The sequence below is a fragment of the Podarcis raffonei genome, chromosome 14 (assembly GCF_027172205.1).
Source record: "Podarcis raffonei isolate rPodRaf1 chromosome 14, rPodRaf1.pri, whole genome shotgun sequence".
Classification (NCBI taxonomy): domain Eukaryota; kingdom Metazoa; phylum Chordata; class Lepidosauria; order Squamata; family Lacertidae; genus Podarcis; species Podarcis raffonei.
In genome coordinates this window covers 5,878,658-6,016,766 of record NC_070615.1, presented here as the reverse complement: position 1 = coordinate 6,016,766, position 138,109 = coordinate 5,878,658, and the positions used below count along the sequence as shown (strand labels likewise).

Here is a 138,109-nt window from a genome sequence, read left to right as displayed (position 1 = left end):
GTAAGTCCCAGTAAGTTTGTTTAAAGCATTTCCACCCACTCTTCTGCCCAAAGAAGCTTCCAGAGCAGCTCACAATCTAAAAAGACATGACAGAAAAGGAAAAAGAAACAGGAGGGAGGAGGGGGGAAAGCAAATTCATGCACTAATTCTGCAGGCCATGGAACTAGATCTACTGCTCCAGATTCCGGGTTCTTGCACTAGGGTTCTTTGAACATAATGGAGGAAATCAAACATTGGCAAGGGCTTGTCATTGAGCCTACCTAGTGGCAATGAAGGCAGCAAAGAAGGAATACTTTACTATCTCCATTGCATCCTCTTTATACCATCCAGCAGAGCTTTTCCAGGTGGTGCAGGACATTTCACAGTCTCTCCAGAAGAAGGTGACAGAAGGTGGTAGCTTGCTGTGATTTGTTTGCAAAGCAATTTTAACGATAAAATTGCTTGCATCCGCGGGGACCTTGACTCCTTTAGGCACCAAGCAAAAAAATCCTCTTCTCCTAGGCCTTTGGCTAATTAAACAACATATGACCTTTTATACAGGAGCCAGGGTGGGTATTATTTTTCTTTGTTACTATGTTGCACATTTTACAATATAAAACTGCCCTGTGATCCTTGGATGAAGGGTGGTATACACATTTAATAAATAAATTAAAAATAAATAATAGTGTACAAGCCCAGGACACCTTAAGAACCCCTTGCCCTAGGCATCCCAAGTTGATCACTGAGGTAATCTGGGAGAACAGGGTCCCCATGGAACAGAAGCTTGACTTATGTCAATGAGAAGTTGTGCCTTCAGTGTTCTGGGCCCAACGTTGGAGTTCCCTGCTTCTAGAAGTCAGGCAGGCACCACCCCTGATGAGTTTCAGGTCCCTGGTTAAAATCATATTTCAGGAGGCTGTTGCAGCATGAATGCTTCTCTGGCGTTTCAAAATTTTCTGATGTTTTCGTTTAAATTTCTGAGGTTTAATTTATGTTGCATTGATTATATTTTTATTGCTGTAAGCCGCTTTGAGAGCTAGGTGATGAAAAGCAGGGGTAGACATCTTTAAAATAAAGAGATCTAAGCACAATGGAAGGCCTGCTGCTACTCTCAGTAATGGTAGTTGGCAGGTGGAGGTATATCCAGGCAAAGTGGAGAGTGCCTAACTCAGGCATAGGCAAACCCGGCCCTCCAGATGTTTTGAGACTACAATTTCCATCATCCCTGACCACTGGTCCTGCTAGCTAGGGATGATGGGAGTTGTAGTCCTAAAACATCTGGAGAGCCGAGTTTGCCTATGCCTGGCCTAACTGTTACTTCCTCTCCCTCTGGTGGCCTTCACAACTCCCATGCAAGTGTAAAATTTGGTTCACCACCTGTGGCTATTCCTAGACTGGGATAGCCTGGCCTCAGTCCATGCTCTAGTAACCTCCCTCTTGGACTACTACAGTGTACTCTACATGAGACTGCCCTTGAACACTGTCCAGAAACTGCAGCTAGAGTAGAACACAGTAGTTGGTGAAGGGGGCAGTCTGATGGGATTATGTGTCACGAGTCCTGAAAGCACTGCATGTCTTAATGTTTTAAAATCATTTCACTTACTTTAATTGTATTGTTTTTCTGCCTCGTTTGCTGCCCTGGGTTGCTTTGGGAGAAAGGGCAGTGTAGAAACTTAATGAATAGAGTTTGTTGGCCTTGGTTTGGAATATTTTTAAGTTTAATTAACACTAATTAAAAAGGAGCACACTACAGTGATTTTCTTATGATTAACTGAAATTATTTGAGCATATTTCAGCACACCAACCCCACCTTTGAGTCTTTATAGTAGGTCCATAAATTAGCAACAAAAAGCAATCCAAATCAGGGAGCAAATAAAACTATGATGAAAAGAAGGAAGTAAATACAGAACAGGTTGTGAGAGTTTCCACAGTCACCATCACTGAGACCGTATAATCCACAAAGGCAGAGAGGAGGGAAATAATTTCAAGTCTTGGCTGAATCTGCTAGCGATGTTTACAGGAATTGTGGGACTGCAGGTTATGTTCAAACTTCTCAAAGCTTCCCTACTGGTCTTCAGCTGTTAAGCTTTTCAGGTGTACAGGTATGGTCCTGCTTCTCTAGATGTGACACAAACTCTTTTTGCTAAAAACACATAATCCCACCAGACTGCCCCACTCACCAACTACTGCATTCTACTCTAGCTGGTTTCCGGACAGTATTGAAGGGCAGTCTCATGTAGAGTGTCCTGCAGTTGTCCAAGAGGGAGGTCACTAGTGCATGGACCGAGGCTGGGCTATCCCAGTGCAGGGAAAGCCAAAGGTGTTGTGAGCCATAGGTTCAGCCCTACCAGGAAGATTTCAGAGATTTCAGGGTCTACTGTGAGTAGGACTAGCAATGGATGCAACCCTAGGGGGTGAAGGACTGTATAAATGGCTGAAATAAATGAAATGAAAACAATTCTATTACCTCCTTGGATAGATAGAACATTTGGCAAATTAGCTTGCATGTTACATATTCAATGGAAGAGGAATAAATGTGAGCTTGCCTAAAAAGGATGAACAAACTTGTTAAGAGTTGAAATATGAATGGATATGGAAATTTTCTACAACACTCTTCCAACTGTGCAAACCAAGCAGGATATAACGGGCCAAAAGCTACCCCTTACTTAGCAAAGGCAGAATTGAAACTTCCTATTTTGACAGGGGAAACAGCAACGCTATATATGCAAGTCATCCCTGAAGATGACCTTGGCTCTGTGACTTCACTTTGCCGAAGTTTTATTTCTATTTAAATACTGATATTGTAAGTAGGGCACCTCCCGAAATATACTGGAAAACACCTGCCAAGTCAGATATGAGTGTGGACTTTGAAACGAGGAGGGGAATGTAGTTCACATTCTTGCAGCTGAATGATGACTGCTGCAATTATTTCAATTGTAACTTGGAAGTGTGTGGGCAGAGAATTTTTCTGGCACTACGGAGGTGCTAATGAGGTTGCCTCACATGGCTGATGCTGTCTGCCGCATGATTTTGAATTAAAGTTATGGTCACACAAATATATGCTTGCTTTTCTCTAAGAATTCTGTGTCTTTTCCCTCACATCAACATCTTGTCCTTAGCTAAATTAAAATAAGTTCAACTTCTGAGTACCTTTAGAGCAATACAAAACAAAGGCCACCTGATACAATAGAGTAGGATTCCCCAAACCTGGATCTCCAGCTGTTTTTGGACTACAGTTCACATCATCTCTAACCACTGGTCCTGCTAGCTAGGGATGATGGGAGTTGTAGTCCAACAACAGTTAAAGACCCAAGTTTGGGAAACTGCAGTAGAGGACTAGAGTCTGGGTTTTCCCCAGGTAGACTCAACTACCTTCCTCCAAAGTTGAACCACTAGATTCTAAGTGCATTTCAGTTTTGAGATTTGTGTATAGGGTTTAAATGGCACTTTACAGAGTAACGTTAGCAAAAGAGATTCCTGCCCAAAAGAGTTCATGATCCAAATTTGGACTGTTGGCTAGGTGTAAGTCAACAGAGAAAAAACATTTCTCCCTTTGATATGGAGCTGGTGTCTCTAAGTAGCAAGACCATGCCTATAGGACACCAAAAAGACCTCATCTATGAAGCTGCCTTGTTTACCGAGATCACCTGATGAGGCCACTTTACTCACATGTTATTCACCAACTTCTAAGGCAAGGGGGGGGGACCTCAGGCCCATTCCCAGGCCATGCCTCTCACCAGTCCTTCCGCATGCCCCCACCCTTGAGTGCTTTTGTCCTGTTGTAATGTGTGCTTTTGCTTGGCTAGATGGAAGATGGGGAGGGGAGTCTATACCTATTGTACAAAGTGTCATCCCCCCCAACCCATTTTTTGCATCTGGCTCTGCCCATCACCAGAATGCCCCCACCTCTGTTGTCCAAAAGGGAATGTGGCTCTTGGGCTGAAACTGGTTTTGCACCCCCTGTTCTAAAGTGAGGCTGGTGGGGAGACAGTGGGCCTTTTCTGTAGTGGTAAAACTCCTTACTTCAAGGACTACTAGCCACAGTGGCTCTGCTCTGCCTCCAGTCAGAGACCGTAATGCTTCTGAATCTCAGTTGCTGGAGTCTGCAGGAGGGGAGAGGGCTTGCTTGTTTCCCAAAGGCATCTGGGTGGCCACAGTGAGAACAAGGCTGCTGGACTAGATGGGCCCCCTTCCTCCTGATCTAGCCCTGGCAAGGATCACTTGGTGGAGGGTAACAGTGGGGAAAAACGTTTTGTTCAGGCAATACTTTGGTTTGACTAGGGTTAATTCTTAAGGAGCTTTTGGCTCTCTTGTTTTGATGGGTTCCCCTACTATTCTTCATATTGTTAGGCTTGGTCTTGCAGAATTTATTTTGATACTGTCATGCATTTATGGTGTTGGGAACCTCAGACACTACCACATTTCAAAAAAGTGGGATAAATAAATACTATATCTGTAGCTGTTCCACAAATCATGTGTCTGTTGCGCAGCAGCTATGCACATAGAATACTTTTGCCAAGTACTGTACAGTACCACAAAGTGGATAATGCCCTATTTCACATTTTGCTTGCTTGCTCAGGTCAGAAGTAAGGTCCACTGGACTCAGAAAGATTCATTTTTGATCAGGTGGCTGTAATTTCTTCTCAAGAAGAAACATCCTTTGCAGAGCACATTTTACACTTTTGGCTGTGGCCTGCTTTGTTTTTGCTGATCTGAACTTTCTGAAACCCATTCACTTGGAATAAATATTAGGAAAACCCTCCCAGTTTGGTGGCTTTTTCTTCTTAGAAAAGAAAGCCCAGACCAGTACAATCAGTTGGAAAACGGAAATATGATGATGCAGTTACTGTTCAGCCAAATATCTGATAAACAGGATGGGCTGTGGCTTGGACCTCATCCCAGAGGGAAGGAAGGAAGGAAGCCTGCCTCTTTCAGCGGGAGCTTGGACGTTTAGGATGGAAGCAGATCCACTAAGTGCTGAGCTTTCTCCAGGAAGGTTTGAAGAAACGGGAGGTGTAAGGCCGGAATGTGGGTCTGGCTGGCTTCAGTATTTCTGTGAGAGCTGAGACTTCTTCATCTAAAGCCAGCCATGTCCCCTTCTGATTAGAAGGGCTTATAGCTCAGTGGCAGAGCCTCCACTTTGCAGCAGGCAGACGGTCCCAGGTTCAATCCTCAGCATCTCCAGGTATGGTTAGGAGGGAACCCTGCCTGAAACACTGGAGAGCTGCTGCCAGTCAGTGTGACAACAATCTGACTTGGTATAAAGCAGCTTCCTAAATCTAGGACTTGCCGCTCAGAAGGTTGGTGGTTCGAATCCCCGCGACGGGGTGAGCTCCCGTTGCTCGGTCCCTGCTCCTGCCAACCTAGCAGTTTGAAAGCACCTCAAAGTGCGGGAAGGTAAACGGCGTTTCCGTGCGCTGCTCTGGTTCGCCAGAAGTGGCTTAGTCATGCTGGCCACATGACCCGGAAGCTGTCTGCGGACAAATGCCGGCTCCCTCGGCCCATAGAGCAAGATGAGCGCCGCAACACCAGAGTTGGTCACAACTGGACCTAATGGTCAGGGGTCCCTGTACCTTTAAGTCTTCCCAAGGGGGCAAACCATTGTGCCTTCACTCTAAGGAACAGTATCTTTTCTAAAAAAGCAGCAGTAAGGAGATGCTAGTTCACCTCAAAGGAAATAGTTCTACATGTGCTCTGAGGCGCTTATAAAACTTAAAACTCTAGCTCCCACTCGGAGAATTTTAGAGTTGAAAGGGACCCCAAGGGTCAACTACTCCACCCCCGCGATGCAGGATTTACAGGTAAATCATCCGTAATAGATGGCCGTCCAACCTCTGCTTAAAAACTTCCAAAGGAAAGCCCAACACCTCTTGCTGGAATCTGCTTCACTGTCAAACAGCTCTCACTTTCAGAAAGTTCTTCCTGCTGTTTAGCCAGAATTCCCTTTCTTGTAACTTGAATCAGTTGGTTTGAGTCCTACCCTCCAGAGCAGGAGAAAACAAGCTTTCTCCATCCTCCATGGGACAGCCCTTAAGGTATTTGAAGGTGGCCAATCATATCTCCTCTCAACAGTTCCTCATAAGGCTTGGTTTGCAGATCTTTGATCATCTTGGTCGCCCTCCTCTGCATAAGTTCTTAAATTGTGGTGCCTAGAACTGGACACAGGACTCCAGGTGTATTCTGCAGAATAAAGTGGTACTACTCTTTCCCTTGACGGAGACTCTATACTTCTGTTGATGCAGAGTAGAGTAGCACTAGCCCTTTCTGCTGCTGCTGCATCACACTGTTGATTCATCGGTCATCATTGGGCATTAATTAGTATTGTTAACGATTGGCTTTAACGATACTACTTCTTAGCTCCACATGCGCCCAAAGTGCTTTGCAATTAACTTTATAAACAGAAACGACTTATATATAAGGGAGAAGAAGGAGGAGCCAAGCATCCTATAAACGTCGGAACGCGTTTGCAGCAGCGCCTCTCTGGCTCCTGCCGAAACGGCTGCCTAGGAAGCGAGCGAGCGAGCGAAAGCGTAAATGCTCCACCGAAGTATTTTGGCCCGGCTGGGGAGCCGTAGGGCGCTTCCGGGAACATGGCGGCGCCCAGCGGGGGCCGGAAGCGGCGGAGGTGCCGCTGCTGTGTCCGTCCCCGCCCGCTCTCCTCCTGCCTCCGGGACCATGCGGGCCTCCCCTCCCCGGGCCAGGCATGGCGGCGGCGGCGCCGGAGCAGCTGCGAGGCCGGAGCCTGCCGGAGCTGCGGGAGATGCTGAGTCGGCAGGAGAAGCTGCTAGGGGACCGGTGAGAGGCCGGGGCGGGAAGGAGGGCCGGGCCGACTCCCCCTTGGCGGCTCAGGCGGGGCTGGCGAGGAGCTCCCCTTCCCCTGGAGGGCGGCGCTCCCTCCGCTTTTGCCTTTCGGGGGGCGCCCCTTCAACCCCGAGACAATATTAGTAGCAGTGGTAGTAGTATTAACGATATTATTTGTTTGTTTGTTTGTTTGTTTATTTGTTTATTTGTTTATTTGTTTATTCATTCAACCAACCAACCAACCAACCGCCCTTCACCCTAAAGCCCCAGGGCAGATTACAGCATCAAAACGCAATTATAAGTTATAAGAACAGTTTAAAACAACTTAGACAGCCCTTTGTGCTGGTACCGCCGTGAACGTGGTCTTTCAAGCATTTCTGTTATTGTCCTATTTCAGAAATGTATCTTTTGCCTACTTTTCTACGAAAATCAATAGCTGGTATTTACGTGCTGCTTTCCTGCTACTTGGTGCTCCTCAAAGCATCTCACAGTGAATAAATAACACACACACACGTGAGAGAAAGGCTAAGACATAAAACCATTGGTCTGCATGGCTCGCTGTGTTCTTCACTGATGAGCAGCAGCTCTCCAGAATTTCAGGTGGAATTCTGGGCCAGCCCTTGTTGGAGATGCTGAGGACTGAAACTTTTGCATGTGAGGCAGGTGCTTTAGGTCCTTCTCAGATATGACAAACTAAATGAAATTGTGCAGCATCAATAACAAAAGAAACACTAGAGGCTTCTATGGAAATGGTTGTCACATATAAAGTGCACACATAAATGCACACTGCCAGTGAGCTGCTGCTTTTTAATTCAACTAAAACTGTTTTATCTAAAAATTAAATGTTGTTGAATGTGATATGAAAATAGAAACAGTGCAGGCACACTGATATGCCTGTTGTCACCTGTGAAATGTTAGAAGATCTCCCCCTCCCCCTTCAGTAATGAAAGCTCCAAGTAAGGGTGGCCAAATGTCACATAGGGTCATATGTGCCCCTCTACCCTGTTTTATGTGCTAAGGCTGGGGGGGGGGCGTCATTTCCTTATCTCATTAGCAGCATTAATGGTTGGGCTGTGGCTCAGTGGTAAAAGCATCTGTTTTGCATACAGAACAGTCCCTGACAGGAAGGTGAGAATCCAGCATGAAATCCTGCTGTGAGTACAGTACCAAGCTAAATAGGTGAATCGTCTCATTCAGTATAAGGTAGCTTCCTATGTTCCTATGATGCCAACTTCAAATACTGTACAATATGGCAATCTTGGTAGTTTCAACATTTTTAGTTTTCTTTATTAAATACAAGTAAAATAAACATGCTTAATTAGATTGTTCTCTAGGACAGTGTTTTTCAACCTTTTTTGGGCAAAGGCACACTTGTTTCATGAAAAAAATCACGAGGCACACCACCATTAGAAAATGTTAAAAAATTTAACTCTGTGCCTATATTGACTATATATAAAGTAATTCTCTTGAATAGGAATCAAATAAACACAAAGAAAGTATTTTATAATTACTTTATTATGAAATAGTAAGTAAACAGAAATATGAAAAATTATAAAATACTTTATTCAGTGCGCAACCCGGGCTGAACACAAAGCTGATATTCTGGCTGGAATCGAAGAAAGACACACACGTAGCTCTTCGTCAACAGCTCTCAGTCTCTCTCTGTGTTTAGTTTTTATAGCAATCATGCTTGAAAAGCTCATCTCACACAGATATGTAGTGGAAATGGGAGCAATGTCAAAATAGCTTTGTTTGCCAGAAGGGGGAACTCCTTGGCAGTATCCAACCAAAAACTGTCCAAAGGTAGATCAGCAAAACTTAAATTGAAACCACGATTTTATCTCAGTTCAGTTAGTTCCTCCTGCTCCTGTAAAGTCATGTCCTTTCCACCAACTGATGCTGAGCTATAAGGGTCCCTAACCCAGTCAAGGCATTCAGTGGAGACTGAAGAGAAATAAAATGACAACTTCTCCAGTCCTCCTGGTGACTCGAGTCGTGACGTCTTCTTCTCTCCGCTGCTGCGCACACTGTGCTCGGGCGGGAAGGAAGTCAGAAGATGATGTCCTACTGTGATAGGTCCAGGCTGGAGTCTGGAGCAATCACAGCCCGGACATCAGAAAAGTGGAGGGTGTCCCCCTGAGGAGCGCCAATCGGCACCCCTGCTGGCCGAGGATGGGGTCAAAAACCCCACCCCCCCATACCCAGGCCACAGTCCGGCGCCCGCCTAGTGGGCGAAAATTTGAATTTATTTTTTAAAAAATCTTTCGAATTTTTCAATTTTTCCCACGGCACACCAGGCAACATCTCGCGGCACACTAGTGTGCCGCGGAACAGTGGTTGAAAAACACTGCTCTAGGACATAAAAATATTTTATTATGCAAACAATTTCCCCCCAGAAAATCTTCTGGAAAAAACCATGCTGTTGCATTCGACAACCTCAAACAAATAGAAGGGATAGTGGCAGGCTGTTTGCTAATGGGCTTCAGAGGAATTCAAAATGTGAATTAGAACTCATCCTTGAATTCTGTTTACCTTAGTGTGTATCTTCATCACATCTATTATAGGAAATTTGTATCCAGGCTTCCGGATAAAGGTAAAAAGATATCCAACTTCACTGAGAAATTGAAGATTGCCATTGCACAAGAGGAAGAGCTGCAGAGAACAACTGAGCTTCTATCTGCTGTTAGATTAGAGTTCCAGGAAAAACAAGAGGCAATCAAATCTAGCAAACAAAAAGGGCTTGTCAGCAACCGAGACCCACCTCTTATTTCTGAACGTCACTACAATGAGATTGAATCATCTCTGCAGAACAAGCAAAGTGTCTGGACCAAGAAAAGAAGCAAAGCAAACAGAAGTTCATTAGTAGGACAAGCCCCTGAGGACACCAGTTTTCCTCAAGGAAGCAAAGATGTTTTGGAGGTGTCAATAGCCAGGCTTCCAAAAGATGCTCAGGAGGCTCCCAAGCAGAATTCTCTAGACAAAGCTGAAAATCCAGCACAATCTGCAAGCAGCAGCAGTGAAGCACTGGTAAATGCCTTCAAAAGAATTTCAGTTGGAGGGGGAGAGAGTGGGGAGAACTCTGAAAATGGGCAGAGTTTTGACTGTAAAGGCCGTGCTTTTCAGAACTTTCCAAACACACCACCCAAAACTCCACATTACATGGAAGTGCTGGAACTGAGAGCGAAGAACCCTGTGGCAAAAAGAAGCAAATTTAAAGCTAATGTGTGAGTACTGTAGGAAACGTGCTCTTGCAGAGAGAGCTTTTGCAATAACCACAAGTGTGGGTATGTTTTAGGCATACTGGGAAGTTTATGATACATATTTTGGGGAATAAATATTTTTTAAAGGTAGGATTATAAAATAGTAATTATTTGCTGTGATACATTAGAATCATAGAATTGTAGAGTGGGACGCTACTCCCGAGGATCGTCTAGTCCAACCCCTGCAATGCAATGCAAAACCACCAAGCTGTGGCCTTTTCCCGAATGCAGGGGGAGCTTAGCCCAAGCAGTGTAGAGCCACAGGGATCTCTTCCACTCAGAGACCCCTAAACTCTCTCTTGGCCCAATGCCAGGTGGATTTGAAGGAAACCAGGCAGCAGCTGCCACCTGACCAGAGCTGCCATTTTCTCTGCCACGGAGGCCTATATGAGAATACAAAGTGTTTCAGTCCTCTTATAAGCCAAAATCCTTGGGACAGAACAAGATGGGGGTCATTTTAATTCCTTGATTGCTTCATGGCCCCACTCTTCTGTGCAAGCACAACGGAGGAAGCTTCCCTGAGCATCAGATGTTAGCCTCAAACTCATCCAAACCTGAAATTTCAGAGCGGAATAGGAGTGGAGGGAAGGAGCAACTTTATGTGCCAGAGAGCCAGGAGGCATTTCATGAGCTGTGCTCTTGGTTTCTTCTAGATTGCTGGCTGAGTCAAGTGGATCGTCTTGTGGCTCCCCAGATATCCCTTCACCTAGAGGTCCCCCCTTTTCCCTTTCTGCAGAGGAAAGACGCCACAGAGATAAGAAGCACTTGGATGACATCACAGCTGCTCGGATACCCCCTCTTCATCACGAGCCTACGCAGCTGCTATCCCTAGAAGATTCAATAGCGATTCAGATCCAACAAAAGGAAGCTTATGAGGTATGGATGAAAGCACTGGTGCTTTGCATGAGCTCCTGTTACATATTATGGGGACATGCAGATTGGGGTGGTGGAGGGGGAGAAGTGTCTGCTAGGATTTTGTTCCGAGGAGGGAACTCCTTGACCCCAGAGTTAGAACAGCTTGTGGTGGCAAAGAGGCTTCAGTACTTTTGCTCTGCCTTGGGCTGTGGAGGACAGAGGAAAGAAAGGAGGCGCAAGGTCCAGCCCCAGACCCAAACCAACACCAGGGAGAATGCATTGCCTGGTGGTACAGCACAGCTTATCCTGCAGAATGTGCAGGCTCAGCAGAAAGGTAGCAGGAGGTGGGAGAGACGTGTTGTGCATCAGGTGGCAAAGGTGGGTAGGAAACTTCTCCCTCTCCCATAATACTAGAACTCAGTGGGGGTCATCTGGTGTAGCTGGAGGGTGGAAGGTTGAGGACAAGCAAAAGAAAGTACTTCTATATGCAAAATACAGTCAGATTATGGAATTCACTTCCACAGTAGGTAATGGGGGCTATCAATTTTGGTGGCTATAAGAGAGACTAATTCATGTAGGATAAGACTATCCATTGCTACTAGTCAAGATGGCTGTGTTTTAGGCCCCCTGTTAGAGGCAGTATGCTCTGCAAGCCAGCTGCCGAGTGCTGTTGTGCCCAGTTCTTGTGGCTTCCCATAATGGGAACCTGGCAGGCCACTATCAGAAGAGGATGCTGGACTAGATGAGCCCCTTTTGGCCTCATGCAGCTGCTGCAGGGCTGTTCTTGTTTCTGCCTGAGATATTGGAAAACTTGCCAGTCAGAGGAGGCAGTACTTGGCCATATGGATCAGTGGCCTGGCTCAGTAGTACCAGTATTCAACTTCACCCAAAAGATGCTGCTTTCTAAAAACACTTGGATAGGAATGTTCTGAATAGAAATGTTCAGAGCAAACTTAGCTTATTTATTTTGATATTTATTCCCCATTTGTCTGTGATTGCAATCTAACTCATGTTGACTTACAAGTAAAAATACGCAGATTGCAAATAAGCCAGTTTTGCATAGCTTTGAAATTCTACATGCTGAATTTGAGTTATGAATCTTTTTCATATGCATATCCATTTAATTTACTTGCAAGCCTTAATTTAATTGAAATGCAGGTGAGAATGGAATGAATACAGTATCGGGCACTAAATTAACACTGTCCTGTCACGCTCTGCTCTGTTTTCTTTTGCTTATTGTGATGTTAATAAACAACTTGGGACGGTTTGTCTGTAATTAAATTACAAATAATGTCATACCATCTTGGATTTGTAGACTCCGCTAGATAAACATCAGCCAGAGTTGATTTTTTTCTCTGAACACCTTCGCCTGAAGTGCAATTCACCTTTAAAGGACAATTACTTCCAGCATTTAACAGCTAGTTTGCTCTATGATGTCTCTTTCTTTCTTCAAGTTCATGAATTAATACACTGGTGTTGAAACTCAGTGGTTAAGGATGCCAGAGAAAAGAGAGGACTGGATCTCCCACTCCGCCTACCTGCTTGCTCTGGGCTTTTTGTCCTTAGGGTCCCCTTTGCCATCTTGTTCTGCAACTCTCTCTCTCTCTCTCTGTGTGTCCAAATACTTCCCAGTGTTCAGCACAATGTGGCAAAGTTGCTTTTGCACTGTGAATGACAGTCTTGTTCCCCCCCCCCTCTTCTCCACTGCCTTTCTTTCTAGCATGGCACTGCGCCTCGATACCAGGGGATTCTGTGGGCAGCTCATAGTATATGGCTTTCTCTGGTGTGTTTCTGTTGGGCCTAGGGACCACCCTAGCATTTACTCACTTTCAGTTACTGGTTTCTCTTCTCTGTTTTTATAGGAAATGCTAGCCAAACTTGCGGCCCAGAAGCTTGCAGGCAGACTAGGCCCTCAGATGGCCAGCTATGAGCCAGAGGGGGAGACGCTGGGCAACTACAGAGAAGTGAGGGACGAGGAATGCTACAGCTCAGCTGAAGACTGAATCCAAGGCAGAATCTGCAGTGGATGCCTGGGCGAAGACTCAGAAGGAGTCTTGCTCTTGTGGGCTGCTACATCTTTGCCCAAGGACGTTAGGAGTGCTCACCTGCGGAGGCCCTGGATTAACCAGAGTGCTGCAGAGGTTTCCAGATTCCCTGTTCCCTTTTCTGTTGCTTGCCAAAGAAGTTGGTGCATTTTGAAAGCTTGTAAGTCATGGAAGCAGCAGTCCACAGTGGCCTGCCTCACTTGGGTTTGTGCAGGGGCATACTGAGTCTGCTGTGCCCCCCATGTAAAAGGGGGAGGCAGCGGATGCCAGAGCAGCCAAGTCTCTGCCTTCTAGTCTCTGACTGATTCCAAACAAATGTAGGATTTGTTAAATTGTGTAAAAGATTACAAATATTTTCTATTTAAAAATACAAGTGTTGTGTTTTTATATTTTTCTATGTGGCATTAAAATTCAGGAGCAGCATGTTTCAGTGTGTGTCTCCTTGTGATGTCAGGGTTAAAATACCTCGCCGTCAGTTAGTTGCACTGCCTGTGAAGGCATCTCCTGGATCAGGGCTGACCAAGCTGGGGGTGGGAGGGAGGGAAGAAGTGTACATCTCTGCTCTGTAGATATTTGCTGTGGAGAAGAGAAGATCCAACCCTTTGCAGATCATTGGTCTCTAGGAGTGCTGCAGGTTTGAGGCACATGTGCTGGGGTGGAATGAAGGCATTCAGAGGCAGGAAGTGACTCAAGAGGCAAATCAGTCATAGTCCTTCACCTTCTCAGAGTATGTCCACTTCAGTTCTGCAGTTTCCTTTTGCTGCCTCCTGATTAAACTTTGATGAAGCCACTGTTGGGGGGTGGGGTGGTTAGATAGAGCCCTTGGGACTGTGGCAAAGGCTCATAGCACAGTGTTAGTACACATGATTGGCAGGCAGAAGATCCTGGTTCAGTCACAGCATCTCCATGGGGTTGTGTGAGTCTCCCTGTTTGAAGCCCTGGGGAACCTCAGCTTGCCAGCGTAGCAGGTCATGAGCTAGATGCACTAGTGAAGGAGGCAACCACCTCTGTGTTGGCTAAAGTGTGGGGATGGGTAACCTGCCAATGGGGTGCATCTACCCCCTTAAGAGCTTATTTTGCACCTCCTCAAGACCCTCACCCTAATTTGTCTTAAAAACAAAAAAACAAAAAAGGTCTTTTTACTGCTTTGAGTCTCCTGCTGTGAGATCATGGTCAAAAGGTTTTTTGTGACCTCCCAAGCCACTCCCGATTTTTAATTTTAATTATGTCTGTGTGTGTCCATTTCAGCATAGTCCATGGGAAGGCAAACGAAGGGCCGGATGTGGCCCATTCACCTTCTAAATCCGACCCGCAGACGGTCCGGGAATCAGCGTGTTTTTACATGAGTAGAATGTGTCCTTTTATTTAAAATGCATCTCTGGGTTATTTGTGGGGCATAGGAATTCGTTCATTTCCTCCCCCCCCCCAAAAAAAATATAGTCCGGCCCCCCACAAGGTCTGAGGGACAGTGGACCGGCCCCCTGCTGAAAAAGTTTGCTGACCCCTGGCATAGTCCCATCATCTTCATCAACCATTCATCTCTGGTCGGGATTGACCATTTAATTTTTTTAAGTCCTGTACTCACTGGCCTCTCCCACAGGCCCCCTACTGTGTATCAATGATGCCAGAATGGTTTTGTGACACCCCACCATTTGCCCTTCAAAAAAAAAAGTCCCTGTCCCCCTTTACACATAGGCTACATACTCAGTTTGACATGTGACCCCCAGTGTAGTGGAATCCAGTGCTAATCCTACTCCAAATAGAACCACTGAAGTTAATGGACATGACTAATTTAGGCTCATTAATTCCCATGGATCTACTCTGAGTAGGACTTGTTAGGATATGGCCCTCTGCTTAGACTTGTTCTGCATCACCCAAGCACTTGCTTCTAGCCTCTTAATGGCAGTCAGGTGCAGTGAAAGAGGGGCCTCATTTGAGACACTGCCTTGTGGGAGTGACCCTCATCACATCTTAAATGCGGTTGCCTTCAAAGCTGCCTACTTCCCACCATCTAGTCCAGAGAAGATTCTTGATGTGTGTGAGAGAGAAAGATTACACATGTAAAACATGGTTCTTTCTTTGCCACCGCCTTTGCCTAAAATGGTGAACACCAGATTAATTTTGTAGCACTACGCTCCTTTGAAGATATACTTTATATTAACTGCTAGCAGGCTTTCTAATGGTGGTGGGGTGTAAGATAGTTTAAAATCTTAAACGCATCAACAAAAGCGCACTCTGGGCTCCTTAAAGTCAGTGAAAGTGTTGCCATTGGGCTCCTGGGAGAGCAGGGGGCCTTGGGAGAAGCACGTCTTAGTCCACCCAAAGTGTAAAGGTAAAGGGACCCCTGACCGTTAGGTCCAGTAGTGACTGATTCTGGGGTTGCAGCACTCATCTCGCTTTACTGGCCAAGGGAGCCGGCGTACAGCTTCTGGGTCATGTGGCCGGCATGACTAAGCCGCTTCTGGCGAACCAGAGCAGCACACGGAAACGCCGTTTACCTTCCCGCTGGAGTGGTACCTATTTATCTACTTGCACTTTGATGTGCTTTCGAACTGCTAGGTTGGCAGGAGCAGGGACCGAGCAACGGGAGCTCACCCCGTCGCGGGGATTCGAACCGCCAACCTTCTGATCGGCAACTCCTAGGCTCTGTGGTTTAACCCACAGCGCCACCCGCGTCCCTACCCAAAGTGTACCTCTGTTCAAAACAGTGGGAGAGGTCTAAGTCCTCTTGCCCTTCTTTCTTTTGCCCTGTAATTCTGCTGCACCCCCCCTACTTATTCCCCCCTCACCCTATTTCGTCTTCCTACCTGCTGTCCTCCACGCTCTCCACTGAACTCTCCTGGAGTCCCATTAACTTTGCAGCGTTTCCTCCTTGTGCTCTTCTTGACTACGATGTTTGCTGCCTGCAATGGGGGCTCCTTCCCCCTGTTCAGTACCGTTCGACATGGATGCATTTGTGATCAAATTCGGTGAATTACAGTTTTCAATTAATAACAAAGTTTATAAGTAAGAAATAGGCTGTGTTATAAGGCTGGTTTTATGAATTGCAGATAACTCCCTCCCCAAGAATGTTTTAGCCAATGAAAATGCTTGAGAACCTCTGTCCATTTCTCATGCATTCACGCATGTGCAACACCCCTACATTCCTGCCCTGCCACAGCCAGGCTCTCTCATGTGGGACATGCCCAGGAGGTTGTCACGACGGGTTGCGCCTCAGTTTTTGAGAGTGAGATTTCTCCATCCACCATCAATGGCGCCCTGAATTCACCCCCTCTCAGCTTCATAGTTATACTCTTGTCTTGCTTTTCCTTTTCCTTTTAAAAAATAAAGTGCAGGAATTTGCTAACTCCCTATTAATTTGGTGGACACCTTTTTCTGACTTGTGTCGTTATGCACCACCTTCGGTTCTTTTTCCCTTAATTTTTTTTTGGTCCATTTTAAGCTGCTCTGATTGTCACCACACCAATTATAGCGAGGCTTTAATGACAGCTGATGATAAATATTAGCTTTCTTTGGTCGTATGTCATGTCTGCAAGCCTATCTTTTTGCAAGCCAAGCAGTGTTTTGGTTTTTTTGTGTGTGTGTGTGGCAAAGGGCCAGGAATTTTAATGAAAGAAAACATCAAAGTTGCGGAAGAAATGAGAATATTAGTCAAGGAAGATTCGCAGGGCCTGCTCCCTGATAACCCCCTGCTAACGGACTTCAGAACTATGTGGGAGAAACTTAAACAAACATCTGGACACCAAGTTTAGCCATCCCCAGTGACAGAACCCAGACAGATCTTCTGAGCTTGCAATAATAAATATCTTGGGGAAGCCTCCATGAATCAACTTTAAACCCCTGTTTTCAATTATTCTCGTTTTTAGAAAGACATCAGAGTTAATTATCCATGGATAGAACCTCTTCTGATGTTTATTGAATCGGAGTTTGGTGTGGTTCCCCCCACTCTTTTGTGCTAAGCTTCCCATTTTTAATAGGATCCTATTTACTTTTGTTTGCCCCCAAAGCAATAGCTACAGTGACTTGCCCAGTCTCATTAGGGCAAAAGGGTGAAGGAAAACCACTTTCTGAAGCACTGGACTCAGTGGGATGGTGCCATTACTTCTCTGTTTTGAAGATCAGGAAAAGGTCTTCGTCATTTTTTTGTCCTGCTATGATGGGATGAAGCAGACTAAGCTGGCAGTGGAGGGGTCCCATTGGCTGGCGCCTCTAGAAACACCACCCCTTCGGGGGAGGGTTTTTAAAATATCTTTTGCAAGTTGAGGGATAAACATATACTATAACATATCGTCTGAAAAACTGAGCTTCTTGGGCTTGCTGATCGGAAGGTCAGTGGTTCAAATCTGTGCAATGGTGGTGAGCTCCCGTTGCTCAGTCCCAGCTCCTGCCAACCCAGCAGTTCGTAAACACACCAGTGCTAGTAGATAAATAGGTACCATTGCGGTGGGAAGCTAAACGGCTTTTCTGTGTACTCTGGCTTCCATCACAGTGTCCTGTTGCAACAGAAGTGATTTAGTCCTGTTGGCCATATGACCTGAAAAGCTGTGGACAAACGCCGGCACCCTCGGCCTGAAAAGCGAGATGAGCGACGCAACCCCATAGTCGCCTTTTACTGGCCTTAACTGTCCAGGGGGTTCTTATCTTTTATATATAACATGCTGTTGGATCAGACCAAAGGGCTATCTAGCCGCACACTCTTCTTGCAGTGACTAAGTGCTATTGTGGTTCGTGGTCCTGTGATTTGTGAAAGGGCCTTCTTGGGGGCAGCTCCCTGGCCTCTCCTCCTTGAGCTCCATCTAAGCTGACACTGACATCTAAAAGGATATAGGTTGTTAGTCAGCCAAAGGCCTGCCTGAAGAGGATATTTTTGCCTGGCGCCTAAAGGTGTGTAATGAAGAGCATTCCACAAACGGGGAGCCGCTGCAGAAAAGGCCTGTTCTCATGTTGCCAGACTTCTCACAGAGGAGGCACACAAAGAAGGGCCTCACGTGATGACTGCAGGGTCCAGGTCAGTTCATATGGAGAAAGGCGGTCCTTGAGGTATCGCAGTCCTGAGCTATTCAAGGCTTTCTAGGTCAAAACCAGCACTTTGAATTGGGCCTGGAAGCCAGGGCAGCCGGGCCAGGATCGGTGTAATATGCTCAACCTGTCTTGCCCCAGTGAGCAACCAGGCTGCTAAATCCTTCACCAGCTGAAGTTTCTGAGCCATCTTCAGAGGCCGCCCTAAGTATAACATATTACTGTTATCTAACCTTGAGGTTACCAGAGCACAGACAACAGACGTTAGGCTATCCCTGTCCCATCAAGAGCAGGCAACCTCCCGGCCATCTGGTCCAGGGACCCGCTCGACAACAATGCCGCCCTACTACTTAGGAAAAGCTCCTTTGCCCCACCTTCAGTGCAGTATGCATGATGTTCAGACTTGCTAAGCACTTGGGTATTTCCTGCAATATATTTGACATCTGTTCTTAATAGGCAGGCATCGCTCTTCTGGGTACAACTGACAAATCACATACCGGTATTTGTAGCAGTCTCCTGTTAGTAAGTTCTCTCACTGTTCCTATTACTCAAGAGTAGCACCCATGTGCAGTGACTGAAATTGAACCAAATTACCACCCTCGCCTTTGCAACACAAGCAGTTGCTGCTGTTGTTTTTAAACTCCCATAAAATGTGTAGCAGCTTTTAAGGATACTGCAGATTAAAAGCACAGAACAGAGAAACAAATTCTTTGGTGCATCTCGATAGACTGTAACAACCAAGCTAAAATCCAGTCATTGATTAAGCAAGCCAGCTTCCTTCCAGTTGCACTTATATTGATTCTTATTTGCTGTAATCAAATGTTATCACATTAAGTCCAAGTTCAGCCATTTAACTGTCCCCTTACCTCCTGAACTGCCTATGTGCCTACTACCCTTGGAAACACAATTAACATTTCACTTTCAACTTTGTTTTCCTCTGATAATTAATATTTTAAATGTTTGCAACTGGATGCAATGAAAACACACACACACACACACACACACACACACACTCCCTTCAAATTAAAATAAAAAGAGCCCAGTGGCTACGAGACCTGGAAGCTTGCATCCATTCATGGCAGATGAGCAACTGGTGATCCTTAGAGCCAAGGGCACTTCATCTTGGGCACCTTCAGGAGTACACAGGTGGCTGATGTGATGGTGAGATTAGAGGGGCAGAAAAGGGCACTATTATGAGAAAATTACTATGACCCACAAACTGGGAGCAGGGCTATTTCCCCCAAGTGCCTAAAGCCATGTGATTTAAATTAAAAACGTAATAATCCAAAGAACTCTTTGAGCGGCCCTTGCATTTTAATGTGCAGTTTTGCCCATGGGGGCAAACTGCATCTGGTGCAAGAGATGGGCCAATTCTGGTGCTTTCTATGAGCACCCAAAGCCTAATTAGCCTAGCTAATTAACATGGGGCACAGCAATAAGAAGTTCTCCTGCTCAAGTCTGTCGAAGTCTATTTTGCAGCTAACTGGTCCAAACATAACACTAGGAAACTTGGTGTTCTGTCCTCCTGGCTCCAGAAGTCTGCCAGCCTGTCCTTCCCCTATTCAGCCAGAAGATGGCAGCAAAGGTATGAGTTTGCAATGTGGTCCCATCAACGCACTTTTTCCGCATTTGATACTTGATGGGGTCGTGTAGGAATAAAGTGGTGTGCTTTGCTTGCAGTGCCCGTTCATCTCTGAGCATAAGAAAATCGGGGTTTGAAGCAAACACGGACTTGAAGGTCTCCTCTCGCTACATCTCTCTTCATTTCCCTCCCATCAAGTTTGCCTCCAGGCTAGTATGAAGTAATGCAACATGACGATGGCCAACATCTTGCTTATTTCTTTTTAGTAAGTCAAAACCATGGGAATGTTTTCACATCATTGGATTTAATCCTTGTCTCCTACAATATACTTGAATGTATTTAGAATTGCACCCAATTAACCCTTCAAAAAGTCAGCGGCAGAGAAACTCTGGTGGGATTCAAAGGACAGATCCATTGCAAAGGCAGGCGGGGGGGGGGGAGGAAGAGCTGGGGGGGTCAAGGGGGGCTTCCTCCATCTTTGCAGCACAGCTCACCCTTCTCCCTACAATCACCAAATCTCACCGAAGGCCCCCTGAGAATGGCTAGGCCTTCCTCTGCCTGTGAGATTGTTGACCCCAAGGACTGAATCTCATTCACTTCCATTGATGGGGCTCATATACTGCACCTCAACATTCAGCAGACGCCTGACTACTTTAAAATCTCACTGTGCAGCTTCCCCTCATTGCACCATGTGTGTTTGTGTACGTGTAGAGATATAGAGATATAGAGATATAGAGATATAGAGATATAGAGATATAGAGATAGAGTTTTCCCAGTAGTGATGTATGGAAGTGAGAGCTGGACCATAAAGCAGGCTGATCGCCGAAGAATGGATGCTTTTGAATTCTGTTGCTGGAGGAGACTCTTGAGAGTCCCATGGATGAAGGAAATCAGCCCTGAGTGCTCACTGGAAGGACAGATCCTGAAGCTGAGGCTCCAATACTTTGGCCACCTCATGAGAAGACAAACTCCCTGGAAAAGACCCTGATGTTGGGAAAGATGGAGGGCACAAGGAGAAGGGGACGACAGAGGACGAGATGGTTGGACAGTGCTCTCGAAGCTACCAGCATGAATCTGACCAAACTGCGGGAGGCAGTGGAAGACAGGAGTGCCTGGCATGCTCTGGTCCAGGGGGTCACGAAGAGTCGGACTAAATGACTAAACAATAACAACAACAAGAGATATAGAGAAGCAAAGTGTGTGTCTTTTCCACAGCCACACACCATTTTACTGTTTCATTCATGCGTTGGACAAAGCAGACTCTTGCCCATAAAGGCTCCTTCTAGGACAATGACTCTGCTAACTTTCCAGGTGCCATAATGCATTTTGTTGGCTCTCCTTGAGAAAGACTTTAGGGGAAGGGCCATCGTAGGTGCTCCATCGTTAGAGCACCTCCTTTGCAAGCAGGAGGTCCCAAGTTCAATCCATGACAACATCCGCAGGTAGGGCTGGGAGAGTTACCTGCCCTGAAACTCCATAGCAACAGCTGCCCACAGTAGTTGACAATCTTGAGCCAGGTAGACTAAGGGTCTCACTCAGCTTCCTATTATCCAATGTGATACTGCTGCGCTTTTGGGACACGCAACATCATATTCTTTTTAAGTGACGTATCTTTAATTCCCACTGATACTAGAGAGTATGAGAAGGAGGCCACGCAGCATTTGAATCATAGAGCAAAGTCAGTGCCATAGAGGTAGAAATCCAGCTGTTCTTCCTCAGACCTTCCGGCTTGAGAGACCAGCTCAGAGCCCTCTGTGGCAGCACGCTTGCTTGTGCCAGGACCAGGGACTCACGGCCCCAGGTGTGGGCCTCCCTCAGCAGGTGCATAACAACGTTGAGCCCTGGACTCCCCTCTCCTTCTGTCTCTTCCTGCAACGTTCCCAGAGGCAAAGGAAGGAGGCCGTGGCCTCAGGGGAGCATCTATCCCAGCAAACCTTTTCAGCAGGGTGCCGGTCCACTGTCTCTCAGACCTTGTGGGGGGCCGGACTATATTTTGAAGAAGAAAAAAAGGAACAAATTCCTATGCCCCACAAATAACCCAGAGATGCATTTTAAATAAAAGGACACATTCTACTCACATAAAAGCACACTGATTCCTGGACCGTCCACAGGCCGGGTTTAGAAGGCAATTGGGCCAGATCCAGCCCCTGGGCCTTAGTTTGCCTACCCATGGTCTATCCCATGGGCATGTGGTGCTGGCTTGGACGCACTCTGCCCTCATGGTCATCGTGTAAAGAGCTGCTGGGAAGAGGGAGTCCTTTAACACCTTAACCTGGGAGAGACGGTAAAGGAAGTCTGCTGTTAAAATGGCAGAATGACACGCAGCAGCCCACTCTTGGAGACAGAATACTAGGTGATGGGAAAGGCTATAACTCAGGGACGGAGCATCTACTTTGCACTCAGATGATCCCCAGTTCAGTCCCTAACAACATCGCCTGGAAAAGTTTCCCACTGCCAGTCAGTGCAGACAATATGGAGTGACATGGTCTGTCTTGACATAAGGCCTTTCTGTGTCCCTGAAGCCGGGGCCACATCCAGCCAGCTGCAGGATGGAGCAGGCACAGTTTCTGGAGTCTGCCTTGCCTGCTTTGTGGGGCGCAGCAAGGCTGTGTGGAGCCTGCCAAAAGTTCCTTGCACAGCTGCTGGCTGGAGGAAGTTCCCTCAGCCCCACTGGGCTCTGCAGCTGTGGAGCAGCCCCCTCCCCCAGTTGAAGGGGAAGGTTCCTCTTTGCTTGTGGCTGCAGGAAGCTGGTTCCAAGGTGCTTTTTCTGGGCTCTTCTCGGCTCCCCCCTTCAAGAAGAGCCTTGGGTGCTGATTGTGTAGCTGCCAAGTTCCAGCTGTCTGCTAAAGCAGGCTGGTGCTTTTAAGGAGCCTTGTGACCCAAAGATTCTTCTGCCTGCATTGTTACAGGGAGAGCAAACAGGTGCAGAATCTGGTGCAGAATCCTTTGGCAAGGAAGCAGGCGGAGACTCCCAGGCAACGGAGGGGGTGGGAGCTAAGTCAACACTTTGCCAAAAACTGATTGTGGAGAAGAAGAAGAAGAAAGGGGAGGGGAGAGTGCAAAAAGGTTGCCTTCAGAAGAACTCCTCATCCCAGATTTGGTTCTTTACAGCTTTAAATCGGGAGCAGCGTCCACAACAAGGCACAACCTGCTGCTTGTTGAGATGAAGGACTTTTTGGAGCTTGAGGTGGAAAACCCAAAGGATGCCTCCCTCTTCCTTCTACTTAACACTGGGGCGCTCTCCACCGAGATTTCTCATGAGAACTTCCAAGCAGATTGTCCCATTCCACCCCCTCCCCATGGCTGAGATGCTATGGCTCTACCCCCCCCCCCCCAGATCTCATGGCCGGGGCACCTCTGTTTCCATGTGTTGGTGTTTGCCAACGAGAAGACTCACATCGGGGAATGTGTGTTGCCTTTCCTACCATGGGGTTGTGTCCACTGCTACTCCTGCTCAGAGGAGCCCCATATAAACGAGTGAACTCAAGTTAGTCATGTTCATTAACTTCAACCAGGACTTGCATTAGCCACATCCCAGAACAAGGCCAATATTTCACACAGGGCACTCAAAGTCAACATTTGCTGTCATGTCACTGTATATACAAATTGTGCCTCAAATGCCACCTCCTCCATCAAACCCCCGTCTCCTTTGCCTTTTACGTGTCACCCCAAACTGAACAGGAAAGCCAATAAGCAGGTCCAACTGCATTTGTTCATGTCCCATCCATCCCTCTCTCTGCCCCTCTCCCATTTCCCCCCATCAGATTTCGGTTGTTAAGATCTCTCGAGTGACTGTTTTTTGGTACCCTTAAGGGAGGTATTGCATCAGACACAACAGACAAATCTGACTGGCTTGGGGGAAGGTACAACACATCAGAAGAGCCTCTCAACGTGCTTGTGAGGTTCATTTCTATTATTATTATTTCACAAGCTTCTGCATCGCCTGCTTGCAATAAAACCTCAGAGTGGTTCAGAATGTCTGCCTCTCCTTCTCCCATTATGGGACCCAAGGCAGCATGCAGGTGCTTCGCAGGAGGTCTTCCATCCAGGTAGCTGCTCATCTTCAGAAAGGAGGTTCCTTCAGAACCTCTCTTGGGATATGGGTTGTGTCCTCCAGGCTAATTTTCTCCCTAAGGCCCTAAAACAGGAGCAGGGGGTGGGATTTGGTCAGTGGGTGAGCAGGACCATTCTCTCCCCTGCCCCTACTGGTCCAGGTTTGAGAGGTGAGCAGGGCTGCTCATTGGCCAATCACTGGTGACCTGTTTTTGCCCACAGGGTTTGATTTCCAGCTGTGAAGGCAAACATGCACCCACATGGCACCTGCTCATCGTTGGGTCTTTTGCTGAGCCAGGAGTAGGTGCTCCACAAGCTCTGGTGACCAGCTGGTGGTCAGGTGGTAGAGCAGGCAAGTGTGATTTGAGAAAAATTACCTGGTGGGCCTAATGAAGATCCTCTACCTCTCACCTTAGGAGCGAACTCCAGGGGGCCATGGGTGCTTGGGCATCCACAATAATATTATTGTGGGGGCTGGGCACCCACAAAGTCATTGAGAAAAGCTGGCAGGTGGCAGTAGGGCTGCCTCCCAGAGAGAAGCAGTTCAGCTCCACCCTCCACAGCCAGCCAGTGAGGTCTTCCATACGAAGGTAGGGTCTCTGCCTCCAAGTCCACACCCCTTCCCATGGGAAAGGGTGCCTCACTGGCTGCGAAGAGGAGGAGGGAGAGGAGCTGCAACTGGCCACCGCAACATGGATGTTCAATGTCACATGCACACGCCTGAACGTAGCACCTGTGACGTCAAACACACTACATGCAGGCGTGTGCATGTGATATTGCATGTCCGCATTGTGGCGGTGGGCACCCACAAACCTGAGGGTGAGATGGCACCGCTGCCCTTCATTCTACAATCTCTTTGGCCTTCCTTTCCTGCCTCCTCTGCCCAGAGAAGTTTCTATGCTGAATATCTGGGGAAGGGGAGGGAGATGGGAGCAGGGAGGGGGCAAAGAGCCAAGGTGTGTTGCCTGTGCCCTCAGCCTGGGTTCCTTTCGGCAGGCGATGGGGGTGAAGCGGTCGCACCAAAGGCTTCATGAGGCCTAAGGAGGAAGACGGGTGATGATTTGGGAGGCAGTTCCTGGCGCAAGACCGTTAAATCCTAGAACACATTTACTGCTGCTGCTGCGAAATTGTTTTCTTTATAAAAAGAATGTCAACACATAATTAGTCTAAACAGAAAGAAATATTGTGCTCCCCTGCAAAAATAAAGAAAGTGTGGTGAGGGGAAGCTTGGGCATGGAGAATAATGACGATGGGCAGTTTGTAAAATCAAATAAGCTCAGTGGAAGTGTTTGTGTGTCCATCAAAGTTTTCTCATCCTTGGTGTGGATTAGATGTAAAGTGGACCTTGGCTGCAAGAGCTTTCTTCCCCTTGGCGGTCTTGGGGAAGTGGGTGGGATTACAGGAGTGACAGCTTTGTGTCTTTTGATGCGAGGCATTCAGTACCAAGCAGGCTCAGGACTGTATATACCTCCAACCTTTTAGGATGTCAGCAAAGATCTATATTCATGTGCCAGAAGACTAAATGGTCCTGGAGGGGAAAGGCCAACCGGCCTACAATTCAAAATGTCCCCCCCCCCTAAAACAAACTCGAAAGAATGCCAAGGAGACATTTTCAAAGCAGGGAAGTGTGCTAATTGTTTTAAATCCCCTGGCTTAAAACAAAGGTTTAAAAAGAGAGAGAGAGAGAAGGAGCTAACATTTATGCAGCTGTGTTTATATAATTGCCTGAAGATTTTAAGGTGCCTTATGGAATTTATTTCCACCCTTCTTGTGGTTTCGGGACAACCGGTCCCCTTGGAATGGAAGGCTTGTTTTATGCAGGAGTTGGCAATATTGATGGTTTAGAGGAAGAAAAGCAAAACGGTTTTCAAAACAGCGTGGCCTCTCCAGTGCTTCTGTGGATGCCGATATTTACTCGCCAGATGAAATATGTCATGTCTCTTGATAGGATTGACTCTGCGGGGCTGAAGATCAGTGGTAGAACCCACACTTTAAAGGCATACAGAAGCTCCGAGGTGAAACTCTCAGAGTCTCTGGTGGGGCCCAAGACTGCCAGACGGACCAATAATCTGGCTCTGTAGAGGGCAGTCTATAGTGAGGCCACAGATTGGTGGGACATCCTGTTTCACAAAGCACACCCATCTCTTTGAGCGGCTGTCTCTCCCAGACCTAAAAGTAAAGAACCCAAAGAAGCAGGGCCAGCCCCAGACCTTGGGGGGCCCCAGGGGTGTGTGTGTCTTGGTCCAGTGCAAGCACAACCCAATGTGGAAGATTCTAGCTTTCTGATAATATCAGATTTCTAGTTTTGAGAAAGGCAAAGTGCTAGTCCGCATGGCTGCACTACTGCGCTTAAATATGTGGGCCACACCAGCAAAATCTCTGAAGCCAAAAGGGCTGCAGGGCGGAGATATGATTTCTGGATGTCAGAGGCGGAAGGTGGCTTTGGAATGCCTTCTCCTAGTCCCTCCCATGTCTTGCACCAAAGTAAAATACAGTCACACCTTGGTTCTTGAAGGGAATCTGATCCGGAAGTCTATTTCCGAAAATGTTCAAAAACCAAGGTGCGACTTCTGATCGGCTGCAGGAGCTTCCTTCACTCAACTGGAAGCTGTGGAAGCCCTGTCGGACATTCAGCTTCCAAAAAAAAGGTTGCAAACCAGAACACTTACTTCCAGGTTTGTGGTGTTTGGGAGCCAAAACATTTGAGTCACAAGACTAAGGTATGCAGAACACAAGTGATCTTATGAAGGACATGAATCCTGCAGGTTGCAGAGTGCTGGTTCTTTAGGCCTGGAGTACACACACATCCAATATTTGGCCAAGGCTCTTTGCTGTCACCATTAGACAGCAAGTGAGACAATGCACAGAGCCTGTTGGCACCTGGTGGGGAGTTTGCTTTCCCTGTCCCAAGTGGCCCGTCACGTGCAGCCACTGGCAGCTTCTCTGTCTGTCAGCAAGGCAATATGGAGGTTGCTTCCTACACTGCAGGGACCGTGTGGGCAGGCTCAAAGAGACAACGCCTCCCTTCCCCGGAATACAGCCCAGGCTGGCTGGTAATGGCTGAACGAGGGAATGCCATGGGCAGAGCCAAGAAAGCCCTTCTGTCAAAAGGGCTCTTGTGGCAGAGCCCAGCACCAGCCTGGCTTTCCATGGCACGCAGGGGTGCAATTCAGATGCATGTTGGACAACACAGTGGAGAACACAAGTAGTTGTCAAGGTTATTCGTGCCCTACACTTTGTTTAGCATTGTCCATCAATTAATGTGAACATCAGTCCATCAGAAAATTAAAATTAGAAGGAGGATCAGAATTTTTTTAAAAAAATTAATATCTAAATTATATATAATTTTATTAGAGTGGGAAGCCAATAGACATTGGACATAACATTGAAATTTCAGAATGGGAAAAGCAATGGGACAAAACTATGAACTTTTCGGCTTGATAAAAGAAAACTTGCAAAAGATGCTCTATAGGTGGTACTTTATGCCCTGTAAACTAGTCAAAATGTATGAGAGAGGGTCCAAATTGTGCCGGAAGTGTTCAGAGGTAGAGGGATCTTTTATACACATGTGGTGGTTCTGTAAATATGCCAAAGATTATTGGGAGATGGTCTATAATGAGTTTAAAAAAGATTTTCAAGTTTACATTCCCCCCAAAACCTGAAGCCTTCTTATTGGCTATAACTGGTGATGAGATACCAAAGAAGATACACAACTTTTTTTCTTTATACAACAGCAGCAGTTATACAACAGAAAGCAACCTTTCCCGCCCTGACCTGGCCACAGTGATCCATGCGACGGTCATCTCCAGGCTTGACTACTGTAATTCGCTCTACGTGGGGCTGCCCTTGAAGCTGTCCCAGAAACTCCAGCGGGTACAGAATGCTGCAGCGAGGCTCCTCACGGGGTCTCTGCCATGGGAGCATATTCACCCAGTGCTTTACCAACTGCACTGGCTCCCGGTGGAGTACAGGGTCAGATTTAAGGTGCTGCTTTTGACCTTTAAAGCCCTTCACGGCCTAGGACCCTCGTACCTACGGGACCGCCTCTCCCAGTATGCCCCACGGAGAGCCTCAAGGTCCATAAATAACAACACTCTAGTGGTCCCAGGCCCTAAGGAAGTCAGATTAGCCTCAACCAGAGCCAGGGCCTTTTCAACACTGGCTCCGGCCTGGTGGAATGCTCTGCCTCATGAGACCAGGGCCCTGCAGGATCTGATTTCTTTCCGCAGGGCCTGTAAGACAGAGTTGTTCCGCCTGGCCTTTGGCTTGGAGCCAATTTGATTCCCTCCCTCCCTCTCTTTCTTTTTTCCTTTCCTTCTCCTCCTGCGATGAGGTTACATTTTAATATTTTAATGTTTCAATATTTTAATGTTGTATTTTTAATTTTGTTTTTAAGTTGTAATCATTTAACTTGTTTTTATTATTGCTTGTAAGCCGCTCTGAGCGGCTGGGGAGGGCGGGGTATAAATAATAATAATAATAATAATAATAATAATAATAATAATAATAATTATTATTATTATTAAAATAGTGTATGCCAGAAACTGGAAAGAAAGAGGGATCCTACCCCCCCCCCCCCGCTGATGCCTGGGGCTCCTGGCAGAAGGGCTGCTGATCAGGTGGCCTTGTGTGGCCTTGTCCCCTTGCAAAAGGGGCCTCCAGTCGCCTGCCTTCTGCCTTTGAGGCCCCTGGCTTAACACTTCCCATTTTCACCATCCCTCTCCTGCCTGAGCCGGTCCCTTAGAACCTGGCATATATGGAAAGTAAGAATAACACCCTACCAAGTGTCCCTTGTCAAAATCAAAGCAGTCCACACCTGATGTTGCTTGCAGTGATTACAGATGTGTGATCTCAGCAGATGCAAATTATTTTAAGAAACAATATGAGCGTGTGAGCAAAATGCAGAAGAAGAAGAAGGAGGAGGAGGAGGCAAGTGGGGAGGGGGGGGAGAGAGAAAGGGCGTCATGTCTCCAGAACCAAAGGGGCCACATCAGAAAGGGGAGAAATTCTAGATGAGAGGACTCTGACGCTGGAGGAGGCTGTAATCATTGGGCGGGGGCACTTTCTTCACTCGTGGTGTGAACCCAACTCTGCAACGGGTGTTAGAAACCTACGTGGCAGCAAGTTAAATGCTGGATCAATGGCACATTTTGAAAGTCAGGGAAGGATGCCAGCTCACCTTTTTGAAAGTGCAGTTGTTTCTGAAAAAGGAAGAACATAATAATAATAGTAATACTACTAATAATAATTTTTTATTTATACCCCGCCCTCCCTGGCCAGAGCTGGGCTCAGAGTGGCTAACACTAATAAAATTACAATAAAACATAATGGGGGCGCGGAGAAACCGGTTTCTTAGAATGCAGGTTAAAATGCAGCCTCATTTTAAAAGTAGTCCATAAGTCAAAACTATAAGGGGAGGGAAACATAAGGGTCAGACTGAGTCCAAACCCAAGGCCAGGCTCTGTTTTGCAAGCCCTGCGGAAAGATGTCAAGTCCCGCAGGGTCCTAGTCTCTTGTGACAGAGCGTTCCACCAAGTCGGGGCCAGTACTGAAAAGGCCCTGGCCCTAGTTGAAACCAATCTAAGCACCTTGCGGCTTGGGACCTCCAAAGTGTTGTTATTTGTGGACCTTAAGGTCCTCCGTGGGGCATACCAGGAGAAGCGGTCCCGTAGGTACGAGATGTGTGTTCTGTTTTCATGCTGCAGCTAACAAAAAAAAAAAAAAGAGGGTAAGGAACATTCAGAAACATTTTAAGGAACTGCATGGGGACTCTGAGAAGAGGGAATGAAGGCAATCTGGAGTGTAAGCTGGGAGGCAGCAGTCACCACAGTGGATTCTGCTGGATGTGCACTGAAAGCCCGCGGAAACTGTAGAAAAGAGGGCACTGATTTGCATAACATTTGCATATGGTAAATTTGCAAAAATTGCATTTATACCTATACAATGCACCTTACCATAGTGGGGAAGACACCAGGTGGCCTATGTGCCACCTGCTCAGCCTGCCACCCAGGTGCCCCGCACTGCAGATGGGCAGCTTCAAGCGTTCTCCTCCTCTGCACCCTTTGAAACCCAGCGTGGACTTTGAAGTCAGCGATTCCCAAGCTTGGGTCTTCAGCTGTTCTGCACTACAATTCCCATAATCCCTGGCCACTTGTGCTGCTAATTAGGGTTGATGGGAGTTGCAGTCCAAAAACAGCTGGAGTTTGAGAAACCCTGCTTTAAGTAGAGGACTATCCTCTGGCAGCTTTTCAGAAGCTGGGACTGAACAACGGGACCTCACCCCGTCGCAGGGATTCGAACCGCTGACCTTCTGATCGGCAAGTCCTAGGCTCTGTGGTTTAACCCACAGCACCTAATAGCCACCACCATGGAAGGCTTTGAAAGGCAATGAGATCAGTAAGTGGAGAAAAAGGTGGCTGTCAGTGGCTACTGGCCGCAATAGCTATGAACCACCTCCATCGTCAGAGGTGGTGTGCTTCTGGATACAAGTTGCAGGGAATAACTGCAAATGAAATTTTAAGAAGCATTATTATCTGTCGGGAGCATTTAAGGGTAGGGTTAAGCCAGTGCTATTTTTCTAGAAAAAAAAGGTGCCGGAACACCTGCTCTCTTAGAATGGCAATGTTGCCCAACTGAGAGATGCCGGAACTGAGTTCCTGTGAGTTCTCCCTGAAAAAAGCCCTGGTTAGGGTTATTATAGAGGTTGAGATAAGAGGTCAAGTGTGAGCATGTCTCTCCCCTCCAAAAATACTCTTAGCCCCTTCCCTCAGTGTAGAGACCATTTCCTTAACAGCTTGTGCAGACACATCAGAGCTGGCCCCACATCCCCGAACTTGCTCCATCGTCTCTCCCCCAATATTTTATGTATTGCTACTGGTGCTGGTTGCAAACCCCAGAAGTATGAAACCTGGAGGGAGGGAGACCAAAGGACTGCAAGCAGGATATTGATGTGCCAGGTACTGATGAAGTGTTGACATCGATATCTCCGGTAGCTTGTACGCAAAAGGTGCGGTTAACTGACAATCCAGATTTCCTTGGCCCAAAACATAAAGACTAGCCAGTTGGCAAATGCAGACCCTATCAAGTCCTGCCAAACCTCATTTCTGGAGCCTGAGCTCTTTATTGTCCTCCCAGACGCCCAACGCAGAATGGTGTGGAATACACAGAATGCAAGTTGTATTGTGGCAGTGGTGGGGAATTACTATAAATCAAGAAACACAGGTATGTTTAATGGGGAGGGGGTGGATAAGGGGAGGAGGAGGAAGACTCACCAGCTGTTTGGTTACTCATCCCTCTTGTTATTTAACTCTGTCTCTACCCAAAGGAATACTTGCAGTTGTCCCGTCAACAGTCTCTAAACAAAGCAGCAAGCCTAGCTCCCAAACGAGGAATCCAGCTGCTGAGATGTTTCATTTCCCAATGAATATTTTCTAATCCCGACACCTGTAAGCCATTTTGCTGGGATTTACAATTGAACAAGAAGGATGAGGGTCCAGAGGGCTGCGTTCTCGGTGTTTTGATTGTAAATGATGGAAGAAGAAAAAACTTTGTTATCGGATGTTGTAGTTATTTGAAGTTTGGTGCCCTCTAACCCAAGAGGGGCGAGGAATCATTTATCACTTCACAGTAAAAGCTGCAGCGGGGGTGTGTGTGTGTGTGTCGAGGGGGGCGGTTATAGAAGGGACTGCTGAAGCCTCTGATGCCAGCAATCTTCTCCTGTCACTTCTCCTGTTTTCTAGAATAAACAAGCTCTGGATTAAAAATTAGAAAGGAAACTCGTTCAGGGCTACACATAACCAGGGACGGTTCTGTGTGAAAACTCTGTCTTCCCAGGCTAGTTTTATACTGAACAGACAGAGCTGGCAGTGATAACACACAGCAAGGAAGGGGGTCTGTCCCAGAGAAAGGAGAGGCCAGCAGGATGCCATTTTTATGTGAAGACCCCGCCCCTAGCAGCCTCAGGTTACAAAGATATGAAAGTAAAGTATATAATATCACACAGAGAAACCAGAATTACAACCTGTACTTTAAAAATAAACAAACAGAAGGACCCGTATTTCAAGTCTTCCACAAATGTACAAAACCAAGCACTTTTTAAAAAAAGACTCAACTCGGCTACTTCCACACAAGGGTCTCTTTGCTGCTAAAGGTAAAGGTAAAGGTACCCCTGCCCGTACGGGCCAGTCTTGACAGACTCTAGGGTTGTGCGCCCATCTCACTTAAGAGGCCGGGGGCCAGCGCTGTCTGAAGACACTTCCGGGTCACGTGGCCAGCGTGACAAAGCTGCATCTGGCGAGCCAGCGCAGCACACGGAACGCCGTTTACCTTCCCGCCAGTAAGCGGTCCCTATTTATCTACTTGCACTTTGACGTGCTTTCAAACTGCTAGGTTGGCAGGCGCTGGGACCGAGCAACGGGAGCGCACCCCGCCGCAGGGATTCGAACCGCCGACCTTTCAATCGGCAAGCCCTAGGCGCTGAGGCTTTTACCCACAGCGCCACCCGCTGCTAGTGAGAGCTTAAAAGGACCCCTGACAGTTAAGTCCAGTCACGAACAACTCTGGGGTTGTGGCACTCATCTTGCTTTATTGGCCGAGAGAGCGGGCATTTGTCCACTCCGCAGACAGTTTTTCCGGATCGTGTGGCCAGCATGACTAAGTTGCTTCTGGTGCAACAGAACACCAACACCAGAGCAGCGCAGAGAAATGCCATTTACCTTCCTGCCGGAGCAGTACCTATTTATCTACTTGCACTGGTGTGCTTTTGAATTGCTAGGTTGGCAGGAACTGGGACCGAGCAACAGGAGCTCACCCCGTTGTGGGGATTCAAACTGCTGACCTTTTGATTGGCAAGCCCAAAGGCTCAGTGGTTTGGACCACAGCGCCACCCACATCCTTCCATAACCAGCTTTTCTACAACCAGTGGAATTTTTCACACAGCACTTAATATAGCTCTAATATAACACGGCCAATGCTCTTCTCTGTGGCCATGCTCCTTCTTTAATAGTTACTCACAAATAAGTCATATTCTGCAAAGCTCCTTTCCAATATTAATTAAAAGCAAGTTGTGCAGGTTTTCGTTCTTCCTGTTTAGTGTGACTAGTGATTAATGAAGAATTGTCGCTTAATTTTCTGTTATTTTGTCAGCTTCTTTTTTTTAATAAATTTTTTTTATTACATTTTTCCATAATATCTCCAATCATACAATTTTCCACATCACATATTTTGACTTATTGGACCTCCCTCAACTCCTCTGACAATCATCCGTAATTAAATTTCTATCTTCACATTCCTTAATTATAGTATCGCCTTTAGATACAGTTTTTCTATCCTCATTTACATTCTTGCAATATTCCTTATTTTCTTCACAAAGCTTCTTTAAAACACACTAGCGTTGTATTTTCCTCACATACAGTTTTCAAATAGTCTCTGAATTTTCCCCAGTCCTCTAGGAACTTATGGTTTCTTTGAAGTCTGATTTTCCCAGTTAATTTGTCCAGTTCTGCACAGTCTGTTAATTTTGCTCTCCATTCTTCCAGAGTCGGTAATTCTTCTTGTTTCCATTTCTGGGCCATCAATATTCTCGCTGCTGTTATTGCGTACTGAAAGAGTTTACAGTCCCTCTTATTTCTATCATTTCTAGTTATTCCCAGTAAGAAGGTTTCTGGTTTATTTAGAAAGCTATATTTCAGTATTTTCTTTAACTCATTGTATATCATTTCCCGGACGCGGGTGGCGCTGTGGGTAAAAGCCTCAGCGCCTAGGGCTTGCCGATCGAAAGGTCGGTGGTTCGAATCCCCGCGGCGGGGTGCGCTCCCGTTGCTCGGTCCCAGCGCCTGCCAACCTAGCAGTTCGAAAGCACTCCCAGGTGCAAGTAGATAAATAGGGACCGCTTACTAGCGGGAAGGTAAACGGCGTTTCCGTGTGCGGCTCTGGCTCGCCAGATGCAGCTTTGTCACGCTGGCCACGTGACCCGGAAGTGTCTGCGGACAGCGCTGGCCCCCGGCCTCTTGAGTGAGATGGGCACACAACCCCAGAGTCTGGCAAGACTGGCCCGTACGGGCAGGGGTACCTTTACCTTTACCTTTACCTTTATATCATTTCCCAGAATCCCTTCACTTTCTTACACTCCCACCACATATGAATAAATGTACCCTCTTTCTCTTTACATTTCCAACATTTGTTACAAGTTTTATACATTTTTGCTAATTTAACTGGTGTCATATACCATCTGTATACCATTTTCATAGCATTTTCTTTTAACGTAGTACATGCTGTAAACTTCAAGTTTTCATTCCATATTTTTTGCCAATCTTCCAAATCTATACTATACCCTAAATCTCTGGCCCAATGGATCATTACTACTTTAACTTCCTCATCCATCGTGTGCCATTCCAGTAAAATTTTATACATTTTTGAAATTATCTTACAATCATTGTTAACAATTTCTGTTTGAAATTTCGAGTCTTTTTCTTTATACCCTCTTTCTTTCACATCCTTTTTAAACATATCACTTATCTGATAATAGTGCAGCCAGTCAAATACATGTTCTTTTACTTGCTCATATGGTTTCAGTCTCCATTTCCCACCTTCTTTCACCACCAAGTCTCCATAAGTAATCCAATTACTCCTCATATTAATTTTCTTGACTCCCATAACCTCTAGTGGGGATAACCAATGTGGAACCCCCATTTCTAGTATATTCCTATATCTGTCCCACACTTCAATTAACAATTTCCGGAAAATGTGGCTTTCAAACGATTTATAACCCTTTTTCTTCTCTTGCCATAAATACGCATGCCACCCAAATCTGTTATCAAAACCTTCTAGATCCAATAGTTTGGTATTTTTAAGTTTTATCCATTCTTTTATCCAGCAAAGACATAATGCCTCATAGTATAACTTTAAATCTGGCAGGGCAAAGCCTCCTCTTTCTTTTGCATCTGCTAATAATTTATATTTAATTCTCGGCTTTTTGCCCTGCCAGATATATCTTGAAATCATTCTTTGCCATTCCTTAAAAATCGTTACCCCTTTTAATATTGGAATCATCTGAAATAAGAATAACATCATTTTGTCAGCTTCTGTTCCTTGTGTGTTAAACGATAATTTTACACACAGACCGGACTTCCGGGTTGGCGCCATCGCTTAATGGCGGATTCCCTCCGAGCTCCGGAGGGAATCGGCTCCGTAGAGTTTGGGTCTGGCCGCTGTGGCGAAGCAGGGACCCCTAAAATCACAGACGCGAAAGCCTGTGAACACAGAGACTCGGTGGGCACCATTTGCGCCCCCCCAATCCGTGAAGGAGCCTTTTTAAAGGCTTCGGAACGGGGACGGGGTGAGGCGCGGTGCTGAGAGTACTCCCTCGTCTACGGAGTGAAGCCGCAAGCCATTGACGGAGAGCGCTGACTTTTTCCTTGGATCAATTGGACTTTAAAACATCAACCCGTGAGTAATACGGAGATTGGGACCTTAAAATTTCTTTTTTGGATCAGGAACGAGCGGGGAAGGGTTAAAAAGGAAGTCCATCCCCCCCCCTCTTTGTAAACAATCTAAAGCAAAGGACCGGTTAGCTAAGGTCGAGAGAATTTGTTTTTGCTTTTTAGTATAAGTTTTTAACTTCACGGTTCTGACATTATAAGAAGATTTACTGGAGGATAGAAGATAAATTTTGGGAGTTGAAATTTCACCCTCCCCTAGACCCGGGAGCGTCCCGCGAGAAAGCCTGCTGATGAAACACTGAAGAGTTTGACAGCTGTCAAGTTAGCTGTCAGACAGTTAGTTGTCAGCCAGAAAAAGAGAACTTTGTTTTTGTTGCTTCTGCTGGTTTATTTGTTATAATTTGCTGAAAATAAGGAAGGGCTGATACAAAATAACTGGACTTTTGGTTTTGAGCTGAAAGGAATATTAAGGAACTAAAATCCCCCTAGTGGGGTTTTAGTGACATTACATTACAAGAATGGCTGGAGGACGGAAAATCCAAGCAGAGTTGGACAGAGCATTTGTTCTCTTGGGAAAGTTACAAGATCAATTCAATGTTTTGGCTACAGAGGTTTCAGTACTATGCTTGACAGCGAATAACAGTGTTGAACCTGATAAGGACTTGAAACAGGAAGCCCATTCAACTGAACAAATAGATGAAACTGAAAGTTTTGACAAGATGGAGCAATATGTTGCTTTAGAAGAAAATGAAGGAGGAGCTGGAATTCTGCAGAAGCCAAAGGAGAGTTGCAATTTGAGGCCTGACATGATGACAAAAAAGGAAAATAAAAATTTGATGTGGAAAGTCCAGCCTGAATTGGAGACTGAAAAATGGAGAGATCTCCTTTGCTGGAGATCTGAAGACCTGAGGATTACAAATTTGCTGAAGGTGAAAGTTGGAGCTTTGGGGACATTTGGATTTGAAAGGAGTATGAAACAAGAGTTGGAGTACCCCACAGGCTTTGTTTTTAAGTATGGAGGTCTGGCTGGAAGCAATATGGATCCTGTTGGGCCGGAGCCTCTCCGAGATTTGGGGTTTAACATCAAGGACTATCAAAAAGACCGGCAGAAAGGAACCGAGAGAGATATAAGGGCCTCGGACGTGAGATCTCCAGGCTAAATAACATAAAGACAGATGGATATTGGTTGGGGACTGGAACCGGGAAAAGGGTGGGTGGAGTTTGGGAATCCAAAGGGTATACAAATATAATCTGCTTTGCTTTTATATTTTTGCTAGTTGTATGGAAATTGGGAAACTCGTGGAAGGGAAATTTTGGTCGACTTTAGGAAAAAGGTTTAAGAATAATTAATGAGGTATAAGTATTGATGTGTAAATTTGGATAAGGTAAAATTGGTTTTTAAAATAAACAGAAATAAGGTTTGTAAAAATAAATTGAGGAAATGGAAGAAAGAAGAAAAGTAAAATAACAGCATGTTAGAACAAATTTTTAAGTTAAAGTGGAGAAATAAGTTAAGGATTTGCTGAACTGACAATCTAAATTGGAATACAAGAAGGGGAGGTGTGAGGAGGTCTGAGAAATAAGGTTAAAGAAAATAAGTAATTGAAACTTTATGTGTTCTTAATTGTTGTTAATTTTTGAATTTTTTGTATTTTTGTGTTGTTTGTTTATTTTTGTTTTTGATGTATGCTGAAAATACCAATAAATATTTTTTTTTTAAAAAAAAAAAATTACACACAGACCTCCCCGGGGGAACAGAAGCTAACTAAACAATTCTTCAGTCACGTTGAACATAAAGCAATGAAATGGACTGAATCTGCAAACAGGAAGCCTCTGATTTGGACACAGAATTCCTTAAAAACCTCAATAAGAATTTGCATGACTGCAGTGGAAAGGCTGGTACTTCAGTTGTGTTTAAAAATCACCAGAAATCAGGACTAGAAAAAAGCAAACAAGGTCCACAGAGAAGAAACTGGAATGCCACGATCCGACAGCAACATTGTGTGGAGTCCTTTAATTCATTTCCACCCTGTCTTTTGATCCAAAACAATCTTGAAGGTGGCTTACCTAAAGCGCAATACAAAGAAACAACTGCTCAAAACCATCCAGCTAAAACACTCCAAACCCAGCAATCCCAGGCTAGTTGATTCTCCCAAACTGGGGCAGCAATACATATTTGGAAATGGGAATGTTTTTGCCAACCTCCCAGCAACCAGGCAGGTTTAGCTTCCCTTGACTAGGACAGCATTGCTTTGCCTCATGCGAGGGCAATGAGAACTCTGCTGACAGGGGCAGAATAGTTTTAATAAAGGTAAAGGTACCCCTGCCCGTACGGGCCAGTCTTGACAGACTCTAGGGTTGTGCGCCCATCTCACTTAAGAGGCTGGGGGCCAGCGCTGTCCGGAGACACTTCCGGGTCACGTGGCCAGCGTGACATCGCTGCTCTGGCGAGCCAGAGCCGCACACGGAAACGCCGTTTACCTTCCCGCTAGTAAGCGGTCCCTATTTATCTACTTGCACCCAAGGGTGCTTTCGAACTGCTAGGTTGGCAGGCGCTGGGACCGAGCAGCGGGAGCGCACCCCGCCGCGGGGATTCGAACCACCGACCTTTCGATCGGCAAGCCCTAGGCGCTGAGGCTTTTACCCACAGCGCCACCCATGTCCCAATAGTTTTAATAGTCTTATTAAAATGGCAGTTGCATCACTTTCATCACCTTTCTGTCTGGGGTGCCTCTTCTAAGATTTTTACTGGCCAGACTACTGTGCTCTTTCTTACTGATCAGATAGGAGCCTTTCTAGAGAAGTTGGGCATGTTGATTTTGCAGCTGCAATGTTCAGTTACTTCACCCGGTTAAAATGTTGTGTCCTCCTCCTCCTCCTCCTTCAAAGAGATTAGTTTATTTATTTGCAGTTTAGTGCAGAGTCAATGCAGTAATCAAGCAATTAATCCTCTCACAATCATTTTCAAAGAACTTTTTGATCAGGCCTTACTGCTTTCTAAAGGGAGAAATTTTAATTTTAAGCATGTAGTTAACTCTCCTATCAAAACCAGGATCAGGAATTCATCCATAGAACATGAAAGGGTTTAGTTTAGGATGGATTCTGATGAGCTGAAGAGATAGTTTAATATGACTTACTTGCTTCTCTTTGATATTTCTGAAGTGCCTGACTTTGCTGGCACTAGAGATACTGTGCAAATAAATGAAGAACAAAACCAAACCTCTGCCAACAGCTTACAATCTTCCTCTTCATTTTGACAGTAAGTTGCCCTGTGAGCTTTTGGGGCAGCAATACATTTCCAGTGCAACCCTATACATCTCTACTCAACATGGGACATACTTCTGAGTAGGCATGTGCAAGATTGTAATGTTCTACTTTCATGAGAGACATAGAGCTGAGCCGTCTTCTAGGGATCAAATGGTTAAAGCTCCTGCTGTGCTTTGGACACCAAAATAGGGACCCCTCAGGCCACTTTGACGTTGAGGGCCCAGGATCCTGCCTTGAATGGTGCCAAACTCAACACTCTGTGGGCATCAGGCAAACAGCCATGTTCATACCAAAACCTTCCCCTCAGTGGTGCCTAATGAGGGATTGATATCTGGTGTCTCTTTTAACAACTTCTGGTGGGTTTCTTTTGAACTCTGCCTCCACTTTTCAGGGCAGGCATGTACAGGAGGCTGTGAATTGCCCCCTCCCCCAGTTACCCCTTCACAACATTTGCACCTTGTTAAGACAGCAAATGGCCTTGACTGTAATCCAGAGACGGTTTTTCTTCCCACACTGGCAGCTATCAGATGGTTATGGAAGAAGGTGTGAGGCCTCCATCCATCTCCACCGTGTGAAAATGAGTGACTTGTCTCTTGAGGATTCCATTTTGACACAGGAAAACAGGCGACACAGATGCCTGGGAGGCGTCAAACATGGGTGGAAAATATGTGGCTGCTGGTGCCTCTGACCAAATTGGGAACAACAAACCACTTTTGACAGGCTGCGCAGCCTGTGTGGTGGGGGAGGAGGACAAGGTGATCTTCTGGAGCAGAAGTCTTCAACTTCTTCAGGCCTGCGTCTCACCTTTAACCCAAGCATGCACTTGGGGGACCAATTCTTGACTTTTTTGTAACCCTAGATGTCTGTATAGTGATAGCACTGTTGTTGAACTCACCTTAGATCAAGCCATGACCTGGTGGTGCATCTCAAACCTCCCATTGAAAGCGGATGGCAGATGGTTAAGCCTTTGAAGTGGAAGATCAGGGTTTGGGGGGCGAACTTGGGTCATCTCCTAATGCCAACAGGCCCTGGCAGGATGGAGGACTAGACCCTCTTGTAAACCAAGGACCCCACTTTGGCCTTCTGAGGATACCTTTTGCTAAACTTCTCCTGGGACTGACTCCGTCTGCAGCAGGGTCTCTGGAACTTACCTCTCAGGCGCCTTGCCACCCCGTGCCCAGAGACTTGTTCACCCTGCGACCCCTTTGCAAAAGCAGCGCAAGTGGCCCAGACTCACTGCCCAGGAGAAGGGGGAGCGGAATCTGTCCTGACCCAAAGAAAAAAAGATCGACCACACATCCCCCACCCCGCTCAGCCCCAAGCCTTGGCAATCAGCAATAATTTCATAGGAACACACCAAAAGACTTGCCGCATTCCGCTGTGTCTCTCACACTTCACTATTCACGAAAGGTCACGGTGCAGCTTCATTGCCAAGAATGTCTTTATCACATTTGCTGCTAAAATGTTTTTACAGCAGTTTTTTAAATGGTTCAGTTCTTTGGGCTTTAATGCTCAGATTTTGGCCCCAGAAACTTATTTGTGCTTTCCAGGTAAGGAGTCTGGGACTATCTGTCTTTTGCTTCATACAATGACAGTTCCTTAAGTTGCTCACAAGCAAACGGTGTGTTAAAAAATGTTAGGGGGGGGGGGGCTTAGCAGAGGCCTGATGAGCTTCTCTTCAATACGACAAGCCCACCATCTTCCAGCATCAGTCATGTGTAACCTGGTGCCCTCCAGAAGTTTTGGACTACCATTCCCACCAGCCCCAGCCAGCAAAGCCATATGCTCTGGGAATGATGGGCATTGTAGTCCAACTGAAGCAACAGGAGGGCACCAGGCTGGAAAAGGCACTATGGCTCAGCCCTGGCCCTTTCCTTCTCTCCTTCCTGGAGCCCATTTCCACCAGGGACTTTTCAGGCAGGGTTTCCTCCTCCTGCCCCTGTGGCTTGTGGGAGGGTTTCCCCATCCAAACTGGCTGTGAGCATTTCCCCTTGAAAAGGCTCGTTCTTTCATTGCTCAGAATGCTAATCCATGACCTCTTAGTATCTCAGCCAATCAGGAAAGAGGGAAGGGGTCGGCCTCTGAATGATCTGCCTGCCACAACAGGCTGCCTTATTCTGAGCCAGCGCATGAGTGTTTTCAGGGCTATGTCTCAAAGTGCGTCTTTGTTATGTACTGAGTTGAATAGGATCCAAAATGCAGCAGTCTGATTGGTCTGCAGGAGCCACCCAATCCAGCTCCAGATGGAGGTGAATCCACAACCTGATTGGCCTACAGGAGAATTCTGGAATTAGCCAATCACGTGCAGCCCATGGTGTAAATAATGTATATAAAGCAGATACTTTGGGGAAACTTCCATTCCTCCTCACCACTATGAGCTGAATAAAGAGCCTGAAATCCACTCTCGACTCTGAGTATATTTCAGTCTTCATGTGAGAGGGCACAAACTGGCTTTTGGGCAACAGGGTGCAGAGGTCTGTCCTGTCCTGGGCTCTTGCCTCGCTCTCTTTTTAAAATGAAAATAATTTTCCTCACCACGAGCCCCTCCAAGTCCAAGACAGCAACAGAGGAAAGGAGAAAGAGCTAATCTGGTGCAGCTGGGGATTTTGCCCCCTGACAGTCTTTAAAAAATATTATTGCACTCTTTCACTCCCCTCACATCTGCACAGCATCTCCTTGGCTTCACCCACCTCCAGCCCTCCTCCCCCTCACAGCCGACAGCTGCTGCTAAGGGGGGGCGCGGGGGGCGTGCCCTGGAGTCGGCAACAGCCTGCACCAACACACTGCGCAGCACCCCCTCTCCAATATCACACCCACTTCTTCCATCTCATGGTTCTCCTGGGAGGGTGCTCCCTCTCTCCCTGCACAGACTCCACTGAGCTGTGCAGAAGGACTGGAAATCACCCATCTCCTACTTGCTTCCCAATTTGCACCCAAAATGTCTGAAGTGAAAAGGGAGAAGCGGGCGGCTTCCAGGTGGGCAAGTTTTTTGCAGTGTCCACATGACAACATGGGTATCAAAAGGCCAGCCTCTTTCCTCACCTCCTATGCAATCTGGAATTTCCCCTTCTGAGGAAAATCACATTTACAAAAACCAAAATTCTTGCCAACCCTGGCAGCATCTCCCCTTAATAAAATTAGCTCATCACGGCAGACCCTTCTTTCTGCAAGAGACAACCCCCTGCTCCGGAAGAGCTGCTGCCTGTTGGCCTTCTAGGTGGACAATAATCTGACCAAATATACAGCAGCATGAAATGTCCATTGAGTCTTCTTTCCTCACTCATTTTTCATCACCTTCCCATGTCTGGGGACTCGCCTAAGATATTTGCTACCTCAAGGAGCTGCAGCACTTAGGACTAACACAGCCTTTGTGAACCTGGTGCCCTCCTGATGTATTGGACTACAACTCCCATCAGCCCCGCCATGATACAGTCTTGCTGTCTTGGGCTGATGGGAGTTGTAGTCCAATGACTTCTGGAGGGCACCAGGTTGGAGAAGACTGAGCCAAGAGGTGTGCTCCAGTTCCTGTGGAGGATGCTGGGATGTTTCTATCACTGCTGATGCCTCTAAAATTACCATCCTGTCTTGTGCAGCCTGCCTGGTCCTCTTTGCTCCTCTTCCTGTCTGGAGGCCAAGGGAAGCACCATCCCTTTTGCCCTGTCCACCTTGACTTGGGCGTTGCATCTTTGTAAAAATCCATTTGCCCCTCTCCTCCAACTTGCCGCAGGCTGCCCTGGCAGCGATTCCCCACCTGTTGTAGGCCCATGTGCAGCCCGTGGCTCTCATCACCTGCATTTATGTGACTGAGAAACATCTGGAAAGCATCCGGAGTGCAAGAGGGGCAGAGTTGGTCCCCCATCCAGGCCCGGAATCCGATTTCACAACCGTCTGATGAGAGTGACGTGCAAGGAAACAGGCTCCACGTCCCCTTCACAATCAAGGGGAGGCTTGATGTTCGTAAAACACAATAGACTGTGTTGTCACTTGACTTGTCCTTGCCCCGGGGCTGTCCATGAAGGGAGCTTGCCAGGAAGGCGAGGAGAGGGAGGCATCACGAAACCCACCTCAGGGCAGGGGGGTGTGGAAACAACCAGACAAAATGACGGCCATCCTTTCCTCCATAAGAAAAAGAGAAGAAGAGGAGTTTGGATTTGATATCCCGCTTTATCACTACCCGAAGGAGTCTCAAAGTGGCTAACAATCTCCTTTTCCCTTCCTCCCCCACAACAAACACTCTATGAGGTGAATGAGGCTGAGAGGCTTCAAGAAGTGTGACTAGCCCAAGGTCACCCAGCAGCTGCATGTGGAGGAGCGGAGATGCGAACCCAGTTCCCCAGATTACGAGTCCACTGCTCTTAACCACTACACCACACTGGTTTCTCTCTTCCCAGTCCTCATGCTGGGTGCTGCAGGACAGGTGCTTCCTCTGAATACTGGCCACCAAACGGCCCACCAGCTTCCAGCTTCCATTTTTCTAGCCACATGCTTAGGGCTGGCCCAAGACATTTTGGTGCTGGAGGTGGAAAACAAGATACCATGACTCCCTCCCACCAATTTCACCTGCAGAACCGCACACCCCACCCCGCCCACAGACAGGCAGTTGAAGCTTACCTTCCACACTGGCAACAAGACAATGCACCCACAATTGCACACCCCTTGAGGTCAGGGTGCTGCACACACAGCTCTGCTTCTTCTCCACTCCACCCTCAAACATCTGCCATGAGATGCTGCTGCTGTGCTTTGCCTAATGGTACTGTTGGCCCTAGATAGAATCTTCAACCCAGTTTTTCATTTCTTTTTTGGCATCCTTGATCGTCTACTTGTGCTTCTTTGGTTAACATGTGCACTGCTTTACGTTTTCTCACTTTTGCAAGGTCGCATTGCAAATCGGAGCAGGGCAGCTTGACACTTTCATTTGAACCCATAATGCTCTTGGTACAGTGTTGCTGTAGGGCTTGCCGATCAGAAGGTCGGTGGTTCGAATCCCCACGATGGGGTGAGCTCCCATTGCTCAGTCCCTGCTCATGCCAACCTAGCAGTTCGAAAGCACGTCAAAGTGCAAGTAGATAAATAGGTACTTCTCTGGTGGGAAGGTAAACGGCGTTTCCGTGCACTGCTCTGGTTCTCCAGAAGTGGCTTAGTCATGCTGGCCACATGACCTGGAAGCTGTCTGTGGACAAGCGCCGGCTCCTCTGCCTATAGAGCGAGATGAGCGCTGCAACCCCAGAGTCGTCCGCGACTGGACCTAACGGTCAGGGGTACCTTTACCTTTAAGCAGAGGGATGTTGCATGGGAATTAAAATGGCAGCTTCCACACCCAGATGCTTGACATGGGGAGTAGGGCAGGTGTCAACTCAGCAGGGTCCCTGTTGTGGCCCTGCCAGCCATTCAAAGGTGCTGTGTGCCAAAGTTGGGCCTGGATGGCAGCCCATTGAGGGACTTTCATGAACCATTTACTTTTGCTATCAATCTATGCCAACAGAAACTGCTGGCAGGACCTGGCTGGAGAGTCATCAGTTGTATGGGCTGGTTCCACAGCAACACTTCTTATCTGTCAGCAGCGGACGTCCAGCAACAGCATCTCTGACTGATTTGTCTTCTGTATCTTCTTGGATGTCTAGTGGGCAGGCAAGGCTGGGCATCCCAAAAAGTGACTAGCAGAATGCATCCTCAGCCAAAAAGACAGAGGTAATTGTCAGGAAAAGACCCTGATGTTGGGAAAGATTGAGGGCACAAGGAGAAGGGGACGACAGAGGACGAGATGGTTGGACAGTGTTCTCGAAGCTACTAAAATGAGTTTGACCAAGCTGCAGGAGGCAGTGGAAGACAGGAGTGCCTGGTGTGCTCTGGTCCATGGGGTCACGAAGAGTCAGACACGACTAAACGACTAAACAACAAATTGTCAGGAGGAGAGTAGTGGGCACTGAATCTGTATCAGAGCTCCGAACTGGGAGCACAGCAAGAGGACGGGCTGGAGCCACACACATGGCACAAGCTTCCTGCCTCTTTATGAGGGCACTTTGGAAATGCGAGAGGCCTTTCTGTTGCCAAAAGTCAGAGTTGCGACGCAAAGGCTTGCAGGCCCCACAGCTCAGTTGCAGCAGTGTTCACACCATTTTATCAGCCAAGCATGGCTGAGGGAGCAGGTGGCGCCATTTCCTCCCGCAATCTGCTTCCCTGCTTTCCCATTCAGGGACATACTGGGATCCGTTTATATCTTTCCTTTCCCTCTCCTACTTCTGTGGCTGTTTCAAAGCAGCCCCCCCACGAGGAGACCCACTGAAGGCTGATAGCCAGAAGTTATTTGTCGCATGCTGGGCATTGTTACGGCACTGCCATGAGGCAGCCACAACCGCGGATTATGCAGATTCGAGGAGGATATCGGACTATCATTGGAGATTAACTAGGACAGCCTTCCCCAACATGGTGCCCTCCAGATGTTCTGGGTTACAACTCCCGTCAGTGACACCCGGCACATCCATATGTTGCTGGGGCTGATGGGGGGCACCTGGTTGGTGAAGGCTGATATACATGGGAAAACTGGTACAGACTCCTGGAAGGCACTACCATGTTGGGAAAATGCTAGTTCAAAAAGCAGTATGAATGAACAAGGAGGCTTGTTTGCTGTTGCTGCTGCTGCTGCTGCTGCTGCTGCTGCAGTACACCCATAGCAGGGCTAGTAGTTTCCAGGGGTGGGGAAGATTTTGGTAGAACATTAGGAAAGGTTTATTGATAGTAAGCACTGTTCAGCATCCAATGGCACCAATTCCTGAAGCCATTCCTCTCTGACTGCCTGAATTTTAAAAAGCACTAGGCTTGATTCACTCGCTAGCCAAAAGAGCCCCCAGCAGTGTTTAAAACTGAAATATATGCAGCATTTTCAAAATGTGGGAGATATAGGTTGCTAGACTTTTAAATATCCCAGGATTAACCACTCACAATGTGCTCCCCTGCCTTTACCCCTCTCCTAGTAAATAGCCCACAAATTTAAGTAAGTTTAAATGCTTTACTTACAGTAATCAGAGGTCTCACTCATGTATTGCTCAATGGCACAGCAAAAACAACACAGGTAAAAACTTATTCAGTACAAAATACAAAAGTATCTTCAAGCATGGAGTCTGGGCATGGAGTTGATCTGGACATGCATCTGGTCGGTTACATGGTTCAAAAAATTCACCCCCCCTTCCTGATGTAGGTTTTCACTCACCCCCTCTTCCATGGTGGGGACAGAGCACAATTTTGTGGTTCACCTCAGGTGCCAAAATGCCAAGAGCCAGCCCTGTTTCCACTCAAATCTAGATGTCTGCATGTGCAATTCGGGGATCCCATATGGGCCACCCCCCCATAAGCACCAGCATTTCTTCCCCAGCATCACCTCTTCCTTCCCCACAACATCAGCGTCTCTTGGGGGGAGCATTTGGTGACGTGCCTTTTGATTCATTCCTTTTTGGGGAATTATGCTGAAATAACTCATGGGAGGATGTTTGGATATTCCATTGTTTTTCAATATGGCGCCCTGCCCATATCTGCGTGGAGGTTTTTCAGCAGGATCTTAACACTTCCGAACAGATGTATTTTTAGGGGGAGGGAGCGCTGACTTGGAGAAAAATAATAATAATATGGAGAGGGCTGACTGTTTTTATTGCAGCTGTCAAACGTGTCAACATGGAGATTGAAGAAGATAATCTTTGCGACCCCAGAACACTCAGAGGCAAGAATGTTACCCATCAGCCTTTAGTGAATTCTGTATTATCTGCTCAAAGCAAAATGTATGTTTTTATGAATTGGGCCACAGGGATGTGGAATGGGAAGAGATTAGGGCCAGGGGGGGTTAGGAATATGGGGACTGGGGTGAACTGGGTAGCATGCTCACCTGGAGCCCACCTCTCCCCCTTTATTTCTTGCTGGCATCCATTTGTCTCAAGAGACAATGACGTGTGCCTCCAGGAATGAAGTCAATCTGCTGCATTAGCAGCACTGAAGTAACCTCCCCGGGTCGCAAACCTGGGCAGTGTGTATGGAGGTCCTGGGCAAGACCCTCTTTGGCCTCACCGATGTGGCCCAAAGGAAAGCAGAGCAATGTGTTTGGCACCAGATTGACTGTAGGAGTTGCCAGAAGGAGGCATACAAGGTGTGTCATTCAACCTCATTAGAGAATCTACTCTGGATTTATGTACGGTTTGCTCCTTAGCCTTGTCTTCTCCTGAAGATATCTCACACGGCAGCAGAGGTTTCGGATCAGAGTTTTCCTTCTCTTTGATGGGCTACCTTGCCAGGTGGACGAGTCCCATCTGCTCCTTACTTCCCTCTACAGCACATGCAGAAACCTTCTTCTTGACCATTGAACCCGCTCTTGGTCTCATTCGCTCAATCCACCAGAGCCCATCTTCACATGCAGAGGAGGTCCATAACGCACCAAGGGTTTGAGACCCATCAGCCGCCGTTGCCTGCTGACAGCTTCCAGGAGCCACAGGTGAGAACTGAGTGCAGGGTGGGGACCAAAGGTGAACAAGCTACCCCAGAAGGAGCATAACGTGTCCCCCTTTCATTATTCAGGTAGGTAGCTGTGTTGGTCTGATGCAGTCAAAATAAATAAAAAAATTGTCCAGTAGCATCTTAGAGACCAACTAAGTATGTTCTGGGTATAAGCCTTTGTGTGCATGCACAGTTATTGTCTCCTGAGTGGTATCTGAAGAAGTGTGCATGCCCAGAACATACTTGCCATAGGTGGTCTCCAAGGTGCTATTGGACAATTTTTAAAATTTATTTCCCCTTTCATTAGTTAACAATAATAGTCAGTCGTAGCTTATTGGAGAACACAAACATGAAACAGATACAGTACTGCTGAGAAAACCTCTTTGGGAAGAAACAATCAAGTTTCTTGTAGCACCTTAAAGGCTGAGAAATGAATTCTAGCAGAAGCAACTGATGATGATGATGATGATGATGATGATGATGATATCATCAACTACGTGAGATACTTAAACTTGATAAAAGAAATGGCTTTGCAACGGAACCCTCCAGACTGGAAAAAAACAGATCAACTCCAAAGGGAAAACACTCTCTAAAATGTACCGACTCCTCCCTGACTGGGAAGTCAAGAAGGAGGAGGTAAAATCAGTAACGGTTAAATGGGCTCAAGACTTTGGTTACAACATCACCATGGATGCCTGGGAAAAACTATGGAAGGTAGATATGAAGTTCACCGCATGTTATGCTTTGAAAGAAAATTTTATGAAGATGCAATTCCGCTGGTACCTAACGCCATTAAAACTATCTAAAACGTATAAAAAATACCTCTAGTAAATGTTGGAGATATGGGGTAGCAGAAGGTTCAGTGCTACATATGTGGTGGAACTGTAAGAAAACAAAGGAATTTTGGGAGGTAATCTATAAAGAGCTTTCAAAGATGTTTAAGATTTCCTTTATTAAAAAAACGGAAGCCTTCCTCCTGGGAATACTAGGCACAGCCATACCTAAAAAAACGAGGGAACTATTCTTGTACACTACGGTCACTGCAAGAATATTAATCGCTACAAATTGGAAAGGGGAGAAAATCCCGACTAAACTGAAGTGGCAAAGTAAATTATTGGAATACACCGAGTTGGCCAAAATGACAGGGAAGCTGAGAGGTCATAGTGAAAAAACATTTATTAAAGGATGGGACATGTACAAAAAATACCTTAAGCAACATTGTAATAATATGATGTCAATGGCAGGCCTTGAATGACTTCTGTGATATCGTGGATATTTATAGGAGAATAAGTCATTAATGAAAATTAATTAAGGAAATGGATAGTGCGTTAGATGAAATAAGTGGTAGATGCATGATGGGGTGACGGGAAGTTGTTATAAATGCAAGAAGAATTTACTGTGATTTGATGTATCATTTACTACTGTTTTTTCTTTCTGGGTGAATTTCTGTTCGCTGTTTTTTTTTTAAATTTCAATAAAGCTTTAAGAAAAATAAAAAAGAATTAGAAGCAACTGATGCATGCAGTGTTATCCTGAGATGCTGTTTGTGTGTGGTTTGGGAGAGGGGAGTACAAACAGTCAGCTCAGAAGGACATGAAATACCGAAAATTGCAGATGGTGATAGTCTTTGGGTCCACAATCATGGGGCCACCACCGAAAAGGATGAGAACAGAAATCATGCTCTGGCAGCAGGAGGCCCCATTAGCTAAACTGGTGCTTCAGGTTAAGAACAGTTTCAGGTTAAGAACAGACCTCCGGAACAAATTAAGTACTTAACCTGAGGTACCACTGTATATGGAGATGCTAGGGAATGAAACTGGAGTCTTCTCCATGAAAAACAGGTGCTCTGTTTCCACAGAGCTATGGCCCTTCGGCTGAGGGAGGCCGTGTTGCGATGTGGGCTGTCAGATGTTCACACACCAACGCAACATTCAAAGTAAACAAACCATGCTGCTCTCCTCGGCAGACCAAATTGCTGAACAACTCTAGGTGCTGATTCTAGACCAGATCCAGCCTATGTTGGACATGCTTTTTATATGTTATTATTATGTTTTATCATCAATGTTTTGTAATGTGTTTCTAATGTTGTACATCACCCTGAGGTCTTTTGATAAAGGGTGGTATATAAATTGAAGCAGAGATATCACCTTGCCAACAAAGGTCCATATAGTAAAAGCTATGGTTTTCCCAGTAGTGATGTGTGGAAGTGAGAGCTGGACCATAAAGAAGGCTGATCGCCGAAGAATTGATGCTTTTGAATTATGGTGTTGGAGGAGACTCTTGAGAGTCCCATGGACTGCAAGAAGATCAAACCGATCCATTCTTAAGGAAATCAGCCCTGAGTGCTCACTGGAAGGACAGATCGTGAAGCTGAGGCTCCAATACTTTGGCCACCTCATGAGAAGAGAAGACTCCCTGGAAAAGACCCTGATGTTGGGAAAGATGGAGGGCACAAGGAGAAGGGGACGACAGAGGACCAGATGGTTGGACAGTGTTCTTGAAGTTACCAGCATGAGTTTGACCAAACTGCGGGAGGCAGTGGAAGACAGGAGTACCTGGCGTGCTCTGGTCCAGGGGGTCACGAGGAGTCGGACACGACTAAACGACTAAACAACAACAAATAAATTGAAGCAGCAACAACAATGCTGCTTTCTGTTTAGGATGCCACAAGTGTCCTAGCTAAGGAAGTCCCTCTGTTGACACCTGCAGGGAGTGTTTAGAAGGAAAATCAGGGTTAGCACGTGCGCACACACAAGAATAGCCTTCCAATCACAAATCACAGATTTTACCATTGTAACTCAATTAATAACAGCAAACTCTGAAGGTCCCAAAGAGGGAATTTGGGAGGGGGGACGAGTCTAACAATATTTACTCCTCCTCCCAAGTAAAGTAAGGCTGCTTGGATTGCAGCCCTTCTGCCTTCCTCCTCAGCCACCCAGCTAGTTTCTTCCTCCACGCAGGCGAGGCACTTCCCTGCTTGACCCCTAGAGGGCTTTGTGGGATGCGTTCCTCGAGGTCTCCAGCCATGGTTGGGCTGAGTATCGACGATGGCCAGGAGTGAAAGACAAAATTCAAAAGGAGAAAAACAGAGAAAAAGCTGCCCCTCCTAGGAATGCAAGGAAGTCTATTTAGTCCAGTGGCCAGCAAGATGCCCCAAACAAGAAACCAAGAAGCTGGATAATGATGATGATAATGATGATGATGATGATAATAATAATAATAATAATGTTAATAATAATAATGTTAATAATAATAATAATAATAATAATAATAATAATAATAATATTTTTATTTATACCCCACCTGAGCCCGGCTTCGGCTGGGGAGGGCGGGATATAAATAAAATTTATTATTATTATTATTATTCAAAAACTGGGCTCAGGGCGACTAACAACAAATTTAAAACACTTTAAAACAATTATAAAAGCAGCATAAAATACAGTATAAAAACATGAATAATAATAAAATTCAAAAATCAATTAGATAATCCCCAGGGCTAGCTGGCTGAATTGGTCCTACTTGGGCCAAGGAGGAGGCCAGGGGAGAATTCTGCAAGAGTAATCTGCCTACCTATGATTTCCTACCAACTGGTGTCCAGAGGTAAACTGCCTTCAAAAGTGGAAGCAGAACAGAGCCACTGTGGCTGGGAGCTGATAGCTCTTCCTGCATGAATTTATGTCATCGTCTTCTAAAGCCCTTCAAGCTGGCAGCTGCCACTGCCTCCTCTAGGAGCAAGTCCCACCATTTAACAGCCCAGCTGACAGCCCAGGCCTGAGTTTGACTCCCACTCAAGCCATGAAACTTACCTTGGGCCAGTTGCTATCCCTTCACCTAGCCTACCTCACAGGGATATTGTGAGGATAAAATGGGTGATGAAGTATCAGTGCAAAACAGAATTCATAAAATGCTAGTGTTACTTGGTGACTGTGGGCAATGGCAGTTCCATGGGGGAAGAGAAGAAGGCCACACACATTTACCTGGAGAGTAAGTCCCATTGATTGTAATGGGGCTTTGTCCTAAGTAAACATGCACAAGATTGTGCTGTTGCGGTTAGGGCTTTTTTTAAAAAAAGATTGTGCAAACCATCCTTGTTGTGACAGATGTCTGCGTTGTGTTTGTACACACTTGTGAACTGCACTTGTTTGCCCAGCACCTATCCATGTTCCAGCCATGGTTTTGCTGGGATTAACCTGCCTCCCATGTGGGGCTCCAACACCAGCCTGCCATGTGAGGCTCTGAGAGCCTGGCGTGTTGGCCGTGTTACTTGTTTCTAAATCTCTGACAGGGGAAGGACAAGCGAGCAAGCGAGAGTCAGCACACTCCCAACCGTTTGGCCAAAGGTGACCTGAATCCTGGCCTCCTCCCAGTGAGGCCTGGGGCCTGGATCCTACCACACCTCAGCTCTCTCGCCTTCTCTGTTTCCTCCTTAAGGGTTTTCCTGTTGAAAGTTGATTTACCGATATAAATCAAATGGCAATATTTACTGCAAAATACATGACTGGGGAAAAAAAAGAATATTATTTCCTAGAGGTGCTTTCTAATCACTCATCTTGGGAAGAAACACATTAACATGGTGATATGCCTCTTCCTTCTATCGCACAATTTAATTTCTTTTTTTTTAAAAAAATCTACATCCTGCCAAGGGGCGAGGGGAATTCTCCTCCAACACCTGCTCTTCAGCGTTACTCTCTCGCACTGACACTAAGCTCCAGGGTGGGGATTTGCACCACCACTCGAGTGCTTAATTAGTTGTCTATGAACTTTCGCCTTAATTAGTTGTCATCGCAAAGTTCAGGCTTCTCACACCTTGCACTGCAACATGAACCAGGGATTCAAGCTTGTGAGCTTACAGGTAACCAGAGTCAACATTTTGGACTGTATCCAATGAGGGGCTGAAAGTGCTCCTGCATTGTAGGCAGCCCAATTTTTCAGATTCCCAACAACCCTGCTTCAGCTTTCTGCAAATATTCGGTGCTGTACTAGATTGTCTCCCAAATCTCAGGGTCAGATTTTGGGAGGGTACAGTGGAGCAGGAGAACCAGTGAAAACTGGATGCTGTGACTTGTGCAAGCGTAAAAGCTTTCCACTAGTGCAGTTGTTATTGGTCAAAGCTTTAAAGCAACACAACATTTACAAACTGTTCAGGGTCCCACCAAAATTATAAAAATAACAATGGTGTCTTTTCTAAGCACCTGCCCATCCAAAGCAGCTGACAGTCAAGAACTACGATAGATGGAAAGACCTACTACAGTCATTGTCTTGTTACGTTTGGTTCAGGTTACGTCTTTTCAGGCTGTGCCACTCGCACATGCGCAGATGCACAAAATGACGTCACGCGCATGCACAGAAGTGGCGAATCGCGACCCACGCGTGCGCAGACGTGGGTTGCGTTCCTTTCAGGTTGCGAACGGGGCTCTGGAATGGATCCCGTTCAAAACCAGAGGTACCACTGTAATGCAAAAAAAGAGCAAAACCTTAAACTACAGAAAACAGGAACACTGACTGCACCTTAAAAAAAAAAGAGAGCCAGAAACACAACAGCAAACCCATAATTCATCCACCAGCCAGCTAATGGACATCCTACCTAGAAGATCAATGGAAAAAGAGAGGGGTCTTCTTCAGGGCCTTCCAAAAAGCCAGCAGTTTAGAAATTTGATGCCAGTCCAGTGGAAAGGAACTCCATACATGGGGGGACATCATGGAGATTTTTTGCAATGCCCTCATAAAGGAGGACAGATTACAGATTGGAAACTGGGAATGACAAAGAGGTGGGGGGGGGGCTATGGCTAGCTAGGGAGTTCATGGCAGAAGTCATAGCTGGACTGGAGACTCCTTGGTTCATGGAGCAGCCCACGACCCCCTCCGGAATGTCTGAGAACAAACCAGTCCTGATGCAGAGGCGCATGTGATGTCAAGACCTTGTGTGGTCCTTCAGCCGAGTTCAGACACACAGCTCTGTTATCATGGGGAAGGAAGGCGACCCCTTAGAGGTGGGTATTTTGGGTGCCATTGAAGGTTGCAGAGAGGGAGCTGGACCACTCTGAGCGACAAAGAGCGCGATCTGGCGGGATGGTCTGCTGCACATCCTCCTGGTGGAAATGAGGCTTGTGCAGGAGAACCTCCCTGTGGCTTATGTCCAACATGAAGCTGTGAGGGCTGGGCAGAGGCACTTCAATGTTCCATCTCAGGCATCAAAATGTTTTAGGCCGGCCCTACCCACCTGGTCTGTGCCCGTTTTGCCGAGGGACACGGCGCAGCCCTCGAAAGAAGAGAGGCAGTGTGCTGTGTGGGGCTGTTTCCGCCCGGTGTGAATGTTATTCCTGCTGGACTCAGCTTGAATCCCCACGTCACTCTTTTAACTTCTCGCTCTCCCATGCAAGGTAGTCAAGAAGATTTATGGCGCTGCCTTCCATGAGAGATATTTTTTCCTTAAAAGAGGCGTTTCCCTGCAATGCACATCTATTCATCTTCTAGCTATAACTGGCTGCCTCTTGATAACCATCGCTTAACCCAGGAGGGGAGTCTCCAGGGATGAATTTGTGTCTGTCGAATTAGACCAAATGTTTCAATAAAGCTCATGTAGCCATTATGCATGCAACATGCTATAAAATAAAACCCAAGAAGACCCGTCCAAAGACGAGGCCTAAGGCCATCAGAAGAGCCCAGCAACCTCCCCCTCCTTCTCATAATGACCACCCGATGCCCCCAGGAAGCCAACAAGCGGCAGGGCATCCAGGGGCTTCTCCTGCTGTTGCCCCCCAGAAAATAGTATTCAAGGGTACGCTGCCTCGGTTCATGGAGGTTCCATGTAGCCATCATGGCTAATAGACATTGATAGACCCATCCGTTGTGGATTTATCTGGGCCCCTTCGCTCCTCCACAACATAAGATTCACGCCAGTTAACAGCAGTCGGGGGGGGGGAGGTTGTAAGGGATAAGGGCAGGGATTAAATGTGACCTGGGACATAATATAGCTGATGATAGCTTTGTTTTGCATCAGTTCAATACTTAAAGGAAGACCATTTATTCTGCACTGAGTAGGAAGACAATCTGCTTTGATCCAGAGTGGCGAACGTGTGGCTCTCCAGATGTTTCTGAGCTCCAGCTCTCTTCATCCCACATCGCTGGCCTTCCTGGCTGGGGCTGATGAGAGTTCGAATCCAATGACACCTAAGCACACTGGGTTTGCCAGCCCTAGCTTGAATGGCTTGATTTCAACCGATTCAAACTTTATTTGATAGGGCAAGGGTGGATCTTAATTGGCCAGGATGCACATTGAGGATGTACTTCTGCTTGGATCCATCCTCTTTGTCATTTGATGACCAGGGCAGCTTGCTTAAGAAAAACAGGATCAGGCCCAAGCAGCCCAGTATCACCATTCAGACAGAGGTCAGTCAGCTGCCTGGTGGGAAACCAAGAGCCTTTCTGACTACTGCTGTTGCTGCTCCCAGCAACTGGAACTTGAGATAGACTGCGGCTGAGCATAGCAGCTCCGTTCAGCCTCCCCTTCTGTCAAAGAGTGACAGCTTTTGCTAATTAATCTGTAAGTCATTTTACAATTTCAGCATCTCCAAAAAGGTGCTGCCTTGACACTTCCGTAATGCGCAAATGTACTTAACGGGGAGGAAATGATTCACTGGCTGAAATGTTTAACCAGGCTTAATAAAAATGGGAGGTCCCGTGTTATCAATCACAAGCTTAAAAAAGAAGGAGGAGATTCTGGCATCTCTTGTGACACTCGCCCCGCCCCCGATGTGGCCTTCCAGGACAGCCTTCCCCAACTTGGCGCCCTTCAGATGTTGTTGGCCTACAACTCCCAAGTTCCCTGGCCACGTACCATGCTGCCTTCTGCAGGGAATGAGTCCGACAGTCTCCACATTGCATCTACCCACCCCTGTTCTAGAGAGCAGCAAGCAACCTCTGCCCTCTCCACATCCACCTCCCCCCCAATAAACAACATTTTAAAATCCTGTGTTGTTTTGAAGTCAGGGTGGGGTGCGCACGCCCTTCCTGTTGATGGGTGCTGCTGCCTCAGGAACACGGCCTGCTCTCCAAGAAACTCTCCCATGGCCAGCCAAGGCCGCCAGAGGGGCGTCCGCCTGTCCGATGGGAGGGATCCAGCAGCCGAGCCCTTGCACAATGTGCTGCTGCCAAGTGAGATCACACACAGGCCATTAGCACATCAAATGCCGCAGGGCTGGCAGGGGAGCCTGGGAAAGGCTGGCCCGGAGCGGCATGGGTCCCCCGTCCCGGGTCGGGATCGGCTTACAGTTTTCGCTGGGCGATTGGACAGAGTCAAAGCTCTGCAAGTTTGCAGTCAAGCCTTTGAAGCGGATAATGTTTGGATAACGTTTCCTTTGGCCATTTATCTATGTTGCCGTCGCTGAGCAAGAACTGCAAGCCATGTCTAAGCCAGACAGCCTTTCAAAGGTATCCAGGTGCTCCAAGGAAATATCTCCAAGCCTGGGCTCAACCTGGATCCAATCCTGCATGCACTGTGCTGCACAGAGGGGAGAGGAATGGTCTTCTCTGCTTCTCTTTGGTGACCAGCACTTGCTGGACTAAGGGGGCTTGTCGCAATTCGAACATGGTGGCCTGGCAAGAATCCAGGGCTGGCTCTACCATTCTACCAAGGGAGACAGTTGCTTCAGGCTGCAGGTGCTGGGGCTGGCCCTGAGGGCAGAGGAGATATGCTGCAGGAGGAGGGTGGAATCTGGATTCTGCTGCCACTCCCGTTGTTTGTGGTGGAACAAGGGGGCGCCATATTGTCCTTGGCCTCAAGCAGCAAAATACCGGTGGGGGCAGCCCTGCAAGAATCGGGTCAGAGTGGTGGATTCCCCCTCTACTGCTTCCATATTTGATCATTTGTCCTTGGGCTGGGGGGGGGGCGGTGGCACATAAGTCCTAGTGAAAGTGCAGTAAAAAGGTAAAGGTACCCCTGACCATTAGGTCTAGTCGCGGATGAGTCTGGGGTTGCGGAGCTCATCTCGCTTTATTGGCGAGGGAGCTGGCGTACAGCTTCCGGGTCATGTGGCCAGCGTGACTAAGCCGCTTCTGGCGAACCAGAGCAGCGCACGGAAACGCTGTTTACCTTCCCGCCAGAGCGGTACCTATTTATCTACTTGCACTTTGACGTGCTTTCAAACTGCTAGATTGGCAGGAGCAGGAACCGAGCAACGGGAGGTCACCCCGTCGCAGGGATTCGAACCGCCGACCTTCTGATTGGCAAGTCCTAGGCTCTGGGGTTTGTACTCCTTAGCCTAGTGGGAGATGCTTCCTTCTGAGCAGGGGTGCTCTGAGCAGGTTTAGGCTCTGGACCTCATGGTACTCTTCAAATGGCTTCCTTCCAAATGTGGCATATCAGCCCTGCTGCGCTTGGGGACCCTCCTGCTCCTGAATGGGGCCCTGGACCTCTTCTGCAAAGTGCAGTCCCTGAAAGTGGAACCACTCATGGGATAGCTGTGCTGATGGCCTCTAGATTCTAGGTCCTCTAAGATTCTAGAGTGAGGGAGATCTGTGCCCTCCAGATCTTGCTGGACTCCCAACATCCACACTCTCTGACTGCTGGGGCTGCTGGCAGTTGGAGTCCAGCAACAATATGCGGGGGGAGGGGAGGTCCCCCACTTTGCTTTCAAGCCACTGTCAAGTCAGCGAACCAAAAGGTGGCTTTGCCTGCCACAAAGGGCCAAGAGGCAGCTGGGACAACACTATCGATGGAGGGGGCACGGAGCTGCCAGACCCAGAGAGGCCTCTTCTACACCTTGGCCTGATTTCATGCAGGTGACAAAGGGGGAGGGGGAGAGAGACAACCCCCCCCACTGCCTCTGGTCCCCAGCAGATTACCCATGGGGAAATGCAGCCCCGGGTGCAGGGCCGGATTTAGGTTTGATGAGACCCTAAGCTCCTGAAGGTAATGACGCCCTTTATATGTCCAGCTGTCCTTTGTCAACAACAAATTGTCGCTGTTTTTTTGTGTTGAATATATGCTATATATAAGCCATTTGCACATAACAAAATATGTATTTTATCAAATTAATTGTTGAACTGAAATACAATTGAGAAGAAGTATATTAATAGTGAATTTAGGGGGGGGGCAAGAGAGTGGGGCCCTAAGCTATTGCTTGTTTGGCTTATACGTAAATCTGGCACATAAGGGACGTGGGTGGCGCTGTGGGTTAAACCAGAGAGCATAGGACTTGCCAGTTAGAAGGTTGGCGGTTCGAATACCCATGACGGGGTGAGCTCCTGTTGCTCGGTCCCTGCTCCTGCCAACCTAGCAGTTTGAAAGCATGTCAAAGTGCAAGTAGATAAATAGGTACCGCTCCAGCGGGAAGGTAAACGGCGTTTCCGTGCGCTGCTCTGGTTCGCCAGAAGCGGCTTAGTCATGGTGGCCACATGACCCGGAAGCTGTACGCCGGCTCCCTCGTCCAGTAAAGCGAGATGAGCACCACAACCCCAGAGTTGGCCATGACTGGACCTAATGGTCAGGGGTCCCTTTACCCTTTACCTTTAAATCCAGCACTGCCCGGTTGAGACAAAGATTGCTCTACCCGCCTCTGACTGACAGTGCTCCCTTGCCACTCCAGCCTGCTCCTTCCACCTTCAGATGCCAGGGATGGGGGGAAAGTGATGCCTTCTGCAGGCACAGCAGGTTTTCCGCTGCCAAGCGGTGCCCCTCTCCCCAACACAGCAACAATAAGACAAAAGCAGCACTGGGAGTGGGGGGGGGCACAGACCCTTTAATTCTCAACCCAAGGAAGCCTGCCAGGCACCCTTTTCCTTGAAAGCCCACAAGGTGCTCCCAGGGATGCTGCCAGCAGCAGCAGCAGGGGCAGCTGCTTCCGGTGCTGACACTGCACAGCAAGGGTGGCGTCAAGGCGCCCACGGACAAGAACCTCCCTGGACCTGTTCCTCCTCTTCTTCACCATGGCCCCCTGCTCTGCTGGTTTGTACATCTGTGCCTCCCTCTGGCTCAGCCAACAGTGGGGTAGGAGGAGAAGCCAGAGAAGCAACTGCCCTGCCCAGTTGGATTTCTGCCTGGCAAGCGATCAGCTGGCAGCCATGAGGGAGCGTGTGTGGCAGGGAGGGAGGAGGCACATAGAGAAGGTCTTGTTTCGAACAAAACCAGGAGCTGTCACTCGCTTGTGGAGGAAAGTTCTCCGCATTGTGGAGGGTCCTGCAGTGTCTGTCTTTGTTACTGACGGGCACAAGATTTTTATATTAAGAGATATACTGCAAAATGTTATGTAGGGAGATATTTCTAAGATATAAGATAAGGAGTAGGAATAGAGTTATAAGCACATGTTTTGAAATGCAAAGCTATGCAAACACTGTTGTTGAAAACAAACACTATCAGAACTTGGTTATATTCAGCATTTCCTATTATAAGAAATATTAGTTTGTTTGAACCATGTCTCATAACTGGCCAATCTATCAAGTCTGTGATAAAACCAGCCAGATATCAGAGTGTCTCTTGGGCGGCAGCGGAAAGCCCAGAGTTGGAGGAGGTCACCTGAGGTATTGAGAGCCGACAGCTCGGAACCCAAGAAGGCCAAGAGGAACCTGGGTGGCGTTGCAAGACGCCTTTAACAAGCAAAAGGGAATTGTCAATTTGAAATAAAGGACCCTCTTGCTCCTAACTGGTGGGGTTGGGCAGGAGGAGGGATGGCAGGTCTAGAGGATCCAGACCTGTCTGCTGGGCCCTCTCTGTCGCCACTTCTCCTTCCAAGAGGGAGAGGCTGTCCTCTCTGCCACCAGCGCCGCTCTTGTTTTGAAACAGGCTGGCCAGTGACCAGCTATGATAAAATGTGGGTGGGATGGGGTTTAAAAAACACACACAGCACATCTTGAATGCTCTCTCATGGGTGTTTGGCTCTCTCAGCTGCGTTCCTAGGTGGGACGCCAACAAATGGCCAGGGCTTTGTTTTCAAAGTGTCCGCTTTGGGAAGACTAATCATGCCTCAAGCTTCGCAACGTGCCTTTTCAAACGCACCAGGGGCCTTGGCCGCCCTCCCCCCCCCACATGAGAAGAGCAATCCCTGCAGACTGGTGTCCAACCCCCCCCCAAAAAACCACCCCAACTTCCCCTTTTATTTCAGCCAATCAAAGAAAAACTTCAGTCACAACACCACCTCCCTCCCTCAACTTGGTGGCCTCCCAAGTCAACAGAGGACGGCGGGTAGGACCAGAATGCTTTTCAGTCGGATCAGCCCCAAGGGGGCCCATCTAGTCCAAAGTCCCGTTCCTGCAATGCCCTACCAGATGCCTGCCATTATAGGAAGTCTTCAAGCAGGACCTGAGTGCAACAGCACCGCTCTCCTCACTCCTGATACCCAGAAGCTGATGTGCAGAGGCCCACTGCCACTGATTCTGGGGGTAGCACATACAGCGATCATAATTAGCCTTCTCCTCCCTGAACATGCCCAAGAGGTGCAAGACATGCACAGCAGCCCAATAAGCTGAGCAGATGCAATTCCACAGTCAGAGGCAGAACGAAGATGGTGTGGGCAGGATTGTTTGTGTCAGGTGCTTCACTTTATAAAGCCCTTCCTAGCAATGGAAATGGGGGGGGGGGGAATTGCATTCTCCGAACTACAAATAAGGGGAGGGAATAGGCAAGAGCCACATAAGGGGGCTGCCCCCTCGAGGGGAGACTCAAGTAAACACTCCCTACCACTCTTTTCCTTTTGCTTTGCTGTTTCTCCAGGAAAACCCGATATTTACTACTAAATCAGAGCAGATGGCTGTTTGGGTTTTTCCCAGAGATTGCTGTTTGTTCTGATTCAGTGGTAAATAGCGGGTTTTTGCTGGGAAAAACAAAACAAAAAAGCTGTCAGACGTGGATCTGGAAATGTGGCGCAAAGATGGATGAGCCCTATGTCCCATCTGTGGCATTGTGGCCTTAGAAGCTGATCGGCCGGCTGTAGGCTTGGAAAACCAAGCCCAGGACTTGAAGTCCATGGCCACTTTTCTGAGAAGCAGCTGCCAGTTGATTTTAAGGAGTCCTTCCGGCAAGCGCGCTTAGAATCTGTGGCTCAAAAGAGCTGGCGGGTGTCTCTTCTGCAAGCGATCTGGGTGTTAACTTCATCGTATCTGTGTGACTCATCTAGAGAGGAAATAAAAATCATCACTTCTTAAAACTTTATCCAGGACTCCCTCCAAGAAGCAAGAGTTTGCCTGAGCACCCTGCAGAGGCCGATGATTTCAGACTTTCGCTGATAGCTAAACTTTATGGCCACAGTGGGTGAGGATGAACTTTGCCTCTGACCTGGATCCACAATTCTGAGTTTTCTTTTTAAAAAGAAAGAAATGCAGCTGCAATAATATTCAAGGGGGGGAAATCAGACTCGTTTCTCCCATTCTCTATTCATTTTGCAAAGGAAAATAAAGCTACTGAGGAGGAGGAGGCCTTGCCTCTGTGCAGAGCAGAGTCCCACCAATGAGACGGGATGGCCGAGTTTCACCTCGGAAGCCCTTTAAGGGAAACTTAATAGTAAAGACTTCAATAACCCGTTTTCATTTGTCGTCTCTAACCATACACAGGATTAAAACTGATAACAGGAAACTTCGAAGACTGTAGGGGGGTGCCCTTGAGCAGCACACGATGTATCTGGCAAATGAAAAGATAAATTTCACCGACTCATGTGCGTTGAGGGTGGTGGGGAAAATGGCAACTTCAGTTGTTACCTGAATTTATTTGAAATAACACACAAACAATAGACAAGACTATAATACAGAGGAGTACACAGTATAAATGCTTATTGCCAGCACGAGTTTCTTCCAAAGGCATGTAACAGAAAAAGAAATGAAAATTATCCCTTCACAATGAATACTGGAGATAATAAGAAAACTAATTTCTTAAAGCATATTTCTTTCAAAAAAAGAAAACAGAACTCTGACATAACTCTACAATAGGAGTATATGACATTCATGTTGCACAGCTCTGGTATAGCTTGCAATGGCATCTCCACGTTCGGAAAAGAACAGCTTGAATTATGCATCTAGCAAAAAATATATATTTGGAGACAAACAAGGATGGCATAAATATCAAACATGGGGGGCAGGATGCAGAGAGTGCTGGGCTGGGAAGGGAAGGGAGAGGGGAGATGGAGAGAGCCTGAAGGGGGTGGCAGAGAGGGAGACAGAGAGCCCCACCATTCCAGGGGGAAGTTCTCCTGGGCAAGCCCATTGGACACAAAAGTGCATTGCGCAAGAGCACATTTCTGCAACTCATACTTGTGCCACTGGAGCTTGTGCAGGGGAACTTCCTGGCAGAGGGTGCTCCATGTGATGTAGTGGGAAGAGGAGCCTTTTGCATTAAATGTTTCAGGTTCTAGGCAGCTTTGGGCCAGCCAATGAAGTACTTTGCTGAGCTTGCACGCTTGATCTGGATCCTTGTGTGGAGCAAGAGGCTGCCTTGGTCTGCTTTTCCGCCAAGCTCTCACCCCTTCTCACGACAACTTTCCAATGGCTACGTTCCTTATTAACTAACTCTCAACCCTTCAGCTTAGAGGGGATGAACCTTTTCAGTGTCCAGAGTTTCTGTCTGAGTTTTTGACACAGAGTGATTCATTTTGGGAGATCCATTTTTTGTAAAGATGCTGTAGCAAACATGGACAGCTGAGTACACACAGCTGTCTTTCAAAAGTCCAGAAAAAACCCTCAATCGACCAGTCAAAAATGCAACTTCTGCACTGGCGTTTCAACCGCCTCTGAATACCACCCTTGGGGACGTTCTGTGCTTTGGCCCAATTCCTGGTAAATTGTGTCCAAAAACTGCTGATATTTCTGTTTCATGATTGGCCACTACATTTCACATTTGTTCTATGTCTCATCTAGACATGATTTTGTCAGATGTGGGGTGTTCCCACGGGCATAACACGCAAACGAATGTCTTTGAATTTGTTTTCTCCTTCATAAAGAACATGAGATGTTCTTTATAAAGAACATCTTTCATCTGGAACAAAGGACTCCTGCCTTTGAAATCACCCCTGGCTGAATGTGGGTGTAAATCAGGAGACACCATTCCATGGGCTCAGTTGTGCCCTTTAGGTCTTTCCCTGGTGCCCATGAAGTCTCTGAATTCCCCACTTTCTGGAAAGGATGGTTAACTTCTTCTCCATTGAAAAGTACATAGAGCTGAAGGAGGAAGATGGAAGAGTGACACTCTTTCTCACTTCCTGTTTCAGCTCTATGTGCTTTTCAAGGTTCACATTAACTCGGCTAGATCTGTGACCAGAAGGAGTGACAATCACATCACTCACTGAAAAATCCAGATGTGCCCAGAGTTCTAAATGGTTTTGCAGCCACTTGTGTAAATTAGAGCCACATGTTTAAACCACACAGTGAACCCGGATCCACCTTGATGTATCAGTAGAGTTCTGGGTTTGAATTAGAGAAAACCACATTCAAATCTCCATTACACCATAGAGCTTACTGAGTGACCTTGGGCAACTCACTGTTTCTCACCCTAAACTACCTTATTGTGAGGTTCACACAGAGAGGGGAAACAAAATAAAAAAATTCCTTCCAGTAGCACCTTATAGACCAACTAAGTTTGTTATTGGTATGCGCTTTCGTGTGCATGCACACTTCTTCAGATACGCTGAAACAGAAGTCACCAGACCCTTATATATAGTGAGAGGGTGGGGAGGGGTATTGCTCAGAAGGGTGGTGGGAATGGGTGATTGGCTGATAGGTGTGGTAAACCTGTTGACGACTGTTAACAACTGCAATTGGTCTTACAGGAAAAAGCAAGGGGTGAGATGGCTAAAAATAGCTTTATCATGTATAATGAGATAAGAATCCAATGTCTCTATTCAGACCAGGTCTCTCCCTGGTTTTAAGTTTGGTGATAAGTTGCAATTCAGCAACAGAGAGGGGAGTGAGTTAATGAGTGGAGCCAACATTGCTTTCTGCCTCTTGGTTCAGCCCTTGTTCTGCAGTTGGCAGCACAAACCGATGAACTGAGTGGAACCATTAGAAAAAGTGGTAAAGTGATAACATTGTGGGCCTCTGTATGTGGATCCGGCCTCCTTGAGGGAAACCAGGCTGTTGCAGCGCCCTCCCCCTGGACTGGTGCCACTGATTCTCACCTGGCAGCATCACCCAGCAGTCCCCTTCTGCATGCATTTATATCCTTATGCAACAGGAGCAATGTTGGTTTTGGGGAATAAAAAACAAGTAGATTTCTCATTCAAGTAGCACTGAGAGGCTGTGGCTGCAAAGGTGGTGACAATCAAAACAGGGGCAGACTTTAGTCATCTTTCATAATATGGCACCCAGTAGGAGGCCAAAATTTGGCACCCCAAAATGGATCTTCTCAATTTTGCGCCCCCTTGGCCCTAAATCTAGTGCTTCTCAAAGGCCGGCCACAAACTGCTGAATATCTTTGTTGAAACCATTATGGAAGGAGCAGCAGCAGAGCATGTCCTTCCTTCACAAGAGGAGGACTGGCAAGTGTACTTGGAACTGGTATGGTTAAGAGTAGCCATGACAAATCTAGGGATTGCCTCCTCCTTACTCAGCTTTTCTTTTTGGCAAGTTGGTCTTTAATAATAATAATAATAAATTGCAATTTCTCAAGTCAGACCACTGTTCTGCAGAACCATGGCCAAAGGATCTTTTTAATTTTTATTTTTTGCAAGGCTTCAGTCAAGAGTGAAAGTCACAGGAAGCCCAGGTCACTTGCCACTGTTCCACCTTCCTACGTGAAATGAGGGCCTGCCTGCTGCAAAGAAGTCAGAAAAAGGCAGATGAACTGCAGAGGGAGGTTCCTCCTTGCTCCAGGGGGCCAAATCAGCAACAGCCATTTCTGGGGCTCCTTTCCCCACACATTAACATATCATATGGTGTGATGTCACCATGTTGTTTGTCTCCCAGCTGCTGCCACTGATTTGGGGGTGCTAGGCAGAGCATGATGAAGAAGGGCAAAAATGATGCAGAACCCTTGTCACTAAAGCCATTTAGCGCTGCTCTGAATGGAGGGAGCTGTGAGGTTGCAGTTAACCTGCTGATTTGAACATCGAAACCTCAAATTCTGCTCAGGATTTGGAACTGCCCCCAGGGATGCAACGGGCTCATTTCCATTTTCCCACAGCTCCATTTGTGCAGATTGTGCCATGGGGTTCCAGGCATGCTCTTCCTCCTCACGTTCGCTGCCCGTCATCAGCAGCTGCAACACTGATGGTAGAAATCCAGCTTGCAGCTGAAGAGGGTCCAGTTCTAGGAATCTGCTCCCTCATAACTCCACCTGGGAGCAGGTGGCTGAAGTGGCCCCTTTCCTCTCACCCAGCTCCTGCCTTTCAGTCTAGAAGAGCAGGTGTAAACACAACCAGCCTTTTTTTTGGGGGGGGGGGAGGTGGTGGTGGTGGTTATACTGCAAGTGCGCTTTACGTCAGATCCAAAAGGGAAATGAAGACACACCTGCAGCTACAGAGAGAATCCAAAACTCCATCATCGTTTTCTCTGTTGGAGCACTGTGTTTTTGCAAGTTTCCCTGAAATGAGGAGGCATACAAACTCACTTCAGGAGAAAAGGGTTATGCTTTCAAGAACGTACATTACAATCTCCAGTTAAGTTGCCCACCTCCAGCCTTGGGGCTTATATTTCTGGTAAGTGGCTGCTTGCTGAGTTTTGGGCCCCCCAATGAATCCAGTTGCAGCGCCAACGTCATACAAGAATGGAGCAAATCAAGGACATGATGGTTGGGAAGGTCAGTTTAAAACAGGTTTTCTTTTCAGGAACATGATAGCGTGTGTTTACTTGCAATTTGTATAGTGGGAACATTTCTGAATGTTTTCTAACTGTACTATATTAAACGAGTGGTTTGTGGCCAGAAGTGGGGTGAAAACCCATCCAGCTTAATGGCAAGCCTGGTTGCAATGCTATTTAAAAAAGAAATCTGTGTCGTTGTTTTTTAAAAAATTCCTGAGTGCTAGTCCCCATAAAAGGAATACAGAGGGTCACTTGATGTACTGCAGTGATCGGCACATTGTCTTCTTACGAGTTCTTCTGAGGAACCTTTATCGTCACAGTCTTCACTTCGGAATATTCTCGCAGTCCACACTCTCCCCTAGAAAACAAATTAAATGTGCAAGATTTGTGACTAAACACCATTCCTCTCTACAAGTACCACACAGAGATGCTTATCAGAGTCTGCGTGATGCACCAACAAACAGGGATGGCCAACCCTCCCACACGATAAGGTAAGGAGGCAGATCCTGCGTGCCACTAAAGGAGGGAGAGTGAAAGCCAAGAGATTTGACCTGAGAAATCCCTGTGTGTGATCCCCATTGAAATGAACGAGAGAGGCACATGTAGTGCATCATAAGCCTCCATTCACTTCAGTGGTGCTTGTAGAGTAGAATATCTCTCTGCTCAACAAAGGAAATGCAGACTCCGTGCCCTCCATCCCCTTTTCTCCCCCACTCCAATTCCCCTCTAGGGATACTGGCAGTGGTTTCCTCGGAGGAAGAATATAGGCAGTTCATTAAGCTTTTGCTTGGGAAGAAAAAGAACTGCCTCCACCACTGCTACAACCCTGTTTCCACTGGACTATAATAAAGTGGTTCAAGGTCAAACACTGAACATAACAATCTCCCTGCCCTCCCCATATACTTTTGCCAAATTGAGGGCCATTTTGGTTGAGCTCTATCAGGCATTAAAATGCCCAGGGTCAGGTGCTGAAAGGTCAATGTGGATCCAGACTAAGGGCTTGTTTGCATGACTGCCTCCTCCACATCCACTCCCACAGCATCACCTGGAGAGCCACCATTTCCCCCTTTCCCTTGGACAGGAATGAGCCCCAAAGCCCTCATTGGAAGTGTTGCTTACATCTCTCTCCCATTGCCAGACATTTTGAATCCTCCAAAAGGACTCTGGGCATTTAAGGCGTTGTAGCAATTTATCCTGTCGGAGGAAGAAAGAAAACACCTTGATTACAAAGTCTCCATGTTATCCCTCACCCCAGAAACAGACACCCCATTTCCCAGAGCAGGCATCCCCTGCCCCCAGCCCTCCTCCCTCCTCCTCACCAGACAGTTCCTGCTTGCATTGCGGAGGAAACGGTCAAGGCCTTGTTGATGTCATTGGTGAAGACGGCAGCAACCAGTCCAAAGTCTGAATTGTTGGCTCTTTCAATAACTTCATCCATGGTTTTAAACCGCAGGATTTCTTGAACAGGCCCAAAGATCTGCAACAGAAATGGAGTGGGCATCTGGGGTAAATTAAAATGGCAGGCAGTCACCGTGGATGGGAGTCAAGTATGGATCTTCTTCTGGTGCGTTCAGAAATGTTTGGCTCTTGTTCAGAAAAAAATGGATCTTGTTTAGAAATGGCACCACACCACCACCCAGCCACCCCTGAGATGCCTTCATGGGAATCCAGCAAAGAGAATGGTAAGCTGGCACAGCTGGGTCAGGCAAACAAGGGGTGCTTCTGGGCTGTTGGGTCTCTTGACCAGTGCTCATCCTGGCTGACCGCTGGTGCCCTGCCGGGGGAAACTTCAGGAGCCCCTGTGAATAGGGTTTTATCCTGGCAACATCCTACAAGGTCTTTGACCCAAAGTGTGGGGAAAGAGGATGAGAGGAACCAATACCTCTTCCTTGGCAATGCGCATATCATCCGTTACATTGGAGAAGACAGTGGGTTCAATGAAGAATCCCTTCCTTCCCAGTCCTTTGCCTCCACATTCGAGCCTTGCGCCTTCAGCAATGCCACTCTGAATCAGTTCCAGGATCTTATTGTATTGTTTCTTATCAATCTTAAGAAAGAAAAAGAAGGAGAAGGAAGGAAAGAGAAGATGAGCATAAGCAGGGCCCTGCAGAAACTGGGTGCACCCAATACAAGACCATCTTTTCCAGCGTCCTTTTTTCACAGCGGCCAACAAGATGCGCCTGGAATCACAGGATCATTGGCTGTGGACATAGATTGATCTGCAAAGCACAAACCATCTTTATCAATTCCTCCTCTTCATTTCTTTGCCGTGACTGCCTGGCACATGGAGATCTGCTCTCTTGGAAAACTACACACTGAAGTTTACATGCATTGCATACCTGTTATAGTGTTTTCGCCTGATCTCTTCCTCCCTTCCTCTAGTTTCTAGAGTAGTTTAACAATCAATCTCTCTTCACAAGGAACTCTGGGAATTGTAGCTCTTCTGTAGGAACAAGGGTCCCCTAAGAACTCTCAGCCCCCTTAACAAATTACAGCTTGAAGAATTCTTTGCGGGAAGCAAGGACTGTTTAAAGCGGGATCATGGGCTAATGTGGCCAATGTTCTTCCAGGACTTGGCATGCACCGTAGAAATGCATTTAGTATCCGGGCCCTGGGTACCTTCCCTTTACCTGTGGTCCTTGTTCTGTGGTGGGGTCAAAAGGACTCCCCACCACCCTCCTCTTGGCGCGCTCAACGCTCCTTCGAACAAACTCCTCGTAGATGGGCTCCTCCACGTAGATCCGGGAGCCGGCGGTGCAGCACTGGCCTTGGTTGAAAAAGACCCCTTGATGTGCCTGCTCCACTGCGTAATCCACTGCAAAAGCAAGAGAGCCACATGCTGAGGGACCGCTCCCCACATCTGTGGCTCCTGAGCCCACGTCACACACATCTCTCCAAGCTGCAAATAATGCTGCTCAACTTCAAAGCAACAGAACAAAACTCCATTGCTGGGGTGGTGGGCAGACGTTTGAAAAGATCAAAACATCCACACACATGTTATTTGTGTATGCTGCCGTTACTGCAGATGATTCATTCTGTTTTACGTAGGGATTCCTGTAAGAGCAGGGCAGAGATCAAAAAGGTTCCAAGGGCCGTAAGAAAAAAACCCAAGGCGCTCTGCAGGAGGTCCTGGATGCTAGTTACGACAACAACGGATTAATTAATATTTTGGCCTGCATAATTCAGACTGTGTCAGATCATAAAACCGCTGGCAGACAACTCAGAACTCAGCCTGTTGTTGAAATGAAAACCCAGTAACTGAGAACCGACAGCTTTTATCCAAATATCATAAGAACGTAAAGACAGTTTGCTGGATCATACCAGAGGTCCATCGAGTCCAGCATCCTCTTCTCACAGTGGCCAAACTGATGCCAAGAGGAAGGACCTATGAGCACAACAGCAACACTCTCCCCATTTCTGATTCCCAGCATCTAGCACTCAGAAGCATTACTGCCTCTGACTGTGGAGGTAGAGCACAGATAAACACTGGGGGGGGGGGTATTGTTTTTGTTTGTTACTATCTGATGTATTTTTGTGTTTTAATATTGTAAACCACCGTGTGATCCAAGGATTTAATCTAATAAAGTTAACAATCCAGCCAGATGAGTGGGGTAAAGGTAAAGGGTAAAGGGACCCCGGACCATTAGATCCAGTCATGGCCAACTTTGGGGTTGAGGCGCTCATCTCACTTTACTGGCCGAGGGAGTCATGTGGCCAGCATGACTAAGCCACTTCTGGCGAACCAGAGCAGTGCATGGAAACGCCATTTACCTTCCCGCCGGAGTGGTACCTATTTATCTACTTGCACTTTGACGTGCTTTCGAACTGCTAGGTTGGCAGGAGCAGGGACCGAGCAACGGGAGCTCACCCAATCGCGGGGATATGAACTGCCGACCTTCTGATCAGCAAGTCCTAGGCTCTGTGGTTTAACCCACAGCACCACCCGCGTCCCTGATGGGCAGGGTATAAATAATAAAATTATTATTATTATTATTATTATTATTATTATTATTATTATTATTTAAAATAAATTTGATAAACAAACAAACAAAATAGCCATCATAGCTAGTTGCTATTAATATCCTTCTTCTCCCCAAATTCTAATCTGCCCTTAAAGCCATCCGGGTTGATGGCTATCCTTCTCTCTTGTAGGAGTGAGTTCCACAGTTTAACTATGCGCTGTGTGAAGAACTGTTTATCTGTCCTGAATTTCCCATTATTCAGCTTTGTTGGATGTCCTCAAGTGCCCTCATTATGAGAGAGGCAGAAAATCTTCCCTCTGTCCTCTTTATTTGTGCCGCTGATCTGCTTGAGATGACCATGCTGCAAGATCTGGACCCCCTCCATGCAGACTGAAGGTGTGGATATGTGAATAAATCATATTTCTTAAAGCTATGGCAGTCTTCTATTTTCCAAAGGAACCCCCTGGAATCTCACTACCACTCAGCAAAGAGTGGCGATGGTGCCCAACTTTTACAACAATATATACACTTTTGGGGGGGGATTCCCTGATATAATGTATTTTTTAAAGTAGTATACACTTTCCCTGACATATACATTTCTGTACATCTTAATTGGTTGGAGGACTGCATCACGAAACTCAGAGAAGAGTTAATTTTGAAGGATAGCAGTGTTTTGGTTTGCGGGCTGTTTCAGAAAGTGAGAGTTATTTACATTACATTATTTGCATTAAAATGTGAACCTTACAAAACTCCTCCCTTGTCCTTACTTACAGTCGGCATCTGCAAAGATAATATTGGGGCTCTTCCCCCCAAGTTCCAGCGTCACCCTCTTTAAGTTACTCCTCCCAGCCGCTTCTTGGATCAACTTGCCAACCTGAGAAGATGAAGGAGAAAAGGCTTGAGAGATGGGCTCAGAGCAACAGGCAGCTCAAGGCACTAGTGGAATGTCAGGAGCTGGCTGGACAAGGAGGAGAGGCGGGGAGCTCCAGCCAGAGAGCCCCCCAGAGAAGCCTGAGAAGAGGAAGGCTCCAGGCCAGGGGAATGCTGGTGGGACACGGAAGAGAGGAGGGGGAAATGGCTGAATACAGTGGTACCTTGGGTTACATATGCTTCAGGTTACAGACTCTGCTAACCCAGAAATAGTACCTTGGGTTAAGAACTTTGCTTCAGGATGAGAACAGAAATTATGCTCCGGCGGCGCAGCAGAAGGCCCCATTAGCTAAAGTGGTGCTTCAGGTTAAGAACAGTTTCAGGTTAAGAACGGACCTCCGGAATGAATTAAGTACTTAACCCGAGGTACCACTGTACTGGACAAGCAACAGTTCTTAGTGAGAGAGAGGAAGAAGAGTGAAATATACTCAGAGTCGAGTGGATTTCATGCTCTTTATTCAGCTCATAGTGGTGAGGAGGAATGGAAATTCCCCCAGAATGTCTGCTTTATATACATTATTTACACAATGGGCCCCATGTGATTGGCTAATTCTGGGATTCACCTGTAGACCAATCAGGTTGCGGATTCACTTCCACCTGGAGCTGGATTGGGTGGCTCCTGTGGACCAATCAGACTGCTGCATTCTGGACCCTATTGTTCTAGGACCAATCAGACTGCTGCATTCTGAATCCTATTGTTCTAGGACCAATCAGACTGCTGCATTGTGGATCCTATTCAACTCAGTACATAACAAAGAGGATGAAAACACTGCAGACATAGGACAGACAGTTGGAGGTGGGGGCTGAGACTGCAACAGATCCATAGGAGCCTGCCAGTCCTACTGTATTCAGCTCCCCTCTTGTCTCCAAGGTCTCAGAGACTTTTGCATGTGGCCGAACAATGGGCCCAGAGGTTTCAAGGGGCCCCTCCCTGGTGGACTGCGGGGAAAACAGCCGGATGGAGAGGAGGCCTAGGGGGAAGTGGGAGGCCCAGATTGCCAGTTCTGGCTACTGCTTCACTGGGGCCAGTCTCACCTTAGGTTTTTCTGTTTGTATTCTGTTTCCTTGAATAAAGAATCAACTTTACTGCTAGTCTCTGAGTCTCTGGGCTGATCTGCAGCTGAACCAGCCCTGACACGAGATGCAGGTGAAGATGCATAATTATGCTGGCATAAGAAACAAAACATTTTGATTCCCAGAAGCAATGGACAGATAAGAGTAGAGGCAGACATATCAACAACGGGTCTAAGAAGGGACTGAAGTCATCCTGGTCTCTTTGCTCCATACAAGTTCATAGAGATTCCCTGCCTGCCCACACAGTCTAGACACTGGTTAGTCTTTTGACTGCAGTCCATGCGGGGAGATGGGCATACTGCAAGCAGTCAGAATCAGTGCTCTGTGCTCTCTAATTTTTACTCAAATGTAGGACTGTGGGCTTATCCACACTTACCTTTTGCCCCACTCTTTCCAGGCAAACATCTGTGCTTAAAACTCCAGGTATGAGCATTTTGTTTTGTTTTGCCCAGGAGCTTTCCTCACAAAAACCCGCTCTTTAGTGCTCAATCAGAGCAAATGTCAACTTGAGTTTCCGGCAGTGGGTTTTCATGAGGAAAGCTCCAGAGCAAAAGAAAAGGGTGCTCAGACATTGAGCTTTTAAGTGTGGGCCATGCCTAGGAAAAGCAGGGGAAAGTTAAGAGTGGATAAACCCTGAGACATTTTGACTCTGAGGCAGACATTTTGTATGGCAGCCAGCTGCCACACAATAATGGCAGGCAGCAAAAACCCTCAGCAAAACTCAGCAGAGCTTGCAAGAGCCCTGTGCGCCTATGCAACATCTGCTGCATTGCAATGGAGCCTTTCCTAGGAGAGTTGGCCATATCTGCCTGTTGTCCACTCAGTCATCCTTAATCATACACAAACCTGAAGTAAGCCCAACAACCTTGGCTGTAGGCTCAGCTGGGCATATAATGGAAGTCAAGAGTGCCAGCTTGGCCCTGCAACCGTGGGTGCCTGGGGCCGTGGTGGCCCTGGTGCCAAATTTTGTGGGTGCCCAGCCCCTTCATAGGGAATTTTGTGGGTGCTCAGGCACTCAAGGTCCCAGGGAGCCAGCACCTATGATGGAGGTTAATATTGTTAACAACACACAGAGAAGTGGGTGGTAGCATGACAGAGAATTAATGAGCCTTTTCTAAGGGATCAGGTGGCATCCGCCAGCATATCAAAAAAGGCATTCCACTACAAGCCAATGCTCATGGATAGATGATGGACCTCAACACTGTTTTGTTGCTGCCCACACCCTTGAACATGTTCAGATTTTTGCCAAAAGCAGACGTGCAAAATCCAACAAGAGTGGACAACAGAGCTGAACATAAGAAATGCCTGCTGGATCAAGCCATTGGCCAATCTAGTCCAGCATCCTGTTCTCACAGTGGCCAACCATAGCCTACACTCAGGCCATGAGTAGGACTTGAGCACAGCAGCCCTCTTCCCTCCTGTGATATGAAATGGTCATGCTTACCAACAGTTGTTTCTTCTTTCCCATCATCACTTGACAATGGGAAATGTGGTAAAAATGATGGCATAAGATGGAGGAAATGCAAAGCAGAGGCAATCTAGCCAAACAGTGCAGTTGGGAGGACAGAGAAGCCCAGTCCCTGGGAAGATCTCCTGCGCAAGCCCTGTTGACCTCAGCAGAGTTTCAAGAAGACCCATATGATGCTTCACTTTAGAGAAAAGCATACACCTTCAGACTTTTCCTTCAGAACTGACTCCATTCAGATGCTTTTGGCCTGAGACATCCTGATGGTTGGATGCAACATATCCCAAGAACACCAAATCATTGTGGGATATTTACAATGCAGTCAAACCAACAATGCATGTTTGCTAGACAGGCACATGATAGGAGCTGAAGCTCACAGAGTTTTCCTGTAAGTTTGCTAGAGAGAGCTCTGTGAGAGACACTCCCACTATGCCCAGCCAGAAGTAAGGCAAAGCCGTATATAATCTACTTACCTGACTGGGCAATTCGTCTTTGCTCTCTGCTCTTTTGCCTCTCTTCACTTTTACTCTTTATCTCAAGCTATAAATGCGAAAAACAATCTGCCATGTCTGACCTCCAATGATCAGACTCCATCTTAAGCTAGACTTAAGCATGCCTATGTAACAGAATTACCATTTTAAGCCTGCCTGAACAAAGCTGCTGTATCTGTTACTTCTCAACAAGTATTCTGAGTGAGCAAAATGTTTTTTACCTTTTACAAGACTGTTTATGTGATTGTTGTTTTAAGGGAGAGAAAAGGAGAAACCAGTCTGCCTTAAAGCATAGATAAAGGTAAAGGGACCCCTGACCATTAGGTCCGGTCATGACCGACTCTGGGGTTGCGGCGCTCATCTCGCTTTATTGGCCGAGGGAGCCGGCGTACAGCTTCCGGGTCATGTGGCCAGCATGACTAAGCCGCTTCTGGCGAACCAGAGCAGCACACGGAAATGCCGTTTACCTTCCCACAGGAGCGGTACCTATTTATCTGCTTGCACTTTGACGTGCTTTTGAACTGCTAGGTTGGCAGGAGCAGGGAACGAGCAATGGGAGCTCACCCCGACCTTCTGATCGGCAAGTCCTAGGCTCTGTGGTTTAACCCACAGTGCCACCCGCGTCCCGCCTTAAAGCATACTGGTTACTTAAACTAAAAGGCTAAAACTGGTCAATCTAAGCTTCCCTTTTAAGTTGCAAAGAGATGCAACTTAAAAGGGAAGCTTAGATTGACCAGTTTTGCAAAGAGGTGCACTTCCAGGGTTGGCGCCATCGGTAATGGTGGATTCCCTCTGAATCTGAGGGACTTAGCTCTGCGGGAATCGGGTCTTACCACTACGGCAAAGCGGGGACCCTTCTAAAAATCACAGGCGGGTGAAGCCTGTGACCGTGGGACTCGGCAGGCACCTTCAGCGCCCCCCCCCAATTCGCAAGGGAACCCGACTATGGGCTCCGGAGTGAGCGGGGTGAGTGGCGCGGTGCTGAGAGTTAACTGCTTCTTCCGTGGAGCGAAGCCACACAGCCGTTACCGGAGAGCGCTGACTTTTTCCTGTGACAATCCGGCCACCAAAATAACTACCCGTGAGTAGGTTAAAATTGGAAATAAGGGAAACAAAGACTTAATTTGGCACCGAAGCGGGGTGGCATAAACAGGAAGTCCGCCTTCCGTTTCTTGTAAACAGATCAAAGCAAAGAATGTTGTAAGCTAAGACCTGGAAAGTTGATAGAAAAGGACTATAATCCTAACATCAAAACAAGAGATTTCCCCCCCTTGGTTGCAGGATAGGAGGGGGAAAGGTGTGAACTATATTTTCCTGCAAAAAGAGAGGAAAGGAAACAAAAGTCTACCGCTTAAAACCTGGGAATGGGCTGCCAATGGACAATAAGATTGCCATATTGTGAAACGCGCTGCTTGTGAATAGAGTACTTTTTGACAGTTAACTCTGCAAGAGAGATACATTGTTTTTGGCTGGTTTCTCCTGATTTTAAGGTAACTGGAAACTAACTGAAATTGAAACTGTTGCCTATTTTTGTAAAATGGGGGACTAAAAAGAGTTATTTTTTAATGCAACAAGCATTGACTGCTACTGTGTCCCCCTAGAGGAAGTTTGAAATTGTTACAACAACTGGGCCAGGGGAATTTTCCACTTCAAAACAAATTCTGGCCGTGGGATTGACCTTGGGCTTCAGCTAGAGTGTTATGGCAGATGGAAAAGATAAAATAGACTTGCTTCAAGAAAAAACAACGAGGTCTGGTAAATCGTGGCAGCAGCGAAGAGCATCAGCATCTGGCCCTTCTGCACCATCAGGGGCTGCATCTGTACAATTTAAATCAAAAGGAATGGCATCCGAAGATGTTTTAGCTCTGGCATTAGGTAAAATTAATGAATCTTTGGAAAAATTAAGCAAACAAGTAGCTGAAGCATCAACTAAAATTGACCAAAACACTACAAGCATTAATAATTTGGAACAGAAGGTGAATACTAACACAGAAACTATTGAAAATTGCTACAGGAATCTACTTCGACCCAAAAGATAGCTGAAGAAGCAAAGGAAAAAGCAGCTGCTGTAGAGGAGAAGATACCACCGATATGTAGGCAACTCGAGGACCACAGGTCGATGTTGTCTATGATTGAATTGAAGGAGAAACAAACGAACTTGAGGATCAGGGCCGTACCTGAACTTGAGAAAGACAACCTGATTGACTTTCTTATGCAGGAATTTGCAGACTTTTGGAACCTAGATTTAGAGAAAAAAGATTTTAAGATAGTGAGTGCTTTTAGGCTTGGAAGAGGGGGGAAGAAGAACAGGGTGAGAGACTGTTTGATCACCCTCCGAACAAAAGAGGAGAGAGACAAAATTTTGAGTCTGCACTTTCAGAAGACCCTGGAAATACATCAGTCAAGAGTGGAGATATTTAAAGACATCCCGAAATACCTTTTGGACCTTAGGTCCAATTATGGAGATTTGGTTGCCCTGTTGAGAAGTAACAGAATTGTCTTTAGGTGGGAATTTCCCCAAGGCCTATCTTTTAGCTTTAAAGGAAGAAAGATAAAAATAAGATCAGTGGATGACAAAGAAAGATTTTTGAAAGATTACGGAGAAGATTTGCAGAAAGAATCTGGAGAAGAGCCAAGAGCACTAGAAAGAGGAATATTAGACATAGCAACACTACCTTTTGGATTGGACTGCTCAGAGAAAGTGATACCACCGACAGAACAAGAACAAACACTGGGCGCAGTTGGAGGAAAAGCAAAGTAACTACATCATGGCTCTGCAACTATTAAGCTGGAATACTAATGGTCTTAACTCCCCCCAGAAAAGGAAAAGAGTTTTTCATTTATTAAAAAAGGAACAATTGGACTTGATTTGTCTACAGGAAACACATGTGATAAGGCTACATAGAAAAGTATTGATCAACAAAAGACTGGGTCAAGAGTTTATCTCATCGGACAAAGTTAAAAAAAGAGTAGTGATTTATGCAAAGGAGAGTTTATCACCAAAATTTATCTTTAAAGATGACCAAGGAAGATTTGTGGCAATTGAAATTCAACTACAAGGAGAGAAATTTCTGATAGTAGGAGTTTATGAACCAAATGAGGGGAAATCTGAATTCTTTAAAAAGTTGCATGAGACCTTGATGGACTATTTGGACTATAATGTGATTTTGATGGGGGAATATGAATGGAGTGGTATCTACAAATATGGACAAGGCACAAAGACAGGTAGTCACCAAGGACGGTAGACTACCGAAAACCTTTTTTGAGATGACTGACAATTTGGACTTAGTTGATATTTGGAGAACAAAGAACCCCTTGGGTAGAGAGGGAACCTTCTTCTCTGAAGCCAAAATGACATGGACAAGAATTGACCAAATTTGGATAACTAGAGGACTGGCTCCAAAGACTAGAAAAGTGGAAATTTGTCCTAAAACCTGCTCCGACCACAATGCTGTGAAGATGGGGATGAAACTAACACCAATCGGCTCCTTCAGATGGAGGATGAATGACACCTTGTTCAGAGATGAAGAAGTGACCAAGAAGGCCCAAAAAACCTTGAGAGATTATTTTGAGATAAATGTGAACACCACCGTTGAAAAAAGAGTAATCTGGGACGCAAGCAAAGCGGTTATGAGAGGGTTTCTGATACAACAGAATGCAATAAAGAAGAGAACTCAAAATGAGAAAAAAGATAAAATTTTGGACAAAATAAAAGAAGGTGAGAAGAAATTGAGAGCGAAACCAAAGTCGCAAGAGATTCTGAGAGAAATAAAGTTATATCAAGTACAATATATGAAAATGATGAACCAGGAAATAGAGTGGAAAATCAAACAGATGAGACAAAAGACATTCAAATCGGCTAATAAATGTGGGAAATTGCTAGCTTGGCAAATGAAAAGAAGACACAAAACTTAACACTATTACAAATTTGGAAGTGGAAGGAAAGACTATACAGAATCCAGTGGAGATTAGAAAATGTTTCCAGAGGTACTTTAAACAACTATATACACAAGGGCCACAGAAAGAAATTGATATAGATCAATTTTTGAAATTAAATGGACTACAAAAAATCTCTCAAGAAAATAAGTTAATGCTGAACTATAAAATAACTGAACAGGAGGTAGAAGGTGCCATCCAGAATATGCAACTGGGTAAATCTCCAGGGCCAGACGGCTTAACTTCAAGATATTATAGATCTTTGAAAGATTGGATGATACAACCATTAAAGGAAGTTTGTAATGGAATTTTGGAAGGGGAAAAAGAGTCGTGGAAGGAAGCCTACATTACACTTATAATGAAAATTGAGTCTGAGAAGACACAACTTAAGAATTACCGCCCCATATCTCTGCTTAATGTGGATTACAAAATTTTTGCAGATATTTTGGCTAAAAGATTAAAAAAAGTACTAGCGGAAGAGATACATAAAGATCAAGCAGGCTTTCTCCCGGGCAGACATCTGTCTGACAACACGAGAAATATAATTAATATCTTAGAAAAATTACAAGTGAACATTAATACTAAAGCAGTTTTGATATTTGTAGACGCGGAGAAAGCTTTTGACAACATTTCTTGGAGTTTTATGAAGAAGAATCTTCAGGGGATGGGGGTTGGTCAAGGTTTTGGAAATGGTATAGGTACAATTTATTCAGAACAAAAGGCCAAACTAATTGTTAATAATGTGGTGACGGAGGAATTTAAGATAGAGAAAGGGACACAACAAGGTTGCCCAATTTCCCCATTGCTCTTTATTTCGGTCCTGGAGGTTCTTCTAAATATGATCAGAAGGGACCAATTGGTTAAAGGTATACAAGTCGGAGCCAAACAGTACAAATTGAAAGCATTTGCAGATGATCTAGTACTGACATTACAGGAGCCAGAATCTAGTACTAAAAGAGTATTGGAATTGATTCAAGAATTTGGTCAGGTTGCAGGATTCAAGTTGAACAAGTTAAAAACTAAAGTTCTAGAGAAAAATCTAACACCAATTGAGAAAGAGAGGTTTCAGAAGGAGACAGGTTTAACACTGGTTAAGAAAGTAAAATACCTGGGGGTTAATATGACTGCTAAGAACGTGAATTTATTTAAAGATAACTATTAAAAATGTTGGTCAGAAGTGAAAAAGGATTTAGAAATATGGTCAAATTTGAAGCTTTCCTTGCTAGGCCGTATTGCTGCTATAAAAATGAATGTATTGCCAAGAATGTTGTTTTTGTTTCAATCATTGCAAATTTTGGATAAAATGGACTGTTTCAAGAAGTGGCAGAGAGATATTTCTAGATTTGTCTGGCAGGGCAAGAAGCCCAGAATAAAATTTAAAATACTAACCGATGCAAAAGAAAGAGGTGGATTTGCCCTGCCAGACCTTAAACTTTGCTATGAATCAGCTGCATTTTGCTGGCTGAAAGAATGGCTGCTTCTTGAGAACACAGACATTTTGGATTAGAAGGTTTCAATAATGTATTCGGGTGGCATGCATATTTGTGGTATGATAAGGTCAAAGCACATAAAGCATTTAAAAACCATATTGTCAGGAAAGCATTGTTCAATATCTGGATAAGATATAAAGACTTACTTGAAAATAAAACCCCAAGGTGGTTATCACCGATGGAAGCGAAGGCTCAGAAAAAGCTCAATATGGAGGCCAAATGGCCGAAATATTGGGAGATTTTGGAACAAGAAGGAGATAAATTGAAATTGCAGAGCTTTGAGAAACTAAAAGACAAAGTGCGAGATTGGCTTCATTATTATCAAATAAGGGAGGCTTACAATTTGGACAAGAAAATTGGCTTCCAGGTGGAAAAATCAAAATTGGAAACAGAACTGTTAGATCCCAAAACTAAGATTTTATCAAGAATATATAACTTGCTGTTGAAATGGAATACTCAGGATGAAACGGTGAAATCTGCTATAATAAAATGGGCACAAGATGTCGGACATAACATTATGTTGGCTGACTGGGAACAGTTATGGACCACAGGTATGAAATTTACGGCATGTAATGCCTTAAGAGAGAATATTATGAAAATGATATACAGGTGGTACATGACACCAGTCAAGCTTGCAAAAATCTATCATTTGCCCGATAATAAATGCTGGAAATGTAAAGAAAATGAAGGTACATTCTTTCACCTTTGGTGGACGTGCCCAAGGATTAAGGCTTTCTGGGAGATGATCTATAATGAAATGAAAAAGGTACTTAAATATACCTTTCTGAAACCAGAGGCCTTTCTCCTGGGCATGGTCGGCCAATTGGTGCCAAAGAAGGATAGTAATTTCTTTATGTATGCAACAACAGCAGCAGGAATACTCATCGCAAAGTATTGGAAGACACAAGATTTACCCACTCTGGAAGAATGGCAGATGAAGTTGATGGACTACATGGAACTGGCAGAAATGACTGGCAGAATCCGAGACCAGGGAGAAGAGTCGGTAGAAGAAGATTGGAAGAAATTTAAAGATTACCTACAGAAACACTGTAAAATTAAGGAATGTTAGAAGGATGCTGGAATGAAGTTATGTGGTTTTAGCAATAATGTTATAAAGTGGTATGTAAAAATGGATTGTTAACAGGTAAAAATGTAAAATTACAATATATCAAGATAAAATATCAAGATAAAAGCAAAAATGGTAAGGACTTGCTGAAACAACTATTGAACTAGAATACAAAAAAGGGAGGTGTGAGGAGGTCAGGGAAACAAGCAAATGAAAGATAAGACATGGAAAGACTGGTTTGTTTTTAATTGTTTTTATTTTTCTGTATTTTGTATTTTTTGTTTTTTGTTTTTATTCTTTGCATTTTTGTAACTTCTTTGAAACTTTAATAAATATTATTTTAAAAAAAATAAGTTGCAAAGAGATGCACTCTGCTAAAACGTGAGGAAGGAAGGATAACATCTAATAAATACATCCTCTCCTAACATCTATACACATCCCTACAATTATCACAGTGGCAAACACCAAGCAATAAATCAAAGAACTAGCAATCTGTTGCTCCTTCGGTCTGCAACCTCATCCTGTCAACTGTTTCTATTTTTATTTATAAAATACCTCAGTTTCTTTCCCAGCCTTTCAAAACCACTAAACGCTCAAAGTGACACACAACGAAATCTAAAACAATCACATTTTCAGATCACAGCTAAAAACTCAATGAATGAAAAGCCAGCCAAGAGCAGCCTTGCAGCAAAACAATCCAGAGATGCTGCAAAGCCAACAAGAGGAAGCCCCAAACACCTTCGCAAAGAGGGAGATCTCCACCTGTCCGGGAAGGGAGTTGGATGAAGAGGGAGGCAACTTTGTTTTCCCAGGGAAGGAGCTCCTCAGAATGGCTGCCATAGTAAATTGAGGGTGGGGATCTGATATCACCTGAATTATGGGGACTACGTAACAGAGCTAGCTCAGTAAAGGAAAGTACACAGATCAAAGCCTCTCTAGATATAAGCTTAATGAGTGTTGCAGTTCATCTGGGAGAATATGTGCTCTAACTACAATGCTACTCCTCTCCTCTTTTGAATGACTACTCACTAATTATTTGATTATTCCGTATTTTTACCCTGGGCAGGGGTGAGGGAAGCTTTGCAGAGAGAAAAGGCAGTTCTTTCCAGTTTTCAATTTGGAAAGGGTTGCAAAGGGAGGTGAGTGTTGGCTTTTATGTCTTCTGCACTGCTCACTTGCTTCCTCCTTCCCATCTCTTGGCTCCCGCAATGAACTCCCCGCAGACAGCCGGTGCAGCCCAGGAAGGGAATGCCAGGGAAAAGGTTTCTCCCCCATAGACAGTGGAGCCAAGACGTTTCATCAACAGGAATGTTGGCACCAGCATCCTCCACTCCTCAGTCCCCACTTGGAATAGGTTGTGAGACTGGCTGGAGGGGAGGATCATTCTCTGCATAACCCAGGAGGAACCAGAACGCTGTGTGCCACAAGGACCTGCATCAATATAATCTCTGTTGGTGGCAAGGAAAAAATAGGTGTTTGTGTGTGTTTATGTATGTGTGTGTGTGTGTATACACACACACACACACACACACACACACACACACACACTGATAGGTATAGGGACATGATTTAAAATTCGGCTGGCATGCATGTCTTTGGTATGGGAAGGCAAAAATCTATAAGAGTTTTATGAATCAGATTCTTAGGAAGAATCTGTATAGAGTTTGGGAGAAACATAAAAATCTGTTGGAAAGAAAAACAACTTTATTTATGGCTATCTCCCATTGGAGCAATTACAATTAAGAGAGTTAATATGGATATACAGTGGTACCTCGGGTTAAGAACTTAATTCGTTCTAGAGGCCCATTCTTAACCTGAAACTGCTCTTAACCTGAGGTACCACTTTAGCTAATGGGGCCTCCCACCGCCACCGCCAAGCGATTTCTGTTCTCATCCTGAAACAAAGTTCTTAACCTGAGGTACTATTTCTGGGTTATCGGAATCTATAACCCGAAGCGTCTGTAACCTGAAGTGTCTGTAACCCAAGGTACCACTGTACAATGGGCAACTGTAACTGTAGACAATGGGCAACTGTTCCCTGTAACTGCTGGAATTTACATGGGGGAACGCAAACTAAAATCAATGGAAAACCTAAGGAACCAAGTTATTGCTTGCTTGCAATATCACCAATTACATGATATGTTTAAATTAGATAGAATGAATGGATTTTTGGACCAAAGCTCACAATTTGAAAAGGCACTCTTGCAAAATAAGGATAAACCTTTGTCTAAAATGTATAATCTTCTATTAGAATGGGAAACAAAAGATGACACACTGGGCAAATGATATAGGACACAATATAGATCTCAACCTCTGGGAGAAACTCTGGAAAAGCGACCTGAAATTTACAGCATGCGATTCATTGAAAGAGAACTACTTGAAAATGATTCATAGATGGTATTTAACGCTGAGTAGGTTGGCTAAGATTTATAAGACAGAATCAGATAAGTGTTGGAAGTGTAAAGAAGTGGAGGGAACGTTCTTCCACATGTGGTGGACATGTAAAAAGGTAAAAGGGTATTGGGAAATGATTTATAATGAATTGAAAAATGTTCAAAATTACGTCCCTCCCCCAAAAAACATAGTTCTTTTTGCTGGGGTGAAATTCCCAGATGTCAGAAAAGGTTATTTACGTATGCAACAACTTGGCCTGTGTTTTGTTAGCCCCCAAATGGAAAGTGAGCGAGGTCCCAACTAAAGATGCCTGGCAACTTAAATTGAAAGCATATGCACAACTTGCAGATTTAACATATAGAATAAGAGAGCAAGGAGAACATACATCTAAAGAAGATTGGAAAACACTTATTGAATATCTGGAAAATAACTGTACAGCTGAAAACACTGACAGCATTAAGATAAATTCAACAGAGTAAATAATTTTTGATGGATGTAAAAGTGGAAAATTTATTTGAATGGTTATAGTAATGTATGATATGTAAAATGAACCATGGAAAGAGAGGGAGGGAAGCCACTGGATATTTTAGAGTTTGTAAAATGTTTATTTGAAATTGTAAAACAGAAAATGTAATAAAAATTATTACAAAAAAGGAGGGAAATAGATATAAAAAGAGACTTCCTGGATGCCGGGATACAAGTTTGGGGCAAGTACTCTTTGGCAAGAGAACCCCATTAGAGATTTCAAAATCACAAATTATGCTGCATAGTGAAGCGTGGAAATATAGGCTATTCGACTTTTAAAATATGCCCTTGTGAGTTCCAAAACTTCTCTTTTAGCATAGAAAAGACCACACATTTGGTAAGTTAAAAATTGTTTACTTACAAACTTTCCAAAGGTCAGATTCATGTGCTTTTCCATACATCAGTCAGTAAAATGTGGGTTAGCTACAGTGGTGAAAGTTCCAGAATTATTGGTATAGGAACTTAGGCTTGTTAGAGCCATGTGGTCTGAGCTTGGTGCAACCAGCTCAGACCTCTTTACACACTGAGCTTCTCAGGTTGACGGAGGTTTACCTTTCTCTCAAGGTGTTGGGGAGTGACCTAGTTAAGCCTAGCAGGACAGCTTACTCTATAGTATTAACCCCTTAATGCATTAATTAGACTTAAAATATTGGACAAATTTTGCTTAAAATAGATATATAGATATATAACCTTCTGTCCTCTATAAAAATGTGATTTTTTTTTAAAGCTCTCCTTGGGTCACTCACAAGGGGCAAATGTCTTGCTTTTTTTTGGCAGGGGTGGGGAAAGGAAGTCAAAGGGGATTTTGTGTTTATGTTTTTATTTCACTTGTATATGTAAAATAAAAAATGCAAAAATAAAATTTAAAAAATGTCTTGCTTTTTTCTTTTGTCTTCTCAATTACTAAATAATAATCCAGTTAATTTAAAGTACATTGAAAGGGACAAATAGCTCAGACTTGTTCTCGGTGATTATTCATGTTCTGCTCTTCACTGGATGTAATTTGTTTTAATTTGCTTTCTGGTGTGTGTGTTTTATTTTAAGTAGTCTGTTTTGGAGCTGCTTAAGGGGTTGTTTTGTGGCTGAAAGGAAGGTTAAATATCAAAACAAACATAAACTACAAACAAGGATCTTGCAGGTATGAGAATATTCTCAGGTTCCTCTGTCAAAGCCTAACTCCCTATGCAAAGCACACCCACCCACACCGATTCTGCAGATGTGGGGTTATTTGCTGCACAAACACACCACCTGGCTACAGACTGGCATGGAGATGAGTAAACTGTGTTTGTCAGTCCTTGGCACACCCCAGAAGAACCTCCTTGGCCTAGATGAGCCAACCCAGATGCACACAGAGATGCACGGGTCTGGCAGGTCCTCTCATCTCAGTCCATATCACAGTTGCATTTCAGGGCAGGGTCAGATGTTGGTCATCTTTGATAGCATGGCGCCCTGAGTGAGGCCAAAATTTGGCACCCCCAAATGGATCTTCTCAGTGATGGATCTTCTCAATTTTTGCCCCGTTGGCTCCGTGTTCTATGTGGGGTGCACCACCCTAAAACCAGCCCTGTCTCAGGGATCAGCTTTCAGGACTCCCCCAAGCTACCAGGGCTTACAAATGGCACAGAAGGCCTGTGTGAAGAAGACCTTGCATTGCTTTATGACTGAGTCACATTCACTCCATTTTTGATTTGTGTGTCGTCTTCCCACATTGCTGGTGACCCAAAACATTTCGGTGCCCAGAGTGACAAGTCCCAATGGCACCTCTTGCCTTCACCAGGAAAGTCCTCCGTAAATCCCAGTGGTGCTGGTACAGCAGGGCCGGCCTATCCATGAGGCAGACTGAGGCAGCCGCCTCAGAGGGCAGAATCTAAGGGGCACCTCTGTGGGCACCCTACCATCGCTGCTACCAGAGAAGTAAGGAGAAGCATCTGGAGTGACTTCTGGCTTCCGGTGAGATCTTGCCAGAACCTGGAAGCTGCATCATCCCAGTAAGGGGTGGCAAGGATGGGTGACGCACAGTGCGCGCACATAGCAGTACCCTCCCACTTCACTTCAGGTGGTGAAACAGGACAGGCCACCTTGTTGTGTAGAATTCCTGGTGGACTCTTTGCCCTATGGCTCCATTTGGCCTGTTTCCTCTTCATGCAGAGGTAGCCAGCCTTGGTGCCATCTGGATTTTGTCGGATCACAGCTCCCATTGCCCTGACCATTGGACATGCTGGCTGCTGGGGCTGCTGGGAGTTGTAGTCCAGCAACATGCCAAGGGCACCTGGGGGAAAGTTGGTCTAGGCTATGAGCAATGATACCAATGACCATTTTAATCTGAAATGTAGCATTCATTCAGCACAGAACAGAGGTGGGGAAGATTTGTGGGCTCCGTGCCACTTCTGCTTTCAGCAGGGCCAGTCCAATTTGCCCTGTCCCTCCACAAGTTTTGGAATCTGAGTGTTCTTCTGAGAACTTTTGAGAGAAACCAAAGAAGTTCAGTAAAAATGAGCGAAATGTCTCGCAAGGTTGACCTGGAAGGTCCTTGCAGGCCTTTAGTGGATGAGAAGGGAGAGCTGACGCAACAGGGTCTGGATCCTGCAGCATGATATCCATCTCACTTGGGGGGGGTCACCTGCTGAGCAAGACAGGATCAGTGGTAATACAGCTGTTAGCTGCAAACATTTGCTTGGCATGACTCAATCCTAGACTCTCCTGTAGTTTGCTTTGATGGCCTCGCCCGGTATCTTGTTGACTAATGATGAGCTCATGCTTTGTTAAACTCACAGCATAAAGAAAACACCCGAGTTGCAAGCAAATCAGGCAAGATGCTTCCTTGGGCTTTTGACTGAAGTTGTTCAACCTAAAGATCTTTGAGCCCAAAGTGCTCCCTCTCTCCCTCTCCCCCACTGATCTCCCTCTCTCATTAAACTGGGGATCTAATTTGTTTGCTTGGGTGTGTTTGTTGCATCAACCAAATCTTCATCTTTCCTCTCACTCATACAGACTTCAGTATGTTGGAACAAATGTCAGATGTTTCATTATCTTCAGTTTCTGCCTGGGAGACACCATATGGAGACAACAATGTGGTCAGCTTGGAACAGAAGTAACCACTATGGCTGATTTTACCTGGAATGCAGCACAAAGCAAATCTGTAGCCCACTTCACACCCAAGGAAAAACGCTTGTGAGCTTCCCTAAACATCATCCAGCGACTGACCGCTGTCTCAGGTTATTCATGCTTTGCCCCAGGCCCCTTTCAGTGTATAAGAATTGTCTTGGTGGAGGAGATCAAGGTTAGTCTAATCCAGCAGAGTCTAATCCTGATATACACACAAACAAGGCATGAGAAGGAGGCCCCATACACTGGTTTTGCTCCTGGTGTCAGGTATAATCTGAGGAGCACTGCCTTGGCACATGGAGGTTCTGCCTAGCTACCGTGACTTACAGCAGCCTTTACTGCCAAATGGTTGGACTGCAACTCCCATCAGCCGCAGCTATTGATAGACCAATGCTCTTCCATTAATGTATCCAATTTGTTTCTACAGCCATCTAGGCTTGGAACAGGACAAACACTGAAGGAGCAAAGAGAAGGAAGAAGGGATCCAGTGTCGAAAGCAACATGATGCTGAGATGCTGGTAAAAGACTCTCCTGCTCCACATATTCTCCCCAGAGGACTTTGAGGCATCTGGCTATTGGGACTGGCACAGAGCCCCACCCAGACACTTCTAAAGTTGTTCCCAGACCTGAGATTCCATTTGGTTTGTTGCCTGAGGGCTCACTGACATTACATTGCCTATATTCTGCTTTCTCTTCATCCTTGATAACTGGATGCTCATTTAACAAGGGGCAGAGAGGTAGGAAGGCAAGTGAAGCCATACAGGGGATGAAAACACTCAAGCAGCCCCAGGAATACCACTCCCTGTTCACTTCCCAAGGCCGACGCGACAGCACCCCAGAGCTAAGTGTTTGCTCGGAAGTAGGGGAAAGAGATTTTTGGAGATGCTGATGAAGCAGTAAAGATCTCCAAGGACGTGCTCTGTGGGCAGCTGGCTTCAGGCACCAGGCCCAGTGGCAGACCAATTTTGCATTACAAAGATGTCTGACATGAAGGATGGCAACATTGATCTTGCCATGTGGGAATCCCTTGCAGATAAGCGCAGCACCTGGAGATAATCAGTCTGATTGTGTATCCACAGCAGTGACCAAAGGAGGAATGACCTCTGGGAGGAGCACAGAAAGAAAAAATCCCATGGTGCATCTGCACAGGCACAACCGGACGCCTTCATCTGCCCCAGTTGCAACAAAACATGTCTCTCCCACATCGGTCTCTACAGCCACAGCAGGCCATACTAGCCATTTGGGCTAGTAGCCACTGAGAGTGTTATGCTTCATGGATTGATCCAATTCCCATTTAGAAAAAGTCCACGTTGGTAGCCATTGTACACCTTGCAAAAGTGAATGTCATCATTTAACTCTGAGATGTGCAGAGAAGTCCCTCCTTTAGACTGTCCCGAATCTTCCACCATTCAGCTTCATGGAAGGATCCCATTTAGTTCTTGCACTATGGAGAGAAGGAGAAAAACGTCCTTCTTTCTCCACACCCGTTTCTTCTACTTCTGAGGGCTCTGTGACTGATCTGAGGCCCAGCGGGCGAAAAAGCATGGAGTGTGGAGCACACATTTTGCTTTCCTTTCTCCCAAAGGCAGCATTTGGGCCTCAGCCTTGGTGCTTACAGAAACCCAGCATTTTTGCAGAGCTGTCCCTAATGAGCCATGGCAGCATGAAACACAAGCGATGGGGGATTGCGCAGAGAAGCGATCCATGACGGGCGGGTTCGTGTAAGAAGTTGCCTGCCTGCAGGCTGGGGGGGACCGTCGCCCCGCTGCATCCCCACCTGGGAGAGGTGAGCCGTGAATGGGAAAAGAGGCGGGGTGCTGGGATGGGGAGAGCACATCAAAGGCTCCACAAAGATCTGACATATGGTCCATCTCCCAATCTCCCCCCAACACCAAACAGTCATTATTCAGGAGTTGGAGGATGACCAAAAAAAGTTAACTGGCAATGGCCATGTTGTTTTACAAGCAGCAGGGCTGCAAACTCTTCTTCCTAAATGCATGTGATTGATCAGCAAAGACTGAGATCCTACAGGTACTTGTCTGGGAGTGAGCTGGTCTGTGTTTACCAGAAACTTCTTCTGAGTAACAGGTATAGAATTGGGTGGCACAGATGAAAGACTTCCATGGGCCTCAAGTCCCCACGTTTCTTTATGTTTCTCCCTGCAAACTCCAGTACTCAGATGGGCCCCTGATCCTAATCCCTCCACCTTAGGTGGTGAAGCTAAGGACAGGGCCTTCCTTGTTGTGGCACCTCCTCTATGAAACAGCTTGCAGAGCAAGTTCCTTCACAGTTTCAGGCAGTTGGCAAAGACCTGACTTTTCAAAAGGGTCTTTAGTTGTGTACTTTTTGCTATTTTTGTGTTGCTTGAATTTGTCAAAGAGGCTGGATTAGTTGCTTGTCCTATCAATTTTAATGTGTTCTCTACATCTTTTAAAAGTCAATAGTGCATACATTTGTGTTACTCTGTTTTTATTGCTGATTGTTAGCTGTGTTCAGTCTCTTTGGAGAAACAGTAAGGAGGTTTAAAAAGAAAAAAGTACATAATTTTTAAAACAATTATACAGTATATACAAGTATCCCATTAGAGCATATGGGTCTCTGTATTGTTCATGTGAATGGGTATTGCACAGATGCACACAAATTATATTAGACAGCTGAGATCAGGGATGTCCAACAGGTCGATCGGGATCTACCGATTGATTGTGGGGCATCCGGGTTGAGATGTCTTCCCCAGCGTGGATGAAAAGCCAAGCCAGAAAAGATTTCAGAAGTTTGAGGCAGGCCTTACCAGGAAGCTTGTCTATGGGCCTGAATCTGGCAAACTTCGCCAACCTTTCTATTGCCTGTTAACAAGACCTCTTTTAATTTTCCTAAACTATCACTCGCTGCTCCCAGTTCCTGGAGGTGAAGGCATATAAATTTTGAAAGCAGGAGTAAACCGAGTCTTCAGGTTGTGCAAGGGATATTCAACGGATACAAGCAGGAGAAAACAAACCATTTCCACCTTTATGTTAACAAAGCCAGGCAGCCTTCATTAGTTCTGAGAAGCCCAATGCTCTGCAGAACAGCTGATCTTACAAGACTGGTTTGAAAGTGTTACTACATCGACTTGCTGTTACAAGAATTCCACAGAACAGGAAATAAAAAACAATATGGAACAGTTTACACTCGCGTTACATTAAAATGTTCCAGCTGTTCCCACTTTAGGTTCTTAGAGAATTGCTTTTTTTCATCTCTGTAACGCTTTTCACTTCCTATTAGTAAGGCTCTTAAAGGCAGGTATTGAGTTAGGGCAAAATCCACAGCATTTTGAGTTTAAACGCCTATTAGAAATGAAAGCCCGCTGGAATGATGCTAAAAATTTATTTTGGCTACAAGAGACAATTCTGAAACCAAATCCATCTGTATTTTTCGTCCCGCAATCAGGAGTGCATCCTGCGTGAGAGTCTCTTTAACTGAAATATAGGCCACATACAGCTACAAAATCTGTCAATGGAACCTGACTCTGTCTTTACCAGACTCTCCAGAATGCTCCGATATTGGTGTCAATAGGTAGTAGCCATCTGAGGGAGCCTTTGCAGGGTCTATGGTGAAGGGGCCCCACCTTGGGCACAATCCAGGGACAAGCTTATCTTCATTATTTTAATTTTAATTTTACTTTTGTATGCTGCCCTTCCAAGAAGCACTCTTTCAAGGTGGCCGATGTATTAAAGTTCAAAACACAACAGCAACACTAAAGGGAACACCTGAAATCCTCTCTAGGAAAGCACATGGCCTGCAGCCACATTTATCTGTCTCTTCAAACCCAACAGGAGTTCCATTAAAAACCACAGCAACCAAGAGAAGCTCCACCTCTGTAAAGACCCTCTCGGGCAAAGGACTCTTCTTCAGGGCCTTTGGGAAAAGTGTAGCGTGCCAGACCTCCAGAGGCTGCTGGGAAAGGACTTCTGCAAAGCCCCACTGAAATGGGCAGGCCTGTGGCACATCTCCCAGGTAGTTCAGCGAGGACTTCCTGGGGGTGATGCTCTGCCCTGGCCTTAACTGGGAAAGCGAATCTCCACCGCAGGCACCAGCATGCCTTGTTGGGTGTACCCTTTCCTCCTGAGGTGAAGCCAAACACCTTCTAGAGTACCCACTTACCTCAGTGGATCCAGTGAAGGCAATCTTATCAATCCCCACATGAGAAGCAATCGCTGCGCCGGTGGTGGGTCCAAATCCTGGCACGATATTGACCACTCCGGGTGGAAACCCAGCCTGTTGCAACAACAGAGAGAGAGAAGGGGGAGGGGCAAGCTGTTTAGGGTGAATGGACCACACACAAGCCAAGCTGGGCAGCTCCCCGGATGCATTCTCTGACCCAGTGCTATTTATCTAGAAAAAGAGGTGCCAGAACTCACCATGAACACCTCCCTTGCTCTCTTACAACCGAGTTCCAGAACTGAGTTCTGGCAAGGCCTGGCTGAAAAAAGCCCGGCTCTGACCCCGCTGCTCTGCTCACCTCCTTGATGAGGGCTCCCATGTGGAGCGCGGTCAGCGGCGTTTGCTCTGCCGGCTTGATGACGATGGTGTTGCCGCAGCAGAGAGCAGGTGCAATCTTCCACGCAAACATCAGGAGGGGGAAATTCCACTGTAGGAAAGAATGCAGCCATTATTACTAAGGCAGCCGCACGACCCAAGAAATCCTAGCTGCTTGAGTCCTCTGGAGGGCAAAAGGGTTGCCAAAGGCAGTTTTAGCTTATCAATCCACCAGTGATATTTATTTACTTATTTAGTCCATTTTAAAGAACAAGGTGGAGAACATTAGAGCAACATCAACCTGCTCCAGTGTTTGCTTTCCTCTTCCCTCCCTAGTCCTTTTTTCCTTTTGTATCAAGTCTGTTAGATTGTGCTTAGAAAAACTATAAGTGCTCTGTAGGTGAACTGTACTCATATTAAGCACAGTAATCATGCAGTGCCAATGTGTCGTTCCAATTCTGCAGTCTGGAATGCCTCTGGTTTGACCAGAATACAAAAGCAGCAGCATCATAATCATTGTTTAAAAAATGAAAAGCAATCTTCCTAAAACTGGGCTTGGCCAACTGATGTCCTTGGATATTTTACATCTACTGTAACTACTGTATGCTCCACATACAACATCCCACAATTAAATGTACACAGAAAAATAAAAAATCAAAGCCAAACTTCCTAAGTGAGGTTTTGCAGGTGTAGACCACGTTCCTCTAGCCTAGTTCTGTGTTTCCAATAGTGGCCAACTATGCAAGGCATGAGGGCAACAAAGCCCCCCACCCCGCTGCCTCTGAACATGGGGGCTGCCTTTAGCACTCATGACTAACAGCCACTGATCTCCTTCTCGCTCATGGCTCATGGCTCTGTGGCAAGAGGTCCATCATCACTCTTGTGACAGCAAATTCCATCAGTTGGTTCTTCTGCTCTTTTCAAACAGGCACTAAAATACACGAGGCTCTGATATTCGTCAGAACTACTACTGGGGATATTTTGGCTAACTATTTGAATGATAACTTATTTAAACACCACTGGTAGGGGGTGTCACTAGGACCCCTATTGCTGTGCAGTCCTGTACAAACACAGATTAGAAGGCTTAGCTGTGCTGATTTTAATCGGAGCTGGCACTGGGCTTCAGGACTCTGGGTTGACCTTGGCAGTTTCCGAGCAACTTGCAAACGTTTGTTTTAAAATGCTCATTAAGTCTGTGGGGTTTTGTAGCAGCAGATTACAGTTTGAATGCTTTTGCAGGGACTCTCTGGTTTTAACAGTGAGAAGCCATTCCAAATCAAGAGACGCAGTTACTAAAGGGGAGCTGGTGCACTGTTGTACCCCTTTAATGGGGGACACGATGGACTTCTTGTAGGGATGCAGACCTTGGCCTGAGTAGCACAATTTCTCCAGCCAACCCTTTGAACTCTGTGGGGCCCTGAAGCTGGTGGATATAGCAGAGATGCCCTCTGCAACATGAAGCTATACTGGATCATGCACTCTCCCCACCTCCCCAATCATGCAATAGATGTGATGGAAGTCTGTGGCCTTTGCGTTTCCTCTTTTCCTGCTCTGAGTCTGAAGCTTTGAATCCAATTTTCCCTGGGAGACCAGCTAGATGTCTCTACATCAGGAGCAGGCACATCAACCAGGGGCATCAGATGCAAAACTGCCCAGGGGGGAAGCTGTTCTTTCTGTCACACAACGGAAGCTACTCTGTGTTAGTCAAGGACATTTGCACCTTTGCACCTGCCTTTCCAGACCTACAACAAATCTGACAGACTGAGCCGGCTCTAGCAGTGGAAGGCTAATCCAGATGGGGGAGAAGATGTTATAGCCACCTCCTGCTGGAAGGGGGACACCAGGGGTCCTCTCTGGTGGGGGGCACTCCTCTTCAGCAAACTCCTCAATAGCCCCTTTTGCCCAATGGAAGGGACCAGTTCTAGGGAAGTATATTATATTGTGGAGTTTTCTGCCCTGTTTAGGGCAAGAAGGAAAAAGATGAAGAACCTGAAAATTATCCTCCCTGGATCCCAGTTACGCCGCAGTTTGGAACAGGAGAGATAAAAAGATCCTGCTGGATTGAAAGGGGGGGGGCTCCACTTCCTCCCCATTGTGCAAACATCTCAATTGGCTGACAGCCGCCTGATGCTAATGCCGTGTTTTGCTTTGCTCTCTCCAGTCCTGGGAATTCTGTGACTGGAGGCCTCACCTCCCTAATAATGCAGCTCTAAAACTCTATTAGGATGTGCAAATAAGCACTGGTAGGGCGGCTGTTAAAGATATGTCAACAATGTGCGCTCAGTTCCGCCTGCCTCCCCCCTCACCCCATTGCCTGGTCTCCCATAATGAAAAACACGCCTTGCTGAAGCCTGGGGCTTATGGGCCTTTTCAAGGGAGCTCATTCCAGTGAAAATAAATATGAGGTGCGAGCACAGATACTCACAGGGATGATCTGTCCACACACACCGATGGGCTCATGTCTTGTAAAGGTGAAATAATCTCCGTCTGAAAGAGAGGAGCCTGGTTACTCTCAGAAGCACTTGGGCCAGGCAAGCCACACAAAAAAGAAAAGGAAACCCAAGGGGGAAGAGGTTGAGACAGCTTTGATGGGTGGGACTATATATTTTTTAAAGCTACCAAAGCATTACTGGAGAACATTCAGCCTGGGAACTTTGGAAGCACCAATTCATTTGCTGTGTTCTAAATGAATGGATCACAGAATCATAGAATTGTGGGGTTGAGAGGGATCCAAGGGTCACTAGTCCACCCTCTGCAATGCAGGATTTACAGCTAAGGCATCTGTGAGAGATGGCCATTCAACTTCTGTTCAGAAACTTCCAAAGAAGGAGAGTCCGCCATCTTCCCAGGTAGCCTGTCCCACTGTTGAGCAATGCTTACTGTCATTAAGTTCTTCCTTCAGCAGTGCTGCTTGGACCCCACAGTGTGGGTGCCATGAACCTTGAGGTGCGGCGTATGTGCATGCTCCAATGCCACATCGGCAACTGAGCTGAGGCCTGCAGCACAGACACATCCCAGAAGCATGTCCATGGCCACAGCAGAAGCGCAGGCCCCGGCCCAATTGCTGCCGTGGTGCCAGAGTGCCAGAAATAAGGCAGCAAAGTGCAGGGCCAGCATGCGGGGGGGGGGGCAGAGGGAGGGCACCCAAAGCAAAAGTTTTGTGGGTGTCCAGGCCCCCAGGGCCCCCTGGAGGTGGCACCAGTGTTCCTAATGTTTAGTCAGAGCCCCCTTTCTTGTAATTTGAATCCATTGGTTTGGGTCCTACCCTCTGGAACAGGAGAAAACAAGCTTGCCCCCCCTGGGCTCGCAGAATGTCAGTGTGGTGTAGTGGTTAAGAGCGGTAGTCTCGTAATCTGGGGAACCGGGTTCGCATCTCCGCTCCTCCACATGCAGCTGCTGGGTGACCTTGGGCCAGTCACGCTTCTTTGAAGTCTCTCAGCCCCACTCACCTCACAGAGTGTTTGTTGTGGGGGAGGAAGGGAAAGGAGATTGTTAGCCGCTTTGAGACTCCTTAAAAGGAGTGAAAGGCGGGATATCAAATCCAAACTCCTCCTCCTCCTCCTCTTCTTCTTCTTCTTCTTCTTCTTCTTCTTCTTCTTTTGGGTGCTTATCATTCTGCATCAACTCCCTAGCTAAAAGGTCCACGTTCATCTACCACCAAGTTCAAGTCTTGCAGAAGAGGCTCTGAGGAGCTACTTCCAGGGTTCACAGTCAGATTGCAGTACATGCCAGGGTGACGCTGCTTGCTTTCCTTGTTGCCTCACCAGAACTTAGAGTGCCCCACAGAACAGACCCTATTGCCTCTCCCCTCTGCGTGGTGATGCATTTCAGCAGTGGTGAGAGGGACATAAGGGGAGCCTGGGACTGCCCTACCTTTATAGAATTCTCCTTTATAGAATTGTAGAGTTGGAAGGGACCACTAGAGTCATCTAGTCCAACTCCCTGCAGTGCAGGAATCTTTTACCCAATGTGGGGCTCAAACCCACAGCCCTGAGATTAAGAGTTTCCTGCTCTACCATTAGACGCTGTGAGACAACTGCCTCAGGTGGCAGATGCTGAGGGGTGTGTGTGGAGCAGACAGAGCTGTGGCTGGCACAACACCTGTCCTGCACCCTCTAAGCTAGCCTTCTCTACCTCCCTATGGTGCAGTGCAGGATACAATCCCATCTCAGTACTGAGATGCACTCCAACAGCCAGCCCAGCTGGCAGCTTCTCCAAACTGAATTTTTTTTGGGGGGGGGAGCTCCCCAGAGCCAGAACCCTGCCAAATCAGACCAAGGATCCATCTAGTTTTCTTTTGCCCACAGTGACTAATCAAACACTTCCAGGAAGTCCACAGACAGGGCTTGAAGGCAATAGCTTGCCATAGGTAGACTTCCTCTGAATATGGAGGTTCCAGGTAGCCCTTGTGACTAATAGCTATGGGTAGCCTTATCCTCTTCCATGAATTTATCTACCGTATTTTTCGCTCTATAAGACGCACCAGACCACAAGACACACCTAGTTTTTGGAGGAGGAAACCAAGAAAAAAAATATTCTGAATCTCAGAAGCCAGAACAACAAGAGGGATCGCTGTGCAGTGAAAGCAGCAATCCCTCTTGCTGTTCTGGCTTCTGGGATAGCTGCGCAGCCTGCATTCGCTCCATAAGACGCACACACATTTCCCCTTACTTTTTAGGAGGGGGAAAGTGAGTCTTATAGAGCAAAAAATACGGTAATTCCCTTTAACTCCTACAAGGGAACACACTGGGCAGGCTCAAGTGGATCAAAAACTGGGTCTCCCACCTCTTTACATTTTTGGCAAATGCTAACTATAATGTGAGTGGGCCCTGATCCTCATTGGTCTCCCCTGCTTCACCAACCACGGCTCCCAATGTGTACAGAGAACTCAAGGGGGGGGTGCTTACATGAATTTAGCTCCAGTTTGGGCTCAGTTCCCACTGCTAAATGAAAGCTCTTTGTGGCCAAGTGCCCACAACTGATTCACTAACTTTGCAACAGCTGAGAGTGGAAGCAGTTTTGTGTTAGCAAATTAGCCATAACAGCTTCCTTTCATCATATAATATATAAAACTTATGAAAGTTTAATAAGCTGTTTAATCTCACTCTGAATCCGCATGCACGTACCAGGACAGCTGCCAGATTCAGCAACATTTGCACTTTGGATAGGCAGATTCTAGAGGGACTGAAGGAAGACAAGCAGGAAAAGGGGGGGTTTGGTGTCCAGGTCTGGGTCCTTGAGCCAAAGGGCACCCTCTTCCTTACTCTTAACCTGCAAAGGCTGGAGGGTGGGTGTGCTGAAACGTGGCAAACAACAATGTACAATACATATATATGCACACTTAACAACATTTTGAGAAATCCCCTTCCCTCCAGTCTCCCCGAAAAGCAAAACTGGGTCAAGGATTTTCCAGGGAACCCCAAAAGAGCAGCAGGGTGTAGGATCACCAGGGCTAAGTCCATCAGAAGAAACTGCTGGATCAGTGCCAAAGGGGCTGGGCAGGCATGGTGGGCTCCATTTGTCTTCCGCCCCTCAGCCCACCCCCAGCAAGGGCACGAGCGTGCACCCACCCACACAAACACACACACAAGCGGTATGGAGACGCTCCGCTGCTGTTGTGACCAGAAGCGGGAAACACATACAGAGATGCAACAGGCAACCTCCTTCTCAGTGAGCAAGTCTCCTGTCCCCATTGGGAAAAATGAGTGATCCAATCAGACCCAATGCAACATCACCTCCGCCAGCCAAGACTAGTTGGAGGGAGAGCAAGGCGCAAACAATGAATTTCATGGAGAGCTATAGCGGGCAGCCTCCTCCTCTCTCTGTTTGGGCACACAGGAGCCTTTGAGTCTTTCTTTCCTTGCTGCCTTGTAGTTCCACACTAGTAGGACTTTTAGGGGTTCCTGGAGTTCCCCACAGGCTTAGGATGTGTCACTCGCCCAGTACGCCAGGAGTCCGCAGCTAAAGCTGGCAAGGGACACATCAAGATTTACTGGGGCTGGTTGCGTTTTGGGAAGGCATCTGTGCAAACATCTGGTCATAATAAAGGGATGAATCCAGAAAGCATCCTGGTTTCTAAACATAGTTTTCAACTTGACTTTGATTAGAAACAAGCCCCTTCTCTAGCTCGCTGAATTTCTTCACCCTGTTCCGCTTGCTCCACAAAACGGGGTGGGGTGAGTGGGAGAAAGACAGACCAGTGCAGAGCTCCAGACTGACCAGCTGGGGATTTGCTTTTGCTCCGTGTGATGTTTCCAAGGCCCTGGAAGGAGACTAATAAAGATAGGCCCGTTATCAGTGAAGTGGGAGCAAGGAGGAGCCCGATAAGAAGCAGTAGGGACAGGAAAGAGGAGAAGGAGAGAGAGGAAAAGATTGGCTAATTAGTAAAAGGCACAGACGATGAGACAGAAAGAAAACATTCTAGCTAGACAGAGGGGGCTGACTTTTTGTGCGTACAATAACCCCCGCTTGTGCAACTTGGAAGCCCTAATTCTGCAGAAACCAGGGAGATCCCTTTTAACACATCTGCTCAGATCACACATCATTATCAGGTTTTGAGCAGTGGGCACACAGAACCTATTCTGCTCAGATAATCTCATCTGGGAACTGGGCAAGCTGAAGTCTCTTCCTGGAACAGCACAAAGGCCTCCCAAATTACAAGAAACAATGATTTGGGGATTATTTTCACTTCCTTTCCTGTTCCTGAGACAACAGGAAAGATGGTCGATGTGTCAGCCAGCCACCTTCTTATTTTGCAATGTTGAGAACTGACCCCCCCCCCGAAAAAGAAAGGAAACTTGGATTTTTTTAGAAGTCAACAGAAGGGCCAGTCCTGCGAAAAAGAAAACATTCTGGAAAAGGGGGGAATCTCAGGAGCTGCTTTCGAAATGTGCCTTTAAAAAACAACAGGCTGAATCCAGCTCAAAAAATACATCTCTGTTGTGAGATCCCCAATGAAATGCTTTGCATTAGAGCCTGTCTGCTCTTAGCCCATGCCTGTCTCCTTCCTCCTTCTCCATCCTGGCACGTCCTCCATACCTTCTGCAGCTTACAGCATGGCAGTGCTGTCTAGGGCTGATGGGAGTTGGAGTCCAAGGACACTGAGAGGTCACCAACCTGTGGCCTTCCGCATGAAGCATGGCGGTTCTGCTGCCACTGAAGCAAGGCCCATCTCCCGACACGCTGAGGGGGACCCGAGGGTGCTGCTTGCAGGTGAGTGGTTCCCAACATTAGTTAATCATGACTCTTCCACTGTATTATCAACATTGCAGATGACCTTCCACACTACCAGGAAGAGAGGATTCTGGGTTTCCTGCCCCCCCACATGAGGGGGTGCGATGCAGCTGGTGTGGGTGTTGTTCATAGTGCAGCACACACTCACTATAAACCTTGTGGTGGGTGCAATGCCATAGCTCTTGGGGGGGGCAGCCAGGGTTTTTGCCACAGGTGAAGACTCCAGAAGGGCGCCATCGAGGCTCCCAGCCTGTATGTGTTTGTGCGCAAATGCACATAGCAGGGGATACCAAACTGGGCCTTTGACCCGGGTGAAATAACACCTCGTTTCGCCCCTGGGTGGGTGCCATTTTATAATCTCATCAGTTCTTTTTAAAATGATATTTTAATTAGTGCTAGAACATTTTTCTGGCTTTGCCCCAAACCCCCATGACAGAAAGAGTTAGTGCAATAGGACTTTAAGGGCAGGGGAACCAGAGACCAAATTGCAAACATGCGCTGGATTATGGAGAAAGCTAGAGAGTTCCAGAAAGACATCTACTTCTGCTTCATTGACTATGCAAAAGCCTTTGACTGTGTCGACCACAGCAAACTATGGCAAGTTCTTAAAGAAATGGGAGTGCCTGATCACCTCATCTGTCTCCTGAGAAATCTCTATGTGGGACAAGAAGCTACAGTTAGAACTGGATATGGAACAACTGATTGGTTCAAAATTGGGAAAGGAGTACGACAAGGCTGTATATTGTCTCCCTGCTTATTTAACTTATATGCAGACTTCATCATGCGAAAGGCTGGGCTGAATGAATCCCAAGCCGGAATTAAGATTGCCGGAAGAAATATCAACAACCTCAGATATGCAGATGACACAACCTTGATGGCAGAAAGTGAGGAGGAATTAAAGAACCTTTTAATGAGGGTGAAAGAGGAGAGCGCAAAATATGGTCTGAAGCTCAGCATCAAAAAAACCTAAGATCATGGTCACTGGGCCCATCACCTCCTGGCAAATAGAAGGGGAAGAAATGGAGGCAATGAGAGATTTTACTTTCTTGGGCTCCATGATCACTGCAGATGGTGAAAGCAGTCACGAAATTAAAAGACGCCTGCTTCTTGGGAGAAAAGCAATGCAAACCTAGACAGCATCTTAAAAAGCAGAGACATCACCTTGCCAACAAAGGTCCATATAGTAAAAGCTATGGTTTTCCCAGTCGTGATGTACGGAAGTGAAAGCTGGACCATAAAGAAGGCTGATCGCCGAAGAATTGATGCTTTTGAATTATGGTGCTGGAGGAGACTCTTGAGAGTCCCATGGACTGCAAGAAGATCAAACCTATCCATTCTTAAGGAAACCCACCCTGAGTGCTCACTGGAAGGACAGATCCTGAAGCTGAGGCTCCAATACTTTGGCCACCTCATGAGAAGAGAAGACTCCCTGGAAAAGACCCCGATGTTGGGAAAGATGGAGGGCACAAGGAGAAGGGGACGACAGAGGACGAGATGGTTGGACAGTGTTCTCGAAGCTACCAGCATGAGTTTGACCAAACTGCAGGAGGCAGTGGAAGACAGGAGTGCCTGGCGGGCTCTGGTCCAGGGGGTCACGAAGAGTCGGACACGACTAAACAACAACAATCTTTCATTTTGTTTTGTTTTTAAGTAAAGTTTTTGAGATAATTGAAAATATAGATTTTTTTAAAAATGGGGTCATCAGATTCTGTCCACCACGACAAAGGCTATATTTGAATTGTGCTGAGCTGTTCACTTTCCCCAGTAGAGCACTGCCCATGTCAGAACCCCCACCCTTCTAAAAAGACAGGATAGGAGAATGGTGCAAAAGGCATCTGTCAGACTTTCTGCGATCTGGGGGCTCTTCCAGAGAACCTCTTTAGTGAGCATCCACCCTGATTTGTTTTCACAAAACCTTCAGGGAGATCCTGCGAGGTCAGCATTAGTTCTTACTTGTTTGCAAGAAGGTTGCACAATATTGCATTGAGCAATTGGGACCCCCTGCCATCTTGGGCATTTCCTCCACTTTATTTACCACAAAGAGTTCTGATTTGGGCTGGTTGCACAAGAAGGCCCAACCCACTTTTATTGTGCAACCTAAATTTGCTAGTATACAACTGACTCCTGAGGGGGAAACAGAGCCGCCACGGAGGAAATGTAGGATGTAAAAAGAGCGAGTGAACGAGGCTTGGCAGTGCCACCTGAAATGCCCTGCATGGTGGAAGCACCCTAGCAAATGAGCCAAAAAATCAGTCCATATTGGGCAGGGCCCTCTGCCTGTCGCTTTTGTCGCCCTGCAGCGGCCTCTGTTCACTGTTGGTTCGTTTTCCTTTCAGGCAGCCTGTCAACATTTCCACCCCATTTCCATGGTGGTTCCACCAGGTTTGGCTCAAGTCCACACATCTTGGCCTCTTAGCATCCCTGCCCTGCCTTGTGCCTGAGGATGAGAGGCCAAAACTGTGAGGGGAAACCCAGTTTCTAAATCAGGACCTGCGAAGGCACTAATTAATTTGATCAGACACAAACGGCCAGGTCTTCCCTCCTCACCTAAGAGTTTTCTTTTGCGCACAGGCTTCCCAAACTCCAAACTGCGACTGGACTCTGAAAGAGCTGCCCTTTTTCAACACCTTCCTGTATTCAGCATTTGCAATCACGGCAGAATTTTACAGACCTGTTTATTAGACCCTCCTTTTGGCAAATGTTTTACACAGAGGATGGAGATTAAAGTCGGAATGTGGAGAGTCACATCCCAGAGTTTCCCGCCCGCCCAACGCCTGCTATAAAACCAGCGTTTGTGATACCAGAATAACGAAGTTTGACAAAAACGGCCCACTTTGCCTAAACATTGATCTTTCCGGAGCTGGGGGCCTCCTGTGCTCGGAAACTGAGCAGGCAACGTTGAAAGTTTTACTGTTTCCATATAAACCTCGGAAAGCCCCAGCAGTGAAAATGATCCGACTTTAACATGTTGTAGAAAAGCATCAATAACATTTGTGGTTCTCATTTGGATTCTCCTTGGCATTTTTAGAGTGGGCTTTCACATGTGCTCAGTGAAATATGGTTGCAGCCGGGAGAGATTAACAGGGATGCTAAGTAAGCCACAGAATGGTCCTAACGAAACGGATCAGCATTGCAACAGAGGGTCCCTATGCAGGGCGGGTGCGCCTTACTCCCTGAAAACCCCTTTCAGCAGAATAGCATCAGAGCACAAAAAGCTACCTCTTAGTGAGGAAGACCATAAGTTCATCAAGCTCCCTCTTGTGCACAGAGCAGCTCTCTGAGGTTTCTGACAGGCCCATCTGGAAGGGGGGCAAGGCGAATAACGTGCTCTCCCACTGTCCTCCCCCCAAAAGCAAAGCATTCAAGCCAGGGTATAAGCTCCAGAACACATTAATGCTTGACATGTGCAAACAATGGGAGAATAAGACCTAATATAAGGTCCCATGGATCAGAACACCTCTTTCTTCTCAAGTCCAGGATTTCACTTTCAAAAATTGCAAGGCCTCTGTTGAAGCATGAAGCTCTTAATCTCAGGGTTGAGAGGCAAAAGATCCCTGCATTATAAGGAATTGGACCCTCGTGGTCCCTTCCAACTCTACAATTTTATGATTCTCTGAATTTCTGACCCCAGGCAAAGTTCCCCACTAACTAGCCAACCCATGGAGATTGGGTGAGTGGGCTTTTGGGGAGCAGTAAATCCCAGGATCTGTCTGTTTAGATAAATACTCCCTGTTGCTCCCTCGTAGCTGATAGGGAGCAGTGAATGAGGGTGGCCACCTTTTTTCATGGGTCCTGCTCCTGCACCTTTAACAGCAGAGAAATGGAGCAGATGAACCTTGTCCCAGCATGGAGATTCAGTTGGTGTTGGAAAAAGATGAGCATCGTCCCTCTGCACAGTCACTTGTCACAAGGATGGGAGCCCTCATGTGGCCTGTTTCCCATCCTCCACCAGCCAGCAGGCAGCCAACAACACACAGTGGGGCAGCCCCAATCCATGTGGCAGCAAGTGCTTCCGAAAAGGGCACACATTTGTCAGGCAAGCAATACCTTGGGGAGACCAGTGAGTCCAAAGAGGAGAAGCTGTGCTCTCATTGAAACCTAGCTGAAGCTACGCCCTCAGATGACAGAGGATGGTGCCAGGAGCAGGTCAGCAATAACTCACATGGCTTCTGTGAACTTAACTCTTTATTCAAAGCAACAAGACAGCCCAGGAGGCCAGGCCTAGTGAGCACAGCAACTCTTCCTGGTAGAACTTGCCCCTATGAGGCAGTTGCGAGGACTGAAGATCTCTGCTTTCCCACTACTCTCTAAATCTCCCCCACCCCAGGTTCCTTCTCAAACAAACTGAAGCTGTATCGCCTTGCCTGTCTTTACTCTGCCCTCTTCATACCTTCTCAGGTTCTGGGGGACGGGGGAAGAGGAGTTGATTGCAGCAGGAGGGGGAGACCCCCTGGGTTCCTCAACAGCCTACCTGATCTCTGCCTCTTGGCCTCTGTCCTCTTCTGCTTCCACTTCTGCTTCTGCACTTCTTTCTGCCACAGCCTCTTCCTGCTCACTAAACCCTGTTGCCTCTTCAGCTTCCGACACCTCCTCCCCCCAGTCTTCTTCCTCTGACCACTCATGGTCATCTCACCACCAATCCCTGAGCTCTGAGCCTTCTTCTGTTGGGGGTTCCCCAGCTGGTGCCTCCCACCATTCCTCTGCATCCAGCCAGCCCATCACAGTGAATGACTTGGAAGCGCAATTACTCAGACACTCTGCACATGCTCAGTGAGAATTTACTCTTATTTCATGTATTCCAAAGCTATGGCTCTGTGTGCAAATGTGGGGAGGGGTGTTAATAATCCCCTGAAGATTTTGGGGTCAGTTTGGGGGTGTCCAATTACACCCAGTGCAACCATCTGGACATTGGCTTCTTCTGCACAGAGTTCCTCCTGGGTGGGTGCTGGGTTTAACTCTGCCTGCAGTGACTTTGTGCTCCTATTCCAGGCTAAGCCGTCTGCCTCCTAAAGTCTCTCCCCCTCCCGGGACAAACTTTCCCACCCACCAAGCCCCTTTTAAATCAACTAAATTAGCTGCTAGAGGAACGAAGAAAAGCCCTGTGTCATGTTTCACGCTGGCCTTTGTTGTCTTCACCTTTGTGTGCAATATTAGACTATTACTCAGCGCTGCCGCCAAGGGGAGGAAAGGCCATCTCTGCCTTTGGTGAGACAACAGAAACCCAAGAGAGCTGTAAAGTCATCCTCCCTCCTTGTCGAAAAAAGAATCACCGCCATGAAACAATCTTTCCTTGGTGCAGTGTGTGGAAGGAAAGCAGCTGCAGTGGGCACTGAACAGGCCAAATTCTGTCAATAGCACAGAAACGCTGGAATAGGGTCCAAATGCTCTCCTGCTGGAGGGGCAGGAGCATAAGCCAGCTCCCAAGCCTCTGTGGCGAAGCTTGAGCCAGCAGTGGAAGAAGGGAGGGCTAGAGACTCTACACTTGAAGGCTCCCAACACAGACTGGTTCAGATGCCTGTTGTTACTGGGGGTTCAGGGCAGTTGCATTCTCTAAGAGATGGCAAGCCAGGCACCCTTCGCCCTTTGCAGTTGCTTTCACCCCCACTGACTCCACTGGAATGGAGGGGCCTGAGAGCACCAGACATTCAGAGACTCACAGTCACGTGGCAGGGGTTCTTTTGCACATTTTTGGACACAGTCTCCCTAGCAAGCAGCAATTGATGTTCAGGTTCTCTGGCTGAGTGGCAAAGCCTCCACAATGCATCTGAGCAGAGCTGCTAAAACGAGGTGTGGGAGCCAAAGGCCATGGAATGAAAAGCGGGGGCAGGATGGGCAGTTGTTCTCTGCTCTTGCCCCCCCCCCAACTGTGTGTGTGGTGCAGTGAAGGAATTTGGGCTTCCAAATTTCAGTGGCACCTGGTGCAACACTAAAATGGGGCACCCGCCTTCCTCTCGCACTCTGCTCTGCATCATTGTTGCAGCGCCCTTTGCAGCGCCAGACCCAGTGCAGCTGAACCAGTCGCTCTACCTTCAAACGCCTCTGGGAATGGTTAGTGTCAGAATTGGACTGGGGGGGCAGGGTTCAGCCTCCTCCCTTTGGCCGTGGAGAAGCTCAGTGGGTGACCTTGGGCCGGTCACTGCATCTCAGCCTGACCAACCTTACAGGGTTGTTGTGGGGGAATAAATGAAGAGAGGAAGAACTGTGCACACCACTTTGATCTCCTTAGAGAAGAAAAAGGTGGGATGTAAATGCAATAAACAAATAATACATTCTGAGTCACACTCTTTCCCCAAACATGGAGCCATCTGGTCCACGGTCCATTTCACTCCGCATCCTGCTTCCTGCCACACCAGCCCAAATGCCCCCAGGAGGCCCAGGAGGAGAGCCTGGAGTGGGAGGCGGCAACATCCCTCTCTCAGTGGCAGATGTCACAAACACGGCCTGTGAACATGAAACATCTCTCTATAGCTGCCACCCTGGCTAAGAGCTACAGAGATGCCCTCGGTCTACTCGTGACACAAATAAAACCCCAGGAGAGCCGTGTCCACATAGGCAGGAGCTGTTGCTTCAAAGGACTTGACTTACCCACAGGAATGGTCGCTCCATGGATTTTGTCTGCCCAGCCAGCATAATAGCGCAAAGTCTTGATGACGCCCTGAAGGTCAACATAGAAAGCCTGCAGGAAGGGCTTCCCACTGTTCAGTGACTCCATGGTCTGGAGGACAAAGAAGACAAAAGAAAAGGCATGTAGAGCCAGCGATCACAACCATTTCCTATTCAGAGACAGGACAGTAGAAAAAGGCTATTATAATTTGCAACTGGTGAGTTTTCGCCTCTCTGCCTCTGAGCCAAAGGACTGTATTTTGACCCTTAAGGCCTGAGGAAGTTGGCTGGGGACACACCAGGGACTGCCTCTTTAACATCAGTCTTTTCAGAGTGCATTCCTGACTGTACCTCTCATGTGCCTAGTCCATATGCCAAGGGAAGTCACAGGGCCCCTTTGGACAGCTGCTCCTGTCTCCGCATCTGCAGAAGCTCATCAAAGTGCCATTGTGAGCTAGGGCTGGTCCAGCTGTACAAAGGGGCTGGAGTGGTAGGGTTTTTCGGGGTGTGGATGAACAGCACATAATCTGAGAGGTATGCTCCCAAATTGCTCCTGGCATCTCAGCTACTGCTCCAGCAGCTTCTGAGCCGCTGTGGGGGATCCTGGCGATCAGACTGGAGTGGGCAAAGAAGCCTGGAAGAAATGGGCATAGCTGGATGGTAGTTGCCAAAGTTCAGTGCTATAAATGGGGGCACAGGACGTATCCCAGAAAGAGGCCCGTTCCCAACAGCACAGAATGAGGGCATCTTAGGAGGAAGTTCTCCTGTACAAGTCGCACTGACATGATTGGGAGATGTGCAATGCTCTTGCATAGCTCCTGTTCATCTGCAGGTGGCAAGCTACAGGGAAACTTCCCAGAAGACCATGTGTGCTCCATAGATCCACCTTTCTCCACCATTCAAGTTGACAATACCCAATACCCTTGAGTTGTCTGCCTCCCTTTTGCCACTGGGCTCAGGTCAGCCAGATAAACCTGAAGTTCCTATGGACAGGGGCCAAGCTGAAAAACAAAAGCCTTGGGCTTTGCTACATTAATGAGAGCAGCTGGGAGAGAGCTTGCCAGAACCCTCTCCTAATAAGAAACATATTGAAACCGAAGGGTCAGCTTGTCCTTCTGAAACAGTGGTATCATGGTAAGTTTTGAAGAACAGGAGTACATCGTGATAACCCCCAACTAGAGCCCGAAATCTCAGGCAACAGCCTTGATCTATTTGTTTACATGCACCAAAGAGCAGCAGGAAGTAGCATCCTGCTCGGTTTTTCAGGATCAGCACGACTGCAACCCCAGGCATCATTTCCTGGGAGAAGCTCCATGGAACTCAGCGGTGCCTGCATCTAACTGCACAGATTCAGTTTGGAAAACACATCAAGCTTTAACCAAATATCTTCAGATGAAATGCAAACTTTAGCTTTTCGTTAAAAACACAAAACTTTGTGCAGAGAAGACATGTGTCATTTAAACTGCTTGTGTGAAGTGGGAACCGTGTTAAAGGAAAAGAAAGATGTATCCAGCCTCCGCTTGATTATTTTCTTCATCCTCTGACTTCCCTCTAATCTGTCACAAACAAATGTGAAAGGCTCCTTATCACCTCATGCATCTACCAGAGCATGGAAGGGTCCGCCAATTCCCCTAGCACTTTGGCAGGTGATACCATCACACCTGCTCTGAAAAAGCCATACTCCTCTGTGTTCCTCGCTTTGCTTTGCCACTGCACTGTTCCTTGGAACAAGTCTCCAAGGAATCCTGCCGTGGCTGCCAAGACCCCTGCTGAGCGATGTGATATCTACAGCGTCCAGCCCGTCATCAAATAAGCCTGCTCTTCTCTAGGAAGGCTCCGAGCCCCAATGAAACAAGCCACGGGCCCTTCTTTAAGGGGATATTCCCATTTTAAAAAGAAGACCTTAAAGATCCTCTTAAGGAACCCCATAAAATTTCCACCCAGATCGCTTAAATCACTTTTAAGAGGCACCATTATCTCCCCACGATAGTTCCAAGCTGGGGGAAATGTATCCGTGAAAGCAGGTATAACACACAAATGGATGTGAGCCATAAATCCCATTGATATACGGAAGGGCAATAGCCATATTTTCCCCCCTGCCTCCCATCCTGCAATTGAAGTCAGTGGCATGGTAGGCGGTGGGCTCCGCTCAATAAAGAATTTGGCTCGGGAACCGCAAATCCAGCGACAGGCAGGGAGCTGACTTGATTTGCTGGGCCCCTCCCCTTCTCCCCGTGGCGATTTTACAGCATACACTGGTGGTAAGATGATTTAAGTGTTGACAAAGCTGGAATTAAGATGTTTGCCGGCTTAGTTCAAAGCACTTGACATGTGGAAAATAACATTAAGAGTGCCACCATGTCGGGGCCGACCACATGTGCTCCTCCGCATCGTGCCTGAACTGTGCAGCTCAGCGTTCTCTCTTTGGCGTGCGGGGGGGGGGGGCAGTTTGCTTTGCACAGGCTCAGAAATTATTATTCTAGCAGGGGACTGGCAACCTCCAGCCTTCAGGCTGCGAGCAACCCACTGAGCACCCAATCCACCAAAGGCATCTCTCACAAAAGCCCCAGTCAAGGGGGTTGGAGAGCAGGGGTTTACATGCACAGAGAGTGCATCTGGACCCCAGAGCCTGAAGGTTTGAGGGATCCACAGCCCAAACAGACACAGTCACAGTTGCTCCTGGCACAAGCCTCTGACACAACTTTCTCCCCAAAGAGCTAGAGTGGGAGAAGCTATACAGTCGCAAGAGGGTCTGCCCACCTGTTTCTGCAGTGCTGCCCTTGGAGACTCTATAGAAGCCTCTCCCGATGCAGAATTCAGCAGCCTGCATTCAGCAAGGGGATGCTTTGCTGAGAGACCTTCTTCTCAGGACTCCTGCCCAGTGGCAGATGCCATCTAGGAGCCGTGTCATGGGAGCTGTTTTGACATGGGAGGCTTCAAGAACTGACCCATGCCATAAACAAACATGGACCTCAATTGCCCAAATGCGGAGCAAGGTCTTTCTCATTAGGGCTTTCTGGGAAGAGAAGAGTTAAGCCAGAGGGCCTTCTCGGTAGTGGCGCCCACCCTGTGGAATGCCCTCCCATCAGATGTCAAGAAGGTGAGCAATTGTCTATATTTTAGGAAGGCAGCCCTGTATAGGGAAGCTTTTTAAGGTTTAATGTTTTACTATGTTTTTATATACGGTAGAAGCTACCCAGAGTGGCTGGGGCAACCCAGACAGATGGGTAGGGTACAAATATGTTGTTGCTGCTGCTGCTGCTGTTGTTGTTCAACCTTCAGCCATTTTGGTTCCAACTCCCACCAGCTTCAGCCAGTCTGACCATATGATGCTGGGGCTGATGGGAGTTGGAGTCCAGCAACATCTGGAGGGTCCCAGGTTGACCATGGCTGAACTACCAAATCAACAAAAATCATTCTTTTTTTAATTGGGTGGCAGCTCTAATAAAACGTTTTTAAAAGCACACCAAACAAACTTATTTGCATGTCATATTCTGATGCCCAAAGCATTTTTAATAGTACTCTCAGTGGGCAGAAAAAACAGTGCCCCGCTCCCACCAGTCCCATTGCAAAACTTACAGCCAGTAAGGCTCTGTCTCTTTCCACCAGGTCAGCCAGCTTGTCCAAAAGACGCCCCCTTTCCGAGGCATCGAGTCTCCTCCACACGGAGCCCAGAGAGAAGGCCAGGCGAGCGGCCCTCACGGCTTTGTCTGTGTCAGGCTGTCAAGGGGGGGGGGGAGAGAAACCTTCGTGAGTACAAAGTACAAACACGGCACCAGAAACAATCCTTGTTGGGAAGAAAAGATGTCGGTGGATTGACGGACTGACAGGTGTCTTTGAAAAATACACGAAAGACATTTAGGATTTGTTCCCACCCATTTCATTAGTGCAGTTTTTAAAAATTCCTTACACACTTTTTCTCTCTCAAAAAAACTCAAGGCATCTTTCGGCGGATTAAAACATGCACAGGTGAAAAGAAGGCATGATCTGGCGTTAAAGCAGAAAGCTGAAGCACTTGGAATGGACCAGGGTTGAGATGAGGCTGACTTAGACAACCATGAACTGGAACCAGGTAACCTGGGCCCAGGGAGGGCCACAAGGCTGCCTGGCTGAAGAGGGCAGGTGGATGCCTCCCATGGCAGACTTTGGGCAGCAAGGGGAAGCCTCAGAGTGCCCGTTCCTCAGGCACAGAAGACCCTCCCAGGGGACTGTGGCTGCAGTTCCACTCCAGAGGCCAGGTAGGTTGGGGCACTGAGGTTTATAGGTAGCCTAAGAGCCCTTCTCCATTTGCACACAGCCTGCCATTTCCCAGGTAATCGGGAGAGGGCGGCCCTGATTGTGGGTGGAGGGGCTTTGAGAAGTTACCAGATAAATGTTTCCGCTTCTTCATCACACAGGAAACTTCTTAATCCCTTGCCCATCACCAATGGCTGGCAGTGGCTCAGATGGGCAGAGAGGGCCCTTGGGTGGGCAAAGTGCCCACTTGCCAGCTGAACTGTTGTCACATGGAGGGTGAGAAGGAATCTGTTTCTCTGCCTGAGCCAAGGGATAGGGCAGGCCAGGTGTCCTGAGGAGCAGACAAATTCCGAGGGTACATTACCTTCTCGGCCTCTTGCACCTCACAGATCTGCTCTCCTGTTGCAGGGTTGGACACGGGGAATACTTTCCCACTCTCTGAGTTTTGCCATTCGTTGTTGATAAAAATCTGAATGAGGAAAAAATGGATATTAAACAAAGACAAAGGTAACTTTTTAAAGCTATATGTGCTTCCTCATTTGCTTTCATCAAAGAGGGTGGGAGGCTCGCTGACATCCTTGGCCCCAGCCTGTGCCAAGGTGGTTCCTGCTGAAAGTTTTGGGTTGACCAGTGTTGTAGTCCAGAACACCTGGAGGGCATCAGGTTAGCAAAGGATGCTCTGGCTGATTTAAGGATGATCTCTAGGGTTGGGCATTCTTGGTGGTGGCCCTCAATCCTCAAGGTGCACGTGAGGTACATGCACTCAGCTACTTTGCTGCTTCTTTTCCATGGTCAAGTACTAAGTCTGGTATTCAGAAATGAGCTTCCAGGCCACAGAGGGAGTTTTTTTGTTTTTAAAACTTGCAGCTACTAAGATGGTGGTACTGTTCTCATTTGTTCTGTTAAGGTGTCTTGGCACATCTTATTTTGGGGAGCGGCTCTTGTTTGTAATGAAGTGTGTGTGTGTGTTGCCACAAACGCCGTGGGCAGGATCTGCTGCAGCAATTTTGGCCAGCTCACCAGCTCCTGCAAATTAACATGAAAGCCTGGATCCATCTGTCACTCCAAATCAACAGTCCTTTTGCAAGAGAGATAGGATTTAAAGCCTTAAGTGGATTGCCTGAAATTGAAATTGGGATTCTTGGAGCACAAAGAGAAACTGCAAAACCCCAAATTGTTAAAATCGCACAACTATCCAGAATGAAGGCAAATCCGCCCAGAGCTCAGCCATCCAAATACCCCATCTCAAAACATAAACCTTTTTGTCATGGGAATCACCCAGATAATGTGAAATCATCTCCAACTTTACTCTTCTTCAAGGAAACAAGCCGTTGATTGAGATGAAAACACATTGTGTGGAATTAACGGTAGCCTTGATCCAAGATGCAGGACTGGCTCAAAATATTTCGGTGCTGAAGGCGGAAAATCCAAATGGCACATACTCCCCTCCCCATTGCAAACATGAAGACATATCTATCTATCTATATCTATCTATCTATCTATCTATCTATCTATCTATCTATCTATCATCTATCTATCATCTATCATCTATCATCTATCATCTATCATCTATCATCTATCATCTATCATCTATCTATCTATCTATATCATCTATCTATATCATCTATCTATCTATCTATCTATCTATCTATCTATCTAATCTATCATCTATCTATCTATCATCTATCTATCTATCTATCTATCTATCTATCTATCTATCTATCATCTATATCTATCTATCCATCCATCTGGACATTTTCTGGTGCACCCCTTCTCAAAACAACATCTCTAGCTGCCATTCAGTCCATTGAGTCTGTGCAAGTTTTCCCTCTCTGCTTCTCCATTTGCTACACCACCACCACTCAAAACTCCTTGACGCCTTTTGAGTAGGGGACAGAATACCTTCCTCACAGGATTCCAGGCACCCAAAGTTCTTTACAGTATACAAGACGCATCACAAAGAGGACCAGATAGCTCAACTCTTAAAACAGATGCCTGACTTCACAGGTTATCACAAAAACAAGCAGAGATCCAACCTTCAGAGATGGGAGCAACGGAGACATTCAACAGACAACAGCAGCACAACACTTGGCGGCCTTCCCCAAGCTGGTGCCCTCCAGATGTTGGACTACAACTACCATAATTTCCAGCCATTCAGCACCAAGGCTGATGGGGACACAGCTATGTTGGCTAGGGTTGATGGGTGTTGTAGTCCAATGACGTCTGGAAGGCAGTAGCTTGGCACAGGCTGACTCTTCCCGCCTCTTTCCACACAAGACCCATTGAAAGGGGGAGGAGCCACACTATCCTGCTTCTGGTGAGCCCAGCTGCCCGCAATGGAGGCTGGTCCTGGGAGACCAGACCTGAGTATGGAGCAGCACTGGCGAGTTGAAGACCACACAACACCCAACATTAATGGTGAGGTTCGCCCCTGAGGGTACAATTTTTCTTGCAGAACCAGCCAGTGCTCCCTGTACCCTGATCTGGCTTTGGATTCTGGCATGAGACCAGGGGCAGGGACGGGGGCAGTATCCCTAGGATCCCCTGTCACTGCAGTCCCAATTTGGATTTTCTCTGCACACACCTGTGTTTGGAGACAGCGGAAAGTCCTGCGTGCTCCAATAGGAGCTACCCCAAGCCATATAAATTGCAGGTGCCAGGAGAGAGCTTTGAGTTGCAATTGTGCACTCAGAAGTATGCCACATGATTAACCTTAAGGTATGTCGCGGGTGGCGCTGTGGGTTAAACCACAGAGCCTAGGACTTGCTGATCAGAAGGTCGTGGTTGGAATCCCCACGACAGGGTGAGCTCCCGTTGCTCGGTCCCTGCTCCTGCCAACCTAGCAGTTCGAAAGCACGTAAAAAGTGCAAGTAGATAAATAGGTACCGCTCCGGTGGGAAGGTAAACAGCGTTTCCATGCTCTGCTCTGGCTCGCTAGAAGCGGCTTAGTCATGCTGGTCACATGATCCGGAAGCTGTACGCCGGCTCCCTCGGCCAGTAAAGTGAGATGAGCGCCACAACCCCAGAGTCGGCCACAACTGGACCTAATGGTCAGGGGTCCCTTTACCTATGCCCAGCCATTGTTCAGCCCCCTGCCGCCATCTCTGGCTGAGGGAAGGACCTATGGAGCCATAAAATAACATGTGGTGTAGTTAAGAGCGGTAGTCTCGTAATCTGGGGAACCGGGTTCGCGTCTCCGGTCCTCCACATGCAGCTGCTGGGTGACCTTGGGCCAGGCACATTTCTTGGAAGTCTCTCAGCCCCACTCACCTCACAGAGTGTTTGTTGTGGGGGAGGAAGGGAAAGGAGAATGTTAGCCGCTTTGAGACTCCTGAAGGGGAGTGAAAGGCGGGATATCAAATCCAAACTACTCTTCTTCTTCTTCTTCTTCTTCTTCTTCTTCTTCTTCTTCTTCTTCTTCTTCTTCTTCTTCTTCTTCTTCTTCTTCATTACCACCCAAGGAATCTCACCAATAGGCCAGAGTGAGTCAGGTGACATTCCTTAACTAGGGTTGCCCTATTTCAGGTGAATCCCACCTATACCTGGGAAATTATGGACATATGGCAGCCCTACCTTTACCCCTTCCAGATCTGAGCAACGAAGAGATGTCGGCCTTCAGCACCACCACTGTCCAGACCTCAGCAAAGTTTGCCCAAGAGATTTTGCTGCCTGAGGCAAAGAAGGCCAAGATGGGACACATGACCTCATTCCATGTGCAGAATCCAACTGGACCACCCACTGAATCTGACTCCCACACAAGGAATTAGGCAACATTTCCCCACCCAGGTCTGTGAGGGCAGCATGCTAGCTGAGGAGATTCGGGGTGTGTGTGAGGGGGGTGATGGAAGGTGGCTGAAGCTAACCCTGGCCACGTCCCACCTGAAGCAGATGCTTCCCTCTGCCTAATGGAAGGGCTGATCCTGACAAGCTGCTGGTGCAAGTAGTCAATCCAACATCCTGTGACAATGAGTTCCACAGACAGCGTTTGGAGAATGCTTTTGGAAGGCCGCTTTTTGAGCGACCCTGCATCCGCTCCAATAGTTTTATTCTCTACATGACCAGTTGCGGTTGACAAGGTGTCCAGCCAGCCTTCCAATAAGAGCAAGGCGTCAGCCTGGCACGGAGCAGAGAGACAAGGAGAGGCTTGAGGGATTGCTACTGTTAATGGTTAACGTTCATTTCTTCCTGTTCCACTTTCTATAAACAAAGGACGGTCAAGGCAAGCTCATTACTGTAAACCGAGCGCCTCTAAATTGGCAGTAAAATTGGAGTATTTACTCTCCTGCCCATATAAAGTACCTCGTCCAAACTCTTGGAAGGGTTTCAAATCTTGAAATCCAGCAGCTGGCGGCTTTACAAGCACAACCTTATGTTTAAATAACTCACGTTTTGAAAGTTTTAGGCGTTTGGTGTCAGGTAGTGCCATTCCTCCACCGGCTTCCCTCCCCACCAAGACCGAGGTTCTTAGACAATAAATTTGAGCTTGCTGGGGCTTTTAAAGAACTTGTCCGGTTCCAGTGGTTGTTGATTAAATGTTTAGAGCCTGTACATTTGATCTGACTTTCATTACGGCCAGTTCGTAAAAACGCCACAGGCCTGGACAAGCGATGACACATTGCCCAAACAAGGAATCCCTGCAAAGCCTCAAATTGGGTTTTCGTTTCCCTCTTTTATTTCCTTCTTATTTATAGTGACCATTGTAGTGGGTAACTTTAAATCAAGGGGACTATTTGACAGCAAATGTTGCTATCAGTGGATTATATATAACTCATCCCAAGGACCAGATGAAAAAGGGATAACCCCGGGAATGGAAGGGCTCGCCTCCATGTAAATCATGCTACAAATTGAACAACACCCAGAGAGGGCATTGTTCAACTTCAATTGTGAACCCTATTCAACGTTTACTATTCCCCTGGAATCAATGTTAATTAAGGCTGACTGCGGCCATAAATCAGCCATTGGGTTTTACAACTTAATTCTGCTTTAAGTGTGTGTGTGTGTGTGTGTGTGTGTGTGTGTGTAAGTGTGTGTGTGTGTGTGTGTGTGTGTGTGTGTGTGTGTGTGTAATCTCCCAAGAGTTGCTGAGGTCATTTGTTTTGGTTTGAACCCCAGAGTTACATTCCGTGGTTTGCTAAAAGGGGTGTCATGTGTTTGCTATGTGGCACTGTAAGCAGTTAAGTAATTTAGCTCATGGGGGCACGGTCCATGGAACTGAGCCAAATTGGAAGGGGGGCAGTAGGATGGAGAGAAACACTTGATATATTTTGCAAGTAACACGGAAAGCACATAAACATTTGCTGCTATCGCCTCACAGCTCAGAAACTAACTGCAGCCCAGAGCTGAACTCCCAATGTCCCTGCTCTCCCCTGGCATCTGAATTCCGGGATCTCACCCGGTTCTTGGGAGAGGGAGAGCCTGCCACCACCACCTCACCCCGTGAATGCTATTTTTACTGGTGTTTCATAGTTAGGACATTAAAATGCTGAAATGCTGTAAGCCACTTCAGCCTTCAGAAAAATAGAGGGATAAATATCCAGAAAAGGCATGTGATTGGCCCAGTTCTTAGACTGGAGCCATGAAATGTGCCCCCCAAGGATGCTGGGGCATGGCTCTGGCAGAGTGCACCCCCTGCAAGGCAGCCTTCCTCATGTCCTGCCTCTGGGTTTCCCACTGACATCTGGAAACAGGGTGCAGGGCTAAGGAAACCACCCTTGGTCCAATTCCATAGGGCTCTCCTTGTGGATCCTACCTCGTCCTCTGTGGAGGAGGGGCTCTGGATCACTTTGCCCAGAGAGGGAAGAACTTCTCCTTCCTTCCTTCCTTCCTTCCTTCCCTTCCTCTGCAGGGCAAAGAGGCTTTGAGGCAGCGAAGACTATTTTTCTAGAAGGTGCTTGGAGGAAAGAGGCCTTCTTGCTACTCATCCCCTTTCTAGACTCCTTTCAACAGGATTAGTAGCACTTCAAAAGCCCTTGTCCAGTGGTCACAGGCAGGGGAAAGAAAACGAGTCAGTGCATATCCATGGTGGGTAAAGGATGCTATCCTCCTGCCGGTCCAGTTTCCCCTCAAAAGGACTGTCAATCTCCTGCAAGGAATCAGAGGCCTCCTGCATGGTTTGCCAGATGTGCAAACTGCATCAGAATGGGAAGAGGTGCTTCCATTCCAACCTGTCCTGTACACTTGTGGACCACAGCTCTCCTCCGCCTATTCCATCTTCTGGTCTTTGTTTCCCCCTGCTAGCCCAATTCTAGGACATCATCAGCCAGGGCTTCAGTCAATGGTGCTGGCTTCTCACACCCAAATCCAAAGAAAAGGGGCCTCAGAGCCTCAGGCTGACAGAGGCAACCTCTACTTAGGAGCAGGCACAGAACCCCAGGATATCACACAGATCCATCTACCCTGCAAGGGGCCAAAGCCCCACTGATGGCTCCTACCTTTAAATTGTGTGGCAACAACACTGTTTATAACATCTCATGTAGTGGGTTGTCATAGAGGCACCTACAGCCTTCAGGATCATGGCCTGGGAATTGGGAAACTGCCAGCAGACTGTCTCCAGCTGCTGCTGGGAGGAAGAGTCAGTCAATTCTCTCCCGATTTCCTGCCTGCCCAAACCATGGAGTGTCGTTGGAACAGCCTGCCTCATGAAAGAGAAACCACAGGGTGATCTAAAGCAACCGGCCAGCCTCCACTGTTCCAAAATAATAAGGAAATGGGAGACAGCTGTAAAGGGAATTGGGGGTTGCTTGTGCGTAAAGGGGGCTGCCGCTCTAGGCAACGTTGCCTGGCTAAACCTTTCCCTGGCTGGACAGCCCTTTCTCCATGGCTGTGTCAGTCGCTGGCAGAATCCGTCAGTGGGCGTTTCCTGAACTTCTTCCAACATAGAAGCTCTTTGATGCCAAGTCTCCGCCTAGCCTCCCTGCGTGGAAGTCTCCTGCGCAGAGTGGGCATGCCCAACGGAGGTCCTGGGCTCTCCCCGCTGGTCTCTGTGGAAGAGTCTTGGAGCCCTCTCTCCGCAGTCCCCCCTTGCTTCCTGGTGTCACTATTTCCTTCCTCAAAGGAAGTGTTCTCTCTCTCCCTGCTGGTCCCTTCTCCTGCATCGTTGGGGAGCCTTACCTCCACTCTAGGCTCCGATGGCAGTTCCCTGACAACAGCTAAGCAGAGTATAAGATACTCTGCCACCCATGACAACACCTAATTCGCCCCTTGCCTCATGTTATGAAACTAAATGGAATAATGGCCCTGTGGACACATCCTGGTCAGCGTTGAATACAAAACTGAGAATGAATGTGTCTCATCCATTTCTTAGCGACAAGTAAAATGAAGTTCATTCACGTTTATGGAAAGAGAAATTTCCCAGTGCTCAGGGGATTTACTTCAGATAGAAAACATAAATCCCACACTGGGCTTTCTTTTCTTTGCAGCTAAGAAATTATTGTATAAAACCTACCCACCCGTCCCATTTTCAAATTTGACATTTCCCTGCTCTATCCTGTATAGAACTGAAGTGGTGTGGGGGTTTGAATACAAATTCCTTCTAACATCCACCCAATTTGGACAGGACAACTTTTTTTTTAAACCCAACTCATGAACAGTAATACATCCACTGAGTCTCTTTTTTCTACCATCTCCTTTAAAACTCTGCAATTAAAAGCAACCAAATCACAATCACCACTGGCCAACGAATCACCATGGATGGCATGCAGTGTAACCTTTCATTTCCTCTCTTGAAATATGTCCTGGAACGACGTGCGAGTGAATAATTTTCATTCCTCCTTCAATATTGATTCGTGATGATGTCATCAGGCATCTGCGGCGACCTCCCTGGAGCACCAGCAAGAACCTCAGCCAGTGGACAGAAATTAAGCCTGAGCCCTCGGGTCCTCCAAGGTGGAATTATTTTCCCATGGATTTAATAAACCATGTTCTTGTAGTTCTGCAATTCCATAATGCTTTTTCCCTCTCCCCCATTCAGGAAGAGGATTTTAACATCTACATAATAACAGCTTCCCATAGGAGAGAAGCATGTTTTTGGATGAACTGGAATTTCCTAGCTCTCTTGATTTAGTAGCTGGTTATAGTTTCAATTCCATCAAAGTGATCCCTTTTTCATATGAGGCTCGTTCCTCCAAGAGGGGTTTTTTTTGGGGGGAGGGGGGAGCCATCGGATGCCAAAGAAGCTTAAGGGAGGAATCTCAGCTGTTTGGCCCCAAGCGACCATCTCGTGGCTGCAGGAGCTGAGTGCATAATGACACTTTTTGGGGATAATTTTGGAGGCATGCAAAAAATCCAGCAGCCCCCGCTTCCCTTGGTAAATATTTCATAACACTGAAGATACCTGGCACCTGTGCCTCCGGAAATTTCATATCCTTCATTTCCTCTCTGTTTGGAAACTTTTCAAAAGCTCCAGCGCTGAGCCTGGCAAAGGAAAATCCTCCCCAACCCAAGGTGTGGTGCGTGATGTGTCTTGATTTCTCAGGGCTCATTTGCTCTCAAGCACATGGCTGTCCTGATCCGACACAAGCCCAAACCTTCCCGCCGGGGAATGACGATGCATTCCTGGGATCAGCTACCCACCAGCAGCTGGCTGAAGAATCCTTCCCAATGAACATTTCACTCTGGAGGAATTTGGCTTTAGGGACTCATCACCAGCGGAACTTTGTCCTTCTGCAAAGGCCATCACAGATTCTGGCAAAGGAGGAAGATGGTCACCTGGACCCTGTCTGTCTCTGCCACCCACACTCTGTCCCCAAAGTGCCTGGCTGCTGCAGGTTTCCAAATACGAGGTACGGGGAATAGAGACCCAGAGCTTATTGGCAGGGCACAGATTTGGCAGAAAGGAAGGTCTCAGGTCAGCCAGAAGAGGAGAAACTTGAGGGGGGGGACCTGAAAGGCTGTCGGTCCCACAGAAGGGTGCAGAGGAGGCCCCAGAGGGCACGCCTAGAGCGAAGGGGCTTAAGAGACAGGAGGGGAGATCTTGGAGAAAGGTCCTGAGGACAGGGGGTTTGACTAGGTTCTGTGGTTCAACCTCTGATTAAAAAGGACCCCAGGAAGTTGGAGATGGGAATAGTCTCTTGGCAAGAACCCCGGGAAGCAGCTGCAATACTGGGCCAGGTGGGTGATAGGGATGAGCAACTATAAAGGGTGCGTTGGGTGTTTTCTGTACCTGCTGCCTCCTAGACACACACACACACACACACACACACACACACACACACACCGGCCTTGAGGTCCAGGAATGCTTACTCCTCCACCACTTTTTGCTGGGCTCAGTCTGCAACAGTCTCTCTCTCTCTCTCTCTCTCTCTCTCTCACACACACACACACACACGTGTAGACACTTCTACATAGACAGTTGAAGCTACCTTGGATGATTTTTTAAAATCCCATTTGTATTCTACCCTTCTTCATCCTCACAACAAACTTGTGAGGCAGGTGGGGGGGTGAGGTGAAGTGAAGGACTCACACTCATGGCTACGGAGGAACCTGAGTATCCTAGTCGTCGTCGTTGTCTCCCTGCCCATCACTTAGCTGCGCTGACCCAGGTGAGACCCCTGATCTCTCGCTGCTGCTTTAGAGTTTGGGGGTGGATCCTGAAACCTTCTGCATTCAAAGTAGGTGCTCTGTCCCTGAGCCAAGGTCTCTCTGGTAAAAGGAGACAAGCACACAGCTGCACATTTTTGCTCATGGACACAACACAGCTTTGCAGGGACTCGGGCAGACAGGTATTTCCTGCCACCTGCTGCCAATTCCTTTGGAGATACTAGGGATTTGACCTCGGGACCTAATCCGTGCCAAGGCTGGACTCTGCTGCTAAGGGAAGTCCTGCAGTGACCAAGTCAGAAGTTAAGGAACCAGAGCAGGCTCCAAGATGCTGGAGATCAGAGGACAGCTGGACCAGAGGTTGGCAGAGGAGCCCACTGAAGCACAACCCACAGCACCAGGGTCTATAGGACCAGAGCCAGAACCCTCACAGGCACCTGCCTTTGGTACCTCCCATGCTATCTCACCAGTCCAATGGCATAGGGACCACACTAGGACAGAGGGTTTCTCCAGGTCAGTGGACTGGCCCTTCCAGAGGCTCTTGTTCTCCAAAAAGGGAGCAGAACCTAGGAGGGAGAGTTTCAAAAGGCCTCAGGTCACTTCCAGCCCTCCTTAGAGCAAGCAGCTCCCTATGAGCTCTCCATGGTGCTGCTTTCCTCCTCTCCCCCCCCCCCACTACCACTTGGGCTCTGCAGGACAAGAGCAGGGGAGATCCACAAGAGAGGTGCCACACATAAGAAGGCCCCGGCTCTCAGTGCCTCATCTGAGAAGACAAAGTTGACAATACATGGCAGGATTGAGAGCTTTTTAGTTTAGAGAAGATGATATATAAGGAAAGGCTTGATATTTATAAAATTATGAATGGAATGGGGGGCGTGGAGAGAGAACGCTTTCTCCCTCTTCTATAATACAGGAACTCTGGGACACTCAGTGACATTCCTCAGCAACAGATTCAGAACAAGCAAAAGAGAGCCCTTCTTTGCACAATATGTAGCTAAATGACAGAATTCACTATAACACTGTTTTATTTGTTTTACAAATGATATATTTTATTGTTGTGACGTACCTTAGAACCCACAATGTATTGCAGGCAAGAAATCCAACAAACAAACAAGCAAATAAAATGCCATTAAAACAGAGTGCTTGACTAGATCAGTAGAGCTTGGGGTCTGGTTCAGAAGGATGGTGTCTTTTTGACTTCTTAATAAAACATAAAAGGTAGGTGCTGAATTTTTCTGCAGGAACTGCTCTTCTACACTTGGTAGAAAGTGCCCCTTTTGCAGTAGCACTGAGATTGTCTGTGTATCTCTATTATTTTTAGGTGAAGACCTTCCTGTTAATCATCAGCTTTGGAAAATGCTGTCCTTGGGAAGACATTTGTAGTTAAACACAATCTCTCAATATTTATTCCTGAAAAAGCAAAAAGAGAAGGGGGAGGGCCTCCTTCTGTTTAACTTGGAAGTCCCTCTTCTAAGCACATATGAGAAACGGCTGGAATGTCAGCTTCATCCTCAGTGGCCCCTTCTGGCCTGAGCGCTCTCCGTGGCATGATAAATCACTGGCCAAATCCTTTACCTTTGCCTGTTTGATCTCAGCTCAGCAAGACCCGGTTTTGATGTGAAGAACACTCCAGATCTCTTAGGTCAGAGACAAATAGCAGAGCCTGTGACCTGCAAAGAGTGGCTGTTCGATTAGGCCCAAGTGAACCATCAGGAGGCAGCTTTGGGATGAGGGTTCACTCCGGCAAGCCTCCCGCCAGCCTCCTTAATGTCCCCCAATTCTCCTGTTAGAGCATTTCAAAGCCAGCTCTGCGGAGAGCCTGCGCAGGACATGTCTCTTTGTGTCTGGTGGCTCAGAAACAAAGTTTTAAAAACTCCATGGGAAGAGCTCAGGAAGGATTAGCTAGTCTAAATGACTTCTGGCATTTCAGTGCAAGCAGCAGAATACATCTCAACACTGATTGTGGTGCCTATAATGGAGTATTTCTAATGTTAAGTTTGCACATGTGTTTCCAATTAGCCTCCCCCACCAGCACTACCACCGTCAAGATGCACACACAGCACACACTCTCTCTCTCTCGCTCTCTTTTGGTTGGCAAAAGCATCTTTCTGATGTTCACAAATTCATCTGCTCAGAAGGATGTTGGTGATTATTATTACAGTCTATAATTAGAGATGGGCCAAAGCAGCAAAGAGCAGGAGGGGCTCCAACTGAGGATCATTTGTGGGTAGACCTTTTCTTATAATTTAGCACAAGCATTCAACAACTTCAGTGAAATGGGAGAACGTGAACAGGGAGTTCAGAAAAAGGACAGTTTTGGATCCATCAGGATTAGGTTACATCATATTAAAGAACATTTACTCGCTGCCTTTTGCCACCTATGACATCTTTGGTGAAAGGCATTAAGCAAACTTTGGGTGATGGCAGCAGAAGCTGGAAAAGCCACATCCCCCCCCCCAAAAAACCCCCTTATGGAGTCAAATGGAAGATCCTTCCCACTGTCTTGCCTGCCAAAGAAACAAAAGGGAGTTTGGACCCTTTCTCCTACACAAAACCAATAAAGAAACATTTAAACGTTATGTTCCCAGTCCAGCTGGATCAGACCAAAGGTCCATAGAACCCTTCTTCCTACCAAGAGCTACCCAGATGCCTCCAGGAAACTCGCCACCAGGACAGGAAGACAGCACCCAGCACCTGGTATTAAGTGATAGGTGTCTTCTGGTGCATTCCTTGTCATCTGTCATGACTAACAGCCCTTGGATAAACCTCTCCTCTTTTATGAATACCTCTAAACCTTATTTAAATGCTTCTAAGCCAATGTATGGAAGTGAGAGCTGGACCATAAAGAAGGCTGATGGCCGAAGAATTGATGCTTTTGAATTATGGTGCTGGAGGAGACTCTTGAGAGTCCCATGGACTGCAAGAAGATCAAACCGATCCATTCTTAAGGAAATCAGCCCTGAGTGCTCACTGGAAGGACAGATCGTGAAGCTGAGGCTCCAATACTTTGGCCACCTCATGAGAAGAGAAGACTCCCTGGAAAAGACCCTGATGTTGGGAAAGATGGAGGGCACAAGGAGAAGGGGACGACAGAGGACGAGATGGTTGGACAGTGTTCTCGAAGCTACCAGCATGAGTTTGACCAGACTGCGGGAGGCAGTGGAAGACAGGAGTACCTGGCGTGCTCTGGTCCATGGGGTCACGAAGAGTCGGACACGACTAAATGACTAAACAACAACAAGCCAATGGCCATCTTCCCTTGCACCTGTGGCAGTGAATTCAGTAAGGCGGCTCATGGTTGTGCAAAGAAGCGATTCATATTGCTGGCCCCCTTTTCTTTAGCTGGCAGGGCATTGATGTCCTACACAGTTGTTTCCTGGTGGATCCGCTGGACACAGATGTCCTCCACACCCCCTACTGTGCAACTGCGGTTATGATTCCTTCCTTTGACAGTACAAGAATTGGAGGTTGCTAAGCCAAGAGCATAGAATCCAGGGCAGCTTTCTGACTCTTCATGGCTACATTAAGGGTGGGGGGTCAAGCGCCTCCCCTGTTTTTGCAGGCATAACAAACTTTGCTGCACAGCTCCCCATCTGCACTATACATTTAAAGCAGCACCATGCCACTTTGGAGAGCCATGGTTTCCCTCAAAGCACCCCAGGGATTGTAGTTGTTAAGGGCCCTGGAAATTATTAGAGGACCCCAAGGGAAGGTGCTGGCCTCACCTTTGCCCAGTCTCCATCAGGCCACTAAGGCTGGGGGCATCCTCTTCCCAGACCCCTGCGGGGCAGTGTGCGAAGGCACCTCTCCTTGGGGGCAGCTCAGACTAGGGGGAGTGGTAGCTGCTGCCTGGAGGACTCCCAAGGAAAGGGGAGACCAGAGGAGGCTGAGGGAACACTCCACAAGGGAGGGTGTCTGGAAAGGGGTGGGGGGCTGCCAGCTCTGCATGCAAAGGGTGACATAACTAGGCTCCTGAGCCCCACAGGGGTTCCGCAGAAAGAATGTAGTTGGTTAAGGGAGCTGTGGACTCAGAAAGGTTGAAAACCTCTGTTCTAATCTATTGTGAAAAATTTTTTGGGGGGGAATAGTAATGACTTGTTCCCCAGTAAAGGCCAGTGTGAACAACAAATTTCTATTTGCCACTAAATTCAAAGGGGGGGGGGACAGTGCTCAAGGTGTAATTAAAAGTGTAAGTTTAATTCTTTGCCAAGTGCCTAATATTAAAATGTAGGGGAACTCCCCCCCCTCCAGCAATTTCTGTATTTAAAAAACCCAAATGCACAAAAACAGAAAGGGTTTTGAAATCCCACCAATGAAATTAAGGCTGGGCTGATATTCAGTCCCCAGATTCCTGAAAATATGCTGTCCCTGTGAGAACAGGGCCTGATTTTCTGTAACTTTCTTGCCTCCCCCTTGTCTTGGCTGAAATCAAGGCAGAGTCACCACCAACATCCTCATGACTCTGCCTGAGGTGAGATAACGTAGAGCTGGAAAAGATGCAGAAAGAGACAACCAAAATGGTCAAAGGGATGAAACGCCCTACAAAGGGAAGGTGCAACATTTGGAGTGTTTCAGTTGGGGGGGGCTGTTCTAGAACTGTGCAAAGTGCTAATGCAAACATGATCTACTCAAAAGGGTTGAAAATCCAGTCTGAGTGGGTGCGAGTCTCTCTTGACTGGTAATGAATTGGCAAAGCAAGTTGTACATAAACACTAGAGGAGGAAACGTTCCTCTCTGTAACGATGAGTGAGCCACTCCCAATCTCTATTGAGCCTTCATCTGATAGTGTCAAATCTGCAACTGAAGCTTCACAGCATGGCCCTGTCATAACTTGGCAGCCACCACTGGCAATGTTTTGGTGAAGCATACTGTAATTATTTACTAATAGGTGGCCAAACATCAGACCGCAAGAGTTTCTTCCTTTCATTCACCCCAAAGCCAACATGGAAAGCGATACTGAGGCACTTTTTGAACCACAACAAAGATGATACTTTGCTTCATTTTGTAGGAACACAGGAAGCTGCCTTAGACTGGGATGGATCTAGCCCTGTGTTCTCTACAGCAGGAGCGGGCAGCCTCAGGTCTGTGGGCCAAACTTGGACACATACGCTACACACAGCCCAAAACATTTGCCCACAAAGGAACGGACTGGAAAGGGTTGCCCTTCTGCCTGCTGTACAGCCTGGGCTGAAATCACTTGGCTCTGATCCTGTCTCTGTGGCTAGTCCAGAACAAAGTAGCAGAGACAGCCAGCAGCTGTACTTGGAAATGGGTCCTTCATGCCTTAGCCTATTGAGCTGCATCAGAGTTCAAGGACTGTATAGGAAAAGGCTCCCCAACACCCCAAAACACCACTCATGAAGCTTGTTTGCAGGACGTGCTGCCCAAACTGAAAAGCCCCTTTCTTAAAACATGTGGCAGCCTTTCCTTGGAGCTGATGCAAAAGCACTTGACGCATGCCCAGAGTGCCTTTACTGTCCCTTGCCGCTTTAGGTGTCCAGCAGCCGAGCCCCAGAGGATCAAGTCCCGCTTCCAATTAAGCTGTGCACCTGGACCCTGCTGTGTTTCCTGAGAGTAGCAGGCTATATCGGCCTCTGGAGCTCCAGCCAGAGGGGAAAGGCTCACACTTCCCCGCCCTGAGAAAGAATGCAGCAGACATCCAGATGGGGGCGGGATGAGCCGAGGGGGCTCAAACGCCTGCCTTTGCTCTCTGCTTTCCCTCCACAGCTGCCTCCCCCTGTCCAAGAGGCTGGGCCAAGGATCTTGCCATGGCTGGCCTCTGCCGCCAGGAGCGTCCTCCCCAGGGGTAGCAGCTGCACAGGAGGGTGGCCCACGGCAGAAACAACCTTTTGGCTTCTCTCTCTCTGAGATGGTTTTGCTCCCTTCCATGAGGCAGCCTCTCCAAGAGCTTGCAATTGTCTGGGGTGCCTCAAAAAGTCCTGGACCCCCCCCCCAACTGGAAAAGCTGAGCTGTGCTCTTTGGTAGCAACCGGGAGCTTGGAAACATGGCACCAAAAGGCCACACAAAGGCTTCAAATCAGCAGGAGGGTTTGGAAGGCCCAGGAAGTGGAGCCAGGCCACTGCCCCAAGTTTCTGTGCATCAGGCCACTGAAAAAGCACCCTTCCCCTCCCCCCACCCACACTGGTACTCCACCAGACCTCTTCCTCCTTTCCCCCGGCCTCCTCCCTTCATTATCAAATTTTAGGTTGTGAGCTTAATGGGTCAGGCAGGGAACTGTTCTCTCGACCACCATGTCTCCCCAGTCATGATCCACACCGAAGTCTTCTGCTTGGCAGACGTGGGTCCTCCTTGCGCTGTGATTCGGTGGCCCTCGAGACTTGTGCTTTATTGCAGTGCATGCATTCCGCACCATGTTCTTGACACAGCAATACTGCACAGTTGGTGGATTTACCCTGCTTGATTAGTTGCAAGCTCTCTATAAATTATGAGAAGACAAAAATTTTGGTCTTCTCGAATGGTTGGAAATTAGAGAAATGGAAAATAAGAGGGCAGGAAATCCAACAAGTGAAAATCTATAGGTATCTGGGAATCTTATTCCAGAGCAATTTAGGGTGGGCAAATCATCGCACAAATGCCATAAAACAGGCAAAGTGCACCTCATCAGCTGTTGCCCGTTTTTATTATCAGAAAGGCAATCAATTTATTCCTGCGGCCAATCAGATATTCCAAACAAAAGTGCAATCCCAGATATTCTATGGAATCCCGCTATGGGTCCAAGCATATAATAGTGATCTAAAAAAGATTCACTCCAGCTTTCTGAGACGTATTCTTGGACTCCCAACTGTGATCAAATATGAAACAATGTGTGCAGAAATAGGCATACACACAATGGAATATTGGGCCTGGTCCACCTCAATAAAGTACTGGTTACGCTGCCATTTTCGCTGCCCTCCATCAAGTCTGCTCGCTGATTTGCTCAAAGACTCCTACAAATCAAGATGGTATCAGTACCTCGAAAAAAAGATTGAATCTTTAGGCATCGAGCTGGAGCCCCTGTACAATTCTAATGAGCAATACATTTTCCATAATATCCTAACTAGACTAAAGGATGTCGAGAGGCAAAATATTATGGCAGCTGTAAACAAAATTTGTTCGCCCATATTCTATGATTTAAATATCTTAGATAGCAGAGCCAATTACGTCACCAAATTAATAATTCCAGCCCAACGTAGGGCCTTTATGCTGGCCCGTTTGAATGTTTTTCCCTCAGCATTTGTCAGGGGAAGATATCAAAACATCCCCAGAAACAAGAGATTCTGCAGATGTTTTATGAATGTCCCGGACACGGTAGAGCACATTCTCTTTCAGTGCCCATTGTACAGTACGCTCCGTCAACGCGTGCTGTCCCCTCTTTTGGGTGGTCTGGAGCCCCAACAAGGTGAATGTGTGGGATTCTGCCTATCCGACGTTGACCAAAGGGTAACGGCGGGGGTAGCCGAGTTTTTGGTAGTAGCCCTCCAAGGAGCGGGTTAGCAAGGAAAACCACTGATTTTATATGTATATATATATATATGTATGTAGCCAACTGCTGCCTTTCTGTATATATCTCAAGGCTTTTATATGTTACTTTCTCTTTTATCGTTTTATTTGTATAATGCCTAATAAAGGTTTGAATAAGTAAGTAGATTAGTTGCACTGCAATGCTTCCCCAATGCCTATGCACTACTGCTCACGTTGTAAAGACCTCCTTTGGAGCCACTGGCTCAGCCCTGGCAGGGGACATAGGGAAGCTCTGGACAGCAGCATCTTCAAAGCATGGGGCCTGTGAGCTGGTTCTTGGATGCCCCCTACAGGCCAGGGCCTTCCTGGCAAAAAGCTTCAGAAAAGGGCAACCCACATGATCAAGGGAAAGGAGCAACCCCCCCCCCATGAAGAAAGGTTGCATCACTTTTTCGTTTAGAGAAAAGGTGAGTAAGAGGCAACATGATTGAAGTTTATAAACTTCTGCATGGGATGGAGAAAGAGGATAGAGAAATGTTTTTCTCCTTCTCTCATGACACTAGAATTTGGGGACATTCAATAGAGCTGAATGTCGGAAGATTCAGGACAGTTAAAAGACAGGACTTATTTCCACATAAGGTAAAGGTAAAGGGACCCCTGACCATTAGGTCCAGTCGGGGCCGACTCTGGGGTTGCGGCGCTCATCTCGCTTTATTGGCCAAGGGAGCCGGCGTACAGCTTCCGGGTCATGTGGCCAGCATGACTAAGCCGCTTCTGGCGAACCAGAGCAGTGCACGGAAATGCCGTTTACCTTCCCGTCGGAGCAGTACCTATTTATCTACTTGCCCTTTGATGTGCTTTGATGTGCTTTCGAACTGCTAGGTTGACGGGAGCTCACCCCGCATTGAGGACTCAAACCGCCAACCTTCTGATCGGCAAGCCCTAGGCTCTGTGGTTTAACCCACAGCGCCACCCGCGTCCCATTCTTTCCACATACTGCATGGTTAAACTATGGAACTTGCTGGGGGATGGCCAGCAACTGGGATGGCTTTAAAAACACATCGGACCCATTCATGGTGGTTAAGGCTATCTATGTTTACTAGTCATGATGGCTCTGTTCTGCCTCCATGGTCACAGGCAATAATGCTTCCGAATGCCAGTTGCTGGAACCCACAGGAGGACAGTGCTGTTGTGCTCAGATCCTGCTTGTGGGGTTCCCAGAATGGCAGGCATGCAGCTGGCCTGATCCAGCAGGCTTTTCTTATATTATTTTCTTCAGACGGGGCGACCAAAACTGTGCCTGCTATTCAAAATGCAGCAGCACCAGAGATTTACTTTTTTAAGAAGGCATTGTGAGACAATGCTGTTTTAATCTCAGTTCCTTTCCTAATTGTTCCCCATATGATCACCTCTTCCATGATTAGAATTTCAACCTTCATTACAAAGAGAAAAGAAAAGAAATAAGAGCAAGTGCCCACAAACGAATGAGGGGAGCTTGAAAGCACGGAAAAGAGTGATCTGGATTGTTTCACACCAGAAAAAAACAGAAAGAGAGAGAGGGGAAGAGGGAGAGAAAGGAAGAGGGAGAGAGTTCTCCTGAAAGGCAGTGGATGGAGACAATTCCATGGCATCCCATTACGCCTGGCAATAAACTATGTAGGGAGGACAGGAATGGTTGGGGGAGGAATTCCGCCATTTCTCTCCACCAGGAATGTCTGCATCAAGAACTCTCTGCAAAGCAAACAGGCCTCTGGCTGTCAAATCTGAACCCTTTCCTGGATGGCTATAGGCTTCCAGATCTGCTCTGGTGGCATCTGAAATGTGGAGACCTTAGAGGAGAAGCCACCACAAGGGAGTCGGACAGGTAATTGCGGAAGGGAACCCCTCCCTCTGAAGGCAATTTTTTTTATTTAGAGCGTCCTTCCCCAACATGGGGCCCTCCAGAGATTTTGGACTCCCATCAGCCAGTTATTCCAAACATCTGGAGAGCACCAACAGGATGGAGAAAGCTGATGTACAGAATATCTCAAGGAACAACTGGTCATGGGAGAAGAGATTGCTAAAGTCAAGGTTTTCCCCACTCCCCACTCCAAAAAACGAAACAAAAAAAGTCAGTAGCAGCTGCAGAGATACAATTCTGTCCCCAGAATTGGATCAAGGCATTGGTGTGGTAGCAGCAAAGTCTGCATGTTAACCCTTCCTCTCTTCCTGTTTCATTTTCCTAATAAAAATATTTGTCCCCCTGCTGCTACTCTTTGCTCCACAAGACAAAATACGTAGGTTCCCCCCAAGGCCAAGAAAGGCTGAAGCAAAGCAGAGAGCAAGGGGTGGCGGTGGACAAGAACTTGTTCCTGTGTCCTTACCTGGTGAAGAATTAAAGAACCGATAAACACCATCATCTGAAAATACAGTGGAAACTCAATTTTCAAGCATCTCAGAAGCCGAACATTTCAGAAGCCAAACACCAAAAACCCAGAAGTGAATGCTTCCATTTTCGAACATGCCTCAGAAGTCGAACGGCTTCTGAGGTGCGTTTCTCAATTTTCACCATTGAAATTGCCAACATCCCTTTGCGCCTCGGTTGTCAAACATTTCGGAAGTAAAACGGTCTTTCAGAACGATTACGTTTGACAACCGAGGTTCCACTGTATCATGGAATTGTACCAAAAAAGAATAACAAACAAGATGCAAAGTTAAAAACCAACCAGCAGGAACAATATCCCACAATGCTACCCTGGAAAAGGCCTGGCCTATGATCCTGGGAGGGACATGGGTGGCGCTGTGGGTTAAACCACAGAGCCTAGGACTTGCCAATCAGAAGGTCGGCGGTTTGAATCCACGCGATGGGATGAGCTCCCGTTGCTTGGTCCCTGCTCCTGCCAACCTAGCAGTTCAAAAGCACATCAAAGTGCAAGTAGATAAATAGGTACCACTCTGGTGGGAAGGTAAACAGCATTTCCGTGCACTGCTCTGGTTCGCCAGAAGCGGCTTAGTCATGCTGGCCACATGACCCGGAAGCTGTATGCCGGCTCCCTCTGCCAATAAAGCGAGATGAGTGCCGCAACCCCAGAGTCAGCTATGACTGGACCTAACGGTCAGGGGTCCCTTTACCTTTTTATGATCCTGGGAAGAAGGGAGGTATAGAAAGGCAATAAATAAAAAAACTATTGAAAAACCCCAAATAGCTGGTGCCAGCCTTGTTCCCAGGGGGGGGGGGGGCTTTCCTCACCCTTGCAGCTGCCTCCTTTCAAAAAATGTCTCCTCTGCTGTAGAACCAGTGGTGGGACACTGAGGAGCCACAGCTCTCCAGTTGCTGGAGGTGAGGAACAGGGTTCAAGGTGCAGTACAGGCCTGAAAGGCTGAAGATGGATTTGGGGGATCGGGGCCTCTGGGAAGGGAACTTGGCGGTGGCCCTGGAAACCCTCTTTCAACCCCCAGGCCTCACAACCCCTGGAGAGGCCCTGCCTCCAATGATTGCATACAAATGGAAGGAAGGGAGAAGAGATTCCTTGCAAGGTCTAGGCGCATGGAAGTCATTAATATCCTGAGGAAACTATAAATGTAAGCACATGCCTGATATTTATTGCTCATGAGAAAAATAAGCTTAGTAGTAATTCCACGTGCCTCCCCCCCCCCATGTTAATTTGCTGGAAATAAAGGCAATTAAAAGGCATCCTGTGTGATGCAAAACATTCTTGTCAAAGGCTGGTGATTCAAGCAGCTATCACAGGCGTGTATTTGTGTGTGTGAGTTAACTGCCAACATGTTAGAATGTCAGCCTTCTTGCAGCGGGGCTGGCAGAACACAATGCGCTTGACTTACTGCACCCTGGGGTGCCGTGCGAGGATGCAAGAGGGTGGATTTAATTTAAAAAGGAAGTACATTTGAAACTCCCTGCAAGGAGTTCGGAAATTGGAGTCCATAGAATCAGCAGGAAAGCGGGAGGGAACGGAGGCGTCTCTCCCCACTCCCCACCTCCAGGGCCCTTTCAGGGGGCATTTCTGAAGCCAAATATAGGACAGGAATGGTGGGGTTGTGTAGGGAGATGCAAGAATCTCAAATGGGCTCTTTGAACAAAAGCTGATACCCCCAACCGCACTCAGAGAGAGAAAGAGGAAGAGAGGAAGAGATTGCGGTGGTGAGCCAGAACTAACACAGCTTAAAGGATGCTTAAAGGCAGAGGGTAGGGGTGGGCTTTTTAAAACAAAAACAACGTAAAACACACTTCATACTAACTTTAAAAACCACCTTGAATGGCCAGAGACATTCAGCTGCAAAGGGTAGTGTCAAGAGGAGCCCTACAGTTTTCTGGCATCGCTCAGAGCATCGTTTGTGGGGGGGCTCACCAGGACTCACCCTCACCAGTGGTTTTGCACACCAAGGGCATTTCTGGGTTTTTGAGATGGGACTCAGGCCCCTGCTGGCAAATTCAGGTGGTGCAACTAGAGTGAGTTTGGAGTTCTGCCACAAAAGACTTGCTTCCGAAACAATAACCACACATCCTCCATAGACTACTTGCGGGAAGGAAAGTGATGGGGAAATGCACTGTGTGGGATAACAACCGTTTGATGCGGCACTGTACAACCATCTCACAAACAAACCAGAACAAATGCCAACCTTTGTGAAAACAAGCCAGGGCGGATGCTCTGACTCCCATCAGGCCCCGTCAGCAGAGAGGAGGGGAACTGTAGTCCAGAACCTTGCTTATGCTTGGCATAAATGGACTTTTTTTGGAAGAGCACCAGAAAAACCAATGCTGGGTCAGATCATCCACTCCAGCACCCAACAGCAAGAAGCCTCCAGGAAGTCCACAGGCAGGGCATAAAGGCAAATAGCTCTCCTTCCATGGCTCTCTCCTGCCAGTAATACACACACAGTATTTTGTAGCATGTGGCCTCTGATAGTGCCATTTCCTGACAAGAACCGCTGATGGCCTTCTCCCCTTCTTCTGTGAATTTGCCTAAGTTCACAGTGAGATCCATCAATGAATGATACATTGTCTTGTGTGAAGAACTTCTTTCTCCATGAATCTACTCCCCATCAGTGGCACTGGGTGACTATGAATTGTGGGGGATAAAAATCCCTCTCTACCCATTCTTTCCTCATTCTGTGAGCCTCTACCACCCCCACCCCCATGGGATGCAACCCTCATTCACTCAGCCACCCTTAAGAGCACCCAGGCTTTGCCTGCAGGTAGGACTGCCTCAGCCCAGCATTACGAGAAGCAGAGGCAGAAGCCACAGGTTCATGTAAGAATTGTCTTGCTGGTCATGTTGGTGCCCCATCTAGCCCAGCGTCCTGTTCTCACAGTGGCCAGTCAATGGCCACACAAAGCCAACCAGGATCAGAGCACCACCACAACAACTCCTTCCTGCTGTTTCCAGCAAGTAACATTCAGAAGCATTACAGCCTCCAGCAGTGGAAGTAGAGCGTAGTTCTGGGTCCAAAACATCTGAAGGGACACCATAGTGGAGAAAGTTGACCTGTCACTTCTGAACGACTGTCCCATGCCTGTTTTCTTGGAAGGAAGTCCCATTGTGTTCAATGGGGCTTAGTCCCAGGTAAGTGTAGGATTGCAGCCTAGGAGTAATTGCATCTCAGCGGTACCTTGAGCTTGGGCAAAGCCATCAACACCTTGACATTGCAACTTAGCACACACACACTTTGACAGGGGAGGGGAGAAGGGGACACCCCACACTCCCATCTCCCCCCTCCCCTCAGACTTTCTGCCTACACGGCAGACCACACCGGCCCATTTGACCACTGGTTTGTGCTTACAATCCTGCCAGCTCCCCCCAAAGTGTTTATATGGAGTTTATACAGCTGGAAGCAAGACAGAAAGGAGGAGATCGTGGCTGGTGCATCTCCCTTCCTGCACAGAGGCCGACGGGTGTATCAACAGCCTTGTCTTCCATTCATAACACCACTTTGTCTTCCTACCGAGCTGTTTATCTGAGGGTTTAACCACAGAGCTCTACCAGGCCCAACAAGCAGGGGGACACAACTCTAAACAGAGGCAAAAAAGGATGCAGTCGCCACACCTCTCGCGTCTTGCTTCTCCATCCCAGGGACTTAGCCAATTGGCAGGACAATGTGATGGTTCTTTATTTCACTTTTCAGGATACATGTGCTAAGTCTCCTGAGAGATAAGCCACTTCTAAAAGGCTGCCTAAAGCTGGGCCTGCAAAATCTGTGTCAAACAGAATTTGTTTCCTGAAAAAAATAAAAATATTTTTTAAAAAATCTATTCATTTTAATTTTAAATTCCTTCAAAGCACATGGTTGTCATTTTACATGGTTTGGGAGGATTATAAGAACACCAGAGAAGCCTGGCTGATGCTGGTGTCACTGAAGATCCATCTAGTTCAGGACCCTTGCTTCCCCCAGGGGGCCAACCAGATACCTCCAGGAAGTCCAGAAGCAGGGTGTGAGGACAAGTCACTTCTCTCAATGTCACTCTCCCAAAACCCATATTCAGTGTTAGACTGCCTTTGAACATGGAGCCTGCACAGAACAATCCTGGATAGTCACCACTTAGCTGAATCCTCCATGAATGTCTCAATATTTAAAGAGACAGCATGCTCTTTAGGATGATTAAAATGAGGCTGGCTTCCATTCAAAAGTGGAGTTCAAAGTAAGCGAAGGGAATCTCCTGGGACAGGTAGGTAGGCTTCTTTCCTCCTCAGTCATCTTCATGGTCCAGCAGTATGAACCACCCAGCCTTGGGGAAAACCCCAAATCAGTCCCAGGAATACTTTGGAACTCCTGGTTCATGCACAACTACAAGGAAGAGCAGAGTTGTGCCCCTTCAGCAGCACTGCAAAAGACCTTGAGCTGCAGAAGATCACTGCTGCCTCAAGCAACTGGCTCTTTTGTGAGGTCGGGCCTGAGTATGGTGCATCCCCAGTTCCCCACAACCTTACACAGGAATGCCAACTTGAATAAAATATGGGGGGGGGGCAGGTAAGCCCCGCCCCACATAACTGATCACGAGGCACAGCGTGCACACACCATTTGAAGAACAATGGCCATCAACTGGGGGGGGAGCCCCTCAAATATTTTATGGGTGGGTAAAGGGACCTTGACCCCTAGGAGTTGGTTCCCATGATCCTACACCTGAATCTCTTTCTGCTGGTATCATAAGCTTCAAGGCATTACTTGGAAGTAACTCATTCTTTCTTATTTCTTTGAATGTGAGCACACACACGTCCTCGTATCCTAACCTTAAGCACGCCTGCATGGAAGTGAGATCCTTGGGATTTGCTTCTAAGGAAATGTGTCCAGTTACAAGCCCCCAGGTGAAGCAAGTAAGAATATTGGAAAGGAGCACAATGTGGTGCAGTGTTGCCTCCCCCCCCCCCAGCTAACACCAGGGAGTCCAAGAAGATTCCCCCAACATCCCTTAGCTGCCCCTTAAGGAACAGAGCAGGGGTCAGCAAACTTCTTCAGCAGGGGGCTGGTCCACTGTCCCTCAGACCTTATGGGGGGGCCGGACTATATTGGGGTGGGGGTATGCAAGAGCACCATGAGCCCAAGTGGTGGCTTACCTGTGTCTTGTGAGCGGCAGGGGCTGCCGGTGGTGGCGGAGGGACAATGAGCAGCGCGCAAAAGGGCTCCAGAGAGGGGCTGCTTAAAATGGCAGCCGCTGCTGCTGCTGGCACCAACAAAGCCCAGCCCCCTTCCTCCTCTAGGCAGGGCAAGGAGAAGCCAGGAGGAGGGAGGGAGGAGGCACTGGCACCACCGTGTAAGGGAGAGGGAAAGAACATGCTTGCTGGCGATCCACGCAGCGATTTCCGGGACTGTCCGCAGGCCGGATCCAGAAGGCAATTGGGCCTGATCCAGCCCACGGACCTTAGTTTGCCGACCCATGGAATAGAGTGATGCACACAAGCCCCTCTGGAGTAGGCAATCAACCCGCTCACTGTCAACATCTCTGCATTACTTGGATTGAGCTTCTGTTAAACTGCCCTTGTCCAGGTAAATTTCATTTTTCATTATGGTATTTCCCCTAAAGGATAACAGTTCAAGCTACACACAAGAGGAAGAATGTGCAGCTGTGATACACAAGCAAGCAGCCTTTGCAATACATCCTGGTGCTTCCGAGCCTCCAGCATCAGCCAACAATTCTCCCAACAAACTGGTCCACCTCCTGATGTTTGAAAGATTTATGAGTCACTCAGTGAATATTGCTGTCTTTCACTGCACAATTTAACATGCTGGATTTATTTAATGCAGACCTCTCAGCAATGTAAACAGCTTGTAGATCTAGCAAAATATTTCCTGAACCTTTCCCTACACCCCGCACCCCATCTCAGACTCCGCAGGGTGGCTTCGGATGTTACAAGGAAACACACAAAGGCAAGCTGCCTCCACATTCAGTTCCTGAGCATCTGGAGGCGAATTCGTGCATCTCCTCTGATGGCCAGATGCACCAGCCTTCCCTGTATTTTTAACAGATGAAAGAAGGAGTTGCCTCTTCATCACACACAACGCAGAATTAGCACATGAAACTTGCTGCCACAAGAAGCAGCGAAGGTTGCTAGTACAGGCTGCTGCTGCACAGATGGAGAACCTGTGGCCCTCCAGATGTGACTGGACTCCAACTCCCACCAGCCAGGCCAACGACCAGGGATGGTGATCAGTCCAGCATCATCTGGAGGGCCATTGACAGCTGTTGTTGGACTACAACTCCCATCATCCCTGACCATTGTTCCTGCTAGCTTGGGATGATGGAAGTTGTAGTCCAGGTACAGCTTGACACCCAGATTTGAAAAACATTGAGGAGCTCTGTTCCTGGTGGAGGCTGGTCCAGCGTGGCTAGTGGGAAACAGCCCTACAAATTTTAGTCTGTCCTTGACCAGTCCCCACCTGACTGGAATTGCTTCTTTGCCAGTCACCCTCAGCAGTCAAGAGCTTCCTCAACACACTCAGCCACCATCTGTTTCTAACCTTCAACTCTTATTTTCTGATTCCAATCAGGCTTTGTTTTTAAAGAAGTCTTATGTCTGGATGCGGGTGGCACTGTGGGTTAAACCACAGAGCCTAGGACTTGCCGATCGGAAGGTCAGCAGTTCGAATCCCCACAACGGGGTGAGCTCCCGTTGCTCAGTCCCTGCTCCTGCCAACTTAGCAGTTCAAAAGCACATCAGTGCAAGTAGATAAATATGTAACCCTCTGGTGGGAAGGTAAACGGCATTTCCGTGCGCTGCTCTGGCTCGCCAGAAGTGACTTAGTCATGCTGGCCACATGACCCAGAAGCTGTACACCGGCTCCCTCAGCCAATAAAAGGAGATGAACACCGCAACCCCAGAGTCGGCCATGACTGGACCTATGGTCAGGGGTCCCTTTCCCTTTACCTGTGTCTGGTAGGGTGTAGAAGTCTTACTACTCTGGGAGAAGGAGCGTCTCTGGTGAAGAACACATCATGCTCCTTCTGTGGTTGTTGGTCCCCCTTTGGCCCTCACCCTGCACTCAGCGCTCATCTGAGCATGCTTGCAATAGTTTAATGTGTTTAAGGGCTTCCATTGAGCAACATCACCCCATTCAGTGATGGGGTCAGTCTATAATGCATCTGGGTGCCCCAGGAGCAAAACAAACAAACAACCAGCCCCCCTCCCACTAATGAACCCAGAATGCTTTCCGCCAACCCCTTTCTCCCGGGCAAGCCCCCCTGAAATGACAGAGGTGCGCGGGAGCACAGCACCACTCTTGCGCAACTCTCATTCATTTCCAGGGTTGCGCGCAGGAGAACTTCCCAGTGGGTTGTGCGCCCCAGGGGGACAGCTCTCCGCAACTCCTAAACGAGGCTCGAAATTTCACGCCTAAAGTGTCCCCCCTCGTCCCGCCTCTGCATGCAAGTCACAGACACAACCGCAGCGGCCTTTCCACCGAGACTCAGGATTGCAAGAGCCGCGCAGCATCCACAAACAGTTGCGCCGAATTCCAGGCAAGAGAAGGAAATCCCGCTGGGCGCTCAAGGAACAGCCCAGAAGAAAAGGGAGGCGGAGCAGCCGGAGAGAATGGGCGCTGCTATAACTTTTGAGATGCTCGAGGTTACAAGTGATCCCCCCCCCCGCTCCCCTTCCCCTTCTGGAGGCGATTTGTTCCCTTTTGTTTACAGGAGTTGTCACTTGAGAGAGACATAAAAGTGACCCCACCGACTGAGAGAATCCAGCGCAGGGCCCTCATTTTCTATCTCCTTGTTTTTCTTTGCAATAAGTGGGAAAGTGGATCCTGGATAAAAGTCTGGCCAGAGCCACGACACCCAATTAAAGGCTTCAATTAGCAATAAATCACTTGCCTGGCCTGCCGAGAGAGAGGACGGCAGTGGGGGAGAGAGACCGGAGAAAAACGGAGCGAGAAAAACAGAGACGGGTGTACGAAACTAAGATCCCCCCCCCCACACACACACCATGTTTTCTCTTGCAAAGGCAACCTTTTATTTCCATTTCTCGATGCACTGTAATTTTTATAGAAATATGGGATAAAAACCTACAAGGACTTACTACTGATATACACCATCATTGTACATGGATTTTTGCAGAGTAACACAGTTCCACGCAGGTAAAGTATTTTTACGAGTGCCACAGCAACTCAATACTTCAGATCAACATGAATTTTGGGACGTGTGAGGGAGGTTCCTGTCCCATCCTTGTGACTTCTTAATCCCAGCCCGTCGTCGCCCCTGCTTCTACTTGGACCTCAAGAATCTGCTCTGGTCTCTTCCGCGTTCGGCGCATATCTTCTCGCCGAGGCGACGGTGTGACCCAAAAATATTTTGGGACTAATTGTATGCTACTGAAACAAGCTGCCGTGAGACAGATTCTTTTCCCCCCATATTTCTACATATCCATATTTAATCTAGATCACTTTTCTTTCTCTTTTTATAAATAATATCAAGACTGTGGTAGGATCCAGCCCAAGTTAAGCGCTATTAGATCTCACTGATTTCAGCTGGAGAGAACTAAGCAAGACGCTGAGCCATCACAATGGATGTAAAGATGCTTAGCTATAGATGGTTACAGCACAATTCATACAGTATTTTTTTTACTCAGAAGTAAGTTCCATTGAGCTCAATGGGGCTTACCCCGTACTAGGAAGTGTATGTAGAATTGCAGCCTCTGCGCATAAAACCACCAGTATTGTGATTACGAACCAGCTACGCTTCTGCACATTCCTTTGATTTCAACGGGAAGAGTCAGCGACCGGCTTCATTATCTCCCACTGAAATCAATGAGGCTTGAAAGTGCTTAATTTGACTGGATCGCACCCCCAGTAATCCTAGCACTATAGACAAATAATCCTTACATTGTTAAGAGCAGTTAAGTGCCAGGTAAGTGAACCGGCACAAGGCATTCGAGACTCACATTTATTTTATTTTAATTTGAAAATAGGTGGTTTATTCGAATGATCAGCAAGTCCTCATGTGGCTATTGTATTTCGGATTTAAGAAAAAACAGGGAGCAGCAGCAAATTCGTGATGAAATTTGGGAACAGAACACATTCGTGATGAAACATTCTGGGAACAGAATGAATCTTTAACAAACATTTATCATGTATCAATGAGGTTTCTTGTTGATCGGCATTGCGTGACCTTCAGGACAATATTGGCTTTAAATAGAAGTGCCGCCTTTTTACAAGCCTGAAGCGTCTAATGTCCCTTTCAAAGGATGAAGAATGTCCGCGCTTGGGACCTGATCCATGCCCAAATTCTCCTGCAAGGACTGCTCACTGAGTTGCACGCTCTCGCGCAATTCCCCTTTAACCTCAGTGGGGCTTGTGCAAATGGCCTTGCATCCCACGGGATCATGTCCAGTGTGCTTAATAATACAAGCAGGCATTCACAACCAGAAGACGGACCAAAGGCATCACATTTCCTGTCGAAATTGCGTTCTGGAATAACTGTCTTCTGAACACACATACGCTAAAAAACCTTGCAGATCTGTATCAACTGTAAATATAGGAAAGCTCTGCACACCTTAGCCCGCAGAATAAGCCATCAACCCTGGGCACTTGGTGATGTGGATAAGCAAATAATTTTCTTGCCAAGTTGCCTGTATTCGAGATGGTTATTTGTCTAGGAAGGAGATCAGCAAACGATTCCCTCCTTCCAAAGTTACAACAACTTGGCTTGGTGACATCTGCGGCAGGAATTGTTAAGGAAGAGTCCCAGGAGCGAAAGACACCAGTTTTTAGAACAGCAAAACAGAACATGATTCTCATCATCTTTCAATAGGCTAAAACAAGATTTGTACAATCGCGCCCTCCAACAATCTTCAGGAGCTCAAGTCTGTGAGGAGAAACCCTTTTCCCAGAAAGAAAGAAAAACTGATCCAAAGAGTTAAAATGATGCCAGGCAAACTAGAAAGGGCAAGATATTTTTTCTCATCCTATGGACTTTCTTTCACATATAGCCACCCATCTACTGGTATCCAGCACCTGAAAACGCACCTCTTTCTGGCTTTTGTGGTTGTGTGTTTTTGAAGAGAAGTCCGAGTGAAGCGGTTTTGTGTCAGCTCAGAAAAGGAGAAGCCCGTGCTCCTCTGGCAGGGAAGAGCAGACAGGTGACTTACCTTGGTGTACTTGATCTCCAGGTTGAGGGTGGGAGACGGGAGCAAATGCAGAGAAGCCATCAGAGCCGCCGGGTCCGCCTTCAGTCCACCTGGCATCTCAATTTTGCTGGAGGTCATCGTCTCGGGAGCCTTCTTCTCCTTGCCCGACGGGGCGACTGTCTCCCTAAGTCTGTGGCTTGAAATAGGTATGGAGAGAGGGGAGTGTGGGTGGGTGTTTATGTGTGTATTTTCTCCCCTCTTCCCCCAACCCAGCGCTGGAGATTTGGAGGCTGCTGCCGTCTTCGGTATATAAGCAGGTGTCAAGGCAACCTCTCCTTATTGGACGGGAGGGCAGGGCCAAGGAGGCAGGACGACCTCCAAGGAGGATGGGAGCATCCAGAGCCTCTCCACCCCAAGCCCTGCAGAGGCGTCGAGGAGAGGCAACAGGTCCTCCCTGGCTGGCCGTCAAGTCCAGCCACCCGCTCCCCCCTTGAGCTTCATCCCATCAACTGGGCACCAGCAGGAACTGATAACTCCCTTTGCTCACCAGGGAAAGAGGCTTTGCCTGAATCCTTCTTCCCCCTTTTGCTGATAAGCAGAGGCGGGAGAAGAGGGTCCAAGGCGAGGCTGGCGGGGCGGGGGGAAGAGAAGCAATTACGGAGGGTTTCCCTGGGATAATTAAAGAGGAATTAGCACCTTGGTCTTAGATGCAGCCCAGCGGAAATCCGACGAGGGGGATATCTGGGCAGCGGCTCCAGGAGGGAAGAAGGGGACTCACTCCTCCAGCAGCCCAGAAGGAATTTGGGAATCTAATTAGAAACTCGCTGCCAAGGGAGGGAGGAAAAGGAGCCATAAACATGTCAGACCCAGAAACGCGCTCCGCCCCCCTCTCTCTTGGGGGCGCAGGCACGGAGCCTCAGCCCAGGTGGGAGCGATGCGAGGGTCTGGGGAAGCCAGGGTGTCCCCAAGCCACTTCAGCCATGGATGGCAGAGGGGCGGCTTAGAGAAGCAGCCGCAGGCAGCATCCACACTATTCATTTAAAGC

General features: G+C 47.1%; 1 protein-coding gene and 1 long non-coding RNA gene across 2 annotated transcripts; one reads left to right on the top strand and one right to left on the bottom strand.

Moving 5' to 3' along the window:
* Window positions 1–58,201: 58,201 nt before the first annotated feature.
* On the top strand, window positions 58,202–60,247 carry LOC128401683 (uncharacterized). Its single transcript, XR_008327505.1, has 3 exons — window positions 58,202–58,291; window positions 58,873–58,952; window positions 59,924–60,247. It is a non-coding gene; the product is annotated as an uncharacterized LOC128401683 (long non-coding RNA).
* A 4,240-nt stretch (window positions 60,248–64,487) lies between these two features.
* ALDH1A2 (aldehyde dehydrogenase 1 family member A2) lies at window positions 64,488–137,864 on the bottom strand. The gene is made up of 14 exons (XM_053364494.1): window positions 137,761–137,864; window positions 137,086–137,260; window positions 107,879–107,983; window positions 106,858–106,998; window positions 103,261–103,390; window positions 91,868–91,929; window positions 89,426–89,554; window positions 89,068–89,181; window positions 69,223–69,325; window positions 67,120–67,304; window positions 66,372–66,536; window positions 65,809–65,966; window positions 65,609–65,683; window positions 64,488–64,847 (listed from the first exon to the last, which is right to left on the bottom strand). Exons 2-14 carry the CDS (start codon window positions 137,200–137,202, stop codon window positions 64,775–64,777), a joined length of 1,557 nt encoding a protein of 518 aa, XP_053220469.1. The 5' UTR covers window positions 137,203–137,260; window positions 137,761–137,864; the 3' UTR covers window positions 64,488–64,774.
* Window positions 137,865–138,109: the final 245 nt, after the last annotated feature.

Coding starts and splice junctions, on each gene's coding strand:
- ALDH1A2 (XM_053364494.1), bottom strand. CDS start 137,202: ATGACCTCCAGCAAAATTGAGATGCCAGGTGGACTGAAGGCGGACCCG. Junction 107,984..137,085: donor TGGAGATCAAGTACACCAAG/GTAAGTCACCTG, acceptor TTCCTCATTCAG/ATTTTTATCAACAACGAATG. Junction 66,537..67,119: donor CCACAGAACAAGGACCACAG/GTAAAGGGAAGG, acceptor TTCTTTCTTAAG/ATTGATAAGAAACAATACAA.